Below are 140,000 nucleotides of genomic sequence, written 5' to 3'. Positions count from 1 at the left end.
TAGCTAGTAATCCAGACTGCCCTCTCTCTCTCCATCTGACCCAGTCTCTAGCTAGTAAACCAGACTGCCCTCTCTCTCTCCATCTGACCCAGTCTCTAGCTAGTAAACCAGACTGCCCTCTCTCTCTCTCTCTCTCTCTCTCCATCTGACCCAGTCTCTAGCTAGTAAACCAGACTGCCCTCTCGCTCCATCTGACCCAGTCTCTAGCTAGTAAACCAGACTGCCCTCTCTCTCTCCATCTGACCCAGTCTCTAGCTAGTAAACCAGACTGCCCTCTCTCTCTCTCTCTCTCCATCTGACCCAGTCTCTAGCTAGTAAACCAGACTGCCCTCTCTCTCTCTCTCTCTCTCTCTCCATCTGACCCAGTCTCTAGCTAGTAAACCAGACTGCCCTCTCGCTCCATCTGACCCAGTCTCTAGCTAGTAAACCAGACTGCCCTCTCTCTCTCCATCTGACCCAGTCTCTAGCTAGTAAACCAGACTGCCCTCTCTCTCTCCATCTGACCCAGTCTCTAGCTAGTAAACCAGACTGCCCTCTCTCTCTCCATCTGACCCAGTCTCTAGCTAGTAAACCAGACTGCCCTCTCTCTCTCCATCTGACCCAGTCTCTAGCTAGTAAACCAGACTGCCCTCTCTCTCTCTCCAACTGACCCAGTCTCTAGCTAGTAAACCAGACTGCCCTCTCTCTCTCTCCATCTGACCAGTCTCTAGCTAGTAAACCAGACTGCCCTCTCTCTCTCCATCTGACCCAGTCTCTAGCTAGTAAACCAGACTGCCCTCTCTCTCTCTCCATCTGACCAGTCTCTAGCTAGTAAACCAGACTGCCCTCTCTCTCTCTCCATCTGACCCAGTCTCTAGCTAGTAAACCAGACTGCCCTCTCTCTCTCCATATGACCCAGTCTCTAGCTAGTAAACCAGACTGCCCTCTCTCTCTCCATCTGACCAGTCTCTAGCTAGTAAACCAGACTGTCCTCTCTCTCCATCTGACCCAGTCTCTAGCTAGTAAACCAGACTGCCCTCTCTCTCTCCATCTGACCCAGTCTCTAGCTAGTAAACCAGACTTCCCTCTCTCTCTCTCTCCATCTGACCCAGTCTCTAGCTAGTAAACCAGACTGCCCTCTCTCTCTCTCCATCTGACCCAGTCTCTAGCTAGTAAACCAGACTGCCCTCTCGCTCCATCTGACCCAGTCTCTAGCTAGTAAACCAGACTGCCCTCTCTCTCTCTCTCCATCTGACCCAGTCTCTAGAGAGGAAACCAGACTGCCCTCTCTCTCTCCATCTGACCCAGTCTCTAGCTAGTAAACCAGCCTGCCCTCTCTCTCTCCATCTGACCCAGTCTCTAGCTAGTAAACCAGACTGCCCTCTCTCTCTCTCTCTCTCTCTCCATCTGACCCAGTCTCTAGCTAGTAAACCAGACTGTCCTCTCTCTCCATCTGACCCAGTCTCTAGCTAGTAAACCAGACTGCCCTCTCTCTCCATCTGACCCAGTCTCTAGCTAGTAAACCACGGTTGTGTCCCGAATGGCATCCTAGTCCCCTTTTTAGTGCACTATTTTGACTAGGGTCAATAAGTCCCCTATATAGGGAATAGGGTGCCGTCTCAGGACACTCATCGGGCCTGTCTCATTAGGTCTCTGAATCTGTGTTTCTTTGTAATAATGCCTGATCAAAATGTTTTTAAACACGCAGTAATATGAAGCCTGTGGATATGTGTTGTGTTGACATTCAGTATGCATTTGATAGATGCTGCATGGGCCACACGGGAATAATAAACAGGTGTATGTTGTCATGAAGGTTATTTCCTGCTAGTCGCTCCAAGGTTGTAGGCTGCTGGTATATTTAGTCATAGAAGTATTTTCTGATCAATCATTTCTCTGTTATGGCCTCTTCAACGCAGCGTGAACATGGTGACCAACCATTATTCTGTTGTTCAGCTCTGGGCCTAGCTATACTGAACATAGCCTCAGCTCTGGGCCTAGCTACAGCTCTGGGCCTAGCTACAGCTCTGGGCCTAGCTATACTGAACACATGTAAGCCTACAATAAGCCGAAGACTAAATAGTAGTCCCTCCTGGCAAAGAGGAAGTATCAGTGGAAACATAAAAAACCCTTTCATCTATTGAAGTACTTCCAGGTGCTGCTGTGGACTTGGACTGGGTCCAAGCTAACGGCTTGGACTTCAGATAGGACACGCTAACCCGAGCCAGCTTTAAGGATCCCCATTGGAAAAACATCTTACAGAGGATTAGGAGAACTTTAAAGTGATTAGACAGGTAATATGACCAGGCGTGTATAAACCAAAGCCCAGGTGCATCACATAGGCTTACAACTCCCCAGAACCAAAAAATGACATATTCTACCGATTTGTATGGATACAGAAATGGTACAAGCTATAAATAAACATGTAGAAAGCATCAGATAAAAGACTACAGACTGGAAAATAAAGAGAAATGTAATAAAAAAATTGTTCAATGGGCCTCCCGGGCGGCGCAGCTGTAGTGCCAGCTGTGCCACCAGAGACTCTGGGTTCGCGCCCAGGCTCTGTCGTAACCGACCGCGACCGGGAGGTTCGTGGGGCGACGCACAATTGGCCTAGCGTCGTCCGGGTTAGGGAGGGTTTGGCCGGTAGGGATATCCTTGTCTCATCATGCACCAGCGACTCCTGTGGCGGGCCGGGCGCAGTGCCCGCTAACCAAGGTTGCCAGGTGCACAGTGTTTCCTCCGACACATTGGTGCGGCTGGCCTCTGGGTTGGATGCTGTGTTAAGAAGCAGTGCGGCTTGGTTTTGGTTGTGTATCGAAGGACGCATGACCTTCGACCTTCGTCTCTCCCGAGCCCGTACGGGAGTTGTAGCGATGAGACAAGATAGTAGCTACTACACAACAACAATTGGATACCATGAAATTGGGGAGAAAAAGGGGGTAACATTCAACAACAACAAAAACGTTTTTAAAAATTGTTCAACGTGAACGCTAGCAGCATTTTCAGATGGAGTCATGCAGTATCTGTACCAGCTCTGTATTTATCCCAATGGAGAGCCTCTGGCTGAGAGGACTTCACTTCAGCAGGGTACTGGAGGTATAGAGCCCCACCTGTGGAGGTGGTGTCATAATACCCATAAAACCTAGCGGCTCAAAACAGGGAAATGGTTCCAATCGTTTCTCTCACCATTCATTTGTCCCCCCTATAGGGGATTTTAGAAACAGTTCAAATAAGGGCTGTGTTTGTTGTAGTTTACCCCGGTGTGACGTTTTAATTACCATGTCAATCTCTCTAGGACAAGGTGACTATTATCAATATATCTCTAGGACAAGGTGACTATTATCAATATATCTCTAGGACAAGGTGACTATTATCAATATTTCTCTAGGACAAGGTGACTATTATCAATATATCTCTAGGACAAGGTGACTATTATCAATATATCTCCAGGACAAGGTGACTATTATCAATATATCTCTAGGACAAGGTGACTATTATCAATATATCTCTAGGACAAGGTGACTATTATCAATATATCTCTAGGACAAGGTGACTATTATCAATATATCTCTAGGACAAGGTGACTATTATCAATATATCTCTAGGACAAGGTGACTATTATCAATATATCTCTAGGACAAGGTGACTATTATCAATATATCTCTAGGACAAGGTGACTATTATCAATATATCTCTAGGACAAGGTGACTATTATCAATATATCTCTAGGACAAGGTGACTATTATCAATATATCTCTAGGACAAGGTGACTATTATCAATATATCTCTAGGACAAGGTGACTATTATCAATATATCTCTAGGACAAGGTGACTATTATCAATATATCTCTAGGACAAGGTGACTATTATCAATATATCTCTAGGACAAGGTGACTATTATCAATATATCTCTAGGACAAGGTGACTATTATCAATATATCTCTAGGACAAGGTGACTATTATCAATATATCTCTAGGACAAGGTGACTATTATCAATATATCTCTAGGACAAGGTGACTATTATCAATATATCTCTAGGACAAGGTGACTATTATCAATATATCTCTAGGACAAGGTGACTATTATCAATATATCTCTAGGACAAGGTGACTATTATCAATATATCTCTAGGACAAGGTGACTATTATCAATATATCTCTAGGACAAGGTGACTATTATCAATATATCTCTAGGACAAGGTGACTATTATCAATATATCTCTAGGACAAGGTGCCTATTATCAATATATCTCTAGGACAAGGTGCCTATTATCAATATATCTCTAGGACAAGGTGCCTATTATCAATATATCTCTAGGACAAGGTGACTATTATCAATATATCTCTAGGACAAGGTGACTATTATCAATATATCTCTAGGACAAGGTGCCTATTATCAATATATCTCTAGGACACGGTGCCTATTATCAATATATCTCTAGGACAAGGTGACTATTATCAATATATCTCCAGGACAAGGTGACTATTATCAATATATCTCTAGGACAAGGTGACTATTATCAATATATCTCCAGGACAAGGTGACTATTATCAATATATCTCTAGGACAAGGTGACTATTATCAATATATCTCTAGGACAAGGTGCCTATTATCAATATATCTCTAGGACAAGGTGCCTATTATCAATATATCTCTAGGACAAGGTGACTATTATCAATATATCTCTAGGACAAGGTGACTATTATCAATATATCTCTAGGACAAGGTGCCTATTATCAATATATCTCTAGGACAAGGTGCCTATTATCAATATATCTCTAGGACAAGGTGACTATTATCAATATATCTCCAGGACAAGGTGACTATTATCAATATATCTCTAGGACAAGGTGACTATTATCAATATATCTCCAGGACAAGGTGACTATTATCAATATATCTCTAGGACAAGGTGACTATTATCAATATATCTCTAGGACAAGGTGACTATTATCAATATATCTCTAGGACAAGGTGACTATTATCAATATATCTCCAGGACAAGGTGACTATTATCAATATATCTCCAGGACAAGGTGACTATTATCAATATATCTCCAGGACAAGGTGACTATTATCAATATATCTCTAGGACAAGGTGACTATTATCAATATATCTCTAGGACAAGGTGACTATTATCAATATATCTCCAGGACAAGGTGACTATTATCAATATATCTCCAGGACAAGGTGACTATTATCAATATATCTCCAGGACAAGGTGACTATTATCAATATATCTCCAGGACAAGGTGACTATTATCAATATATCTCTAGGACAAGGTGACTATTATCAATATATCTCTAGGACAAGGTAACTATTATCAATATATCTCTAGGACAAGGTGACTATTATCAATATATCTCTAGGACAAGGTGACTATTATCAATATATCTCTAGGACAAGGTGACTATTATCAATATATCTCCAGGACAAGGTGACTATTATCAATATATCTCTAGGACAAGGTGACTATTATCAATATATCTCTAGGACAAGGTGACTATTATCAATATATCTCTAGGACAAGGTGACTATTATCAATATATCTCTAGGACAAGGTGCCTATTATCAATATATCTCTAGGACAAGGTGCCTATTATCAATATATCTCTAGGACAAGGTGCCTATTATCAATATATCTCTAGGACAAGGTGCCTATTATCAATATATCTCTAGGACAAGGTGCCTATTATCAATATATCTCTAGGACAAGGTGACTATTATCAATATATCTCTAGGACAAGGTGACTATTATCAATATATCTCTAGGACAAGGTGCCTATTATCAATATATCTCTAGGACAAGGTGCCTATTATCAATATATCTCTAGGACAAGGTGACTATTATCAATATATCTCCAGGACAAGGTGACTATTATCAATATATCTCTAGGACAAGGTGACTATTATCAATATATCTCCAGGACAAGGTGACTATTATCAATATATCTCTAGGACAAGGTGACTATTATCAATATATCTCTAGGACAAGGTGCCTATTATCAATATATCTCTAGGACAAGGTGACTATTATCAATATATCTCTAGGACAAGGTGACTATTATCAATATATCTCTAGGACAAGGTGACTATTATCAATATATCTCTAGGACAAGGTGCCTATTATCAATATATCTCTAGGACAAGGTGCCTATTATCAATATATCTCTAGGACAAGGTGACTATTATCAATATATCTCCAGGACAAGGTGACTATTATCAATATATCTCTAGGACAAGGTGACTATTATCAATATATCTCCAGGACAAGGTGACTATTATCAATATATCTCTAGGACAAGGTGACTATTATCAATATATCTCTAGGACAAGGTGACTATTATCAATATATCTCTAGGACAAGGTGACTATTATCAATATATCTCCAGGACAAGGTGACTTATCAATATATCTCCAGGACAAGGTGACTATTATCAATATATCTCCAGGACAAGGTGACTATTATCAATATATCGCTAGGACAAGGTGACTATTATCAATATATCTCTAGGACAAGGTGACTATTATCAATATATCTCCAGGACAAGGTGACTATTATCAATATATCTCCAGGACAAGGTGACTATTATCAATATATCTCCAGGACAAGGTGACTATTATCAATATATCTCCAGGACAAGGTGACTATTATCAATATATCTCTAGGACAAGGTGACTATTATCAATATATCTCTAGGACAAGGTAACTATTATCAATATATCTCTAGGACAAGGTGACTATTATCAATATATCTCTAGGACAAGGTGACTATTATCAATATATCTCTAGGACAAGGTGACTATTATCAATATATCTCCAGGACAAGGTGACTATTATCAATATATCTCCAGGACAAGGTGACTATTATCAATATATCTCCAGGACAAGGTGACTATTATCAATATATCTCTAGGACAAGGTGACTATTATCAATATATCTCTAGGACAAGGTGACTATTATCAATATATCTCTAGAACAAGGTGACTATTATCAATATATCTCCAGGACAAGGTGACTATTATCAATATATCTCCAGGACAAGGTGACTATTATCAATATATCTCTAGGACAAGGTGACTATTATCAATATATCTCTAGGACAAGGTGACTATTATCAATATATATCTAGGACAAGGTGACTATTATCAATATATCTCTAGGACAAGGTGACTATTATCAATATATATCTAGGACAAGGTGACTATTATCAATATATCTCTAGGACAAGGTGACTATTATCAATATATCTCTAGGACAAGGTGACTATTATCAATATATCTCTAGGACAAGGTGACTATTATCAATATATCTCTAGGACAAGGTGACTATTATCAATATATCTCTAGGACAAGGTGACTATTATCAATATATCTCTAGGACAAGGTGACTATTATCAATATATCTCCAGGACATTAGCCATAAGTGATGTTCCTTTGTTAGGGTTTGACTCCTCTTCATCATCTTAGTTTCCCTGGAAACAGTTGACAGGTCGATGCATCTTAGTTTCCCCGGAAACAGTTGACAGGTCGATGCATCTTAGTTTCCCCGGAAACAGTTGACAGGTCGATGCATCTTAGTTTCCCCGGAAACAGTTGACAGGTCGATGCATCTTAGTTTCCCTGGAAACAGTTGACAGGTCGATGCATCTTAGTTTCCCTGGAAACAGTTGACAGGTCGATGCATCTTAGCTGCCTGGAAACAGTTGACAGGTCGATGCATCTTAGTTCCCCTGGAAACAGTTGACAGGTCGATGCATCTTAGCTGTCCTGGAAACAGTTGACAGGTCGATGCATCTTAGCTGTCCTGGAAACAGATGACAGGTCGATGCATCTTTCCATAATATGGACTTGGTCTTTTACCAAATAGGGCTATCTTCTGTATACCACCCCTACCTAGTCACAAAAACAACTGATTGGCTCAAACTCATTAAGACGGAAAGAAATTACACAAATTAACAAGGCACACCTGTTAATTGAGATACATTCCAGGTGACAACCTCATGAAGCTGGTTGAGAGAATGCCAAGAGTGTGCAAAGCTGTCAAGGCAAAGGGTGGCTACTTCAAAGAATCTCAAAACTTTTTTTGGTTACTACATGATTCCATATGTGTTATTTCATAGTTTTGATGTCTTCACTATTATTCTACAATGTAGAAAACCCCTTGATTAGGTGTGTCCAAACTTTTGACTGGTAGTGTACGTGGGCCAGTGTCTACAGGGTAGGTGTTCTTGTTGTCGGCTCATCTGTGTGGACAGAAGTTATAGTAGGTCCTCAGCTGATCCATAAAGGGCAGACAACGTTCCTTCCTGTGAAGGAAGGGTTGATAGTGGGGGTCACACAGCCCCACACCACACACACACAGCCCCACACCACACACACAGCCCCACACCACACAGAAACAGCCCCACACCACACACACAGCCCCACAGCACACACAGAGCCCCACAGCACACAGAGAGCCCCACACCACACACACACAGCCCCACACCACACACACACAGCCCCACACCACACACACACAGCCCCACACCACACACACACAGCCCCACACCACACACACAGCCCCACACCACACAGAAACAGCCCCACACCACACACACACAGCCCCACACCACACACACAGCCCCACACCACACAGAAACAGCCCCACACCACACACACACAGCCCCACACCACACACACACAGCCCCACACCACACACACACAGCCCCACACCACACAGAAACAGCCCCACACCACACACACACACAGCCCCACACCACACACACACACACAGCCCCACACCACACACACAGCCCCACACACACACACAGCCCCACACCACACACACAGCCCCACACCACACAGAAACAGCCCCACACCACACACACAGCCCCACACCACACACACACAGCCCCACACCACACACACACAGCCCCACACCACACACACACAGCCCCCCACACACACACAGCCCCACACCACACACATACACAGCCCCACACCACACACACACACAGCCCCACACCACACACACACCACACAGAAACAGCCCCACACCACACACACAGCCCCACACCACACACACAGCCCCACACCACACACAGCCCCACACCACACACACACACAGCCCCACACCACACACACACACAGCCCCACACCACACACACACACAGCCCCACACCACACACACACACACAGCCCCACACCACACACACACACACAGCCACACACACACACACACAGCCCCACACCACACACACACACACACACAGCCCCACACCACACACACAGCCCCACACCACACACACAGCCCCACACCACACACACAGCCCCACACCACACACACAGCCCCACACCACACACACAGCCCCACACCACACAGAAACAGCCCCACACCGTAACAGCCACACTAGAGCCCTGCATGTGTTTTAAGCCCGAATCCTACCCATGCCCGTGACGTTCAAAGCCCTACACTATCCAGGCTCGATTGCTTCTGCCAAATTTAAACCCCCGGCCCTGTCCGAAATAAGTTCCTTCTGTCAGTCTGTGACTCGCTCCCTGCGCAGCTCGCTCTGCATGCACTCTGCTCATGGCGCTCTGAGTATCCATAGCAACGGCTCTGCTCAATGAAGAGACATGAGAGCAGTTGGCAGTTAGTTACGTTGTCACTCTAAAAACTCTGACAAAACTCAAGGAACATTATTAGTTGGTGTGAAATAAAAATCTGTGGTGTTTTATATTTGACGAGGTCGAAGGACTTCTGACACCACGTTATGATCTCAGTCCGGCAAGACGGGACCGGAAATGTCTCAGCTTAAAGAAATGTTCGGGTTCCCCAAGCCTGGCCCCTAGTTACTGATGAAAGTAAACAGGCCTGGCCCCTAGTTACTGATGAAAGACAACAGGCCCGTACCCTAGTTACTGATGAAAAAACAACAGGCCTGGCCCCTAGTTACTGATGAAAGTAAACAGGCCTGGCCCGTACCTTAGTTACTGATGAAAGACAGCAGGCCCGTACCTTAGTTACTGATGAAAGTAAACAGGCCCGGCCCCTAGTTACTGATGAAAGAAAACAGGCCTGGCCCCTGGTTACTGATGAAAGAAAACAGGCCCGGCCCTAACCCGATGTATCCTGTCGGGGCCCGTCGTGCTGGGGTAGGAGAGCTCTAAGCCACCCAGCACCATCCACACACAGCACCTCCACAGTCAGGAAGTTTAAACAGGACACATTCCATGGGTCATTGTCTGCATCCCAAATGACTCCCTATTCCCTATATAGTGCACTACTTTTGGCCAGAGATCTATCAGCCCTGGTCAAAACTAGTGCACTAACTAGGGAATAGGGAGCCAATTGGGATGCAAGCTACAGAGTGGGGTCCTGCTGCTGGGAAGTGACTGAGTCAACAGTGGGAGGTAGGCTTTCCCTGCTGTCACCGGGGCAATGTACCCAGACTACCCCACTCACCCATCAATGAGCCACAGTCCAACACACAGGGCAGGGTTGAGTTCATTAGGCATAAAACGCAATGAAAACAAGACTCAAAACAGGCCGGAGGGACTAAGAGGACATGGTCCAATGAGAAGAGCTTGTTTTGCAGACTAAGAGGACATTGTCCAATGAGAAGAGCTTGTTTTGCAGACTAAGAGGACATTGTCCAATGAGAAGAGCTTGTTTTGTTTTAAAAGTGGCGAGGTTTCGAAACGTTGTGCCCTGATGAACGTGTGCCAGCTGAGCCACAGTCAGAGTAACAACAGTACTGTAGGGTCTGGAGGACAGGGAGCCCACTGACTAAACAGAGACCGGGTCAGTTTATTCAGACGGTTTTAATGCCAGGGAAGGGACCTGGGCTTCCTAAACATGGTCATTCAGAAGGGTTTGACCTCAGAGCAGCAGGAACAATATGCAGTAGCTCTGTGACTGACTGACTGATAAACTGATAGATACTGGACTGTCTGTGACTGACTGGCTGACTGATAGACTGATACTGGACTGTCTGGCTGACAGACTGTGACTGACTGGCTGACTGATAGACTGACTGACTGACTGACACTGGACTGTCTGGCTGACAGACTGACTGACTGACTGATACTGGACTGTCTGGCTGACAGACTGTGACTGACTGACTGTGACTGGCTGCCTGATCGTAGACTGTGACTGATCGTAGACTGTGACTGATCGTAGACTGTGACTGATATTAGCAGCACCATCAGACCAGCAGTGGTAATTCTAGACGTTGACTGGAGATTAGACCCATCTGGTTCAATTAAAAGGGAAGGACAAACTTGGATGAAAAGATTCAACATACTTTGCCTCCTGGTTTCAGAGTGGTGGGCCTTCAACTGGCTTTCAATGGTTTCAGAGTGGTGGGCCTTCAACTGGCTTTCAATGGTTTCAGAGTGGTGGGCCTTCAACTGGCTTTCAATGGTTTCAGAGTGGTGGGCCTTCAACTGGCTTTCAATGGTTTCAACACTACATTGTTCTTGTCAATACGACCTGAAACAAACAGGGAGAGTCTCACCGGTATAAAACAAACACACTGGGCAGGACCACTTATAAACACACTGGGCAGTATCACTGCTATAAACACACTGGGCAGTATCACTGTTATAAACACACTGGGCAGTATCACTGTTATAGAAACGCTGGGCAGTACCACTGCTATAAACACACTGGGCAGTACCACTGTTATAAACACACTGGGCAGTATCACTGTTATAGAAACGCTGGGCAGTACCACTGTTATAAACACACTGGGCAGTACCACTGCTATAAACACACTGGGCAGAACCACTGCTATAAAACACACTGGGCAGTACCACTGTTATAAACACACTGGGCAGAACCACTGCTATAAAACACACTGGGCAGTACCACTGTTATAAACACACTGGGCAGTATCACTGCTATAAACACACTGGGCAGTATCACTGCTATAAACACACTGGGCAGTACCACTTATAAACACACTGTTATAAACACACTGGGCAGTACCACTGTTATAAACACACTGGGCAGTACCACTGTTATAAATACACTGGGCAGTATCACTGCTATAATCACACTGGGCAGTACCACTTAAACACACTGGTATTAACACACTGTTATAAACACACTGGGCAGTATCACTGTTATAAACACACTGGGCAGTACCACTGTTATAAACACACTGTTATAAACACACTGTTATAAACACACTGGGCAGTACCCCTGCTATAAACACACTGGGCAGTATCACTGTTATAAACACACTGGGCAGTACCACTTATAAACACACTGGGCAGTACCACTGCTATAAACACACTGGGCAGTATCACTGTTATAAACACACTGGGCAGTACCACTGCTATAAACACACTTATAAACACACTTATAAACACACTGGGCAGTACCACTGTTATAAACACACTGGGCAGTATCACTGTTATAAACACACTGGGAAGTACCACTGTTATAAACACACTGGGCAGTATCACTGTTATAGAAACGCTGGGCAGTACCACTGCTATAAACACACTGGGCAGTACCACTGTTATAAACACACTGGGCAGTATCACTGTTATAAACACACTGGGCAGTATCACTGCTATAAACACACTGGGCAGTATCACTGTTATAAACACACTGGGCAGTACCACTGCTATAAACACACTGGGCAGAACCACTGCTATAAAACACACTGGGCAGTACCACTGTTATAAACACACTGGGCAGTACCACTGTTATAAACACACTGGGCAGTACCACTGTTATAAACACACTGGGCAGTACCACTGTTATAAACACACTGGGCAGTACCACTGCTATAAACACACTGGGCAGTACCACTGTTATAAACACACTGGGCAGTACCACTGCTATAAACACACTGGGCAGAACCACTGTTATAAACACACTGGGCAGTACCACTGTTATAAACACACTGGGCAGTACCACTGTTATAAACACACTGGGCAGTATCACTGTTATAGAAACGCTGGGCAGTATCACTGCTATAAACACACTGGGCAGTACCACTGTTATAAACACACTGGGCAGTATCACTGTTATAAACACACTGGGCAGTATCACTGCTATAAACACACTGGGCAGTATCACTGTTATAAACACACTGGGCAGTATCACTGTTATAGAAACGCTGGGCAGTACCACTGCTATAAACACACTGGGCAGTACCACTGTTATAAACACACTGGGCAGTATCACTGTTATAGAAACGCTGGGCAGTACCACTGTTATAAACACACTGGGCAGTACCACTGCTATAAACACACTGGGCAGAACCACTGCTATAAAACACACTGGGCAGTACCACTGTTATAAACACACTGGGCAGTACCACTGTTATAAACACACTGGGCAGTACCACTGTTATAAACACACTGGGCAGTACCACTGTTATAAACACACTGGGCAGTACCACTGTTATAAACACACTGGGCAGTATCACTGCTATAATCACACTGGGCAGTACCACTTATAAACACACTGTTATAAACACACTGTTATAAACACACTGTTATAAACACACTGGGCAGTATCACTGTTATAAACACACTGGGCAGTACCACTGTTATAAACACACTGGGCAGTACCACTGTTATAAACACACTGGGCAGTACCACTTACAAACACACTGGGCAGTACCACTTATAAACACACTGGGCAGTACCACTGCTATAAACACACTGGGCAGTATCACTGTTATAAACACACTGGGCAGTACCACTGTTATAAACACACTGGGCAGTATCACTGCTATAATCACACTGGGCAGTACCACTTATAACACACTGTTATAAACACACTGTTATAAACACACTGGGCAGTATCACTGTTATAAACACACTGGGCAGTACCACTGTTATAAACACACTGGGCAGTACCACTTACAAACACACTGGGCAGTACCACTTATAAACACACTGGGCAGTACCACTGCTATAAACACACTGGGCAGTATCACTGCTATAAACACACTGGGCAGTATCACTGCTATAAACACACTGGGCAGTATCACTGCTATAAACACACTGGGCAGTATCACTGTTATAAACACACTGGGCAGTACCACTTATAAACACACTGTTATAAACACACTGGGCAGTACCACTGTTATAAACACACTGGGCAGTACCACTGTTATAAATACACTGGGTAGTATCACTGCTATAATCACACTGGGCAGTACCACTTATAAACACACTGTTATAAACACACTGTTATAAACACACTGGGCAGTACCACTTATAAACACACTGGGCAGTACCACTGCTATAAACACACTGGGCAGTATCACTGTTATAAACACACTGGGCAGTACCACTTATAAACACACTGGGCAGTACCACTGTTATAAACACACTGGGCAGTACCACTGCTATAAACACACTGGGCAGTATCACTGCTATAAACACACTGGGCAGTACCACTTATAAACACACTGTTATAAACACACTGTTATAAACACACTGGGCAGTACCACTTATAAACACACTGGGCAGTACCACTGCTATAAACACACTGGGCAGTATCACTGTTATAAACACACTGGGCAGTACCACTTATAAACACACTGGGCAGTACCACTGTTATAAACACACTGGGCAGTACCACTGTTATAAACACACTGGGCAGTACCACTGTTATAAACACACTGGGCAGTACCACTGTTATAAACACACTGGGCAGTATCACTGCTATAATCACACTGGGCAGTACCACTTATAAACACACTGTTATAAACACACTGTTATAAACACACTGGGCAGTACCACTTATAAACACACTGGGCAGTACCACTTATAAACACACTGGGCAGTACCACTGCTATAAACACACTGGGCAGTATCACTGCTATAAACACACTGGGCAGTATCACTGCTATAAACACATTGGGCAGTATCACTGTTATAAACACACTGGGCAGTACCACTTATAAACACACTGTTATAAACACACTGGGCAGTACCACTGTTTTAAACACACTGGGCAGTACCACTGTTATAAATACACTGGGCAGTATCACTGCTATAATCACACTGGGCAGTACCACTTATAAACACACTGTTATAAACACACTGGGCAGTATCACTGTTATAAACACACTGGGCAGTACCACTGTTATAAACACACTGTTATAAACACACTGTTATAAACACACTGGGCAGTACCACTTATAAACACACTGGGCAGTACCACTGCTATAAACACACTGGGCAGTATCACTGTTATAAACACACTGGGCAGTACCACTTATAAACACACTGGGCAGTACCACTGTTATAAACACACTGGGCAGTACCACTGCTATAAACACACTGGGCAGTATCACTGTTATAAACACACTGGGCAGTACCACTGCTATAAACACACTGTTATAAACACACTTATAAACACACTGGGCAGTACCACTGTTATAAACACACTGGGCAGTATCACTGTTATAAACACACTGGGAAGTACCACTGTTATAAACACACTGGGCAGTATCACTGTTATAAACACACTGGGCAGTAGTATCACTGTTATAAACACACTGGGCAGTACCACTGTTATAAACACACTGGGCAGTACCACTGTTATAAACACACTGGGCAGTATCACTGTTATAAACACACTGGGCAGTATCACTGTTATAAACACACTGGGCAGTACCACTGTTATAAACACACTGGGCAGTACCACTGTTATAAACACACTGGGCAGTACCACTGTTATAAACACACTGGGCAGTACCACTGTTATAAACACACTGGGCAGTACCACTGTTATAAACACACTGGGCAGTATCACTGCTATAAACACACTGGGCAGTATCACTGCTATAAACACACTGTGCAGCATCACTGTTATTCCATTCTATTAATGAGGTTTGTTTCAATATTGACTGAGTTAATGAATTCCCTTGGGTCCGAACAAACTCAGACAACACTGATCCATTGATGTGTCCCACGCCAGCCACACATCAAGGCTGGTGAGTGATGTCACACTGCCACCCTCACAAGTACCTGGAAAAAAATCTAAAACGACAACAGACCTCTCTCTATACAGGACCATGACAATAGTCATGTACTTACTTGTCATATTCGGCGTTGTCGAGGTCACAGCGGGCATCCTTGTGCTTCTGCCAGTCTTTCCCGTGTTTACACGTGGTGAGCAGCACCACGTCCTCAGAGTTATGGACGTGATATAATGCATTCCTCGTGTCTGATCCGATTCCAGTGAGGTATCGTTTCCCTTTGAACACAAGCACGTATTTCCTGTACGGTGGGATAGAGTTGTATTTTAAATAGCCCCTCTCCCCTCCGGCGCTGGGGTGGTCTTTCCCAAAAAGAGGGATGGAGACATCGAAATTGGGTCTGAAGTTCTCTGTGCCGATGCTTGCCTTGGCTAGCATGGCCTGTCCAAAGTCGAAGCCCAGATCTTCCGTGTAGTCGGGCCAAGTCCCCGAATAGAGGTTAAAGATGAGGTGATTCTTTCCGTTATTCCACAGATGCAAGTTCTGGACTTTAGTTCTGAGGTTGTGAACATACTGCGGAGACAGAATGTCCCTGTCTAGAGTGTCCAAACTCAGGACAAATAGACAAGCCTGTCCCGGGTCAGACGTATAGAACCTGGAAGCCTCAATGGAAGATAAAATATTCTGATAACTCTCGGACATCTTCTCTCCTTTCTGTTGCGGGTAAACGTAAACTTTAAATCCGTTGGTTTTGCACAAGGAAAAATCAAAGCAGGAGTCCATCCGGCAACGTTTCCCGTTATAAACTCCCGAAATGACATCCCTCTTCTGTCGTGGCGATATGTGAACGTTGTACTCCTCGGTCTCCATTTGGTCCCAGGGGCTGAACGGTTGTAGAGACCCCGAGAAGTGGTGCCACTGGGGACTCCCGTGGTGTCCATCGAGGCTGCGGTCATCACGCCGGTTGTTGCTTTTGGATAGCGGGGTTTGCATCCCTCCAAAGTACAACAACAGAATGAGACACGCACCGGCGGAGAACAGAATTAAGTACCGTTTTTTGGCCTGCATGTGTCCTTCGATCAGGGTCGAGATGTCTAGTAAATCCAACGAGCCCCGATGAAGTTTCACTCCTCTCGCCACTACTTCCAATTGAACGGCTGCGCCATCTTCCCCCAGCCAGGAAGGGTTTAGCGCTCAACACGTCCACCACCTTCTGATTCCTTTCCCCAAGCCGACGATTGATCCAGCGCATGTGGGCGATTTATAATGATCATTTACTTATCCCCTTGTTAATAGTTATGGCGAACAGTGGCTATCTTCCAGCACTTAAGAGTAGACTACCTTCCTGGTAAGTTAGGGATTGAAAATGCACCCGGACCTTACATTTCTTTATGCTATTAGCGGATTCATCTTCAGTGTTTCATCTGCCTGTATGAAAAAGAAGCAGGTATTTTCACTGACACTTTCTTGCTTTGTAGCCTAACGCTCCAGCAGCACACAATCACAATTTTCTAGCCAGCTACACAGGGTGATAAGAATGTAGCCAACTTGGCTAGCTTGCCCAAACATCCAGAGATTCAGGACTCACATTATAACGGTCCGCGTTGGACTACTCCATGGTCCAAACGAACGATATAACATAATGTCTTCTATCTCGCCTTCTATCTCGCCATATGAATTTCTGCAATTCAATAAATAAGTTGAAAGCAATTCGATTTAGCAGCATTCACAACACTCTTTCTCTCTGATTTACTCTCCTAGTCCAAGGAAAGACAACTCAGTCTTTTGAAGCGTCGGGAAATTATTGTTATACATTTTTTGGAACATTTTAAAGAAACATATCCGTAACATATCCCAATTGTAAAAAAATGTTTGGTGAGTTGTTCTGGATCTCACACAGAGGCATTCCAACCCTACGGCGTCTGATGACGATATGACGTTCTTCCATATCGCACTGGGCTTTTTCATTGGTTCGCGTCATATCCCGAAACAGGCGGGGCTTCCGCATCCCATTCACAACTGGAGACCCGCCAAGAGTAACCTAACCCTAGAGGTTAGCGATGCATGGCAGGGTTTCTCTATTGCATTGCTTTTATTTTAAATATATCTCATTTTAACAGCACATTTTGGTTCGACCTCTCCTGTTAAATAATAAACTGTTATTTATTTATTCATCTTGCTCCTTTGCACCCCAGTATCTCTACTTGCACATTCATCTTCTGCATATCTACCATTCCAATGTTTAATTGCTATATTGTAATTACTTCGCCACCATGGCCTATTTATTGCCTTAACTCCCTTATCTTATCTCATTTGCCCTCACTGTATATAAACTTTTTACTTTATTTTGTTCTACTGTATTATTGACTGTATGTTTTGTTTATTCCATGTGTAACTCTGTGTTGTTGTTTATTCCATGTGTAACTCTGTGTTGTTGTTTATTCCATGTGTAACTCTGTGTTGTTGTTTATTCCATGTGTAACTCTGTGTTGTTGTATGTGTCGAATTGCTTTGCATTATCTTGGCCAGGTTGCAGTTGTAAATGAGAACTTGTTCTCAACTAGCCTACCTGGTTAAATAAAGGTGTTCTCAACTAGCCTACCTGGTTAAATAAAGGTGTTCTCAACTAACCTACCTGGTTAAATAAAGGTGTTCTCAACTAGCCTACCTGGTTAAATAAAGGTGTTCTCAACTAGCCTACCTGGTTAAATAAAGGTGTTCTCAACTAGCCTACCTGGTTAAATAAAGGTGTTCTCAACTAGTCTACCTGGTTAAATAAAGGTGAAATAAAAACAAACACACATTTATAACTCATTTTCATTCATCCTCTTGATGATAGTCTAGGACTATATTCTCATGTATTCTTTATGCAAATGCAGATTACAGACAAAACCGCTTCCTTTTGATTTTCAGCTCATACTGGGGCTCAACCCCAGGAGTTCTGCCTCACAAACACACCGTGACTGACCACCCTTCTGAAGCATCTTATCCAGCCGTCACCGAAAAGCTAGCTACCGGAGCCATTCAGGCTGAGGAGTGAGCTTCCCATCTGCTACACTGGCACAATACTTGCAAAACGCTTTGCATCTCTCCTTGCAGGGCACTAATACACTGTTGTTCCCATTCAGCACAACCTCTGACCCCCCCCCCCCCTAATCTCACTATTCTGATTGGGCTTTGAGGAACTCTGCCATGAAGACAGGATGAGTCAGGTCACAGCAGAGCACCAGACACTACGGCTGAATTGGTTGGTAGCGTTCTGCAAAGGTGCAGGATACCACTAGCTCCCAGCAGCACACTGTGAATGGACGGTGCAGGATACCACTAGCTCCCACCAGCACACTGTGAATGGACGGTGCAGGATACCACTAGCTCCCACCAGCACACTGTGAATGGACGGTGCATGATACCACTAGCTCCCACCAGCACACTGTGAATGGACGGTGCAGGATACCACTAGCTCCCACCAGCACACTGTGAATGGACGGTGCATGATACCACTAGCTCCCACCAGCACACTGTGAATGGATGGTGCATGATACCACTAGCTCCCACCAGCACACTGTGAATGGACGGTGCAGGATACCACTAGCTCCCACCAGCACACTGTGAATGGACGGTGCATGATACCACTAGCTCCCACCAGCACACTGTGAATGGACGGTGCATGATACCACTAGCTCCCACCAGCACACTGTGAATGGACGGTGCATGATACCACTAGCTCCCACCAGCACACTGTGAATGGACGGTGCATGATACCACTAGCTCCCACCAGCACACTGTGAATGGACGGTGCAGGATACCACTAGCTCCCACCAGCACACTGTGAATGGACGGTGCAGGATACCACTAGCTCCCACCAGCACACTGTGAATGGACGGTGCAGGATACCACTAGCTCCCACCAGCACACTGTGAATGGACGGTGCAGGATACCACTAGCTCCCACCAGCACACTGTGAATGGACGGTGCAGGATACCACTAGCTCCCACCAGCACACTGTGAATGGACGGTGCAGGATACCACTAGCTCCCACCAGCACACTGTGAATGGACGGTGCATGATACCACTAGCTCCCACCAGCACACTGTGAATGGACGGTGCATGATACCACTAGCTCCCACCAGCACACTGTGAATGGACGGTGCATGATACCACTAGCTCCCACCAGCACACTGTGAATGGACGGTGCATGATACCACTAGCTCCCACCAGCACACTGTGAATGGACGGTGCAGGATACCACTAGCTCCCACCAGCACACTGTGAATGGACGGTGCATGATACCACTAGCTCCCACCAGCACACTGTGAATGGACGGTGCATGATACCACTAGCTCCCACCAGCACACTGTGAATGGACGGTGCATGATACCACTAGCTCCCACCAGCACACTGTGAATGGACGGTGCAGGATACCACTAGCTCCCACCAGCACACTGTGAATGGACGGTGCAGGATACCACTAGCTCCCACCAGCACACTGTGAATGGACGGTGCAGGATACCACTAGCTCCCACCAGCACACTGTGAATGGACGGTGCAGGATACCACTAGCTCCCACCAGCACACTGTGAATGGACGGTGCAGGATACCACTAGCTCCCACCAGCACACTGTGAATGGCATATTTATGCTGTTGTATACGTCCATATCCGCAGGATGATATTACCAACACTCGTGTTGTTTTCAGGAGATGGCTGACTACTTCATATATCAGCTTTAGTTATGTTGCTTATAAATCTTTCGGGCTTGTAGTCTTGAGGCATGTCCTCCTGGCCTGATCTGTTTTCACAGCTGCCGTGGTCTGAAAGAGGTCGGAAAGACTAGAAGTGATTCTGCAGAGCGGAGAGACAGGAGGAGTTTGCGTCCCAAATGGCACCCTATTCCCTATATAGAGCACTACTTTAGACCAGGGCCCTATTCCCTATATAGAGCACTACTTTAGACCAGGGCCCTATTCCCTATATAGAGCACTACTTTAGACCAGGGCCCTATTCCCTATATAGTGCACTACTTTTGACTAGAGCCTCTAAGGTTTTAGACCAGGGCTCTGGTCTGAAGTAGTGCACTATATAGAGAATAAGGTGTCAGTTGGGACACAGCCAGGGAGTGAGCGAAAGAGGAATTTGACCTGCGTTCCTAGGGAGCTGTGGAGCAGGATCTGTGTTCGGTGGACAGCGGGTGCTGCTCCTATGGTCCACTGATCAAAGACAAGTCCTCCTCCTCTCCTCCTCTCATCCTTCCTCTCCTCCCTATTCCTCTTCCTCTCATCCTTCCTGTCCTCCTCTCCTCCTTCCTGTCTTCCTTTCTCTCTTCCCTATTCCTCCTCCTTCCTTTCCTCCCTATTCCTCCTCCCCTCCCCATTCCTCCTCCTTCCTTTCCTCCCTATTCCTCCTCCCCTCCCCATTCCTCCTCCTTCCTTTCCTCCCCATTCCTCCTCCTTCCTTTCCTCCCTATTCCTCCTCCCCTCCCCATTCCTCCTCCTTCCTTTCCTCCCCATTCCTCCTCCTTCCTTTCCTCCCTATTCCTCCTCCCCTCCCCATTCCTCCTCCTTCCTTTCCTCCCTATTCCTCCTCCCCTCCCCATTCCTCCTCCTTCCTTTCCTCCCTATTCCTCCTCCCCTCCCCATTCCTCCTCCTTCCTTTCCTCCCTATTCCTCCTCCCCTCCCCATTCCTCCTCGGCCCACCCTTCCTTCCATTCCTCTCTCTTTCATTAGATTAGATTAGGTGAAGTAGAAGAAGAGGATGATAGCAGTTGTGTCATGATGTGATGATTGTGAGACGCTGTAGCCTTACAAATTCAACAGTCACAAGACGGGGACTTCAAACAGGCCTATGGAACGTCAAAGGGAACCGTAGCCTACTGTTCAGATGGGATAAATGGAAACTGACATCTGGACACTGACTGTAGGTCTATAACCTCTCACAGAGCCTTTATATTAACACCTGCGGAATTAAACATTTCTTGCAGTAAAATTGATCCACCAAATGTAGGCTACATTTTGACTTGGGAACAGGAGTGTAGAAATATGATTTCTTTCTTTCAGCATCTTGAGATAATGTGAATGTGTAGGTTAGATAGCCTACTTCTGTAGAGGAAAGTTCAAGGGAAAGAGGGGGATAGCTAGTCAGTAGTACAACTGAACGCATTCAACTGAAATGTGTCTACCTCATTTAACCCCTCTGAATCAGAGAGATGCTGTCTTCCTCATTTAACCCCTCTGAATCAGAGAGATGCTGTCTTCCTCATTTAACCCCTCTGAATCAGAGAGGTGCTGTCTTCCTCATTTAACCCCTCTGAATCAGAGAGGTGCTGTCTTCCTCATTTAACCCCTCTGAATCAGAGAGGTGCTGTCTTCCTCATTTAACCCCTCTGAATCAGAGAGGTGCTGTCTTCCTCATTTAACCCCTCTGAATCAGAGAGATGCTGTCTTCCTCATTTAACCCCTCTGAATCAGAGAGATGCTGTCTTCCTCATTTAACCCCTCTGAATCAGAGAGATGCTGTCTTCCTCATTTAACCCCTCTGAATCAGAGAGGTGCTGTCTTATTCAGTGTCATAAAAGCTGATAGTATTTCAACCACAGTTAGGGACCGTCTGTAAAGGTGCCATCTTTATTCAGCGTCATAAAAACGTATAGTATTTCAACCACAGTTAGGGACCGTCTGTAAAGGTGCCATCTTTATTCAGCGTCATAAAAACTGATAGTATTTCAACAACAGTTAGGGACCGTCTGTAAAGGTGCCATCTTTATCAGCGTCATTAATAAAGCTGATAGTATTTCAACCACAGTTAGGGACCGTCTGCAAAGGTGCCATCTTTATCAGCGTCATTAATAAAGCTGATAGTATTTCAACCACAGTTAGGGACCGTCTGTAAAGGTGCCATCTTTATTCAGCGTCATAAAAGCTGATAGTATTTCAACTACATAATATATACATCCAAGCAGAACTGAAACCTGATCAGAAACATGTTAGCTGGTTGTTTTCACAGCTTTCTATTTCATTACCACCGGTCAAACTGATTTCATTTGGAAACTTTACACAGAAAATCTTTCACTTAATATTTTAGGTAATGCATTTTCTCCCCGGTCCCTGAACGTCTTTACCCGATGTCAGCTAGACTGAAGCATTCATTCAATAACTTATTACATTATTCCGGTGAGCAATTGTTTCTTTAGTCTTCTAGGGCAACATATAATGACAGAAGAGAAGCTACATGTATCTAACTATTGACAAGTTGACTAACTAATAGCCTTTATAAGAAAGGATGAGCAGAAACCTCTCAACCTGGCTAAATAAAATCCCACCCCCTGTCAACACACCTGTCTCTGACAGGGGTCAGGTGTGGACCTTAGATTTTCACTTAATCACATATAGTCAGGCGGTTGCGGATGGGTTATTAGCAATTGCTGGGTGCAGGTGAACAAACAGCTGACCCACGGCACCAGTTCAGCTAATTCTGTTGACACACAGAGGAGTTAGTACTGGACTGAAAAGCTATTCAATGAACATTTTCCCAATGACCATGTGTTTTCAGTCCAAGTCAGGACTCGGCTTAATCTGTCTCCAGGAAACCAGCCCCTTAACGACTAAACATTCTCAGAGATGGTGTTTACAGCATGAGCAGTGGAATAGAATACAATCCAATACAATGGATTGGTTTCTAGGAAAACATGTGGCACAGTAAACATTTAGATGGCCAATGATTTTCTGTCTGGTTGCCCGTTATCTCTATATTTGGATCAGCAGGGATGCTAAGCCATAGCTAGTCTCCCCACTGTTTAATGGCAACCTGGTCTCAGAGCATTTCCTTTTATTCTGTACATAAATCCGAGATAATCCATTTAGTATGATATGTTACGTTTCGTATGGTATGTATTCATTTGTAGATGTTCATCATCCATTTCGTATGATATGTTACGAATTACAATTTGAGTATTTTATGATTTTGCACAAAACGTACAATATGTTACGATTTCCAATTGAATGTTAGCTAGGTGGCTAACATTAGCTAGGTGGCTAAACATTAGCTCGGCTAGGGTGTAGGGTTATGGTTGGGAGTTATGTTAAAGGGTTATGGTTAGGGTAAGGGTTAGCTAACATGCTAAGTAGCTAAAAAGTAGTAAGTAGTTGCTAATTAGCTAAAATACTAATGTTGTCCATGATGAGATTCAAATGAACCTTTTGGCTGCTAGATGTATGCATACCCCTCCACCCACCCTCCTTTTGTTTGTGCTTTTTACATAAGTGACCTTGTGTCTTATTTAAAAATAATTAAAAATGTAATTTAACTAGGAAAGTCAGTTAAGAAGAAATTCTTATTTACAATGACAGCCTATCGGGGAACAGTGGGTTAACTGCCTTGTTCTGGGGGCAGAACAACATAATTTTACCATGTCAGCTCGGGGGTTCGATCCAGCAACCTTTCAGTTACTGGCCCAACGTTCTAACCACTAGGCTGCCTGCCTGCCCTTATTTAACCATACCAAAGGTAACGTATCATAGTAATTGGAGTGTCTTGGTTTTACATTTACTATGTTACGTCTAGTCTATGAGACCAGGCTGGTAATAGAAGCCAAAATGTAATTCAGATGCTGCTAGGGTCAACGCCACCCTTCCCTTATCAGAGCTGCCAAGGTCAGCGCCACCCTTCCCTTATCAGAGTTGCCAGGGTCAGCGCCACCCTTCCCTTATCAGAGCTGCCAGGGTCAACGCCACCCTTCCCTTATCAGAGCTGCCAGGGTCAGCGCCACCCTTCCCTTATCAGAGCTGCCAGGGTCAACGCCACCCTTCCCTTATCAGAGCTGCCAGGGTCAGCTCCACCCTTCCCTTATCAGAGCTGCCAGGGTCAGCGCCACCCTTCCCTTATCAGAGCTGCCAGGGTCAGCGCCACCCTTCCCTTATCAGAGCTGCCAGGGTCAGCGCCACCCTTCCCTTATCAGAGCTGCCAAGGTCAGCGCCACCCTTCCCTTATCAGAGTTGCCAGGGTCAACGCCACCCTTCCCTTATCAGAGCTGCCAGGGTCAACGCCACCCTTCCCTTATCAGAGCTGCCAGGGTCAGCGCCACCCTTCCCTTATCAGAGCTGCCAGGGTCAGCGCCACCCTTCCCTTATCAGAGCTGCCAGGGTCAGCGCCACCCTTCCCTTATCTGAGCTGCCAGGGTCAGCGCCACCCTTCCCTTATCAGAGCTGCCAGGGTCAGCGCCACCCTTCCCTTATCAGAGCTGCCAGGGTCAGCGCCACCCTTCCCTTATCAGAGCTGCCAGGGTCAGCGCCACCCTTCCCTTATCAGAGCTGCCAGGGTCAACGCCACCCTTCCCTTATCAGAGCTGCCAGGGTCAACGCCACCCTTCCCTTATCAGAGCTGCCAGGGTCAACGCCACCCTTCCCTTATCAGAGCTGCCAGGGTCAGCGCCACCCTTCCGTTATCAGAGCTGCCAGGGTCAACGCCACCCTTCCCTTATCAGAGCTGCCAGGGTCAGCGCCACCCTTCCCTTATCAGAGCTGCCAGGGTCAACGCCACCCTTCCCTTATCAGAGCTGCCAAATGGGGCTTAATTGTCAGCTCCTGGGTCGGATTGAGGGTAATTTGTAGTTCTGCACACATTTGAAATGTACATGATGTTGTGTTACTACTGATGGGACATTGAACCAAACGTAGGGGGAGGTAATATTGATTGCAACAGGCTCAATTCTGAATGGGTTTTGAATGTTGAATCAATGCCGAATGTGATGGTTACAAAATGGGTCATTTTCCACACAATCCTTCATGGATTGTTGAAGTGCATAAATGGAAATAGTTTTAGGACTGTTTAGCTCCAGGCTCCAGCCTATCGGCAGACGGCAGTGACATCAGTGGCTCAGTGACATCAGTGGACAGACAGTCCTAATGGCTATATAGAGGGGGGGGGGGGTGGGGGGGGTGGAATAGTTTGCAGCCCTAATGGCTATATAGGGGAGGGGGGTGGGGGGGGTGGAATAGTTTGCAGCCCTAATGGCTATATAGGGGTGGGGGGGGGGGATAGTTTGCAGCCCTAATGGCTATATAGGGGGGGGGGGGGGGTGGAATAGTTTGCAGCCCTAATGGCTATATAGGGGGGGGGGGGTGGAATAGTTTGCAGCCCTAATGGCTATATAGGGGGGTGGGGGGGTGGAATAGTTTGCAGCCCTAATGGCTATATAGGGGGGGGGGGGGGGGGTGGAATCGTTTGCAGCCCTAATGGCTATATAGGGGGGGGTTGGAATAGTTTGCAGCCCTAATGGCTATATAGGGGGGGGGGGGGGGTGGAATAGTTTGCAGCCCTAATGGCTATATAGGGTGGGGTGGGGGGTGGGGGGGTGGAATAGTTTGCAGCCCTAATGGCTATATAGGGGGGTGGGGGGGGGGTGGAATAGTTTGCAGCCCTAATGGCTATATAGGGCACACACTGGGTCTAACGATCATCAAGATTCAAATTGATCGACACAATTAAAACCCTTTGTCCTCTCTAAGCACAAAAATATATTGATGTTAATCGTACAAATAGAGTTCTTCTTGACCATTGAAAACAATGAATATCATTTAAAGGGCATCTTACCAGCAGTATCCCGGCGACAACTTTAGGGCTCTGGTCTAAAGTAGTACACTATATAGGGAATAGGGTGCCATAGAGCTCTGGACAGAAGTAGTGCACTATATAGGGAACAGGGTGCCATAGGGCTCTGGTCAGAAGTAGTGCACTATATAGGGAATAGGGTGCCATAGGGCTCTGGTCAGAAGTAGTGCACTATATAGGGAATAGGGTGCAATTAGGGATGAGACCAAGTTGTCTTGATAAGAGACAGTGACATTAGAGGACAGTATTGTGTCCTGAAAGGGTGTGAAATACAATATATTTTCTGAGGTGTCCGGTAGAGCTAGCTGCTTACCGCTATCGACGCGTTAGCATCCTGGTTAGCATTAGCAAGCACAGCCATGCTTGTGTAGAAACCAGGGATGCAGAGCACCATGAGGTGTGCTATGTGAACTGATATGGTTTAACACCAAAAGGCAGGAAACGTACAGCCTGATCCACCATCCTGACCAGCTGCTCTCTCATATCCTTTCACTCAGAGAAATAGAGCGCAAGCTGACGAGATCAGGATGGTTGTTCGAGGCTTAGAAATATATGGAACACAGAACGTGTGTTGGGGATTCCAAATGTATTCTCCTCAGGCCTATGACACCTACCCCATGCTACTCTCTCCAAAGACATCAGGGTGACAAAGAGGGTCTCAAAACCATCTTTTAGGCGACGTTGATTTGCTGCCTATCCTGTGACCGTTAGACCATGAGGCTTGCCGTTGCAGCGGCACGGTCTTGTCTGCAACACGGTCTTGTCAGCGACACGGTCTTGGCTAGGACACGGTCTTGTCTGCGACATGGTCTTGGCTGCGACACGGTCTTGTCTGCGACACGGTCTTGTCAGCGACACGGTCTTGTCTGCGACACGGTCTTGTCAGCGACACGGTCTTGGCTGGGACACGGTCTTGTCTGCGACACGGTCTTGGCTGCGACACGGTCTTGGCTGGGACACGGTCTTGTCTGCGACACGGTCTTGGCTGGGACACGGTCTTGTCTGCGACACGGTCTTGGCTGCGACACGGTCTTGGCTGCGACACGGTCTTGTCTGCGACACGGTCTTGTCTGCGACACGGTCTTGGCTGCGATGAAGCAGGTTGTTGACGGAGAACGACAGTCAGGGGGAGCAGCCATCGCCGTCAACCGAAAGGTTGCAAGTTCAAACCCCCGAGCTGACAAGGTACAAATCTGTTGTTCTGCCCCTGAACAGGCAGTTAACCCACTGTTCCTAGACCAGTTAACCCACTGTTCCTAGACCAGTTAACCCACTGTTCCTAGACCAGTTAACCCTCTGTTCCTAGACCAGTTAACCCACTGTTCCAAGACCAGCTAACCCTCTGTTCCTAGACCAGTTAACCCTCTGTTCCTAGACCAGTTAACCCACTGTTCCTAGACCAGTTAACCCCACTGTTCCTAGACCAGTTAACCCTCTGTTCCTAGACCAGCTAACCCTCTGTTCCTAGACCAGCTAACCCTCTGTTCCTAGACCAGTTAACCCTCTGTTCCTAGACCAGCTAACCCTCTGTTCCTAGACCAGTTAACCCACTGTTCCTAGACCAGTTAACCCTCTGTTCCTAGACCAGTTAACCCTCTGTTCCTAGGCCAGTTAACCCACTGTTCCTAGACCAGTTAACCCTCTGTTCCTAGACCAGTTAACCCTCTGTTCCTAGACCAGTTAACCCACTGTTCCTAGACCAGTTAACCCTCTGTTCCTAGACCAGTTAACCCTCTGTTCCTAGACCAGTTAACCCTCTGTTCCTAGGCCAGTTAACCCTCTGTTCCTAGACCAGTTAACCCTCTGTTCCTAGGCCAGCTAACCCTCTGTTCCTAGACCAGTTAACCCTCTGTTCCTAGACCAGTTAACCCTCTGTTCCTAGACCAGTTAACCCTCTGTTCCTAGGCCAGTTAACCCACTGTTCCTAGACCAGTTAACCCACTGTTCCTAGACCAGTTAACCCCACAGGCCGTCATCGAATATAAGAAATCGCCCATCTGGGTTCCTGTCAAAAATACATTAAATAAAACTCTACGTCCCATATGGCACCCTACTCCCTATATAGTGCACTACTTTAGACTAGAGCCCTATTCCCTATATAGTGCACTACTTTAGACTAGAGCCCTATTCCCTATATAGAGCACTACTTTAGACTAGAGCCCTATTCCCTATATAGAGCACTACATTAGACCAGAGCCCTACTCCCTATATAGTGCACTACTTTAGACTAGAGCCCTACTCCCTATATAGTGCACTACTTTAGACCAGAGCCCTATTCCCTATATAGTGCACTACATTAGACCAGAACCCTACTCCCTATATAGTGCACTACTTTAGACCAGAGCCCTATTCCCTATATAGAGCACTACTTTAGACTAGAGCCCTATTCCCTATATAGTGCACTACTTTAGACCAGAGCCCTATTCCCTATATAGTGCACTACTTTAGACTAGAGCCCTACTCCCTATATAGTGCACTACTTTAGACCAGGGCCCTATTCCCTATATAGTGCACTACTTTAGACTAGAGCCCTATTCCCTATATAGAGCACTACATTAGACCAGAACCTTACTCCCTATATAGTGCACTACTTTAGACTAGAGCCCTATTCCCTATATAGTGCACTACTTTAGACTAGAGCCCTATTCCCTATATAGTGCACTACATTAGACCAGAACCCTACTCCCTATATAGTGCACTACATTAGACCAGGGCCCTATTCCCTATATAGTGCACTACTTTAGACTAGAGCCCTATTCCCTATATAGAGCACTACATTAGACCAGAACCCTACTCCCTATATAGTGCACTACTTTAGACTAGAGCCCTATTCCCTATATAGAGCACTACATTAGACCAGAACCCTACTCCCTATATAGAGCACTACTTTAGACTAGAGCCCTATTCCCTATATAGAGCACTACATTAGACCAGAACCCTACTCCCTATATAGTGCACTACTTTAGACCAGAACCCTACTCCCTATATAGTGCACTACTTTAGACCAGAACCCTACTCCCTATGTAGTGCACTACATTAGACCAGAACCCTACTACCTATGTAGTGCACTACATTAGACCAGAACCCTACTCCCTATGTAGTGCACTACATTAGACCAGAACCCTAATCCCTATGTAGTGCACTACATTAGACCATTGAAATACAGTCTGAATGTGTCTGTTGAAATACAGTCTGAATGTGTCTGTTGAATTACAGTCTGAATGTGTCTGTTGAAATACAGTCTGAATGTGTCTGTTGAAATACAGTCTGAATGTGCCTTGTAATTACAGTCTGAATGTGTCTGTTGAATTACAGTCTGAATGTGTCTGTTGAAATACAGTCTGAATGTGTCTGTTGAAATACAGTCTAAATGTGTCTGTTGAATTATAGTCTGAATGTGTCTTAAAGTGACAAGGCAACAGAGGAAGACTCCCGACCCCGACCCCATATCCATAAACCCTCTCCATATTTATGTGATGGATTATCCATTTCTGTATTCTAGGGAAGGAGAAGTCACCTCACGCAGAGTGGCAGGCAGCCATTAAACCCGAGAGAGAGAGAGAGAGAGAGAAACAGAGAGAGAGAGAGAGAGACAGAGAGAGAGACAGAGAGAGAGAGAGAGAGAGACAGACAGAGAGAGAGATACAGAGAGCGAGAGAGAGAGAGAGAGAGAAAGGAGAGAGAGAGAGAGAGAAACAGAGAGAGAGAGAAACAGAGAGAGAGAGAGAGAGAGACAGACAGAGAGAGATATACAGAGAGCGACAGAGAGAGAGAGAGAGAGAGAGAGAGAAAGGAGAGAGAGAGAGAGAGAGATGATAGAGAGAGAGAGACAGAGAGAGAGAGAAACAGAGAGAGAGAGAGACAGAGAGAGAAACAGAGAGAGAGAGAGAGAGAGACAGAGAGAGAGATACAGAGAGAGAGAGAGAGAAAGGAGAGAGAGAGAGAAACAGAGAGAGAGAGAGAGAGAGACAGAGAGAGAGAGAAACAGAGAGAAAGAGAGAGACAGACAGAGAGAGAGATACAGAGAGAGAGAGGGAGAGAGAGAGAGAGAGAGAGAGAGAGAGAGAGATTTAACAATATTTTCAAAGCTGTGAAATGTATTCTGTTGAAAAGCTGTGTCACAACAAACAACCAACCACAACTTTTGAGGAAACGTACACATCTGTTGTTTGTTTGTTTATCTGTCATTACATATATGGTCAATATAGTGCCCTACACAGACAATATAGTGCCCTACACAGACAATATAGTGCCCTACACAGACAATATAGTGCCCTACACAGACAATATAGTGCCCTACACAGACAATATAGTGCCCTACACAGACAATATAGTGCCCTACACAGACAATATATTGCCCTACACAGACAATATAGTGCCCTACACAGACAATATAGTGCTCTACACAGACAATATAGTGCCCTACACAGACAATATAGTGCCCTACACAGACAATATAGTGCCCTACACAGACAATATAGTGCCCTACACAGACAATATAGTGCCCTACACAGACAATATAGTGCCCTACACAGACAATATAGTGCCCTACACAGACAATATAGTGCCCTACACAGACAATATAGTGCTCTACACAGACAATATAGTGCCCTACACAGACAATATAGTGCCCTACACAGACAATATAGTGCCCTACACAGACAATATAGTGCCCTACACAGACAATATAGTGCCCTACACAGACAATATAGTGCTCTACACAGACAATATAGTGCCCTACACAGACAATATAGTGCCCTACACAGGGAATATAGTGCCCTACACAGACAATATAGTGCCCTACACAGACAATATAGTGCCCTACAGAGGGATTATAGTGCCCTACAGAGGGATTATAGTGCCCTACATGAGGAATAGGGTGCACTACATAGGGGAATATAGTGCCCTATATGAGGAATAGGGTACACTACATAGGGAATATAGTGCCCTACATAGGGAATATAGTGCCCTACATAGGGAATATAGTGCACTACATAGGGAATATAGTGCCCTACACAGGGAATAAAAAACTATCGCCCCAAATCTAATCTTCCATTCCTCTCAAAATATTTTGAAAAAGCTGTTGCCCAGCAACTCACTGCCTTCCTGAAGACTAACAATATATACGAAATGCTTCAGTCTGGTTTTAGACCCCATCATAGCACTGAGACGGCACTTGTGAAGGTGGTAAATTACCTTTTAATGGCGTCAGACCTTAGGCTCTGCATCTGTCCTTGCGCTCCTAGACCTTAGTGCTGCTTTTGATACCATCGATCACCACATTCTTTTGGAGAGATTGGAAACCCAAATTGGTCTACACAGACATGTTCTGGCCTGGTTTAGATCTTATCTGTCGGAAAGATATCAGTTTGTCTCTGTGGATGGTTTGTCTTCTGACAAATCAACTGTAAGTTTCGGTGTTCCTCAAGGCTCCGTTTTAGGACCACTATTGTTTTCACTAAATATTCTACCTCTTGGTGATGTCATTCGGAAACATAATGTTAACTTTCACTGCAATGCGGACGACACACAGCTGTACATTTCAATGAAACATGGTGAAGCCCCAAAATTGCCCTCCCTGGAAGCCTGTGTTTCAGACATAAAGAAGTGGATGGCTGCAAACTTTCTAGAAAAATTCATTCATGGTTTTGTCACTTCTAGGTTAGACTACTGCAATGCTTATCCGGCTACCCGGATAAAGCACTAAATAAACTTCAGTTAGTGCTAAACATGGCAGCTAGAATCTTGACTAGAACCCCAAAATGTGATCATATTACTCCAGTGCTAGCCTCCCTACACTGGCTTCCTGTCAAAGCAAGGGCAGATTTCAAGGTTTTACTGCTAACCTACAAAGCATTACATGGGCTTGCTCCTACCTATCTCTCTGATTTGGTCCTGCCGTACATACCTACATGTACGCCACGGTCACAAGAAGCAGGCCTTCTAATTGTACCTAGAATTTCTAAGCAAACAGCTGGAGGCAGGGCTTTTCTCCCATAGAGCTCAATTTTTATGGAATGGTCTGCCTACCCATGCCCTTTCTAGGGAGTTTTTCCTAGTCACTGTGCTTCTACACCTGCATTGCTTGCTGTTTGGGGTTTTAGGCTGGGTTTCTGTACAACACTTTGAGATATCGGCTGATGTAAGAAGGGCTTTATAAATACATTTGATTTGATTTTGATTTGATGTGAGAGACGCAGACTCTGTCACGAACATATAAGTCTTTACTGAAGACTCATCTCTTCAGTAGGTCCTATGATTGAGTGTAGTCTGGCCCAGGGGTGTGAAGGCGAACGGAAAGGCTGTTCTTCAACTGTTCTGGCTGCAGCTATGGAACCCTGACCTGTTCACCGGACGTGCTACCTGTCCCAGACCTGCTGTTTTCAACTCTCTCTCTCTCTCTCTACCGCACCTGTTGTCTCTAACTCCGAATGATCAGCTATGAAAAGCCAACTGACATTTACTCCTGAGGTGCTGACCTGTTGCACCCTCGACAACCACTGTGATGATTATTACATCTTGGTCATGTTCTGTTATAATCTCCACCCGGCACAGCCAGAAGAGGACTGGCCACCCCTCATAGCCTGGTTCCTCTCTAGGTTTCTTCCTAGGTTCTGGCCTTTCTAGGGAGTTTTTCCTAGCCACCGTGCTTCTACACCTGCATTGCTTGCTGTTTGGGGTTTTAGGCTGGGTTTCTGTACAGCACTTTGAGATATCAGCTGATGTAAAAAGGGAATATAGTGACCTACATAGGGACTATAGTGCCCTACATAGGGAATATGGTGACCTACATAGGGACTATAGTGACCTACATAGGGAATATAGTGCACTACATAGGGAATATAGTGCACTACATAGGGAATATAGTGCCCTACATAGGGAATATAGTGCCCTACATAGGGAATATAGTGCCCTACATAGGGACTATAGTGACCTACATAGGGAATATAGTGCCCTACATAGGGACTATAGTGCCCTACATTGGGAATATGGTGACCTACATAGAGAATATAGTGCACAATATAGGGAATAGGGTACACTACATAGGGAATAGCGTATACTACATAGGGAATAGGGTACACTACATAGGGAATAGGGTACACTACATAGGGAATATAGCGCACAACATAGGGAATAGGGTACACTACAACGGGAATAGGGTACACTACATAGGGAATAGGGTACACTACATAGGGAATAGGGTACACTATATAGGGAATAAGGTACACTACACAGGGAATAGGGTACACTGCATAGGGAATAGGGTACACAACATAGGGAATAGGGTACACTACATAGGGAATATAGCGCACAACATAGGGAATATAGTGCACACTACATAGGGAATAAGGTACACTACATAGGGAATAGGGTACACTACATAGGGAATAGGGTACACTACATAGGGAATAGGGTACACTACATAGGGAAAAGGGTACACTACATAGGGAATAGGGTACACTACATAGGGAAAAGGGTACACTACATAGGGAATAAGGTACACTACATAGGGAATAGGGTACACTACATAGGGAATAGGGTACACTACATAGGGAATAAGGTACACTACATAGGGAATAAGGTCACTACATAGGGAATAAGGTCACTACATAGGGAATAAGGTACACTACATAGGGAATAAGTTATACTACATAGGGAATAGGGTACACTACATAGGGAATAGGGTACCACTTATGGGACGCAACCTGTGTGTGTGCTTCTTATTCTCCTGACATTTAGAGAACGGAGGCTTTCGACGTGTCTATCTGCTGGCCAATACAGATGTTATGCCATGGAGGCTTTCGACCTGTCTGTCTGCTGGCCCATACAGATGTTATGCCATGGAGGCTTTCGACCTGTCTGTCTGCTGGCCAATACAGATGTTATGCCATGGAGGCTTTCGACCTGTCTGTCTGCTGGCCCATACAGATGTTATGCCATGGAGGCTTTCGACCTGTCTGTCTGCTGGCCCATACAGATGTTATGCCATGAGCACACTGTGTATCCCAAATGGCTCCATATTCCATATGTAGTGCTCATAGGACTCTGGTCAAACGTAGGGCACGACCGAGGGAATTAGGGTGCTATTTGGAACACACATTGAGTCAATAGTGACACAGTGAAATAGGTGAAAAGCCCAAGCCAGTTAGAATAACTCATTTCCACTCTGAAAAGAGAGATTCGCATTCATTGTCCCTTCTCTGTGGCTTTCTGTATCACAGGGTATCTATAGACATGCACACAGATAGCTGTTTCCATCAGGTCAGTACAAAAGTTCAGACTCTCCATTGAACCCAGGTCTGAGAGGAATAACAATGACTTGGACTAGTTTTTATCAATCTCTCTCTCTCTCTCTCTCTCTCTCTCTCTCTCTCTCCCTCTCTCTCTCTGTCTCTCTCTCTCTCTGTCTCTCTGTCTCTCTCTGTCTCTCTCTCTCTCTCTTTCTTTCTTTCTTTCTTTCTTTCTTTCTTTCTTTCTTTCTTTCTTTTCTTCTTTCTTTTCTTCTTCTTTCTTTCTTTTTCTTTCTTCTTTCTGTTTCTTTCTTTCTTTCTTTCTTTCTTTCTTTCTTTCTCTCTCTGTCTCTCTCTCCTCTCTCTCTTTCTGTCTCTCTCCCCTCTCTCTCTCTGTCTCTCTCTCTCTCTCTGCTTCTCTCTCTCTCTCTCCCCTCTCTCTCTCTGTCCCTCTCTCTCTCTGTCTCTCTCTCTCTCTGTCTCTCTCTCTCTCCTCTCTCTTTCTTTCTTTCTTTCTTTCTTTCTTTCTTTCTTTGCTTTCTTTCTTTCTTCTTTCTTTTCTTTCTTCTTTCTTTCTTTCTCTCTCTCTCTCTCTCTCCCTCTCTCTCTCTGTCTCTCTCTCCCTCTCTCTCTTTCTGTCTCTCTCTCTCTCTCTCCCTCTCTCTCTCTGTCTCTCTCTCTCTCTGTCTCTCTCTCCCTCTCTCTCTCTTCTCTCTCATTCTCTCTCCCGCTTCTCTCTCTCTCTCTTCTCTTTCTCTCTCTCTCTCTCTCTCTCTCTCTCTCTCTCTCTCTCCAACATGTATGATTCTCACATTGAGATAACAAGCTGTTGATAGTCAGAGCTGCTCCTTTGAATACAAACCACGGAGGAAATGTCATTATATTTAATATGTTATATAATGAAATCATATTTCCTATATTATAATAAACTATAAACTATCAAAATAAAGAAAGTATAAACTCAATTGAATGGGTATTTCCCAATGCTTCGGCATCGCTGTGCCTTCCTCAGGGTGATGTCAGGAACCAGGTTACAGTGCAATTAGTGCAACCAAAGCTCAACAGACGTTATTGTTATCGTATAGAAACATCATGTTAGCATCAACAGACGTTATTGTTATCGTATAGAAACATCATGTTAGCATCAACAGACGTTATTGTTATCGTATAGAAACATCATGTTAGCATCAACAGACGTTATTGTTATCGTATTAGAAACATAATGTTAGCATCAACAGACGTTATTGTTATCGTATAGAAACATCATGGAATGTTTGTACATCATATTAGCATCAACAGACGTTATTGTTATCGTATAGAAACATCATGTTAGCATCAACAGACGTTATTGTTATCGTATAGAAACATCATGGAATGTTTTACATCATATTAGCATCAACAGACGTTATTGTTTCATTTAATTTCACATCATAATTTAATTTAATATTTGTTACATGAAATCTTTTGGTTCAACCTTAATCTGACATACCCCCACTTTACAGAGTAATGAATACAGTAACGAATACAGAGTAATGGTTACAGGGTAATGAATGCAGGGTAATGAATACAGGGTAATGAATACAGGGTAATGAATGCAGGGTAATGAATGCAGGGTAATGAATACAGGGTAATGAATGCAGGGTAATGAATACAGAGTAATGAATGCAGGGTAATGAATACAGGGTAATGAATACAGGGTAATGAATACAGGGTAATGAATACAGGGTAATGAATACAGAGTAATGAATGCAGGGTAATGAATGCAGGGTAATGAATGCAGGGTAATGAATACAGAGTAATGAATGTAGGGTAATGAATACAGGGTAATGAATACAGGGTAATGAATGCAGGGTAATGAATACAGGGTAATGAATACAGAGTAATGAATACAGGGTAATGAATACAGAGTTATGTATACAGGGTAATGAATGCAGGGTAATGAATACAGGGTAATGAATACAGGGTAATGAATACATGGTAATGGATACAGAGTAATGAATGCAGGGTAATGAATACAGGGTAATGAATACAGAGTTATGAATACAGAGTAATGAATAAAGAGTAATGCCTATGAAACATACAGGGTAATGAATACAGAGTCATGAATACAGAGTAATGAATACAGGGTAATGAATACAGGGTAATGAATACATGGTAATGGATACAGAGTAATGAATGCAGGATAATGAATACAGGGTAATGAATACAGGGTAATGAATACAGAGTTATGAATACAGAGGCATGCCTATTGAAACATACAGGGTAATGAATACAGGGTCATGAATACAGAGTAATGAATACAGGGTAATGATACAGGGTAATGAATACAGGGTAATGCATGCAGGGTAATTAATACAGAGTAATGGATACAGGGTAAGAAATACAGAGTAATGAATATATGGTAATGAATACAGGGTAATGCATACAGGGGTAATGAATACAGAGTAATGAATACAGGGTAATGAATACAGAGTAATGAATACAGGGTCATGAATACAGGGTAATGAATACAGAGTAATGAATACAGAGTAATGAATACAGGGTAATGAATACAGGGTAATGAATACATTAACTAATACAGAGTAATGAATGCAGGGTAATGAATACAGAGTAATGAATACAGAGTTATGAATACAGGGTAATGAATACAGAGTTATGTATACAGGGTAATGAATGCAGGGTAATGAATACAGGGTAATGAATGCAGGGTAATGAATACAGGGTAATGAATACAGAGTAATGAATGCAGGGTAATGAATGCAGGGTAATGAATGCAGGGTAATGAATACAGAGTAATGAATGCAGGGTAATGAATACAGGGTAATGAATACAGGGTAATGAATGCAGGGTAATGAATACAGGGTAATGAATACAGAGTAATGAATACAGGGTAATGAATACAGAGTTATGTATACAGGGTAATGAATGCAGGGTAATGAATACAGGGTAATGAATACAGGGTAATGAATACAGGGTAATGAATACATGGTAATGGATACAGAGTAATGAATGCAGGGTAATGAATACAGGGTAATGAATACAGAGTTATGAATACAGAGTAATGAATAAAGAGTAATGCCTATTGAAACATACAGGGTAATGAATACAGAGTCATGAATACAGAGTAATGAATACAGGGTAATGAATACAGGGTAATGAATACATGGTAATGGATACAGAGTAATGAATGCAGGATAATGAATACAGGGTAATGAATACAGGGTAATGAATACAGAGTTATGAATACAGAGGCATGCCTATTGAAACATACAGGGTAATGAATACAGGGTAATGAATACAGAGTAATGAATACAGGGTAATGAATACAGGGTAATGAATACAGGGTAATGCATGCAGGGTAATTAATACAGAGTAATGGATACAGGGTAAGAAATACAGAGTAATGAATATATGGTAATGAATACAGGGTAATGCATACAGGGTAATGAATACAGAGTAATGAATACAGGGTAATGAATACAGAGTAATGAATACAGGGTCATGAATACAGGGTAATGAATACAGAGTAATGAATACAGAGTAATGAATACAGGGTAATGAATACAGGGTAATGAATACATTAACTAATACAGAGTAATGAATGCAGGGTAATGAATACAGAGTAATGAATACAGAGTTATGAATACAGGGTAATGAATACAGAGTTATGTATACAGGGTAATGAATGCAGGGTAATGAATACAGGGTAATGAATACAGGGTAATGAATGCAGGGTAATGAATGCAGGGTAATGAATACAGGGTAATGAATGCAGGGTAATGAATACAGAGTAATGAATACAGGGTAATGAATACAGGGTAATGAATGCAGGGTAATGAATACAGGGTAATGAATACAGAGTAATGAATGCAGGGTAATGAATGCAGGGTAATGAATACAGAGTAATGAATGCAGGGTAATGAATACAGGGTAATGAATGCAGGGTAATGAATACAGGGTAATGAATACAGAGTAATGAATACAGGGTAATGAATACAGAGTTATGTATACAGGGTAATGAATGCAGGGTAATGAATACAGGGTAATGAATACAGGGTAATGAATACAGGGTAATGAATACATGGTAATGGATACAGAGTAATGAATGCAGGGTAATGAATACAGGGTAATGAATGCAGGATAATGAATACAGGGTAATGAATGCAGGATAATGAATACAGGGTAATGAATACATTAACTAATACAGAGTAACGAATACAGGGTAATGAATACAGAGTAATGAATACATTAACTAATACAGAGTAATGGATACAGGGTAATGAATACAGAGTAATGAATACAGGGTAATGAATACAGAGTAATGAATACAGAGTAATGAATACAGGGTAATGAATACAGTAACTAATACAGAGTAATGAATACAGAGTAATGAATACAGAGTAATGAATACAGGGTAATGAATACAGAGTAATGAATACAGAGTAATGAATACATTAACTAATACAGGGTAATGAATACAGAGTAATGAATACAGAGTAATGAACACAGGGTAATGAATACATTAACTAATACAGAGTAATGAATACATTAACTAATACAGAGTAATGAATACAGGGTAATGAATACAGAGTAATGAATACAGAGTAATGAATACAGCGTAATGAATACAGGGTAATGAATACAGGGTCATGAACACAGAGTAACGAATACAGGGTAATGAATGCAGAGTAATGAATACATTAACTAATACAGAGTAATGAATACAGGGTAATGCATACAGAGTAATGAATGCAGAGTAATGAATACATTAACTAATACAGAGTAATGAATACAGGGTAATGAATACAGAGTAATGAATACATTAACTAATACAGAGTAATGAATACAGGGTAATGAATACAGAGTAATGAATACAGCGTAATGAATACAGGGTAATGAATACAGGGTAATGAATACAGAGTAATGAATACAGGGTAATGAATACAGGGTAATGAATACAGAGTAATGAATACAGTAACTAATACAGAGTAATGAATACAGGGTAATGAATACAGAGTAATGAATACAGAGTAATGAATACATTAACTAATACAGAGTAATGAATACAGAGTAATGAATACAGGGTAATGAATACAGGGTCATGAACACAGAGTCATGAATACAGGGTAATGAATACAGGGTAATGAATACAGTGTAATGAATACAGGGTCATGAATACAGAGTAATGAATACAGGGTAATGAATACAGAGTAATGAATACAGTGCATGAATACAGAGTAATGATTACAGAATAATGAATACAGGGTCATATATACAGGGTAATGAATACAGAGTAATGAATAGAGAGTAATGAATACAGGGTCATGAACACAGGGTAATGAATACAGGGTAACGAATACAGGGTAATGAATACAGGGTAATGAATACAGAGTAATGAATACAGCGTAATGCCTACTGAAACATACAGAATAAGTATTACAGAGTAATGAATACAGAATAAGTATTACAGAGTAATGAATACAGGGTAATGAATACAGAGTAATGAATACATTAACTAATACAGAGTAATGAATACAGGGTAATGAATACAGAGTAATGAATACAGAGTAATGAATACATTATCTAATACAGAGTAATGAATACAGGGTAATGAATACAGGGTCATGAACACAGGGTAATGAATACAGGGTAATGAATACAGGGTAATGAATACAGGGTCATATATACAGGGTCATGAATACAGGGTAATGAATGCAGGATAATGAATACAGGGTAATGAATACAGAGTAATGAATACAGGGTAATGAATACAGAGTAATGAATACAGGGTAATGAATACAGGGTAATGAATACAGAGTAATGAATACAGGGTAATGAATACAGGGTAATGAATACAGGGTAATGAATACAGAGTAATGAATACAGAGTGATTATTAAAGACATTCATTGGGGGTTGTCTTTTAGCTTAGCTGTGATCTGTGATTTGATACAGAGGAATGGTCTCTCTGTCTGTCTGTCTGTCTGTCTCTCTCTCTGTCTCTCTCTCTCTCCCCTTCTCTCCCTCTCTCTCTCTTTCTCTCTCTGTCTCTCCCCTTCTCTCTCTCTCTCCCTCTCTCCCTCTCTCTCCCCCCTCTCTCGCTCTCTCTCTCTCTCTCTCTCTCTCGCTCTCTCTCTCTCTCTCTCTCTCTCTCTCTCTCTCTCTCTCTCTCTCTCTCTCTCTCTCTCTCTCTCTCTCTCTCTCTCTCCCTCTCTCTCTCTCTCTCCCTGCCATTTCATAACTCATGCTAAAGGTTTGCATCCCAAATGGCACCCTATTCCCTAAAGAGTGCATTACTTCCTATGAGCTCTGGTCAAAAGTAGTGCACTAAATAGGGAATAGGGTAGCTTTTGGGACGTACCCCGGAAGTCCTCCAGGCTGAGCGGTTGTGTGTATGTGTGTGTGTGTAGGGGGGGGGGGGGGTGTTGGTTACGCAGAGCATGTGACCCTGGAATGGCCTCGTGGTAAACTAGTAATGAATCCCATGTTCCCTGGGAAGTGGGACAGACCGGGTCAGAGGAGACAGTGGTTCTGTTAGGGGTTCAAAGAGGTCAAGGACTTTTTGGCTCTGCCACTAGTATATAATGATTACTACACCCCCCCCCCCCCACACACACACACACACACACACAGGAGCATTGCTCTGGTTTGCTGCATGTTGAATAGAGCAGCTAATAGGACAAAGAGTTTGAGAGAAGAGAGAACGGACGATGGTGGTAGACTATAGCAGTTATTCATTCAGACCCATTCAGACCCGTAAAAAGAGCCGTCATTTTTACATTTTATTTAACCAGGCAAGTTAGTTAGTTATTATTATTTTCAATGACGGCCTGGGGACAGTAACTGCCTGTTCAGGGGCAGAACGATAGATTTGTACCTTTCGGTTACGTGTCCAACGCTCTAACGACTAGACTACCCTGCTGCCCCGAAATCCCATCACTACTCGGATCAGAGCGCTGCTCAAAGGAGTGATCAGTGGGGAAGTATTGAGTATAGAGTTGGATCAAATGAAAAATAATATTCTTGGCGTTTGTGACGCCCACCGTTTGGTGAGACGTAGACCCAGTGGCAATGGCGAGTCTGAGAATAACCCGTCTGTCTTGTTGAGCTTCAACACAGTTTCTACTGATAAGGCAACCTGGTCCCATAGACTAGACGTAACATAGTAAATGAAAATCCAATATACAAAAATGTGCATTATATGTTTGGTGTGGTTACGTAAGACAAAAGTTGACTTAAGGGAAAGACTAAAGTAGGTTGGTTGGTCGGCGTGGATGGGTGGGCGTATAATGCGAACGTTTAGGTGTTCAAATCTCATCACTGACAACTTTAGCATTTAAGCTAATTAGCAACTTTGCATCTACTTACTACTTTTTAGCTTCTTTGCAACTACTTAGCATGTTAGCTAACCCTAACTCTAACCTTAACCCTTTAAACTAACTCCTAACCTTAACCCTTTAAACTAACTCCTAACCTTAACCCTTTAAACTAACTCCTAACCTTAACCCTTTAAACTAACTCCTAACCTTAACCCTTTAAACTAACTCCTAACCTTAACCCTTTAAACTAACTCCTAACCTTAACCCTTTAAACTAACTCCTAACCTTAACCCTTTAAACTAACTCCTAACCTTAACCCTTTAAACTAACTCCTAACCTTAACCCTTTAAACTAACTCTAACCTTAACCCTTTAAACTAACTCCTAACCTTAACCCTTTAAACTAACTCCTAACCTTAACCCTTTAAACTAACTCCTAACCTTAACCCTTTAAACGAACTCCTAACCTTAACCTTTTAAACTAACTCCTAACCTTAACCCTTTAAACTAACTCCTAACCTTAACCCTTTAAACTAACTCCTAACCTTAACCCTTTAAACTAACTCCTAACCTTGACCCTTTAAACTAACTCCTAACCTTAACCCTTTAAACTAACTCCTAACCTTAACCCTTTAAACTAACTCCTAACCTTAACCCTTTAAACTAACTCCTAACCTTAACCCTTTAAACTAACTCTAACCTTAACCCTTTAAACTAACTCCTAACCTTAACCCTTTAAACTAACTCCTAACCTTAACCCTTTAAACTAACTCCTAACCTTAACCCTTTAAACTAACTCCTAACCTTAACCCATTATTTTAATTTTAATTTTATTTAACTAGGCATGTCAGTTAAGAACAAATTCTTACCAAAAGGCCTCCTGCGGGAACGAAGGATACATTTTAAAAAAATAGGACAAAACACATCACGACAAGAGAGACACCACAACACTACATGAAGAGAGACCTAAAGACAACAACATAGCATGGTAGCAATACAACATGACAACAACATGGTAGCAACACAACATGGTAGCAGAACAAAACATGGTACAAACATTATTGGGCACAGACAACAGCACAAAAGGCAAGGTAGAGACAACAATACATCATGTGAAGCAGCCACAACTGTAACCCTAACATGAACCCTAACCTTAACCCCTAATCCCCTAGCTTATCTAACCTTAGCCACCAAGCTAACATTAATGATTAGCTACCTAGCCACCTATATAACATTAGTTACAAAAAATAGGAATTCGTTACATATATGTTTTTTGCACATTTTTAACATATTATATGAATTGCAATTCGCAACATATCGTACGAATTGTGATTCATAACATATCAGTCGAAATGTAAAATGTACATCCACAAGTTAATACATACCATGCGAAACTTAAACATGTCACACTAATTGGAACGTCCTGTAGTTACATTTACTATGTTACGTTTACCCCTTAAGTCCAGGTTGGATAAGGTGACGTAGGTTATAGTTGCTATTCTGTGAGGGCCTACAGTATGTTCCAAACCCGTTACGGTGCTTTAGGTGCCAAGGCTTCAGAGGTGTTTCAGCAGTGTGAAGAAGGGAGATCCCAAGATGTGAGAACTGTGCAGGATAGGAGTGTAAAGCTGGGATAGAGAAAGCACTGTGGGGTTGCCAATGCAGCTGGGGATACAAAGTGCCCTGAAAGAGAGAGAGAGAGAGAGAGAGACAGAGAGAGAGACAGAGAGAGAGACAGAGAGAGAGACAGAGAGAGAGAGACAGAGAGAGAGAGAGAGACAGGTTCAGATTGCCAGAGTTCGCATGGGGTAGAACGTTTCCTATGCTGAGACAGTGAAGAGAGTAGCGAATAGCCCAAGGGTGAGTGATTCGACTGGAAGCGCCCCCCCCCACTGAGTAGGACAGAAGTAAGGTTGGATTTCTTGCGTTTGTAGCCATGGTGATCAACTGTACTGCGCTGATGGAACAGAAACCACAGAAGATAGATGAGGTAGTTGCAGCAGCAGAGAGATTTTAGTGTAGAAGATCTGCAAGGAGTTTAGAGAAGAGAGGTTACATCCTCCCAGGCTGATGTTGAGGGACGAAGTAGTGGGAGGGTGTACAGGTACAGGGTTAGATGGTAGATAGTGTATAGGTACAGGGTTAGATCGTAGATAGTGTATAGGTACAGGGTTAGATAGTGTATAGGTACAGGGTTAGATAGTAGATAGTGTATAGGTACAGGGTTAGATAGTGTATAGGTACAGGGTTAGATGGTAGATAGTGTATAGGTACAGGGTTAGATAGTAGATAGTGTATAGGTACAGGGTTAGATAGTGTATAGGTACAGGGTTAGACAGTAGATAGTGTATAGGTACAGGGTTAGATAGTGTATAGGTACAGGGTTAGATAGTGTATAGTGGTGAGGTTTTAATGGGTGTAGGGTTAGTTAGTAGGCCAATTTTTTTCATAAGGTAATGAATTCATACCACAGAATAGTAGGCTGATACACAGCCAATACAGTAGGCGGCGACATGCACCTACAATATTTGTTTGCGGACCGCCATAATAGCAACGAAGAAGAAGAAGCGGCAGAAAATTCCCACGAAGAAGAAAAGACCCCTGCTCTTCGTCTTGACTTCGTCGTCACCTAGTGGTCCACAAACACTCTGCAGGGAAGATGAATCATGTGGTTTGTCATGTGATGGTAAACAGGAATTGAATTAAAAAACTTGAAACGATCAACATTTAGCGAGCAACTACACGATCCTATAGGTGTATTACCTGAAGGTGAGTACGGTTGTGAAATGATGCATGTAAAATATTTAGAAAGTTGAAAACTAGTCATCGCTCGGGTCGGTAGAATTCACCGCTTGTTGCAAAATATCTTTCCGGCCACTAGCTTCAAACTAGCCTGCTGGTGATAACTACATATACAATTGTTTCATGTAGCTATCTGAACTCGTTAACATTATACAAATGAATACTATTTAGAGATGCAGTTCTAGTCCCTGGTTTAACCTGTGGCAGCTGTGTTTCTTTTTTTTTTACACAATACTAGAGTAGAAGTGGGCCAGAGCCCGAATTGCAGAGGCGCCTAATCGACCTGAGACCGTCGCCATGGTGGATTTCCTGGCGGAAAACAACCTGTGTGGTCAGGCGGTGCTGAGGATCGTTTCCAGGGGAAACGCGATCATAGCCGAGCTCCTCCGCCTCTCGGAGTTCATCCCTGCTGTCTTCAGACTCAAAGACAAGAGCGACCAGCAGAAATACGGAGACATCATCTGTGACTTCAGCTACTTCAAGGTGAGATGGGAGAGGGGTTGTCTTGTTGAATTGAGTGTGAGATGAGATCACAGTGAAAGGACATTGTTTGGGGTGCATCTCCTTAGGTAATGGACACACACACCGCCAATGTCATGGTTAGGCCTTTCCAATTATGTGATTGCCATCTATGAACTAGATGTTTAGAATGTATTATGGCATGATGATGAAGTACAAATCAAATCTAATGTTATTTGGTCACATACATACGGTTAACAGATGTTAGTGCGAGTGTAGCGAAATGCTTGTGCTTCTAGTTCCGACAATGCAGTAATAACCAACGAGTAATCTAGCTAACAATTCCAAAACTACTGTCTTATACACACACAAGTGTAAAGGAATGAAAGAATATTTACATAAAAATATATGAATGAGAGATGGTACAGAACGGCATAGGCATGATGATGATGACGAAGAACAGGGATAATGTTACGTCCATGAGTAACCCTTTATATTCTCCTGTTGCCTTCCAGGGTCCAGAGTACTACGACAGTCTTTCCAGTTATCATGATGATGATGATGAAGTACAGGGATAATGTTACGTCCATGAGTAACCCTTTATATTCTCCTGTTGCCTTCCAGGGTCCAGAGTACTACGACAGTCTTTCCAGTTATCATGATGAAGTACAGGGATAATGTTACGTCCATGAGTAACCCTTTATATTCTCCTGTTGCCTTCCAGGGTCCAGAGTACTACGACAGTCTTTCCAGTTATCATGATGAAGTACAGGGATAATGTTACGTCCATGAGTAACCCTTTATATTCTCCTGTTGCCTTCCAGGGTCCAGAGTACTACGACAGTAAGCTAGAAGCCAAACCAGATCTGCAGGATCTGGACGATGAGTTCCGTGAGAACAACCTGGAGATACTCTCACGATTCTACCTGGCGTTTGAAAGTGTCCACAAGTACATCGTTGATCTAACCAGGTCATACAGAATTACCTCCTTACGATATCGACCAGGGTGTCTGTTTTGGATTTACATATTTTTGGTCTGTTCAGTCATTGAGCTGAAGTCTTTACTGTGTGTTGTGTCAAGTAGTCTGTCTCTGTCTCCTCACCATGCTTTATCTAATCAGCTGTTCTGTCTCCTCACCATGCTTTATCTAATCAGCTGTTCTGTCTCCTCACCATGCTTTATCTAATCAGCTGTTCTGTCTCCTCACCATGCTTTATCTAATCAGCTGTTCTGTCTGTCTCCTCACCATGCTTTATCTAATCAGCTGTTCTGTCTGTCTCCTCACCATGCTTTATCTAATCAGCTGTTCTGTCTGTCTCCTCACCATGCTTTATCTAATCAGCTGTTCTGTCTGTCTCCTCACCATGCTTTATCTAATCAGCTGTTCTGTCTGTCTCCTCACCATGCTTTATCTAATCAGCTGTTCTGTCTGTCTCCTCACCATGCTTTATCTAATCAGCTGTTCTGTCTGTCTCCTCACCATGCTTTATCTAATCAGCTGTTCTGTCTGTCTCCTCACCATGCTTTATCTAATCAGCTGTTCTGTCTGTCTCCTCACCATGCTTTATCTAATCAGCTGTTCTGTCTGTCTCCTCACCATGCTTTATCTAATCAGCTGTTCTGTCTGTCTCCTCACCATGCTTTATCTAATCAGCTGTTCTGTCTGTCTCCTCACCATGCTTTATCTAATCAGCTGTTCTGTCTGTCTCCTCACCATGCTTTATCTAATCAGCTGTTCTGTCTGTCTCCTCACCATGCTTTATCTAATCAGCTGTTCTGTCTGTCTCCTCACCATGCTTTATCTAATCAGCTGTTCTTCTCTCCAGGTACCTGGATGATCTATATGAAGGAGTTTACATTCAACAGACCCTGGAGACGGTGCTGCTGAATGAGGATGGAAAACAGCTCCTGGTAAAAACAACATTTATTTACAATTTTATTTTACTCGTCAAGTCAGTTAAGAATAAATTGGTATTTTCAATGACGGTTAACTGCCTTGTTCAGGGGAAGAACGACAGATTTTTACCTCGTCAGCTCGGGAGATTCGATCTTGCAACCTTTCGGTTACTAGTCCAACGCTCTAACCACCTGCCTCCCCCCTCCAACCACTAGGCTACCCTGCCGCCCCAATCTCTTGTAATTACTTAGATTTTGTAGAAGGGCCCCCGGGGGGGCGTGTTCCCTGGAAGCTTTGTAGCTCTATGATCAACTTATATACATTTAGGAAAATCGTCCCTGTATGTTTGGCGATGTCCTGAAGGTATGTGAGAGTCCTATGATGTGTTGTTTGTCTCCTTGTTAACCAGTGTGAGGTGCTGTATGTCCTGAAGGTATGGAGTGACTCCACACTCCAAGACTGCTTCCATCACGTGGACTGGGAGATGTTTCGTATTGCGTCAGCCAACAACATTGACGAATACGCTGATTCGGTGTGCGAGTTCATTAGAACGTGCGTTGAAGATGTCGTTCCCATAGCAACGATTAAAACATTCCCCAACCAGAAACCGTAGATTGATGGCAGCATTCGTGTGGAACTGAAGGCGCGAACCACTGCTTTTAATCAGGGCAAGGTGTCTGGTAACATGACTGAATACAAACAGTGCAGCTATTCCCTCCGCAAGGCTATCAAACAAGCTAAGCGCCAGTACAGAGACAAAGTAGAATCTCAATTCAACGGCTCAGACACAAGAGTCATGTGGCAGGGTCTACAGTCAATCACGGACTACAGGAAGAAACCCAGCCCAGTCACGGACCAGGATGTCTTGCTCCCAGGCAGACTAAACAACTTTTTTGCCCGCTTTGAGGACAATACAGTGCCACTGACACGGCCTGCAACGAAAACATGCGGTCTCTCCTTCACTGCAGCCGAAGTGAGTAAGACATTTAAACGTGTTAACCCTCGCAAGGCTGCAGGCCCAGACGGCATCCCCAGCCGCGCCCTCAGAGCATGCGCAGACCAGCTGGCCGGTGTGTTTACGGACATATTCAACCAATCCCTATACCAGTCTGCTGTTCCCACATGCTTCAAGAGGGCCACCATTGTTCCTGTTCCCAAGAAAGCTAAGGTAACTGAGCTAAACGACTACTGCCCCGTAGCACTCACATCCGTCATCATGAAGTGCTTTGAGAGACTAGTCAAGGACCATATCACCTCCACCCTACCTGACACCCTTGACCCACTCCAATTTGCTTACCGCCCAAATAGGTCCACAGACGATGCAATCTCAACCACACTGCACACTGCCCTAACCCATCTGGACAAGAGGAATACCTATGTGAGAATGCTGTTCATCGACTACAGCTCGGCATTCAACACCATAGTACCCTCCAAGCTCGTCATCAAGCTCGAGACCTTGGGTCTCGACCCCGCCCTGTGCAACTGGGTACTGGACTTCCTGACGGGCCGCCCCCAGGTGGTGAGGGTAGGCAACAACATCTCCTCCCCGCTGATCCTCAACACTGGGGCCCAACAAGGGTGCGTTCTGAGCCCTCTCCTGTACTCCCTGTTCACCCACGACTGCGTGGCCACGCACGCCTCCAACTCAATCATCAAGTTTGCGGACGACACAACAGTGGTAGGCTTGATTACCAACAACGACGAGACGGCCTACAGGGAGGAGGTGAGGGCCCTCGGAGTGTGGTGTCAGGAAAATAACCTCACACTCAACGTCAACAAAACTAAGGAGATGATTGTGGACTTCAGGAAACAGCAGAGGGAACACCCCCCCCCATCCACATCGATGGAACAGTAGTGGAGAGGGTAGCAAGTTTTTTAAGTTCCTCGGCATACACATCACAGACAAACTGAATTGGTCCACTCACACAGACAGCATCGTGAAGAAGGCGCAGCAGCGCCTCTTCAACCTCAGGAGGCTGAAGAAATTCGGCTTGTCACCAAAAGCACTCACAAACTTCTACAGATGCACAATCGAGAGCATCCTGGCGGGCTGTATCACCGCCTGGTATGGCAACTGCACCGCCCTCAACCGTAAGGCTCTCCAGAGGGTAGTGAGGTCTGCACAACGCATCACCGGGGGCAAACTACCTGCCCTCCAGGACACCTACACCACCCGATGCTACAGGAAGGCCATAAAGATCATCAAGGACATCAACCACCCGAGCCACTGCCTGTTCACCCCGCTGTCATCCAGAAGGCGAGGTCAGTACAGGTGCATCAAAGCTGGGACCGAGAGACTGAAAAACAGCTTCTATCTCAAGGCCATCAGACTGTTAAACAGCCACCACTAACATTGAGTGGCTGCTGCCAACACACTGACTCAACTCCAGCCACTTTAATCATGGGAATTGATGGGAAATGATGTAAAATATATCACTAGCCACTTTAAACAATGCTACCTTATATAATGTTACTTACCCTACATTATTCATCTCATATGCATACGTATATACTGTACTCTATATCATCGACTGCATCCTTATGTAATACATGTATCACTAGCCACTTTAACTATGCCACTTGGTTTACATACTCATCTCATATGTTATACTGTACTCGATATCATCTACTGTATCTTGCCTATGCTGCTCTGTACCATCACTCATTCATATATCCTTATGTACATATTCTTTATCCCCTTACACTGTATAAGACAGTAGTTTTGGAATTGTTAGTTAGATTACTTGTTGGTTATTACTGCATTGTCGGAACTAGAAGCACAAGCATTTCGCTACACTCGCATTAACATCTGCTAACCATGTGTATGTGACAAATAAATTTGAATTGATTTGAGTCCTACCATGTGTTTGTCTCCTTGTTAACCAGTGTGAGGTCCTGTATGTCCAGAAGGTATGAGAGAGTCCTACCATGTGTTTGTCTCCTTGTTAACCAGTGTGAGGTCCTGTATGTCCAGAAGGTATGAGAGAGTCCTACCATGTGTTTGTCTCCTTGTTAACCAGTGTGAGGTCCTGTATGTCCAGAAGGTATGAGAGAGTCCTACCATGTGTTTGTCTCCTTGTTAACCAGTGTGAGGTCCTGTATGTCCTGAAGGTATGAGAGAGTCCTACCATGTGTTTGTCTCCTTGTTAACCAGTGTGAGGTCCTGTATGTCCAGAAGGTATGTTAGAGTCCTACCATGTGTTTGTCTCCTTGTTAACCAGTGTGAGGTCCTGTATGTCCAGAAGGTATGAGAGAGTCCTACCATGTGTTTGTCTCCTTGTTAACCAGTGTGAGGTCCTGTATGTCCAGAAGGTATGAGAGAGTCCTACCATGTGTTTGTCTCCTTGTTAACCAGTGTGAGGTGCTGTATGTCCTGAAGGTATGAGAGAGTCCTACCATGTGTTTGTCTCCTTGTTAACCAGTGTGAGGTCCTGTATGTCCAGAAGGTATGAGAGAGTCCTACCATGTGTTTGTCTCCTTGTTAACCAGTGTGAGGTCCTGTATGTCCAGAAGGTATGAGAGAGTCCTACCATGTGTTTGTCTCCTTGTTAACCAGTGTGAGGTCCTGTATGTCCAGAAGGTATGAGAGAGTCCTACCATGTGTTTGTCTCCTTGTTAACCAGTGTGAGGTCCTGTATGTCCAGAAGGTATGAGAGAGTCCTAAGATGTGCTGTTTGTCTCCTTGTTAACCAGTGTGAGGTCCTGTATGTCCAGAAGGTATGAGAGAGTCCTACCATGTGTTTGTCTCCTTGTTAACCAGTGTGAGGTCCTGTATGTCCAGAAGGTATGTTAGAGTCCTAAGATGTGCTGTGTGTCTCCTTGTTAACCAGTGTGAGGCGCTGTATCTCTATGGAGTCATGCTGTTGGTTATTGACCAGAAGATGGAGGGGGAGGTCAGAGAGAGGATGCTGGTGTCCTACTATAGATACAGGTGAGACCTTTGCTGCTGTTTTTGGGGGGGGAATGGCTTCTACATCCTTTATACATTTTAAACCCTTTTAAGAATCAATCCTCTTTGTTATTTTGTCAGGGACCCTTTAATGCTGCCAGTAATACTATCTATAATACTGTAATATCTATAATACTGTAATACTATCTATAATACTATAATAATATCTATAATACTATAATAATATCTATAATACTGTAATACTATCTATACTACTATGATAATATCTATAATAATATGATATCTAGAATACTATGATAGTATCTATAATACTCTCTATAATACTATAATACTCTCTATAATACTATACTACTATCTATAATACTATACTACTATCTATAATACTGTAATATCTATAATACTGTAATACTATCTATAATACTGTAGTACTATCTAGAATACTATGATAGTATCTATAATACTCTCTATAATACTATAATACTCTCTATAATACTATACTACTCTCTATAATACTCTCTATAATACTGTAGTACTATCTATAATACTATACTACTATCTATACTACTATAATACTGTACTACTATCTATAATACTATACTACTATCTTTAATCAAATCAAATCAAATCAAATGTATTTATATAGCCCTTCGTACATCAGCTGATATCTCAAAGTGCTGTACAGAAACCCAGCCTAAAACCCCAAACAGCAAGCAATGCAGGTGGAGAAGCACGGTGGCTAGGAAAAACTCCCTAGAAAGGCCAATACCTAGGAAGAAACCTAGAGAGGAACCAGGCTATGTGGGGTGGCCAGTCCTCTTCTGGCTGTGCCGGGTGGAGATTATAACAGAACATGGCCAAGATGTTCAATGTTCATAAATGACCAGCATGGTCGAATAATAATAAGGCAAAACAGTTGAAACTAGAGCAGCAGCACAGTCAGGTGGAAGTTGAAACTGGAGCAGCAGCATGGCCAGGTAGACTGGGGACAGCAAGGAGTCATCATGTCAGGTAGTCCTGGGGCATGGTCCTAGGGCTCAGGTCAGTTGAAACTGGAACAGCAGCATGGCCAGGTAGACTGGGGACAGCAAGGAGTCATCATGTCAGGTAGTCCTGGGGCATGGTCCTAGGGCTCAGGTCAGTTGAAACTGGAACAGCAGCATGGCCAGGTAGACTGGGGACAGCAAGGAGTCATCATGTCAGGTAGTCCTGGGGCATGGTCCTAGGGCTCAGGTCAGTTGAAACTGGAACAGCAGCATGGCCAGGTGGACTGGTGACAGCAAGGAGTCATCATGTCAGGTAGTCCTGGGGCATGGTCCTAGGGCTCAGGTCAGTTGAAACTGGAACAGCAGCACGGTCAGGTGGACTGGGGACAGCAAGGAGTCATCATGTCAGGTAGTCCTGGGGCATGGTCCTAGGGCTCAGGTCCTCCGAGAGAGAGAAAGAAAGAGAGAAGGAGAGAATTAGAGAACGCACACTTAGATTCACACAGGACACCGAATAGGACAGGAGAAGTACTCCAGATATAACAAACTGACCCCAGCCCCCCGACACATAAACTATCTTTAATACTATATATAATACTGTAATACTCTATAATACTACTATCTATAATACTATACTACTATCTATAATACTGTAGTACTATCTATAATACCGTAGTACTATCCTAATATAATACTATCTATAATTTTAATGAAAGAAAAACAAACATTTGATTGGACCGTGTTACTACCCATACCGTGTTACTACCCATGCCGTGTTACTACCCATACCGTGTTACTACCCATACCGTGTCCTGTTTGTGTGTCCAGTACCCATACCGTGTCCTGTTTGTGTGTCCAGTACCCATACCGTATCCTGTTTGTGTGTCCAGTACCCATACCGTGTCCTGTTTGTGTGTCCAGTACCCATACCATGTCCTGTTTGTGTGTCCAGTGCTGCCCGCTCCTCAGCGGACTCTAACCTGGATGACATCTGTAAGCTGCTGCGGAGTACTGGCTACTCCAGCCAATCAGGGGCCAAGCGGCCAGCTAACTACCCCGAGAGCTACTTCCAGAGAGTACCTATCAGTTCTACCTTCATCAGCATGGTGATCGGGAGGCTGCGTTCTGATGACATCTATAACCAGGTAAGACTCAAAGATTCCTTGATTTAAAAATAATAATAATTTAAACCATTTGTTTTCTTACTTTTTTAAAAGGTGTTACTCGCGTCATACTAACCCACTGTTCTCCTAGTTAGTAATGTAAAAACCCCATTGGCTCCCTTTAGGTGGTTAGTAACCTAGAACTGAATGACATTTCTTTCACACTCACTAATGCTACAATATTACATTGTCTTAAATGTTTTATTCCATCTATTTGTATGTTATGATCATGAAATCGTCTGATTCTCAGATCCATGTTTCGTCCTGTGTCTCTAAAGCTGTCCTGTGTCTCTAAAGCTGTCCTGTGTCTCTAAAGCTGTCCTGTGTCTCTAAAGCTGTCCTGTGTCTCTAAAGCTGTCCTGTGTCTCTAAAGCTGTCCTGTGTCTCTAAAGCTGTCCTGTGTCTCTAAAGCTGTCCTGTGTCTCCTAAAGCTGTCCTGTGTCTCCTAAAGCTGTCCTGTGTCTCCTAAAGCTGTCCTGTGTCTCCTAAAGCTGTCCTGTGTCTCCTAAAGCTGTCCTGTGTCTCCCCCAGGTGTCTGCGTACCCTCTGCCTGAGCATCGCAGCACAGCGTTGGCTAACCAGGCTGCCATGCTGTATGTCTGTCTCTACTTCATTCCCTCCATACTTCAGACTCAACAGGCCAAGATGAGGGAGATAGTGGACAAGTACTTCCCTGATAACTGGGTGAGAAACTGACTCTACTTCCCTGATAACTGGGTGAGAGACTGTATCTAAACTCTACTTCCCTGATAACTGGGTGAGAAACTGTATCTAAACTACTTCCCTGATAACTGGGTGAGAGACTGACTCTACTTCCCTGATAACTGGGTGAGAGACTGACTCTACTTCCCTGATAACTGGGTGAGAGACTGTATCTAAACTCTACTTCCCTGATAACTGGGTGAGAGACTGTATCTAAACTCTACTTCCCTGATAACTGGGTGAGAGACTGTATCTAAACTCTACTTCCCTGATAACTGGGTGAGAGACTGACTACTTCCCTGATAACTGGGTGAGAGACTGTATCTAAACTCTACTTCCCTGATAACTGGGTGAGAGACTGTATCTAAACTACTTCCCTGATAACTGGGTGAGAGACTGACTCTACTTCCCTGATAACTGGGTGAGAGACTGACTCTACTTCCCTGATAACTGGGTGAGAGACTGTATCTAAACTCTACTTCCCTGATAACTGGGTGAGAAACTGTATCTAAACTCTACTTCCCTGATAACTGGGTGAGAGACTGACTCTACTTCCCTGATAACTGGGTGAGAGACTGACTCTACTTCCCTGATAACTGGGTGAGAGACTGTATCTAAACTCTACTTCCCTGATAACTGGGTGAGAGACTGTATCTAAACTCTACTTCCCTGATAACTGGGTGAGAGACTGTATCTAAACTCTACTTCCCTGATAACTGGGTGAGAGACTGACTACTTCCCTGATAACTGGGTGAGAGACTGTATCTAAACTCTACTTCCCTGATAACTGGGTGAGAGACTGTATCTAAACTCTACTTCCCTGATAACTGGGTGAGAGACTCATCTAAACTCTACTTCCCTGATAACTGGGTGAGAGACTGTCTAAACTCTACTTCCCTGATAACTGGGTGAGAGACTGTATCTAAACTCTACTTCCCTGATAACTGGGTGAGAGACTGTATCTAAACTCTACTTCCCTGATAACTGGGTGAGAGACTCATCTAAACTCTACTTCCCTGATAACTGGGTGAGAGACTCATCTAAACTCTACTTCCCTGATAACTGGGTGAGAGACTCATCTAAACTCTACTTCCCTGATAACTGGGTGAGAGACTGTATCTAAACTCTACTTCCCTGATAACTGGGTGAGAAACTGTATCTAAACTCTACTTCCCTGATAACTGGGTGAGAGACTGTCTAAACTCTACTTCCCTGATAACTGGGTGAGAGACTGTATCTAAACTCTACTTCCCTGATAACTGGGTGAGAGACTGTATCTAAACTCTACTTCCCTGATAACTGGGTGAGAGACTCATCTAAACTCTACTTCCCTGATAACTGGGTGAGAGACTGACTCTACTTCCCTGATAACTGGGTGAGAGACTGTATCTAAACTCTACTTCCCTGATAACTGGGTGAGAGACTGTATCTAAACTCTACTTCCCTGATAACTGGGTGAGAGACTGTATCTAAACTCTACTTCCCTGATAACTGGGTGAGAGACTGTATCTAAACTCGACTTCCCTGATAACTGGGTGAGAGACTGTATCTAAACTCTACTTCCCTGATAACTGGGTGAGACACGGCATCTAAACTCTACTTCCCTGATAACTGGGTGAGAGACTGTATCTAAACTCGACTTCCCTGATAACTGGGTGAGAGACTGTATCTAAACTCTACTTCCCTGATAACTGGGTGAGAGACTGTATCTAAACTCTACTTCCCTGATAACTGGGTGAGAGACTGTATCTAAACTCTACTTCCCTGATAACTGGGTGAGAGACTCATCTAAACTCGACTTCCCTGATAACTGGGTGAGAGACTGTATCTAAACTCTACTTCCCTGATAACTGGGTGAGAGACTGTATCTAAACTCTACTTCCCTGATAACTGGGTGAGAGACTGTATCTAAACTCTACTTCCCTGATAACTGGGTGAGAGACTGTATCTAAACTACTTCCCTGATAACTGGGTGAGAGACTGACTCTACTTCCCTGATAACTGGGTGAGAGACTGACTCTACTTCCCTGATAACTGGGTGAGAGACTGTATCTAAACTCTACTTCCCTGATAACTGGGTGAGAGACTGTATCTAAACTCTACTTCCCTGATAACTGGGTGAGAGACTGTATCTAAACTACTTCCCTGATAACTGGGTGAGAGACTGACTCTACTTCCCTGATAACTGGGTGAGAGACTGACTCTACTTCCCTGATAACTGGGTGAGAGACTGTATCTAAACTCTACTTCCCTGATAACTGGGTGAGAAACTGTATCTAAACTCTACTTCCCTGATAACTGGGTGAGAGACTGTATCTAAACTCTACTTCCCTGATAACTGGGTGAGAAACTGTATCTAAACTCTACTTCCCTGATAACTGGGTGAGAGACTGTATCTAAACTACTTCCCTGATAACTGGGTGAGAGACTGACTCTACTTCCCTGATAACTGGGTGAGAGACTGACTCTACTTCCCTGATAACTGGGTGAGAGACTGTATCTAAACTCTACTTCCCTGATAACTGGGTGAGAGACTGTATCTAAACTCTACTTCCCTGATAACTGGGTGAGAGACTGTATCTAAACTCTACTTCCCTGATAACTGGGTGAGAGACTGTATCTAAACTCTACTTCCCTGATAACTGGGTGAGAGACTGTATCTAAACTCTACTTCCCTGATAACTGGGTGAGAGACTCATCTAAACTCGACTTCCCTGATAACTGGGTGAGAGACTGTATCTAAACTCTACATCCCTGATAACTGGGTGAGAGACGGCATCTAAACTCTACTTCCCTGATAACTGGGTGAGAGACTGACTCTACTTCCCTGATAACTGGGTGAGAGACTCATCTAAACTCTACTTCCCTGATAACTGGGTGAGAGACTGTATCTAAACTCTACTTCCCTGATAACTGGGTGAGAGACTGTATCTAAACTCTACTTCCCTGATAACTGGGTGAGAGACTGTATCTAAACTACTTCCCTGATAACTGGGTGAGAGACTGACTCTACTTCCCTGATAACTGGGTGAGAGACTGACTCTACTTCCCTGATAACTGGGTGAGAGACTGTATCTAAACTCTACTTCCCTGATAACTGGGTGAGAAACTGTATCTAAACTCTACTTCCCTGATAACTGGGTGAGAGACTGTATCTAAACTCTACTTCCCTGATAACTGGGTGAGAAACTCATCTAAACTCTACTTCCCTGATAACTGGGTGAGAGACTGTATCTAAACTACTTCCCTGATAACTGGGTGAGAGACTGACTCTACTTCCCTGATAACTGGGTGAGAGACTGACTCTACTTCCCTGATAACTGGGTGAGAGACTGTATCTAAACTCTACTTCCCTGATAACTGGGTGAGAGACTGTATCTAAACTCTACTTCCCTGATAACTGGGTGAGAGACTGTATCTAAACTCTACTTCCCTGATAACTGGGTGAGAGACTGACTACTTCCCTGATAACTGGGTGAGAGACTGTATCTAAACTCTACTTCCCTGATAACTGGGTGAGAGACTGTATCTAAACTCTACTCCCCTGATAACTGGGTGAGAGACTGTATCTAAACTCTACTCCCCTGATAACTGGGTGAGAGACTGTCTAAACTCTACTTCCCTGATAACTGGGTGAGAGACTGTATCTAAACTCTACTTCCCTGATAACTGGGTGAGAGACTCATCTAAACTCTACTTCCCTGATAACTGGGTGAGAGACTGTATCTAAACTCTACTTCCCTGATAACTGGGTGAGAGACTGTATCTAAACTCTACTTCCCTGATAACTGGGTGAGAAACTGTATCTAAACTCTACTTCCCTGATAACTGGGTGAAAGACTGTCTAAACTCTACTTCCCTGATAACTGGGTGAGAGACTGTATCTAAACTCTACTTCCCTGATAACTGGGTGAGAGACTGTATCTAAACTCTACTTCCCTGATAACTGGGTGAGAGACTGACTCTACTTCCCTGATAACTGGGTGAGAGACTGTATCTAAACTCTACTTCCCTGATAACTGGGTGAGAGACTCATCTAAACTCTACTTCCCTGATAACTGGGTGAGAGACTCATCTAAACTCTACTTCCCTGATAACTGGGTGAGAGACTGACTCTACTTCCCTGATAACTGGGTGAGAGACTGTATCTAAACTCTACTTCCCTGATAACTGGGTGAGAGACTCATCTAAACTCTACTTCCCTGATAACTGGGTGAGAGACTCATCTAAACTCTACTTCCCTGATAACTGGGTGAGAGACTGTATCTAAACTCTACTTCCCTGATAACTGGGTGAGAGACTCATCTAAACTCGACTTCCCTGATAACTGGGTGAGAGACTGTATCTAAACTCTACTTCCCTGATAACTGGGTGAGAGACGGCATCTAAACTCTACTTCCCTGATAACTGGGTGAGAGACTGACTCTACTTCCCTGATAACTGGGTGAGAGACTCATCTAAACTCTACTTCCCTGATAACTGGGTGAGAGACTGTATCTAAACTCTACTTCCCTGATAACTGGGTGAGAGACTCATCTAAACTCTACTTCCCTGATAACTGGGTGAGAGACTCATCTAAACTCTACTTCCCTGATAACGGTATCTAAACTCTACTTCCCCGGCACAGCCAGAAGAGGACTGGCCACCCCACATAGCCTGGTTCCTCTCTAGGTTTATAATCTCCACCCGGCACAGCCAGAAGAGGACTGGCCACCCCACATAGCCTGGTTCCTCTCTAGGTTTCTTCCTAGGTTCTGGCCTTTCTAGGGAGTTTTTCCTAGCCACCGTGCTTCTACACCTGCATTGCTTGCTGTTTGGGGGTTTTAGGCTGGGTTTCTGTACAGCACTTTGAGATATCAGCTGATGTACGAAGGGCTATATAAATACATTTGATAACTGGGTGAGAGACTCATCTAAACTCTATTTCCCTGATAACGGTATCTAAACTCTACTTCCCTGATAACGGTATCTAAACTCTACTTCCCTGATAACGGTATCTAAACTCTACTTCCCTGATAACGGTATCTAAACTCTACTTCCCTGATAACGGTATCTAAACTCTACTTCCCTGATAACGGTATCTAAACTCTACTTCCCTGATAACGGTATCTAAACTCTACTTCCCTGATAACGGTATCTAAACTCTACTTCCCTGATAACGGTATCTAAACTCTACTTCCCTGATAACGGTATCTAAACTCTACTTCCCTGAATACTAGGAAAAACATTTAGAGTACATATTTCCCCTCCAGCCGTTAGGCCTCCAGCCGTTAGGCCTCCAGCCGTTACGCCTCCAGCCGTTACGCTGGTTTCAAGTATTGACAATGTCTCCCTCTGCAGGTCATCAGTGTCTACATGGGAATCACTGTGAATCTGGTGGAGGCCTGGGAACCGTATAAAGCTGCCAAGATCGCCCTCAACTACACCCTGGACTCAGCCAATATCAGAGAGCAGGTACGACTCAGCCAATATCAGAGAGCAGGTACGGAGGCTAACGGGCTTACTGACAAAACGTCTGCTAACGTGAAATGGTTTTCACTCGGTTTCCCATCAGGCCTTGGTACAGACGTGACTCTCCCATCATATCCTTCACAAGTTGTTGTGTAAAATGTGGAAGGTTCGAGGGCCTGCTTATGACATGCTTATGACTGCCATGTTATAACTCCTTTTATAACACCCTATAACTAACCGTAGGTCAACCCTCCTCTAGGCCAGTCGTTATTCAGTCAGCATGGAGGGCCTGCTTATGACCCCCCCACTGCCATGTTATAACACCCTATAACCAACCGTAGGTCAACCCTCCTCTAGGCCAGTCGTTATTCAGTCAGCATGGAGGGCCTGCTTATGACCCCCCCCACTGCCATGTTATAACACCCTATAACCAACCGTACGTCAACCCTCTAGGCCAGTCGTTATTCAGTCAGCATGGAGGGCCTGCTTATGACCCCCCCACTGCCATGTTATAACACCCTATAACCAACCGTAGGTCAACCCTCCTCTAGGCCAGTCGTTATTCAGTCAGCATGGAGGGCCTGCTTATGACCCCCCCACTGCCATCTTATAACACCTGTTATAACACCCTATAACTAACCGTAGGTCAACCCTCCTCTAGGCCAGTCGTTATTCAGTCAGCATGGAGGGCCTGCTTATGACCCCCCACTGCCATGTTATAACACCTGTTATAACACCTGTTATAACACCCTATAACTAACCGTAGGTCAACCCTCCTCTAGGCCAGTCGTTATTCAGTCAGCATGGAGGGCCTGCTTATGACCCCCCCCCCCCCCCCCACTGCCATGTTATAACACCTGTTATAACACCCTATAACCAACCGTACGTCAACCCTCTAGGCCAGTCGTTATTCAGTCAGCATGGAGGGCCTGCTTATGACCCCCCCACTGCCATGTTATAACACCCTATAACCAACCGTAGGTCAACCCTCCTCTAGGCCAGTCGTTATTCAGTCAGCATGGAGGGCCTGCTTATGACCCCCCCCACTGCCATGTTATAACACCCTATAACCAACCGTACGTCAACCCTCTAGGCCAGTCGTTATTCAGTCAGCATGGAGGGCCTGCTTATGACCCCCCCACTGCCATGTTATAACACCCTATAACCAACCGTAGGTCAACCCTCCTCTAGGCCAGTCGTTATTCAGTCAGCATGGAGGGCCTGCTTATGACCCCCCCACTGCCATCTTATAACACCTGTTATAACACCCTATAACTAACCGTAGGTCAACCCTCCTCTAGGCCAGTCGTTATTCAGTCAGCATGGAGGGCCTGCTTATGACCCCCCACTGCCATGTTATAACACCTGTTATAACACCTGTTATAACACCCTATAACTAACCGTAGGTCAACCCTCCTCTAGGCCAGTCGTTATTCAGTCAGCATGGAGGGCCTGCTTATGACCCCCCCCCCCCCCCCCCCACTGCCATGTTATAACACCTGTTATAACACCCTATAACCAACCGTACGTCAACCCTCTAGGCCAGTCGTTATTCAGTCAGCATGGAGGGCCTGCTTATGACCCCCCCACTGCCATGTTATAACACCTGTTATAACACCCTATAACTAACCGTAAGTCAACCCTCCTCTAGGCCAGTCGTTATTCAGTCAGCATGGAGGGCCTGAGGCCACAGATCCAGCAGCTGCTGAAGGAAGGGTTCCTGAGGGAGGAGATCGTCCTGGATAACGTCCCTAAGCTGCTCAACTGTCTCCGGGACTGTAATGTTTCCATACGCTGGCTGATGCTACACACTGCAGACTCCGGTAGGGCCTTTCTGTTGACGTCTAGGTACATGCATGAAATGGGCTTACTACTGATTTATGGAAGCATCCATAAAGGCCTTATGAAGGGTTCAGGAAGCATCTATAAAGGCCTTATGAAGGGTTCAGGAAGCATCTATAAAGGCCTTATGAAGGGTTCAGGAAGCATCTATAAAGGGTTCAGGAAGCATCCATAAAGGGTTCAGGAAGCATCTATAAAGGGTTCAGGAAGCATCCATAAAGGGTTCAGGAAGCATCTATAAAGGGTTCAGGAAGCATCCATAAAGGGTTCAGGAAGCATCCATAAAGGGTTCAGGAAGCATCCATAAAGGGTTCAGGAAGCATCCATAAAGGGTTCAGGAAGCATCCATAAAGGGTTCAGGAAGCATCCATAAAGGGTTCAGGAAGCATCCATAAAGGCCTTATAAAGGTGACGCTGTGTCACGCCAGGTGCTCCTATATCACGCCAGGCGGCGCTGTGTCACGCCAGGTGCTCCTATATCACGCCAGGCGATACTATATCATGCCAGGTGCTCCTATATCACGCCAGGTGCTCCTATATCACGCCAGGTGCTCCTATATCACGCCAGGTGCTCCTATGTCACGCCAGGTGATGCTGTGTCACGCCAGCTGCTCCTATATCACGCCAGGCGACGCTGTGTCACGCCAGGTGCTCCTACATCACGCCAGGCGGCGCTGTGTCACGCCAGGTGGTACTATATTCCTAAACTGTGTTGTCTTTTCTTCTTTCAGCCTATGATCCCAACAACAAGCGTCTGCGCCAGATCAAAGAGCAGGTGATCAACGACTCCAAGTACAACCCCAAGATCCTGTTCCAGGTACTCCTAGACACCGCCCAGTTTGAGTTCACCCTCAAAGAGGTGAGTCTGAACAGTATCATATATGATTTGATGCCAAGTCAAGTTGTAATTACACAATTTTAAAAAACAAACACGTGTCTGGTCTCTGAATATAAATGATGAATTCACCATCTGTGTCATCGTCCCCCCCCCCCCCCCCGACGTGTGGGGTCTCTGAATATAAATGATGAATTCAACATCTGTGCCCCCCCCCTGACGTTTCTGGTCTCTGAATATAAATGATGAATTCACCATCTGTGTCGTCCCCCCCGTCCCCCCCGACGTGTCAGGTCTCTGAATTGAAATGGTGAATTCAACATCTGTGTGCCCCCCCCCCCCCCCCCCTGACGTGTCGGGTCTCTGAATATAAATGGTGGATTCACCATCTGTGTCGTCGTCCCCGTCCCCCCCGACGTGTCGGGTCTCTGAATTGAAATGGTGAATTCACCATCTGTGTCCCCCCCCTGACGTGTCGGGTCTCTGAATATAAATGGTGAATTCACCATCTGTGTCGTCCCCCCCCCCCTGACGTGTCGGGTCTCTGAATATAAATGGTGAATTCACCATCTGTGTCCCCCCCCCCTGACGTGTCGGGTCTCTGAATATAAATGGTGAATTCACCATCTGTGTCCCCCCCCCCCCCTGACGTGTCGGGTCTCTGAATATAAATGGTGAATTCACCATCTGTGTCCCCCCCCCCCCCCCTGACGTGTCGGGTCTCTGAATATAAATGGTGAATTCACCATCTGTGTCCCCCCCCCCCCGACGTGTCGGTATTTTTCCCTTCTCAGATGTTCAAGAAGATGCTGTCAGAGAAGCAGCTGAAATGGGAGAGTTATAGAGCTGAGGGATCTGAGAGGATGACCGAGCTGGCTGAGGTCTTCTCTGGGGTCAAGCCTCTAACCAGAGTGGAGAAGAATGGTGAGATGGATGATAGCGGAACTAGCTACGACATCGAAACACACATAATTACCACAGCTGGTAGTTTGACATTAAAACACACCATAATTACCACAGCTGGTAGTTCGACATTAAAACACAGGTAATTACCACAGCTGGTAGTTCGACATTAAAACACACATAATTACCACAGCTGGTAGTTTGACATAAAACACACGTAATTACCACAGCTGGTAGTTCGACATTAAAACACAGGTAATTACCACAGCTGGTAGTTCGACATTAAAACACACGTAATTACCACAGCTGGTAGTTCGACATCAAAATGCACGTAATTACCACAGCTGGTAGTTCGACATCAAAATGCACGTAATTACCACAGCTGGTAGTTCGACATTAAAACACACCATAATTACCACAGCTGGTAGTTCGACATTAAAACACACCATAATTACCACAGCTGGTAGTTCAAAATCTGGACTCCATACTCTTATTGTGACTTCTGGTTGGAGTCAATCACTGAAACTGTTGATATGTGTGAGGTATACTGTACACTGACTGGACAAAACATTAGGAACACCTGCTCTTTCCATGACATCGACTCACCAGGTGAATCCAGGTGAAAGATATGATCCCTTATTAATGTCACTTGTTAAACCCACTTCAATCAGTGTAGATGAAGGGAAGGAGACAGGGTTAATGGAGGATTTTTAAGCCTTGAGACAATGGAGACATGGATTGTGTATGTGTACCATGCAGAGGGTGAATGGGCAAGGCAACATATTTAAGTGTCTTTGAACGGGGTATGGTAGTATGTGCCAGACGCGCCGGTTTGTTTACTTATTCCTGTTGCAGGCTCACTGTACCATACTTATTCCTGTTGCAGGCTCACTGTACCATACTTATTCCTGTTTCAGGCTCACTGTACCATACTTATTCCTGTTGCAGGCTCACTGTACCATACTTATTCCTGTTGCAGGCTCACTGTGCCATGCCTATTCCTGTTGCAGGCTCACTGTACCATACTTATTCCTGTTGCAGGCTCACTGTACCATACTTATTCCTGTTGCAGGCTCACTGTACCATACTTATTCCCGTTGCAGGCTCACTGTACCATACTTATTCCTGTTGCGGGCTCACTGTGCCGTGCCTATTCCTGTTGATGGCTCACTGTACCATACTTATTCCTGTTGCAGGCTCACTGTACCATACTTATTCCTGTTGCAGGCTCACTGTACAATACTTATTCCTGTTGCGGGCTCACTGTACCATACTTATTCCTGTTGATGGCTCACTGTACCATACTTATTCCTGTTGATGGCTCACTGTACCATTCTTCCATTCTAAACGCGTTAGATGTTGATGTGTGTTGTTGACGCGGTTGTTGTTGTGTTGGACAGAGAACCTGCAGGCATGGTTCAGGGAGATCTCGAAGCAGATCGAGTCTCTGAACTACGAGGACTCCACCGCTGCAGGCAGGAAGACCGTTCAGCTGATACAGGCCCTCGTAGAGGTGAGGCTGGGAAATGCACCGCAAACAACAACGACTAGAACGTGAACAAGAGTACAGTTATTTTATCTCTGGGTTACACTCTTAGTGACCGTTACATGGTAACACTCTTAGTGACCGTTACATGATCATTATATTACATGGTAACACTCTTAGTGACGGTTACATGATCACTATATTACATGGTAACACTCTTAGTGACCGTTACATGGTAACACTCTTAGTGACCGTTACATGGTAACACTCTTAGTGACCGTTACATGGTAACACTCTTAGTGACCGTTACATGGTAACACTCTTAGTGATGATCACTATATTACATGGTAACACTCTTAGTGATGATCACTATATTACATGGTAACACTCTTAGTGACCATTACATGGTAACACTCTTAGTGACCATTACATGGTCATTATGTTACACAGTGATTACATGGTAACACTCTTAGTGACCATTACATGGTCATTATGTTACACAGTGATTACATGGTAACACTCTTAGTGACCGTTACATGGTCATTATGTTACACAGTGATTACATGGTAACACTCTTAGTGACCGTTACATGGTCATTATGTTACACAGTGATTACATGGTAACACTCTTAGTGACCATTACATGGTAACACTCTTAGTGACCGTTACATGGTCATTATGTTACACAGTGATTACATGGTAACACTCTTAGTGACCGTTACATGGTAACACTCTTAGTGACCGTTACATGATCATTATATTACATGGTAACACTCTTAGTGACGGTTACATGATCACTATATTACATGGTAACACTCTTAGTGACCGTTACATGGTAACACCCTTAGTGACCGTTACATGGTAACACTCTTAGTGACCGTTACATGGTAACACTCTTAGTGGCCGTTACATGGTAACACTCTTAGTGTCCGTTACATGGTAACACTCTTAGTGACCGTTACATGGTAACACTCTTAGTGACCGTTACATGGTAACACTCTTAGTGACCATTACATGGTAACACTCTTAGTGACCGTTACATGGTAACACTCTTAGTGACCGTTACATGGTAACACTCTTAGTGATGATCACTATATTACATGGTAACACTCTTAGTGATGATCACTATATTACATGGTAACACTCTTAGTGACCATTACATGGTAACACTCTTAGTGACCATTACATGGTCATTATGTTACACAGTGATTACATGGTAACACTCTTAGTGACCATTACATGGTAACACTCTTAGTGACCATTACATGGTCATTATGTTACACAGTGATTACATGGTAACACTCTTAGTGACCGTTACATGGTCATTATGTTACACAGTGATTACATGGTAACACTCTTAGTGACCGTTACATGGTAACACTCTTAGTGACCGTTACATGGTAACACTCTTAGTGACCGTTACATGGTAACACTCTTAGTGACCGTTACATGGTAACACTCTTAGTGATGATCACTATATTACATGGTAACACTCTTAGTGATGATCACTATATTACATGGTAACACTCTTAGTGACCATTACATGGTAACACTCTTAGTGACCATTACATGGTCATTATGTTACACAGTGATTACATGGTAACACTCTTAGTGACCATTACATGGTAACACTCTTAGTGACCATTACATGGTCATTATGTTACACAGTGATTACATGGTAACACTCTTAGTGACCGTTACATGGTCATTATGTTACACAGTGATTACATGGTAACACTCTTAGTGACCGTTACATGGTCATTATGTTACACAGTGATTACATGGTAACACTCTTAGTGACCATTACATGGTAACACTCTTAGTGACCGTTACATGGTCATTATGTTACACAGTGATTACATGGTAACACTCTTAGTGACCGTTACATGGTCATTATGTTACACAGTGATTACATGGTAACACTCTTAGTGACCATTACATGGTAACACTCTTAGTGACCATTACATGGTAACACTCTTAGTGACCGTTACATGGTCATTATGTTACACAGTGATTACATGGTAACACTCTTAGTGACCGTTACATGGTAACACTCTTAGTGACCGTTACATGGTAACACTCTTAGTGACCGTTACATGGTAACACTCTTAGTGACCGTTACATGGTAACACTCTTAGTGACCGTTACATGGTAACACTCTTAGTGACCGTTACATGGTAACACTCTTAGTGACCGTTACATGGTAACACTCTTAGTGACCGTTACATGGTAACACTCTTAGTGACCGTTACATGGTAACACTCTTAGTGACCGTTACATGGTAACACTCTTAGTGATGATCACTATATTACATGGTAACACTCTTAGTGACCATTACATGGTAACACTCTTAGTGACCATTACATGGTCATTATGTTACACAGTGATTACATGGTAACACTCTTAGTGACCGTTACATGGTCATTATGTTACACAGTGATTACATGGTAACACTCTTAGTGACCGTTACATGGTCATTATGTTACACAGTGATTACATGGTAACACTCTTAGTGACCATTACATGGTAACACTCTTAGTGACCGTTACATGGTCATTATGTTACACAGTGATTACATGGTAACACTCTTAGTGACCGTTACATGGTCATTATGTTACACAGTGATTACATGGTAACACTCTTAGTGACCATTACATGGTAACACTCTTAGTGACCATTATATGGTCATTATGTTACACAGTGATTACATGGTAACACTCTTAGTGACCATTACATGATCATTATGTTACACAGTGATTACATGGTAACACTCTTAGTGACCATTACATGGTAACACTCTTAGTGACCATTACATGGTAACACTCTTAGTGACCATTACATGGTCATTATGTTACACAGTGATTACATGGTAACACTCTTAGTGACTGTTACATGATCATTATGTTACACAGTGATTACATGGTAACACTCTTAGTGACCATTACATGGTAACACTCTTAGTGACCGTTACATGGTCATTATGTTACACAGTGATTACATGGTAACACTCTTAGTGACCATTACATGGTCATTATGTTACACAGTGATTACATGGTAACACTCTTAGAGACCATTACATGGTCATTATGTTACACAGTGATTACATGGTAACACTCTTAGTGACCATTACATGGTCATTATGTTACACAGTGATTACATGGTAACACTCCTAGAGATTTCTATCCCTTCGATTTGATATACAATGATGCTGCTTTGTCCAAAAATATGTTGTAACTTTTCAGTGAAAAGCTAAACTTTTCTCATGTTCATTCTAACAGCCAAGTTGATAAGCGACTTGGAAGTGTGGAAACAGGAGACAAAATAAACCCTGACTTCCTGTCCTCTCCTTACTTATATAGCCTGACTTCCTGTACTCTCCTTACCAATAAAGCCTGACTTCCTGTACTCTCCTTACCAATAAACCCTGACTTCCTGTAGTCTCCTTACCAATAAACCCTGACTTCCTGTCCTCTCCTTACCTATAAACCCCGACTTCCTGTCCTCTCCTTACCTATAAACCCCGACTTCCTGTCCTCTCCTTACCTATAAACCCTGACTTCCTGTCCTCTCCTTATCTATAAACCCTGACTTCCTGTCCTTTCCTTACCAATAAACCCTGACTTCCTGTCCTCTCCTTACCAATAAACCCTGACTTCCTGTCCTCTCCTTACCAATAAACCCTGACTTCCTGTCCTCTCCTTACCAATAAACCCTGACTTCCTGTCCTCTCCTTACCAATAAACCCTGACTTCCTGTCCTCTCCTTACCAATAAACCCTGACTTCCTGTCCTCTCCTTACCAATAAACCCTGACTTCCTATCCTCTCCTTATCAATAAACCCTGACTTCCTGTCCTCTCCTTACCAATAAACCCTGACTTCCTGTCCTCTCCTTACCAATAAACCCTGACTTCCTGTCCTCTCCTTACCAATAAACCCTGACTTCCTGTCCTCTCCTTACCAATAAACCCTGACTTCCTGTCCTCTCCTTACCTATAAACCCTGACTTCCTCTCCTTACCTATAAACCCTGACTTCCTGTCCTCTCCTTACCAATAAACCCTGACTTCCTGTCCTCTCCTTACCAATAAACCCTGACTTCCTGTCCTCTCCTTACCTATAAACCCCGACTTCCTGTCCTCTCCTTACCTATAAACCCCGACTTCCTGTCCTTTCCTTATCTATAAACCCTGACTTCCTGTCCTTTCCTTATCTATAAACCCTGACTTCCTGTCCTTTCCTTATCTATAAACCCTGACTTCCTGTCCTTTCCTTATCAATAAACCCTGACTTCCTGTCCTTTCCTTACCAATAAACCCTGACTTCCTGTCCTCTCCTTACCAATAAACCCTGACTTCCTGTCCTCTCCTTACCAATAAACCCTGACTTCCTGTCCTCTCCTTACCAATAAACCCTGACTTCCTGTCCTCTCCTTACCAATAAACCCTGACTTCCTGTCCTCTCCTTACCAATAAACCCTGACTTCCTGTCCTCTCCTTACCAATAAACCCTGACTTCCTGTCCTCTCCTTACCAATAAACCCTGACTTCCTGTCCTCTCCTTATCAATAAACCCTGACTTCCTGTCCTCTCCTTATCAATAAACCCTGACTTCCTGTCCTCTCCTTACCAATAAACCCTGACTTCCTGTCCTCTCCTTACCAATAAACCCTGACTTCCTGTCCTCTCCTTACCAATAAACCCTGACTTCCTCTCCTTACCTATAAACCCTGACTTCCTGTCCTCTCCTTACCAATAAACCCTGACTTCCTGTCCTTACCTGTGCTCAGGTTCAAGAGTTCCACCAGTTGGAGTCCAACCTGCAGGTGTGTCAGTTCCTGGCTGACACCAGGAAGTTCCTTCACCAGATGATCAGGACTATCAACATCAAGGAGGAGGTCCTGATCACCATGCAGATAGTAGGAGACCTGTCTTACGCATGGCAGATCATAGACAGGTAGGGGTTATGAATGGTCCTGATCACCATGCAGATAGTAGGAGACCTGTCTTACGCATGGCAGATCATAGACAGGTAGGGGTTATGAATGGTCCTGATCACCATGCAGATAGTAGGAGACCTGTCTTACGCATGGCAGATCATAGACAGGTAGGGGTTATGAATGGTCCTGATCACCATGCAGATAGTAGGAGACCTGTCTTACGCATGGCAGATCATAGACAGGTAGGGGTTATAAATGGTCCTGATCACCATGCAGATAGTAGGAGACCTGTCCTATGCATGGCATATCATAGACAGGTAGGGGTTATGAATGGTCCTGATCACCATGCAGATAGTAGGAGACCTGTCCTACGCATGGCAGATCATAGACAGGTAGGGGTTATAAATGGGTTATGTATGGGTTATTTGTGGGTTATAAATGGGTTATGTATGGGTTATTTGTGGGTTATAAATGGGTTATGAATGGTCCTAATCACCATGCAGATATTAGGAGACCTGTCCTACGCATGGCAGATCATAGACAGGTAGGGGTTATAAATGGGTTATGTATGGGTTATTCATGGTCCTGATCACCATGAAATATGAACCCAGTGAGACTAACCTGGTCAAATAAGAACCCAGGGAGACTAACCTGGTCAAATAAGAACCCAGGGAGACTAACCTGGTCAAATAAGAACCCAGGGAGACTAACCTGGTCAAATAAGAACCCAGGGAGACTAACCTGGTCAAATAAGAACCCAGGGAGACTAACCTGGTCAAATAAGAACCCAGGGAGACTAACCTGGTCAAATAAGAACCCAGGGAGACTAACCTGGTCAAATAAGAACCCAGGGAGACTAACCTGGTCAAATAAGAACCCAGGGAGACTAACCTGGTCAAATAAGAACCCAGGGAGACTAACCTGGTCAAATAAGAACCCAGGGATACTAACCTGGTCAAATAAGAACCCAGTGAGACTAACCTGGTCAAATAAGAACCCAGGGAGACTAACCTGGTCAAATAAGAACCCAGGGAGACTAACCTGGTCAAATAAGAACCCAGGGAGACTAACCTGGTCAAATAAGAACCCAGGGATACTAACCTGGTCAAATAAGAACCCAGTGAGACTAACCCAGTGAGACTAACCTGGTGAAATAAGAAATATGTAAATTTGCCATTTTGAATGTTTTTCTCTGGTTGTTTTCCCAGCTTCACGTCCATCATGCAGGAGAGTATCAGAGTGAACCCATCCATGGTGACCAAACTACGAGCAACCTTCCTAAAGGTCAGCCATTCACTACTCAGACAAACAGTACATTTCGTGGAGTACACAGGTTCATCCTCTAAACAAGGAAAAAGGGTATTTCCTGTTTGCAAACATGCGGTCTGTAACGCGTGTCGTTATTGATCTATGTTTCCAGTTGGCGTCTGCGTTGGACCTGCCTCTGCTGCGTATCAACCAGGCCAACAGTCCAGATCTGCTCAGTGTTTCTCAGTTCTACTCCGGAGAACTGGTGACCTACGTCAGAAAGGTCTGGTCCCATAGCACCTAGTCTCTACTCTCTACCCCCAGTCACCTAGTCTCTACTCTCTACCCCCAGTCACCTAGTCTCTACTCTCTACCCCCAGTCACCTAGTCTCTACTCTCTACCCCCAGTCACCTAGTCTCTACTCTCTACCCCCAGTCACCTAGTCTCTACTCTCTACCCCCAGCCCCCTAGTCTCTACTCTCTGCCCCCAGTCCCTACCCCCAGTCCCTGCTCTGACCCCTTACTCCCTAACCCAACCCTCTACAGATCATCATCCCTGAGAGCATGTTGTTTCCTCTACTCTCCACTAGGTGCTACAGATCATCCCTGAGAGCATGTTGTCTCCTCTACTCTCCACTAGGTGTTACAGATCATCCCTGAGAGCATGTTGTTTCCTCTACTCTCCACTAGGTGCTACAGATCATCCCTGAGAGCACGTTGTTTCCTCTACTCTCCACTAGGTGTTACAGATCATCCCTGAGAGCATGTTGTCTCCTCTCCACTAGGTGCTACAGATCATCCCTGAGAGCATGTTGTCTCCTCTACTCTCCACTAGGTGCTACAGATCATCCCTGAGAGCATGTTGTTTCCTCTACTCTCCACTAGGTGTTACAGATCATCCCTGAGAGCATGTTCTCTCCTCTACTCTCCACTAGGTGTTACAGATCATCCCTGAGAGCATGTTTCTTCTACTCTCCACTAGGTGTTACAGATCATCCCTGAGAGCATGTTGTTTCCTCTACTCTCCACTAGGTGTTGTCTCCTCTACTCTCCACTAGGTGTTGTCTCCTCTACTCTCCACTAGGTGCTACAGATCATCCCTGAGAGCATGTTGTCTCCTCTCCACTAGGTGTTACAGATCATCCCTGAGAGCACGTTGTTTCCTCTACTCTCCACTAGGTGTTACAGATCATCCCTGAGAGCATGTTGTTTCCTCTACTCTCCACTAGGTGCTACAGATCATCCCTGAGAGCATGTTGTTTCCTCTACTCTCCACTAGGTGCTACAGATCATCCCTGAGAGCACGTTGTCTCCTCTACTCTCCACTAGGTGTTGTCTCCTCTACTCTCCACTAGGTGTTGTCTCCTCTACTCTCCACTAGGTGTTACAGATCATCATCCCTGAGAGCATGTTGTCTCCTCTACTCTCCACTAGGTGCTACAGATCATCCCTGAGAGCATGTTGTCTCCTCTACTCTCCACTAGGTGTTACAGATCATCCCTGAGAGCATGTTGTTTCCTCTACTCTCCACTAGGTGTTACAGATCATCCCTGAGAGCATGTTGTCTCCTCTACTCTCCACTAGGTGCTACAGATCATCCCTGAGAGCATGTTGTCTCCTCTCCACTAGGTGCTACAGATCATCCCTGAGAGCATGTTGTCTCCTCTACTCTCCACTAGGTGCTACAGATCATCCCTGAGAGCATGTTGTCTCCTCTCCACTAGGTGCTACAGATCATCCCTGAGAGCATGTTCACCTCCCTGGCTAAGATCATCAAGCTGCAGATTCATGCCATCATGGAGGTTCCCACCAGACTGGACAAGGACAAGCTGAAGGACTACGCCCAGCTGGGGGCTCGCTACGAGGTCAGAGGTCGTTTTAGAGTCGGCTTATGGTCTCTGTGTGAATCAGTCGGATGAGCATGGCGCTTGCGATGACGAAGGTTGTGGGTTCGATTCCCGCTGGGGCCTCCCAATAGAAAAATGTATGCACACATGACTGTTAGGACCTATAGTAGTGACTATAACTAGGACCTATAGTAGTGACTATAACTAGGACCTATAGTAGTGACTATAACTAGGACCTATAGTAGTGACTATAACTAGGACCTATAGTAGTGACTATAACTAGGACCTATACTATAACTAGGACCTATAGTAGTGACTATAACTAGGACCTATAGTAGTGACTATAACTAGGACCTATAGTAGTGACTATAACTAGGACCTATAGTAGTGACTATAACTAGGACCTATAGTAGTGACTATAACTATGACCTATACTATATCTATCTATAGTAGTGACTATAACTAGGACCTATACTATAACTAGGACATATAGTAGTGACTATAACTAGGACCTATACTATAACTAGGACCTATAGTAGTGACTATAACTAGGACCTATAGTAGTGACTATAACTAGGACCTATACTATAACTAGGACCTATAGTAGTGACTATAACTAGGACCTATAGTAGTGACTATAACTAGGACCTATAGTAGTGACTATAACTAGGACCTATAGTAGTGACTATAACTAGGACCTATACTATAACTAGGACCTATAGTAGTTACTATAACTAGGACCTATAGTAGTGACTATAACTAGGACCTATACTATAACTAGGACCTATACTATATCTAGGACCTATAGTGGTGACTATAACTAGGACCTATAGTGGTGACTATAACTAGGACCTATAGTAGTGACTATAACTAGGACCTATAGTAGTGACTATAACTAGGACCTATACTATAGCTAGGACCTGTAGTAGTGACTATAACTAGGACCTATACTATAGCTAGGACCTGTAGTAGTCACTATAACTAGGACCTGTAGTAGTGACTATAACTAGGACCGGTAGTAGTGACTATAACTAGGACCGGTAGTAGTGACTATAACTAGGACCGGTAGTAGTGACTATAACTAGGACCGGTAGTAGTGACTATAACTAGGACCGGTAGTAGTGACTATAACTAGGACCGGTAGTAGTGACTATAACTAGGACCGGTAGTAGTGACTATAACTAGGACCGGTAGTAGTGACTATAACTAGGACCGGTAGTAGTGACTATAACTAGGACCGGTAGTAGTGACTATAACTAGGACCGGTAGTAGTGACTATAACTAGGACCGGTAGTAGTGACTATAACTAGGACCGGTAGTAGTGACTATAACTAGGACCTATAGTGGTGACTATAACTAGGACCTATAGTAGTGACTATAACTAGGACCTATACTATAACTAGGACCAATAGTAGTGACTATAACTAGGACCTATACTATATCTAGGACCTGTAGTAGTGACTATAACTAGGACCTATAGTAGTGACTATAACTAGGACCTATAGTGGTGACTATAACTAGGACCTATAGTGGTGACTATAACTAGGACCTATAGTGGTGACTATAACTAGGACCTATAGTAGTGACTATAACTAGGACCTATAGTAGTGACTATAACTAGGACCTATAGTAGTGACTATAACTAGGACCTATAGTAGTGACTATAACTAGGACCTATAGTAGTGACTATAACTAGGACCTATAGTAGTGACTATAACTAGGACCTATAGTAGTGACTATAACTAGGACCTATAGTAGTGACTATAACTAGGACCTATAGTAGTGACTATAACTAGGACCTATAGTAGTGACTATAACTAGGACCTATAGTAGTGACTATAACTAGGACCTATAGTAGTGACTATAACTAGGACCTATAGTAGTGACTATAACTAGGACCTATAGTAGTGACTATAACTAGGACCTATAGTTCTGTGAGAGGCAGCGTTCTGTGAGAAGCAGTGGGTTTTCTACAGCTGTACATCCTGGACTTGTTATTTTGTTCTTCGTTTTCTCAGGTTGCCAAACTCACCCACGCCATCTCCATCTTCACTGAAGGGATTCTGATGATGAAGACGACGCTGGTTGGAATCATCAAGGTCAGTTTTTAAACTAAAACGGGTTTTTGCAACTGTTGTTTTTAGATATATTGACGGCAGGTAGCCTAGTGGTTAGAGGGGGGGGCAGGTAGCCTAGTGGTTAGAGGGGGGGGAGGCAGGTAGCCTAGTGGTTAGAGGGGGGGAGGCAGGTAGCCTAGTGGTTAGAGGGGGGAGGCAGGTAGCCTAGTGGTTAGAGCGTTGGACTAGTAACCGAAAGGTTGTTCGATCGAATCCCCGAGCTGACAAGGTAAAAATCTGTCATTCTGCCCCTGAACAAGGCAGTTAACCCCACTGTTCCCCTGAACAAGGCAGTTAACCCACTGTTCCCCTGAACAAGGCAGTTAGCCCACTGTTCCCCTGAACAAGGCAGTTAACCCACTGTTCCCCTGAACAAGGCAGTTAACCCACTGTTCCCCTGAACAAGGCAGTTAACCCACTGTTCCCCTGAACAAGGCAGTTAACCCACTGTTCCCCTGAACAAGGCAGTTAACCCACTGTTCCCCTGAACAAGGCAGTTAACCCACTGTTCCCCTGAACAAGGCAGTTAACCCACTGTTCCCCTGAACAAGGCAGTTAACCCACTGTTCCCCTGAACAAGGCAGTTAACCCCACTGTTCCCCTGAACAAGGCAGTTAACCCCACTGTTCCCCTGAACAAGGCAGTTAACCCCACTGTTCCCCTGAACAAGGCAGTTAACCCACTGTTCCCCTGAACAAGGCAGTTAACCCACTGTTCCCCTGAACAAGGCAGTTAACCCCACTGTTCCCCTGAACAAGGCAGTTAACCCACTGTTCCCCTGAACAAGGCAGTTAACCCACTGTTCCCCTGAACAAGGCAGTTAACCCCACTGTTCCCCTGAACAGGCAGTTAACCCCACTGTTCCCCTGAACAGGCAGTTAACCCACTGTTCCCCTGAACAAGGCAGTTAACCCACTGTTCCCCTGAACAAGGCAGTTAACCCCACTGTTCCCCTGAACAAGGCAGTTAACCCCACTGTTCCCCTGAACAAGGCAGTTAACCCACTGTTCCCCTGAACAAGGCAGTTAACCCACTGTTCCCCCTGAACAAGGCAGTTAACCCACTGTTCCCCCTGAACAAGGCAGTTAACCCACTGTTCCCCCTGAACAAGGCAGTTAACCCCACTGTTCCCCTGAACAAGGCAGTTAACCCACTGTTCCTAGTCATTGAAAATAAGAATTAGTTCTTAACTGACTCGCCTCGTTAAATAAAGGTAACATAAATAACAAATACATGTTTATATTTGAGAAAATGTGTCTAAATGCAGAAGTCTTTATTTTAATGGCGTCTCTTCAGGTGGATCCCAAGCAGCTCCTGGAAGATGGTATCAGGAAGGAGTTGGTGAGAAGAGTAGCCTACGCTCTACACAAAGGACTTATCTTTAACCCCAAGGCTAAGGTGAGATAGTAGCCTACGCTCTACACAAAGGACTTATCTTTAACCCCAAGGCTAAGGTGAGATAGTAGCCTACGCTCTACACAAAGGACTTATCTTTAACCCCAAGGCTAAGGTGAGATAGTAGCCTACGCTCTACACAAAGGACTTATCTTTAACCCCAAGGCTAAGGTGAGATAGTAGCCTACGCTCTACACAAAGGACTTATCTTTAATCCCAAGGCTAAGGTGAGATAGTAGCCTACGCTCTACACAAAGGACTTATCTTTAACCCCAAGGCTAAGGTGAGATAGTAGCCTACGCTCTACACAAAGGACTTATCTTTAATCCCAAGGCTAAGGTGAGATGGTAGCCTACGCTCTACACAAAGGACTTATCTTTAACCCCAAGGCTAAGGTGAGATAGTAGCCTACGCTCTACACAAAGGACTTATCTTTAACCCCAAGGCTAAGGTGAGATAGTAGCCTACGCTCTACACAAAGGACTTATCGTTAACCCCAAGGCTAAGGTGAGATAGTAGCCTACGCTCTACACAAAGGACTTATCTTTAACCCCAAGGCTAAGGTGAGATATATCTGACCATAATACAATATCAACCGTTCTGAGGGGCTCTCACAGTGGTCTAAGGCACTGCATCTCAGTGCGAGAGGCGTCACAACAGTCCCTGGTTCGATTCCGGGCTGTATCACATCCGGCTGGGATGGGGAGTCCTATTAGGTGGCGCACAATTGGCCCAGCGTCGTCTCGGGTTTGGCCGGGGTAGACTGTTCATTGTAAATAAGAACAGTCTTAACTGACTTGCCTCATTAAATAAAGGTTAATTTAAAAAATAAATCCACAGTACCATTCAGCACAAGGTTAACCGTCACTTTCAAAAACTTTCACTGTCTGAAGTATCAGTTTGTTCAGGTTTTATTCATGACAGAATACAAAACAAAAGTTGTCTGCTAACTTGAAAATGTATTTAAAAAAATTATTAAAAAAATTAAATGAAGTGTTACAGAATATTAAATCCTGGTAAATGTCATTTCTCATCACCTGGTACAGACCAGTGAGTTGATGCCGAAGCTGAAGGAGATGGCAGCCACCATGGACGGATTCTACCGGTCCTTTGAGTACATCCAGGATTACGTCTCCATCTACGGCCTGAAGATCTGGCAGGAGGAGGTCTCTCGTATCATCAACTACAACGTGGAGCAGGAGTGTAACAGCTTCCTACGCACCAAGGTTTGACCTTTTTATATGGTCACATGACCTCTTTCTCAGTGGGTCTGGTTGATTCCTTGTATCCCCTTTTTATATAGTCACATGACCTCTTTCTCAGTGGGTCAACAGGTGTAGTAGACCTTACAGTGAAATGCTGACTGCAACAGGTGTAGTAGACCTCACAGTGAAATGCTGAATACACCAGGTGTAGTAGACCTTACAACAGGTGTAGTAGACCTTACAGTGAAATGCTGAATACAACAGGTGTAGTAGACCTTACAGTGAAATGCTGAATACAACAGGTGTAGTAGACCTTACAGTGAAATGCTGAATACAACAGGTGTAGTAGACCTCACAGTGAAATGCTGAATACAACAGGTGTAGTAGACCTTACAGTGAAATGCTGAATACAACAGGTGTAGTAGACCTTACAGTGAAATGCTGAATACAACAGGTGTAGTAGACCTTACAGTGAAATGCTGAATACAACAGGTGTAGTAGACCTTACAGTGAAATGCTGAATACAACAGGTGTAGTAGACCTTACAGTGAAATGCTGAATACAACAGGTGTAGTAGACCTTACAGTGAAATGCTGAATACAACAGGTGTAGTAGACCTTACAGTGAAATGCTGAATACAACAGGTGTAGTAGACCTTACAGTGAAATGCTGAATACAACAGGTGTAGTAGACCTTACAGTGTAATGCTGAATACAACAGGTGTAGTAGACCTTACAGTGAAATGCTGAATACAACAGGTGTAGTAGACCTTACAGTGAAATGCTGAATACAACAGGTGTAGTAGACCTTACAGTGAAATGCTGAATACAACAGGTGTAGTAGACCTCACAGTGAAATGCTGAATACAACAGGTGTAGTAGACCTTACAGTGAAATGCTGACTACAACAGGTGTCGTAGACCTTACAGTGAAATGCTGAATACACCAGGTGTAGTAGACCTTACACCAGGTGTAGTAGACCTTACACCAGGTGTAGTAGACCTTACAGTGAAATGCTGAATACAACAGGTGTAGTAGACCTTACAGTGAAATGCTGAATACAACAGGTGTAGGTAGACCTCACAGTGAAATGCTTACTTACAGGCTCTAACCAATAGTGTAAAAAAGGTATTAGGTGAACAATAGATAGGTAAAGAAATAAAACAACAGTAAGAAGACAGGCTATATAAGTAGAGGGGCTCTATACAGTAGAGGGGCTCTATACAGTAGAGGGGCTCTATACAGTAGAGGGGCTCTCTACAGTAGAGGGGCTCTCTACAGTAGAGGGGCTCTCTACAGTAGAGGGGCTCTCTACAGTAGAGGGGCTACATACAGTAGAGGGGCTACATACAGTAGAGGGGCTACATACAGTAGAGGGGCTACATACAGTAGAGGGGCTCTCTACAGTAGAGGGGCTCTCTACAGTAGAGGGGCTCTCTACAGTAGAGGGGCTACATACAGTAGAGGGGCTATATACAGTAGAGGGGCTATATACAGTATATATTAGCTGGTTGAATCGGGTTAGTTACATCTGGGGTGTTGGATTGAAAACCTACAGGAGAGTAGCTCTCCAGAGACAGGGTTGGGAGAGCCCTGGTTTCAATAATATACGTACTATTTAAACGGCTAATGTTCACCTCTTTGTGTTTCTTAGATCCAGGATTGGCAGAGTGTCTACCAGTCGACCCATATCCCCATACCCAAGTTCCCCGCGGTCGATGAGTCGGCCACCTTCATCGGACGACTCTGTAGAGAGATCCTTCGTATCACAGACCCCAAGTAGGTATCTCTCTCTCTCCATGTCACCTTGGTGGCATCAGTCTGTTATCTTGTAGCTACACACACCTACTCATTCAAGGGTATTTCTTTATTGTAGAATAATAGTGAAGACATCAACACTATGAAATAACACATATAGTAACCTGACAAAAAAATGTAATAGCCACCTTTTGCCTTGATGACAGCTTTGAACACTCTTGGCATTCTCTCAACCAGTTTCACCTGGAATGCTTTTCCAACAGTCATCAAGACAAAGGGTGGCTATTTGAAGATTTAATTATGGAAGGTAGCGTTGGTGTTCTTTAACATGGCGGTAACATGGTAGAGGATGTCTGTGTTTTTTTGGGAGGGGGGGGTATACTCTCTTCTCAGTGCGTTTTAATATGTCTTCATGCAAAGCCTTCACCTGTTACCTGTGTTTCCCAGGGCGACGTGTTACATGGACCAGTTGAACACCTGGTACGACCTGAAGACCCACCAGGAGGTGACCAACAATCGTCTGTTCTCTGAGATACAGGACACCCTGGGGACCTTCGGCCTCAACGGCCTGGACAGGCTGCTCTGCTTCATGATGGTCAAGGAACTGCAGGTCGCGTGACATTATGTTATGAAACCCAGCCTGCCAGCCTATCAACACGACGCTGTTAGGATGCTATGGAATGTACTACCGCAGTCCTAACAACTATTTAACCTTCATTTAACCAGGTTAACCTTTTTAATTTAACCAGGTTAACCTTTTTAATTTAACCAGGTTAACCTTTTCCATTTAACCAGGTTAACCTTTTTAATTTTACCAGGTTAACCTTTTAATTTAACCAGGTTAACCTTTTCCATTTAACCAGGTTAACCTTTTTAATTTAACCAGGTTAACCTTTTCATTTAACCAGGTTAACCTTTTCATTTAACCAGGTTAACCTTTTTCATTTAACCAGGTTAACCATTTAACCAGGTTAACCATTTAACCAGGTTAACCTTTTAATTTAACCAGGTTAACCTTTTCCATTTAACCAGGTTAACCTTTTTAATTTAACCAGGTTAACCTTTTCATTTAACCAGGTTAACCTTTTTCATTTAACCAGGTTAACCATTTAACCAGGTTAACCTTTTCATTTAACCAGGTTAACCATTTAACCAGGTTAACCATTTAACCAAGTTAACCATTTAACCAGGTTAACCTTTTCATTTAACCAGGTTAACCATTTAACCAGGTTAAGCTTTTCATTTAACCAGGTTAACCATTTAACCGGGTTAACCTTTTCCATTTAACCAGGTTAACCATTTAACCGGGTTAACCTTTTCCATTTAACCAAGTTAACCTTTTCATTTAACCAGGTTAACCATTTAACCAGGTTAACCTTTTCCATTTAACCAAGTTAACCTTTTCCATTTAACCAGGTTAACCATTTAACCAGGTTAACCTTTTCCATTTAACCAAGTTAACCTTTTCATTTAACCAGGTTAACCATTTAACCAGGTTAACCTTTTCCATTTAACCAAGTTAACCTTTTCATTTAACCAGGTTAACCATTTAACCAGGTTAACCTTTTCCATTTAACCAAGTTAACCTTTTCATTTAACCAGGTTAACCATTTAACCAGGTTAACCTTTTCCATTTAACCAAGTTAACCTTTTCCATTTAACCAGGTTAACCATTTAACCAGGTTAACCTTTTCCATTTAACCAAGTTAACCTTTTCATTTAACCAGGTTAACCTATTTTAATTTAACCAGGTTAACCTTTTCCATTTAACCAAGTTAACCTTTTCATTTAACCAGGTTAACCATTTAACCAGGTTAACCTTTTCATTTAACCAGGTTAACCATTTAACCAGGTTAACCTATTTTAATTTAACCAGGTTAACCTTTTCCATTTAACCAAGTTGTCCCATTTTGACTTCAAACAATCCCGATATTGAGGTCAATATCAGTGGGCTGTTATATTTTAATACAGATACTGTCGTTCGTAGCTTCACTTTTCTGTTCGAGACAACAACAACAACAACAACAACAACAACAACGCCGGTCCTTATCATTCCACAAGCACATGTTGCAGTGTGACTCGGCTCACCTGTTTTAGCCTGGTTCCTCTCTAGGTTTATAATCTCCACCCGGAACAGCCAGAAGAGGACTGGCCACCCCTCATAGCCTGGTTCCTCTCTAGGTTTCTTTCTAGGTATTGGCCTTTCTAGGGAGTTTTTCCTAGCCACCGTGCTTCTACACCTGCATTGCTTGCTGTTTGGGGTTTTAGGCTGGGTTTCTGTACAGCACTTTGAGATATCAGCTGATGTACGAAGGGCTAGATAAATAAATTTGATTAGATTTTTAGTTTAGAAACATTAAAGTGGTGCAGTTCGTTAGTTTCTTCCCCTTCAAGGTTCCGTAACACGACCGGGTTTGTTTTGGTTCCATTAGAACTTCCTGTCGGTGTTTCAGAAGACCATCCTGAGAGACAAGGCTATGGTGGATGTCTTTAAAGCCATGCTGAGCGCTGTCAATCCCGTCAAAGGTATTGTGGGTAGGTATCAACAGCTGAGGAAGGATTCCTACCAGGGTTGTGTTTATTAGGTTATACAGGTTATACAATGGAAAACAGTTTTTAAATGATTCACGGTGGGAAAACAACAAATTACTGCTTCTTATTGAGACAAAGGAAGTCCCTCCCCTGTTTCAGTCATTATGACCAGGGAATATTAGGCTCCCACTGAACAGGACCTAGAGATGATGACCAGGGAACATTAGGCTCCCACTGAACAGGAGATTATGACCAGGGAACATTAGGCTCCCACTGAACAGGAGATTATGACCAGGGAACATTAGGCTCCCACTGAACAGGAGATGATGACCAGGGAACATTAGGCTCCCACTGAACAGGACCCAGAGATGATGACCAGGGAACATTAGGCTCCCGTTGAACAGGACCCAGAGATGATGACCAGGGAACATTAGGCTCCCACTGAACAGGACCCAGAGATGATGACCAGGGAACATTAGGCTCCCGCTGAACAGGACCCAGAGATGATGACCAGGGAACATTAGGCTCCCGCTGAACAGGACCCAGAGATGATGACCAGGGAACATTAGGCTCCCGCTGAACAGGAGATTATGGCCAGGGAACATTAGGCTCCCACTGAACAGGAGATTATGACCAGGGAACATTAGGCTCCCACTGAACAGGACCCAGAGATCATGACCAGGGAACATTATGCTCTGGATATGACTGTCCAAGGCCATCATCACTCACGGTTGCATTGCTTTGTCTTCTTTCTGTCAGCAAATGCCAGTAAAGGCTATGCCAACGCTGTTGCCAAAACACAGAAGATCTGGGGTCCGTACTTGGAGTCCATCATGAAGGTACTGTGTTTCAGTAAACTGTTTCAGCAATACCAACTTTAATGTTGTGAGCAACACAACCTCCACATTCAGTGATCGATCTCTAGATGACTATAATCATAGATGGGTGACACAGTGCAGAGCCTGCTGTCGTGGTAACACACTGGTACACCTCCAATTGACTCAAATTAGCCTATCGGAAGCTTCTAAAGCCGCGACATCATTTTCCAAGCTGTTTAAAGGCACAGTCAACTAAATGTATTTAAACTTCTGACCCACTGGAATTGTGATACATGTGAATTGTAAGTGAAATAATCTGTCTGTAAACAATTGTTGGAAAAATGACTTGTGTCATGCACAAAGTAGATGTCCTAACCGACTTGCCAAAACTATAGTTTGTTTAACAAGAAATTTGTGGAGTGGTTGAAAAACGAGCTTTAATGACTCCAACCTAAGTGTCTGTAAACTTCCGACTTCAGCTGTGCACCTCGAGGTTTATTACAAGTTGAGCTGTCTTCTACACATTCCTAGCTAAACGCTGAATGGCAGTATACAGACAGAAAGGGAGATCAAAGAAAATTATAGAAGTTTCTCCGAGGTCTATATCCCCCCCCCCCCCACCGGGGAGACCAAGGGGGTTTCAATCCCTGTGTGGGAGATCAAAGTGACTCAAAGAAAATTCTAGAAGTTTCTCCGAGGTCTATATCCTCCTCCCCCAACCGGGGAGACCAGGGGGGGGTTTCAATCCCTGTGTGGAAGTGACCACGGGTTGGTTTTTCCTCAGGTTGGTCAGATGCAGATCCTGAGGCAACAGATCGCCAACGAGTTGAACTACTCCTGCAAGTTTGACTCCAAACACCTCGCTGCTGCTCTGGAAAACCTCAACAAGTCAGTGGCACCATCTGAGAGGATGCATAGAGAGACATGACATATGTATAAGTCTCGTTATAAGACGTTATGAAGGCTCGTACATGCTTATTAAAGGATGACATACAGTGGGGAGAACAAGTATTTGATACACTGCCGATTTTGCAGGTTTTCCCGACTTACTAAGCATGTAGAGGTCTGTAATTTTTATCATAGGTACACTTCAACTGTGAGAGACGGAATCTAAAACAAAAATCCCAGCAAATCACATTGTATGATTTTTAAGTAAATAATTAGCATTTTATTGCATACATCAAATGCTTGTTCTCTCCACTGTACCTGCAGGCTTTAAAAGTAAAAGGTTTCTGTTCATTTGAAATGGAAAGAGTGATTGTGGTTTGTCATGAAAGACATGGCCGTTGTCATGAAAGGGATGGCCGTTGTCATGGAATTTCTTATCAGTAGACATGGAAATGTCATAATTTTTTTTCTAACATATGTTTCTACTAATTGGTCTTTTGACCAATCGGATCAGCTCTTTTACCACTAATGGGTCTTTTGACCAATCGGATTAGCTCTCTTACCACTAATTGGTCTTTTGACCAATCGGATCAGCTCTTTTACCAGTAATTGGGCCTAAGAGTGTGAACCCGGTAAAGTCATGTCACTATAATAATTTGTGTCTGTCATTTTAAAGGGCGTGTTGAACAGTCAGGTGTCTGCTGTATCTACTGTAGGTCTCTACTGGCTGATATAGAAGCCCACTACCAGGACCCCAGCCTTCCATACCCCAAGGAGGACAACAACCTGCTGTATGAGATCACAGCCTCTCTGGAGGCAGCAGGCATTCACAACCCACTCAACAAGGTCTGGCTTCTAATTACTACTACTACTACTACTGCTACTACATTCACAACCCACTCAACAAGGTCTGGCTTCTAATTACTACTACTGCTACTACTACTACTACATTCACAACTCACTCAACAAGGTCTGGGTCTAATTACTACTACTGCTACTACATTCACAACCCACTCAACAAGGTCTGGGTCTAATTACTACTACTGCTACTACTGCTGCTACTACTACCACACTCACAACCCACTCAACAAGGTCTGGCTTCTAATTACTACTACTACTACTGCTACTACATTCACAACCCACTCAACAAGGTCTGGCTTCTAATTACTACTACTGCTACTACTACTACTACATTCACAACCCACTCAACAAGGTCTGGGTCTAATTACTACTACTGCTACTACATTCACAACCCACTCAACAAGGTCTGGGTCTAATTACTACTACTGCTGCTACTACTACTACATTCACAACCCACTCAACAAGGTCTGGGTCTAATTACTACTACAGCTGCTACTACTACTACTGCTACTACATTCACAACCCACTCAACAAGGTCTGGCTTCTAATTACTACTACTACTACTGCTACTACATTCACAACCCACTCAACAAGGTCTGGCTTCTAATTACTACTACTGCTACTACTACTACTACATTCACAACCCACTCAACAAGGTCTGGGTCTAATTACTACTACTGCTACTACATTCACAACCCACTCAACAAGGTCTGGGTCTAATTACTACTACTGCTGCTACTACTACCACACTCACAACCCACTCAACAAGGTCTGGCTTCTAATTACTACTACTGCTACTACTACTACCACACTCACAACCCACTCAACAAGGTCTGGCTTCTAATTACTACTACTGCTGCTACTACTACCACACTCACAACCCACTCAACAAGGTCTGGCTTCTAATTACTACTACTGCTACTACATTCACAACCCACTCAACAAGGTCTGGCTTCTAATTACTACTACTGCTACTACTACTACTACATTCACAACCCACTCAACAAGGTCTGGGTCTAATTACTACTACTGCTACTACATTCACAACCCACTCAACAAGGTCTGGCTTCTAATTACTACTACTACTACTACTGCTACTACTACTACTACATTCACAACCCACTCAACAAGGTCTGGCTTCTAATTACTACTACTACTACTGCTACTACTACTACTACATTCACAACCCACTCAACAAGGTCTGGCTTCTAATTACTACTACTGCTACTGCTACTACTACATTCACAACCCACTCAACAAGGTCTGGGTCTAATTACTACTACTGCTACTACTGCTGCTACTACTACCACACTCACAACCCACTCAACAAGGTCTGGCTTCTAATTACTACTACTACTACTGCTACTACATTCACAACCCACTCAACAAGGTCTGGGTCTAATTACTACTACTGCTACTACTGCTGCTACTACTACCACACTCACAACCCACTCAACAAGGTCTGGCTTCTAATTACTACTACTACTACTGCTACTACTACTACATTCACAACCCACTCAACAAGGTCTGGGTCTAATTACTACTACTGCTACTACATTCACAACCCACTCAACAAGGTCTGGGTCTAATTACTACTACTGCTGCTACTACTACCACACTCACAACCCACTCAACAAGGTCTGGCTTCTAATTACTACTACTACTACTACTACTACAACAACATTATTCACAACCCACTCAACAAGGTCTGGCTTCTAATTATTATTACTGCTACTACTACTACTACAACATTATTCACAACCCACTCAACAAGGTCTGGCTTCTAATTACTACTACTACTACTACTACAACAACATTATTCACAACCCACTCAACAAGGTCTGGCTTCTAATTACTGCTACTATTACTACTGCTGCTGCTATTACTACTACTACTACTACTACTACTACTACTACTACTATTGTAGATCTACATTACAACCCAGCACCTCCCTTCACCTGTTCTATATGATGTAGATCTACATTACAACCCAGCACCTGTTCTATATGTTGTAGATCTACATTACAAACCAGCACCTCCCTTACGTCATCTCTTCTATATGTTGTAGATCTACATTACAACCAAGCGCCTGCCTTACTTTCCTATCGTCAACTTCCTCTTCATCATCGCTCAGCTGCCTAAACTGCAGTACAGCAAAAACCAAGGTGAGTTATGGTCAACTTTATCGATACTCACAGGGGAAATCAGGGTCAGTTTGAATCAACTTTATCGATACTCACAGGGGAAATCAGGGTCAGTTTGAATCAACTTTATTGATACTCACAGGGGAAATCAGGGTCAGTTTGAATCAACTTTATTGATACTCACAGGGGAAATCAGGGTCAATTTGAATCAACTTTATTGATACTCACAGGGGAAATCAGGGTCAGTTTGAATCAACTTTATTGATACTCACGGGGGAAATCAGGGTCAGTTTGAATCAACTTTATTGATACTCACAGGATAAATTAAAATTTTCACCATTATAATGACATATACACTGAGTGTACAAAACATTAAGGACACCTGCTGTTTCCATGACATAGACTGACCAGGTGAATCCAGGTGAAAGATACGATCCCTTATTGATGTCACTTGATCCATTCCAATCAGTGTAGATGAAGGGGAGGAGATGTTTAAGCCTTGAAACAATTGAGACATGGATTGTGAATGTTTGCCATTCAGAGGGTGAATGGACAAGACAGACGATTTAATTATCTTTAAAAAGGGTATGGTTTTAGGTACCAGGTAGAGGGCTGGGTTCCCCTGGGTCCTGATGGTAGTAGGTACCAGGTAGAGGGCTGGGTTCCCCTGGGTTCTGATGGTAGGTACCAGGAGGAGGGCTAGGTTCCCCTGGGTCCTGATGGTAGTAGGTACCAGGTAGAGGGCTGGGTTCCCCTGGGTCCTGATGGTAGTAGGTACCAGGTAGAGGGCTGGGTTCCCCTGGGTCCTGATGGTAGTAGGTACCAGGTAGAGGGCTGGGTTCCCCTGGGTCCTGATGGTAGTAGGTACCAGGTAGAGGGCTGGGTTCCCCTGGGTCCTGATGGTAGTAGGTACCAGGTAGAGGGCTGGGTTCCCCTGGGTCCTGATGGTAGTAGGTACCAGGTAGAGGGCTGGGTTTCCCTGGGTCCTGATGGTAGTAGGTACCAGGTAGAGGGCTAGGTTCCCCTGGGTCCTGATGGTAGTAGGTACCAGGTTGAGGGCTGGGTTCCCCTGGGTCCTGATGGTAGTAGGTACCAGGTAGAGAGCTGGGTTCCCCTGGGTCCTGATGGTATGGTAGTAGGTACCAGGTAGAGGGCTGGGTTCCCCTGGGTCCTGATGGTAGTAGGTACCAGGTAGAGGGCTGGGTTCCCCTGGGTCCTGATGGTATGGTAGTAGGTACCAGGTAGAGGGCTGGGTTCCCCTGGGTCCTGATGGTATGGTAGTAGGTACCAGGTAGAGGGCTGGGTTCCCCTGGGTCCTGATGGTAGTAGGTACCAGGTAGAGGGCTGGGTTCCCCTGGGTTCTGATGGTAGTAGGTACCAGGTAGAGGGCTGGGTTCCCTTGGGCCCTGATGGTAGTAGGTACCAGGTAGAGGGCTGGGTTCCCTTGGGTCCTGATGGTAGTAGGTACCAGGTAGAGGGCTGGGTTCCCCTGGGTCCTGATGGTAGTAGGTACCAGGTAGAGGGCTGGGTTCCCCTGGGTCCTGATGGTAGTAGGTACCAGGTAGAGGGCTGGGTTCCCCTGGGTCCTGATGGTAGTAGGTACCAGGTAGAGGGCTGGGTTCCCCTGGGTCCTGATGGTAGTAGGTACCAGGTAGAGGGCTGGGTTCCCCTGGGTCCTGATGGTAGTAGGTACCAGGTAGAGGGCTGGGTTCCCCTGGGTCCTGATGGTAGTGGGTACCAGGTAGAGGGCTGGGTTCCCCTGGGTCCTGATGGTAGTAGGTACCAGGTAGAGGGCTGGGTTCCCGCGGGTCCTGATGGTAGTAGGTACCAGGAAGAGGGCTGGGTTCCCCTGGGTCCTGATGGTAGTAGGTACCAGGTAGAGGGCTGGGTTCCCCTGGGTCCTGATGGTAGTAGGTACCAGGTAGAGGGCTGGGTTCCCCTGGGTCCTGATGGTAGTAGGTACCAGGTAGAGGGCTGGGTTCCCCTGGGTCCTGATGGTAGTAGGTACCAGGTAGAGGGCTGGGTTCCCCTGGGTCCTGATGGTAGTAGGTACCAGGTAGAGGGCTGGGTTCCCCTGGGTCCTGATGGTAGTAGGTACCAGGTTGAGGGCTGGGTTCCCCTGGGTTCTGATGGTAGTAGGTACCAGGTAGAGGGCTGGGTTCCCCTGGGTCCTGATGGTAGTAGGTACCAGGTAGAGGGCTGGGTTCCCCTGGGTCCTGATGGTAGTAGGTACCAGGTAGAGGGCTGGGTTCCCCTGGGTCCTGATGGTAGTAGGTACCAGGTAGAGGGCTGGGTTCCCCTGGGTCCTGATGGTAGTAGGTACCAGGTAGAGGGCTGGGTTCCCCTGGGTCCTGATGGTAGTGGGTACCAGGTTGAGGGCTGGGTTCCCCTGGGTTCTGATGGTAGTAGGTACCAGGTAGAGGGCTGGGTTCCCCTGGGTCCTGATGGTAGTAGGTACCAGGTAGAGGGCTGGGTTCCCCTGGGTCCTGATGGTAGTGGGTACCAGGTAGAGGGCTGGGTTCCCGCGGGTCCTGACAGAGATCATTGCAACGTTGTCTATGTTTTTCATTCAGACAGACAACTTTGCGATTAAAATGTTTTTATTGTCCTGCAGATTATTTGGAAACATGAATCTTTCTCCTTTGTATGTGTTACCCTACCTATTCTAGTAAAATAATGTTATTTTTCACATTATTCACACACTGAGTTCTCTGCTTCAACTTCAGTAGTCTACCTCTCCTAGTTGGGCGTGAGAGTGCGTCTAGTCCTAGTTGTAGTAGTTCACTTCCAGTATGACATTTATTTAAATATGATTAGGTTGGGTTACTATGGTGACCTTAGGTTGGGTTACTATGGTGACCATAGGTTGGGTTACTATGGTGACCTTAGGTTGGGTTACTATGGTGACCTTAGGTTACGTTACTATGGTGACCTTAGGTTGGGTTACTATGGTGACCATAGGTTACGTTACTATGGTGACCTTAGGTTGGGTTACTATGGTGACCTTAGGTTGGGTTACTATGGTGACCTTAGGTTGGGTTACTATGGTGACCATAGGTTACGTTACTATGGTGACCTTAGGTTGGGTTACTATGGTGACCATAGGTTAGGCTGCCATGGTGACCGTAGGTTAGGCTGCCATGGTGACCGTAGGTTAGGCTGCCATGGCGACCGTAGGTTAGGCTGCCATGGTGACCGTAGGTTAGGCTGCCATGGTGACCGTAGGTTAGGTTACTATGGTGACCGTAGGTTAGGTTACTATGGTGACCGTAGGTTAGGTTACTATGGTGACCGTAGGTTAGGTTACTATGGTGACCGTAGGTTAGGTTACTATGGTGACCGTAGGTTAGGTTACTATGGTGACCGTAGGTTGGGTTACTATGGTGACCGTAGGTTGGGTTACTATGGTGACCGTAGGTTGGGTTACTATGGTGACCGTAGGTTAGGTTACTATGGTGACCGTAGGTTAGGTTACTATGGTGACCGTAGGTTAGGTTACTATGGTGAGCGGGTGTTGTGCCTTTTCATTTTCAATAAGTATTGATTATTTTATTTGTCTCTGCCTGCTAAACGTCCTCCCAAAAGCTAAGCTATGTCCTATAGGACTATGCAAAACGTAGCAAGTGTTACTGTCATCATTATTGTTGCTTCCAGTTCATTAGCCGTACCTGAGAGATCAGGTTTAAAAGAGTAGGCTTTTTAGACTATGCATGGGTGGAGAAGCACAGGGCAGTTTATACTTCCTAAATACGATTAGGCTACATTGCCTAGCAATAATTATTAGTCACCCATATTTCTCGGTCTGAAAATCGTCCCACTCCTAAAAGGTAGGCTATTTAAACAGCTGTAGAGATCGTCCCACTCCTAAAAGGTAGACTATAAAAACAGCTCTAGACAAAGGACAAGTCTCTCCATCTCTGCTGTCTTCCAGCTACATCTACCATATTGGCTGATCTAGCCCAGTAATACAGATAGTCCATATTGGCTGATCTAGCCCAGTAATACAGATAGCCCATATTGGCTGATCTAGCCCAGTAATACAGATAGCCCATATTGGCTGATCTAGCCCAGTAATACAGATAGCCCATATTGGCTGATCTAGCCCAGTAATACAGATAGCCTAATATAACCATCTAGCCCAGTAATAGCCCAGTAATACAGATAGCCCATATTGGCTGATCTAGCCCAGTAATACAGATAGCCCATATTGGCTGATCTAGCCCAGTAATACAGATAGCCCATATTGGCTGATCTAGCCCAGTAATACAGATAGCCCATATTGGCTGATCTAGCCCAGTAATACAGATAGCCCATATTGGCTGATCTAGCCCAGTAATACAGATAGCCCATATTGGCTGATCTAGCCCAGTAATACAGATAGCCCATATTGGCTGATCTAGCCCAGTAATACAGATAGCCCATATTGGCTGATCTAGCCCAGTAATACAGATAGCCCATATTGGCTGATCTAGCCCAGTAATACAGATGGCCCATATTGGCTGATCTAGCCCAGTAATACAGATGGCCTAATATAATGGGTCAACTGAGAATCTCTGGTCATTTTAACGTATTTCTTAAGTTATTTTTGCGCATTTGATATTGCCTTTAGGGTGCAATTTTGATGGGACCATGGCTGGTGGGTGACTTGGGTTGGGTTGGCTGGTGGGTGACTGGGGTTGGGTTGGCTGGCAGGTGACTGGGGTTGGGTTGGGTTGGCTGGTGGGTGACTGGGGTTGGGTTGGGTTGGCTGGTGGGTGACTGGGGTTGGGTTGGGTTGGCTGGTGGGTGACTGGGGTTGGGTTGGCTGGCGGGTGACTGGGGTTGGGTTGGGTTGGCTGGCGGGTGACTGGGGTTGGGTTGGGTTGGCTGGTGGGTGACTGGGGTTGGGTTGGCTGGTGGGTGACTGGGGTTGGGTTGGCTGGTGGGTGACTGGGGTTGGGTTGGCTGGCGGGTGACTGGGGTTGGGTTGGGTTGGCTGGCGGGTGACTGGGGTTGGGTTGGCTGGCGGGTGACTGGGGTTGGCTGGCGGGTGACTGGGGTTGGGTTGGCTGGCGGGTGACTGGGGTTGGGTTGGGTTGGCTGGCGGGTGACTGGGGTTGGGTTGGGTTGGCTGGCGGGTGACTGGGGTTGGGTTGGGTTGGCTGGCGGGTGACTGGGGTTGGGTTGGGTTGGCTGGCGGGTGACTGGGGTTGGGTTGGGTTGGCTGGCGGGTGACTGGGGTTGGGTTGGGTTGGCTGGCGGGTGACTGGGGTTGGGTTGGGTTGGCTGGCGGGTGACTGGGGTTGGGTTTGGTTGGCTGGCGGGTGACTGGGGTTGGGTTGGCTGGCAGGTGACTGGGGTTGGGTTGGGTTGGCTGGTGGGTGACTGGGGTTGGGTTGGCTGGTGGGTGACTGGGGTTGGGTTGGCTGGTGGGTGACTGGGGTTGGGTTGGCTGGTGGGTGACTGGGGTTGGGTTGGGTTGGCTGGCGGGTGACTGGGGTTGGGTTGGGTTGGCTGGCGGGTGACTGGGGTTGGGTTGGCTGGCGGGTGACTGGGGTTGGGTTGGGTTGGCTGGCGGGTGACTGGGGTTGGGTTGGGTTGGGTTGGCTGGCGGGTGACTGGGGTTGGGTTGGGTTGGCTGGCGGGTGACTGGGGTTGGGTTGGGTTGGCTGGCGGGTGACTGGGGTTGGGTTGGGTTGGCTGGCGGGTGACTGGGGTTGGGTTGGGTTGGCTGGCGGGTGACTGGGGTTGGGTTGGGTTGGCTGGCGGGTGACTGGGGTTGGGTTGGGTTGGCTGGCGGGTGACTGGGGTTGGGTTGGGTTGGCTGGCGGGTGACTGGGGTTGGGTTGGCTGGCGGGTGACTGGGGTTGGGTTGGGTGACTGGGGTTGGGTTGGGTTGGCTGGCAGGTGACTGGGGTTGGGTTGGGTTGGCTGGCTGGCAGGTGACTGGGGTTGGGTTGGGTTGGCTGGCTGGCAGGTGACGGGTTGGGTTGGGTTGGCTGGCAGGTGACTGGGGTTGGGTTGGCTGGCAGGTTGGCTGGCAATTGTCCACCACCCAAAGGACATCCAGCCAATTGGACACAACTGTGGGAAGCATTGGAGTCAACATGGGCCAGCATCGCTATGGAATGCTTTCAACACCTTGTAGAGTCAACATGGGCCAGCATCCCTGTGGAATGCTTTCAACACCTTGTAGAGTCCATGTCCCGATGTAATTGAGCCTGTTCTGGGGGGAAAAGGGGATACAACTCAATATGAGGAAGGTGTTCTTAATGTTTTGTAAACTTAGTGTAGGCTGTGTTTACACAGGCTGCACAATTCTGATCTTTTTCCCAAAGAGATGATCTGATTGGTCAAAATGAGTACCTGTGTAAAGGCGACCCAACCCCGGTCACCTGCCAGCCAACCCAACCCCAAAAATATGAAATAACATTTAAAAAAATCTCTGGTCCTGACCCATGTTGAGTGTGTTCCACCGTGTGATTGGCTGGTCCTGACCCATGTTGATTGTGTCCCCACCATGTGATTGGCTGGTCCTGACCCATGTTGAGTGTGTCCCCACCATGTGATTGGCTGGTCCTGACCCATGTTGAGTGTGTCCCCACCATGTGATTGGCTGGTCCTGACCCATGTTGAGTGTGTTCCACCGTGTGATTGGCTGGTCCTGACCCATGTTGAGTGTGTCCCACCATGTGATTGGCTGGTCCTGACCATGTTGAGTGTGTCCCATCATGTGATTGGCTGGTCCTGACCCATATTGAGTGTATCCCACCACGTGATTGGCTGGTCCTGACCCATATTAAGTGTAGCCCACCATGTGATTGGCTGGTCCTGACCCATGTTGAGTGTGTCCCACCATGTGATTGGCTGGTCCTGACCCATGTTGAGTGTGTCCCACCATGTGATTGGCTGGTCCTGACCCATGTTGAGTGTATCCCACCATGTGATTGTTTGTATTCTCCTATTTGTCCAGGGATGACGTGCAGGAAAGCCACCGACCCCGTAGACTGGTCTCCTCTGGTTCTTGGCCTGCTCACTCTGCTGAAGCAGTTCCACTCCAGATACACAGAGCAGTTCCTGGCTCTCATTGGGCAATTCATACGCTCCATCATGGAACAGTGCACCAGGTACGATTGATTGATTGATTGATTGATTGATTGATTGATTGATTGATTGATGGATTGATGGATTGATGTGTTGATTGATTGATGTGTTTGATTGATGTGTTTGATTGATTGATGTGTTGATTGATTGATGTGTTGATTGATTGATGTGTTGATTGATTGATGTGTTGATTGATTGATTTGATTGATTGATTTGATTGATTTGATTGATTTGCCAGTTTAAAAACATCCCATATACACATCAATTTTAAGAGCGTAACAGTGACATCACAGTAATGCAGATGTATTGATATATAATAGATGTAGTGCTAGTGAACGTGGCCCAAGGCTGCTTATTCATATATAATAGATGTAGTGCTAGTGAACGTGGCCCACGGCTGCTTATTCATATATAATAGATGTAGTGCTAGTGAACGTGGCCCAAGGCTGCTTATTCATATATAATAGATGTAGTGCTAGTGAACGTGGCCCAAGGCTGCTTATTCATATATAATAGATGTAGTGCTAGTGAACGTGGCCCAAGGCTGCTTATTCATATATAATAGATGTAGTGCTAGTGAACGTGGCCCAAGGCTGCTTATTCATATATAATAGATGTAGTGCTAGTGAACGTGGCCCAAGGCTGCTTATTCATATATAATAGATGTAGTGCTAGTGAACGTGGCCCAAGGCTGCTTATTCATATATAATAGATGTAGTGCTAGTGAACGTGGCCCAAGGCTGCTTATTCATATATAACACATGTAGTGCTAGTGAACGTGGCCCACGGCTGCTTATTCATATATAATAGATGTAGTGCTAGTGAACGTGGCCCAAGGCTGCTTATTCATATATAATAGATGTAGTGCTAGTGAACGTGGCCCAAGGCTGCTTATTCATATATAATAGATGTAGTGCTAGTGAACGTGGCCCAAGGCTGCTTATTCATATATAATATATGTAGTGCTAGTGAACGTGGCCCAAGGCTGCTTATTCATATATAATAGATGTAGTGCTAGTGAACGTGGCCCAAGGCTGCTTATTCATATATAATAGATGTAGTGCTAGTGAACGTGGCCCAAGGCTGCTTATTCATATATAATATATGTAGTGCTAGTGAACGTGGCCCACGGCTGCTTATTTAAAAAAAAAAAATGTTAATCTCTGCAGATCTAATCTGTATAAATACAATTTGAATGCAAAAAAGAATGTAAGTACATTTTGTGGATCACTGTGTTACTATATGTGGATTATATTCTGCTTCAAATTGAATGAAATGTAGATTTTGGGTAAATAATTATTTTCCAGTCAGAAGATCCCGGATATGCCGTCCGACGTGGTGGGAGCTCTGATGTTTCTGGAGGATTATGTACGCTACACCAAACTGCCTCGCAAGGTAGGATTAGGATTAGGATTAGGATTGGATTAGGATTAGATTAGGATTGGATTAGATTGGATTAGGATTGGATTAGGATTAGATTAGGATTGGATTAGATTAGGATTAGATTAGGATTAGATTAGGATTAGATTAGGATTGGATTAGGATTAGATTAGGATTAGATTAGGATTAGATTAGGATTGGATTAGGATTAGATTAGGATTGGATTATGATTGGATTAGGATTAGATTGGATTAGGATTGGATTGGATTGGATTGGATTAGGATTGGATTAGGATTAGATTAGGATTGGGATTAGATTAGAATTAGATTAGGATTAGATTAGGATTAAATTAGGATATGCAACAACACCCATGAAAAAAACAATACTATAGATATTTATCTGGTATATTACATTTTACATGCGTATAATAATCTGTTGTTTTTCTGTCTTTAAAGGTGGCCGAGGCCCACGTGCCAAGCTTCATCTTTGATGAGTTCAGGACAGTCCTGTGAAAATCTAGATAAAGGCCTCGAGTTCAGGACAGTCCTGTGAAGATCTAGATAAAGGCCTCGAGTTCAGGACGGTCCTGTGAAGATCTAGATAAAGGCCTCGAGTTCAGGACGGTCCTGTGAAGATCTAGATAAAGGCCTCGAGTTCAGGACGGTCCTGTGAAGATCTAGATAAAGGCTTCTTGGTTTAACTTTCTGTTGATTCATTCATTTTGACTTTAATTAATCTCTTGGTTATGTAATGACCTTTTAATGTGCTAATGCTTCAGTAACACTGTAAATAGTTGAATGGTTTTTAATAACATCCTGTGTTACCAGCTTTGGTATAATGTCACTGTTGTAATATGTCATTCATTAAATACAAAAGAGGCTTTGAATAAATATAATTTTGTTCCATTCTAGATTTGTTTTATTTCATAAAACAGAACTTTAAAAAAAATAACATTTTAAAATCCAATTTACAGTAGTTTTGGTGTCTTTTATTTTGGAGAAATGTCTGGCTGGACTTCCTCCTTCTTCAATGAGACTGGATTCATTGGTCCAGATCTACATGAGCAGATGTTGCATCGCCCATCAACCAATGGTTGCGTGCCACGTCATAAACTGTGCCGCCTGCCTGGCCATCATAAACCACATTGATATATCATATAATGTGGATCCTAATAGTTTCCTCATCATACTAGAGCTGGTGTGACATTCTGTATAATCTCTAAATAAATCCTTCAATAGCATCAACCTATTTCATGTTACAAAAAACAGGCGAAATGTTGACAAAACTAGAAGACATCACCAGCATGTCAAGTGGAAGCTTAGCTCCCAGTCTCTCCCGTTTTTAATTCAACACATGTCGCTTAGACCGTGGTGTTCTCAGTCCTTTCTCTCGTCTCCTGATCGAGATGCTGAACACAGGAATAAAACCACGAGGGGGAATGATTGGTATCTACTCCGATGCCCGATGTTAATCTGTTCAACATGACAACATGGTAACTAATACATGTGGTGTCGTTACCTGACTTTTAGACAAAGCAGCAATCTAAGTCCCCTGACTTGGTGTCCAGTGTCTGTGTGGGTACAGGGGTTACCTGACTTGGTGTCCAGTGTCTGTGTGGGAACAGGGGTTACCTGACTTGGTGTCCAGTGTCTGTGTGGGTACAGGGGTCACCTGACTTGGTGTCAAGTGTCTGTGTGGGTACAGGGGTTAACTGACTTGGTGTCCAGTGTCTGTGTGGGTACAGAGGTCACCTGACTTGGTGTCCAGTGTCTGTGTGGGTACAGGGGTTAACTGACTTGGTGTCCAGTGTCTGTGTGGGTACAGGGGTTACCTGACTTGGTGTCAGGTGTCTGTGTGGGTACAGGGGTTAACTGACTTGGTGTCCAGTGTCTGTGTGGGTACAGGGGTTAACTGACTTGGTGTCCAGTGTCTGTGTGGGTACAGGGGTTAACTGACTTGGTGGCAGGTGTCTGTGTGGGTACAGGGGTCACCTGACTTGGTGTCAAGTGTCTGTGTGGGTACAGGGGTTAACTGACTTGGTGTCCAGTGTCTGTGTGGGTACAGAGGTCACCTGACTTGGTGTCAAGTGTCTGTGTGGGTACAGGGGGTAACTGACTTGGTATCCAGTGTCTGTGTGGGAACAGGGGTTAACTGACTTGGTGTCAGGTGTCTGTGTGGGTACAGGGGTTACCTGACTTGGTGTCAGGTGTCTGTGTGGGTACAGGGGTCACCTGACTTGGTGTCAAGTGTCTGTGTGGGTACAGGGGTTAACTGACTTGGTGTCCAGTGTCTGTGTGGGTACAGGGGTTAACTGACTTGGTGTCCAGTGTCTGTGTGGGTACAGGGGTTACCTGACTTGGTGTCAGGTGTCTGTGTGGGTACAGGGGTCACCTGACTTGGTGTCAAGTGTCTGTGTGGGTACAGGGGTTACCTGACTTGGTGTCTAGTGTCTGTGTGGGAACAGGGGTTACCTGACTTGGTGTCCAGTGTCTGTGTGGGTACAGGGGTTACCTGACTTGGTGTCCAGTGTCTGTGTGGGTACAGGGGTTAACTGACTTGGTGTCTGTGTGGGTACAGGGGTTACCTGACTTGGTGTCCAGTGTCTGTGTGGGAACAGGGGTTACCTGACTTGGTGTCCAGTGTCTGTGTGGGTACAGGGGTTAACTGACTTGGTGTCCAGTGTCTGTGTGGGTACAGGGGTTACCTGACTTGGTGTCCAGTGTCTGTGTGGGTACAGGGGTTAACTGACTTGGTGTCTGTGTGGGTACAGGGGTTACCTGACTTGGTGTCCAGTGTCTGTGTGGGAACAGGGGTTACCTGACTTGGTGTCCAGTGTCTGTGTGGGTACAGGGGTTAACTGACTTGGTGTCCAGTGTCTGTGTGGGTACAGGGGTTACCTGACTTGGTGTCCAGTGTCTGTGTGGGTACAGGGGTTACCTGACTTGGTGTCCAGTGTCTGTGTGGGTACAGGGGTTAACTGACTTGGTGTCTGTGTGGGTACAGGGGTTAACTGACTTGGTGTCTGTGTGGGTACAGGGGTTAACTGACTTGGTGTCCAGTGTCTGTGTGGGTACAGGGGTTACCTGACTTGGTGTCCAGTGTCTGTGTGGGTACAGGGGTTAACTGACTTGGTGTCCAGTGTCTGTGTGGGTACAGGGGTTAACTGACTTGGTGTCTGTGTGGGTACAGGGGTTAACTGACTTGGTGTCCAGTGTCTGTGTGGGTACAGGGGTTAACTGACTTGGTGTCCAGTGTCTGTGTGGGTACAGGGGTTACCTGACTTGGTGTCCTGTGTCTGTGTGGGTACAGGGGTTAACTGACTTGGTGTCCAGTGGCTGTGTGGGTACAGGGGCTACCTGACTTGGTGTCCAGTGTCTGTGTGGGTACAGGGGTTACCTGACTTGGTGTCCAGTGTCTGTGTGGGTACAGGGGGTAACTGACTTGGTGTCCAGTGTCTGTGTGGGTACAGGGGTTACCTGACTTGGTGTCCAGTGTCTGTGTGGGTACAGGGGTTACCTGACTTGGTGTCCAGTGTCTGTGTGGGTACAGGGGTTAACTGACTTGGTGTCCAGTGTCTGTGTGGGTACAGGGGTTACCTGACTTGGTGTCCAGTGTCTGTGTGGGTACAGGGTTACCTCTATATGCTGTATAGTGACATTATGTATAGATATACCATTTCTAGAAGTCATATTCCTCATCTTAATGATACATTATGTATAGATATACCATTTCTAGAAGTCATATTCCTCATCTAATCTTGACATATTATGAGTTGAGATTTGGAAGGATGGCCTCGAGATTAGACCACATAGGTTAATGTAGCCCATCACAGGCCCCTGAGCCTGTGCAGGGTGGTATTTTGGAGTGGACTGTGATTGAATAAGTATGATTTAATAAATATATATATATTTATTAATGGGTTTTTTTGTTTACGTTTTTATTTTGTATTTAATCGTTTGCCCTCTTTCCCGAAATTGTATTCTTATTATTATTAATAGTTATCAATAATGTTGTTATTATCTTATTCAATACCCCGTCCAGCTGGTGGCGGTAATGCACCCCTAACATTGGATGCCAACCGCCGTTAAACCCCATCGAAGAAGAAGAAGAATTCGACCACCTCAAGAGGAACCGGAAACGCGAACAAACTTTTCCCGGTCATTTTACGCAACTAAAGTTGTTTAGTATTTTCTCTTATTTAGACACCAACACATTAAACAACACGTCTACAACCTGTAAAAACCATCCCAGCGAGGAAAGTCGTGAGGTTAGCGAGCTATTTATTGGCACGCTTGCTCAGCCGCCCATAGTTAGTGATTATAGCGTAACGTTAACCGGCTGGTCAGGTATCAACATAGCCAGTCAGTGCACTTGTTTGTGATACGTGGATTCAACCTGAAGGTAGCTACAGATAACTTGTTTTGTGATCGTATGCAGGTTATTATTCCAACCTTGCTCTAACGTTAAGTCAACTACACAAGGTCTCGGTGAGCAACTGAATCAGGTGTGTTTTGAGCAAGGCTGGAACAAAAACCTGCACACCAGTTCTCCAGGGGTTAGGGTTGGACATCCTGGCATCTGCTCCAATATACCGAGGGTGGCTTGATTCATTATAACCAGGTCCCTGTGTTTTGTTAAATCATGTTGATTCATTATAGCTCGGTCCCTGTGTTTTGGTTGATTCATTATAACCAGGTCCCTGTGTTTTGGTTAATCGTGTTGATTCATTCTAGCTAGGTCCCTGTGTTTTGGTAAATCATGTTGATTCATTATAGCTCGGTCCCTGTGTTTTGGTTGATTCATTATAACTAGGTCCCTGTGTTTTGGTTAATCGTGTTGATTCATTATATCTAGGACCCTGTGTTTTGGTTAATCATGTTGATTCATTATATCTAGGACCCTGTGTTTTGGTTAATCATGTTGATTCATTATAACTAGGACCCTGTGTTTTGGTTAATCATGTTGATTCATTATAACTAGGACCCTGTGTTTTGGTTCATTCATTATAACCAGGGTCCTGTGTTTTGGTTCATTCATTATAACCAGGGTCCTGTGTTTTGGTTAATCATGTTGATTCATTATAACCAGGTCCCTGTGTTTTGGTTAATCATGTTCATTCATTATAACCAGGGTCCCTGTGTTTTGGTTAATCATGTTGATTCATTATATCTAGGACCCTGTGTTTTGGTTAATCGTGTTGATTCATTATATCTAGGACCCTGTGTTTTGGTTAATCATGTTGATTCATTAGAACCAGGTCCCTGTGTTTTGGTTAATCGTGTTGATTCATTATAACCAGGTCCCTGTGTTTTGGTTAATCGTGTTGATTCATTATAACCAGGTCCCTGTGTTTTGGTTAATCGTGTTGATTCATTATAACCAGGTCCCTGTGTTTTGGTTAATCGTGTTGATTCATTATAACCAGGTCCCTGTGTTTTGGTTAATCATGTTGATTCATTATAACTAGGACCCTGTGTTTTGGTTAATCATGTTGATTCATTATAACCAGGTCCCTGTGTTTTGGTTAATCATGTTGATTCATTATAACTAGGACCCTGTGTTTTGGTTGATTCATTATAACTAGGTCCCTGTGTTTTGGTTAATCATGTTGATTCATTATAACCAGGTCCCTGTGTTTTGGTTAATCGTGTTGATTCATTATAACCAGGTCCCTGTGTTTTGGTTAATCATGTTGATTCATTATAACTAGGACCCTGTGTTTTGGTTAATCATGTTGATTCATTATAACCAGGTCCCTGTGTTTTGGTTAATCATGTTGATTCATTATAACCAGGTCCCTGTGTTTTGGTTAATCATGTTGATTCATTATAACTAGGTCCCTGTGTTTTGGTTAATCATGTTCATTCATTATAACTAGGGGCCTGTGTTTTGGTTAATCGTGTTGATTCATTATAACCAGGACCCTGTGTTTTGGTATAAAAAAAAATAATATATTTTTTAACACAATGTCATGTGACAAACACGATTAACCAAAACACAAAGGGCCCTAACATTCTAACAACTTAACATCTCTTGTTTCAGATACTTTCATGTTTTAGATTTCAACATGTCCTTGAGTGCAGTCCACTCCACACTGTCTAGTCTGAAAACATGTCAGGCAGATATTGGAACTGGGATGGACATTGTGACCGACGTTGCACTGGACGTGGCAGAAACCGCAGGTAGGTTAGTGGCACGTCTCTATCAGAGAGACACTTGTGGCAGAAACAGCAGGTAGGTTAGTGGCACGTCTCTATCAGAGAGACACTTGTGGCAGAAACCGCAGGTAGGTTAGTGGCACGTCTCTATCAGAGAGACACTTGTGGCAGAAACCGCAGGTAGGTTAGTGGCACGTCTCTATCAGAGAGACACTTGTGGCAGAAACAGCAGGTAGGTTAGTGGCACGTCTCTATCAGAGAGACACTTGTGGCAGAAACCGCAGGTAGGTTAGTGGCATGTCTCTATCAGAGAGACACTTGTGGCAGAAACAGCAGGTAGGTTAGTGGCACATCTCTATCAGAGAGACACTTGACTGTGCTGGTAATACCTTTGTCGAATCCTTCTCACTGGACAGGCTCTTTGTGTGTATGTAGTCAATGGGACTGACTGACTGACTGTCTGTCTGACTGTCTGTCTGACTGAAGGACTGACTGAAGGACTGACTGAAGGACTGACTGACTGACTGACTGACTGTCTGACTGACTGTCTGACTGAAGGACTGACTGAAGGACTGACTGTCTGACTGACTGACTGACTGTCTGACTGTCTGACTGACTGACTGACTGACTGACTGTCTGACTGAAGGACTGACTGACTGACTGACTGACTGTCTGACTGACTGTCTGACTGACTGACTGTCTGACTGACTGACTGTCTGACTGACTGACTGTCTGACTGACTGACTGTCTGACTGTCTGACTGACTAGGAAGTGGAGCGGTTCACACAAGGATGTAACTTGAGGATTTTGGTATATTGACGTTTTTACGAGCCCAGGTCAAAAATATGTGCTGTGTGATATTTGAAAATATTAAATCTCTCTAGCCAGCAGGCTAGTTGGACACATTTTCTACTAGCTCGGTCTGAAAAGCACTAGCCAGCAGGCTAGTTGGACACATTTTCTACTAGCTCGGTCTGAAAAGCACTAGCCAGCAGGCTAGTTGGACACATTTTCTACTAGCTCGGTCTGAAAAGCACTAGCCAGCAGGCTAGTTGGACACATTTTCTACTAGCTCGGTCTGAAAAGCACTAGCCAGCAGGCTAGTTGGACACATTTTCTACTAGCTCGGTCTGAAAAGCACTAGCCAGCAGGCTAGTTGGACACATTTTCTACTAGCTCGGTCTGAAAAGCACTAGCCAGCAGGCTAGTTGGACACATTTTCTACTAGCTCGGTCTGAAAAGCACTAGCCAGCAGGCTAGTTGGACACATTTTCTACTAGCTCGGTCTGAAAAGCACTAGCCAGCAGGCTAGTTGGACACATTTTCTACTAGCTCGGTCTGAAAAGCACTAGCCAGCAGGCTAGTTGGACACATTTTCTACTAGCTCGGTCTGAAAAGCACTAGCCAGCAGGCTAGTTGGACACATTTTCTACTAGCTCGGTCTGAAAAGCACTAGCCAGCAGGCTAGTTGGACACATTTTCTACTAGCTCGGTCTGAAAAGCACTAGCCAGCAGGCTAGTTGGACACATTTTCTACTAGCTCGGTCTGAAAAGCACTAGCCAGCAGGCTAGTTGGACACATTTTCTACTAGCTCGGTCTGAAAGGCACTAGCCAGCAGGCTAGTTGGACACATTTTCTACTAGCTCGGTCTGAAAAGCACTAGCCAGCAGGCGAGTTGGACACATTTTCTACTAGCTCGGTCTGAAAAGCACTAGCCAGCAGGCGAGTTGGACACATTTTCTACTAGCTCGGTCTGAAAAGCACTAGCCAGCAGGCTAGTTGGACACATTTTCTACTAGCTCGGTCTGAAAAGCACTAGCCAGCAGGCTAGTTGGACACATTTTCTACTAGCTCGGTCTGAAAAGCACTAGCCAGCAGGCTAGTTGGACACATTTTCTACTAGCTCGGTCGGAAAAGCACTAGCCAGCAGGCTAGTTGGACACATTTTCTACTATACAGAGCTATGGAATGCTGTCTACCATTTGGAAGCTTGTGTCACCATAACAACAGTATACAGAGATATGAATAATTTTGTATGATGATGATTATTACAGGAACTGAGAATGATGCAGTCCTGAAGAAGCTGGAGGTGATGATGCTGGAGTGTGCCAAACTGGACCAGGAGATCAACTGCTTCGTTGAGGTGGTGAACTGTGTCACTGCAGAGGTGAAGTACTGAACTACAGGGGTCAAAGTTCATTTTCTGTCGGATGTATTCTGGAGATCAGTGTGGATCCTCAAACGGCAGTGTGTAGCCTACTGTCGCTGTTGGATAAGGAATTACAATCCTCTACGTTATCACTCAGAATGTCACTTTCCAGTGATACTAGTCATGTAATGGTGGTATTAAACTAAACCAGACAATAGATGATCTATTTACCTAGTCATGTTATTCAACTAAACCAGACAATAGATGATCTATTTACCTAGTCATGTCATTAAACTAAACCAGACAATAGATGATCTATTTACCTAGTCCTGTAATGGTGTTATTATAGACAATAGATTATCTATTTACCTAGTCATTTTATTCAACTAAACCAGTCAATAGATGATCTATTTACCTAGTCATGTTATTCAACTAAACCAGACAATAGATTATCTATTTACCTAGTCCTGTTGTTAAACTAAACCAGTCAATAGATGATCTATTTACCTAGTCCTGTAATGGTGTTATTATAGACAATAGATTATCTATTTACCTAGTCATGTTATTCAACTAAACCAGTCAATAGATGATCTATTTACCTAGTCATGGTATTAGACTAAACCAGTCAATAGATTATCTATTTACCTAGTCATGTTATTCAACTAAACCAGTCAATAGATGATCTATTTACCTAGTCCTGTAATGGTGTTATTATAGACAATAGATGATCTATTTACCTAGTCATGTTATTCAACTAAACCAGTCAATAGATGACCTGTCAAATGTTGCTAGGCAGCTAAGATGCATCGAACTGTCAACTGTTTCCGGGGAAACTAAGATGCATCGACCTGTCAACTGTTTCCAGGGAAACTAAGATGATGAAGAGGAGTCAAACCCTAACAAAGTCACCTTGTCCTAGAGATATATTGATAATAGTCACCTTGTCCTAGAGATATATTGATAATAGTCACCTTGTCCTAGAGATATATTGATAATAGTTACCTTGTCCTAGAGATATATTGATAATAGTTACCTTGTCCTAGAGATATATTGATAATAGTCACCTTGTCCTAGAGATATATTGATAATAGTCACCTTGTCCTAGAGATATATTGATAATAGTCACCTTGTCCTAGAGATATATTGATAATAGTCACCTTGTCCTAGAGATATATTGATAATAGTCACCTTGTCCTAGAGATATATTGATAATAGTCACCTTGTCCTAGAGATATATTGATAATAGTCACCTTGTCCTAGAGATATATTGATAATAGTCACCTTGTCCTAGAGATATATTGATAATAGTCACCTTGTCCTAGAGATATATTGATAAAAGTCACCTTGTCCTAGAGATATATTGATAATAGTTACCTTGTCCTAGAGATATATTGATAATAGTTACCTTGTCCTAGAGATATATTGATAATAGTCACCTTGTCCTAGAGATATATTGATAATAGTCACCTTGTCCTAGAGATATATTGATAATAGTCACCTTGTCCTAGAGATATATTGATAATAGTCACCTTGTCCTAGAGATATATTGATAATAGTCACCTTGTCCTAGAGATATATTGATAATAGTCACCTTGTCCTAGAGATATATTGATAATAGTCACCTTGTCCCTAGAGATATATTGATAATAGTCACCTTGTCCTAGAGATATATTGATAATAGTCACCTTGTCCTAGAGATATATTGATAATAGTCACCTTGTCCTAGAGATATATTGATAATAGTCACCTTGTCCTAGAGATATATTGATAATAGTCACCTTGTCCTAGAGATATATTGATAATAGTCACCTTGTCCTAGAGATATATTGATAATAGTCACCTTGTCCTAGAGATATATTGATAATAGTCACCTTGTCCTAGAGATATATTGATAATAGTCACCTTGTCCTAGAGATATATTGATAATAGTCACCTTGTCCTAGAGATATATTGATAATAGTCACCTTGTCCTAGAGATATATTGATAATAGTCACCTTGTCCTAGAGATATATTGATAATAGTCACCTTGTCCTAGAGATTAATATCAACCTTGTCCTAGAGATATATGAGAATAGTCACCTTGTCCTAGAGATATATTGAGAATAGTCACCTTGTCCTGGAGATATATTGATAATAGTCACCTTGTCCTAGAGATATATTGATAATAGTCACCTTGTCCTAGAGATATATTGATAATAGTCACCTTGTCCTAGAGATATATTGATAATAGTCACCTTGTCCTAGAGATATATTGATAATAGTCACCTTCTCCTAGAGATATATTGATAATAGTCACCTTCTCCTAGAGATATATTGATAATAGTCACCTTGTCCTAGAGATATATTGATAATAGTCACCTTGTCCTAGAGATATATTGATAATAGTCACCTTGTCCTAGAGATATATTGATAATAGTCACCTTGTCCTAGAGATATATTGATAATAGTTACCTTGTCCTAGAGATATATTGTTAATAGTCACCTTGTCCTAGAGATATATTGATAATAGTTACCTTGTCCTAGAGATATATTGATAATAGTCACCTTGTCCTAGAGGTATATTGATAATAGGTACCTTGTCCTAGAGATATATTGATAAAAGTCACCTTGTCCTAGAGATATATTGATAAAAGTCACCTTGTCCTAGAGATATATTGATAAAAGTCACCTTGTCCTAGAGATATATTGATAATAGTCACCTTGTCCTAGAGATATATTGTTAATAGTCACCTTGTCCTAGAGATATATTGATAATAGTCACCTTGTCCTAGAGATATATTGATAATAGTCACCTTGTCCTAGAGATATATTGATAATAGTCACCTTCTCCTAGAGATATATTGATAATAGTCACCTTGTCCTAGAGATATATTGATAATAGTCACCTTGTCCTAGAGATATATTGATAATAGTCACCTTGTCCTAGAGATATATTGATAATAGTCACCTTGTCCTAGAGATATATTGATAATAGTCACCTTGTCCTAGAGATATATTGATAATAGTCACCTTGTCCTAGAGATATATTGATAATAGTTACCTTGTCCTAGAGATATATTGTTAATAGTCACCTTGTCCTAGAGATATATTGATAATAGTTACCTTGTCCTAGAGATATATTGATAATAGTCACCTTGTCCTAGAGGTATATTGATAATAGGTACCTTGTCCTAGAGATATATTGATAAAAGTCACCTTGTCCTAGAGATATATTGATAAAAGTCACCTTGTCCTAGAGATATATTGATAAAAGTCACCTTGTCCTAGAGATATATTGATAATAGTCACCTTGTCCTAGAGATATATTGTTAATAGTCACCTTGTCCTAGAGATATATTGATAATAGTCACCTTGTCCTAGAGATATATTGATAATAGTCACCTTGTCCTAGAGATATATTGTTAATAGTCACCTTGTCCTAGAGATATATTGATAATAGTTACCTTGTCCTAGAGATATATTGATAATAGTCACCTTGTCCTAGAGGTATATTGATAATAGGTACCTTGTCCTAGAGATATATTGATAAAAGTCACCTTGTCCTAGAGATATATTGATAAAAGTCACCTTGTCCTAGAGATATATTGATAAAAGTCACCTTGTCCTAGAGATATATTGATAATAGTCACCTTGTCCTAGAGATATATTGTTAATAGTCACCTTGTCCTAGAGATATATTGATAATAGTCACCTTGTCCTAGAGATATATTGATAATAGTCACCTTGTCCTAGAGATATATTGATAATAGTCACCTTCTCCTAGAGATATATTGATAATAGTCACCTTGTCCTAGAGATATATTGATAATAGTCACCTTGTCCTAGAGATATATTGATAATAGTCACCTTGTCCTAGAGATATATTGATAATAGTCACCTTGTCCTAGAGATATATTGATAATAGTCACCTTGTCCTAGAGATATATTGATAATAGTCACCTTGTCCTAGAGATATATTGATAATAGTTACCTTGTCCTAGAGATATATTGTTAATAGTCACCTTGTCCTAGAGATATATTGATAATAGTTACCTTGTCCTAGAGATATATTGATAATAGTCACCTTGTCCTAGAGGTATATTGATAATAGGTACCTTGTCCTAGAGATATATTGATAAAAGTCACCTTGTCCTAGAGATATATTGATAAAAGTCACCTTGTCCTAGAGATATATTGATAAAAGTCACCTTGTCCTAGAGATATATTGATAAAAGTCACCTTGTCCTAGAGATATATTGATAATAGTCACCTTGTCCTAGAGATATATTGTTAATAGTCACCTTGTCCTAGAGATATATTGATAAAAGTCACCTTGTCCTAGAGATATATTGATAATAGTCACCTTGTCCTAGAGATATATTGATAATAGTCACCTTGTCCTAGAGATATATTGATAATAGTCACCTTGTCCTAGAGATATATTGATAAAGTCACCTTGTCCTAGAGATATATTGATAAAAGTCACCTTGTCCTAGAGATATATTGATAAGAGTCACCTTGTCCTAGAGATATATTGATAATAGTCACCTTGTCCTAGAGATATATTGTTAATAGTCACCTTGTCCTAGAGATATATTGATAATAGTTACCTTGTCCTAGAGATATATTGTTAATAGTCACCTTGTCCTAGAGATATATTGATAATAGTTACCTTGTCCTAGAGATATATTGATAAAAGTCACCTTGTCCTAGAGATATATTGATAATAGTTACCTTGTCCTAGAGATATATTGATAAGTCACCTTGTCCTAGAGATATATTGATAATAGTTACCTTGTCCTAGAGATATATTGTTAATAGTCACCTTGTCCTAGAGATATATTGTTAATAGTCACCTTGTCCTAGAGATATATTGATAATAGTCACCTTGTCCTAGAGATATATTGATAATAGTCACCTTGTCCTAGATATATATTGATAATAGTCACCTTGTCCTAGAGATATATTGATAGTCACCTTGTCCTAGAGATATATTGATAATAGTTACCTTGTCCTAGAGATATATTGATAATAGTCACCTTGTCCTAGAGATATATTGATAATAGTCACCTTGTCCTAGAGATATATTGATAATAGTCACCTTGTCCTAGAGATATATTGATAATAGTCACCTTGTCCTAGAGATATATTGATAATAGTCACCTTGTCCTAGAGATATATTGATAATAGTCACCTTGTCCTGGAGATATATTGATAATAGTCACCTTGTCCTGGAGATATATTGATAATAGTCACCTTGTCCTGGAGATATATTGATAATAGTCACCTTGTCCTGGAGATATATTGATAATAGTCACCTTGTCCTGGAGATATATTGATAATAGTCACCTTGTCCTAGAGATATATTGATAATAGTCACCTTGTCCTAGAGATATATTGATAATAGTCACCTTGTCCTAGAGATATATTGATAATAGTCACCTTGTCCTAGAGATATATTGATAATAGTCACCTTGTCCTAGAGATATATTGATAATAGTCACCTTGTCCTAGAGATATATTGATAATAGTCACCTTGTCCTAGAGATATATTGATAATAGTCACCTTGTCCTAGAGATATATTGATAATAGTCACCTTGTCCTAGAGATATATTGATAATAGTCACCTTGTCCTAGAGATATATTGATAATAGTCACCTTGTCCTAGAGATATATTGATAATAGTCACCTTGTCCTAGAGATATATTGTTAATAGTCACCTTGTCCTAGAGATATATTGATAATAGTCACCTTGTCCTAGAGATATATTGATAATAGTCACCTTGTCCTAGAGATATATTGATAATAGTCACCTTGTCCTAGAGATATATTGATAATAGTCACCTTGTCCTAGAGATATATTGATAATAGTCACCTTGTCCTAGAGATATATTGATAATAGTCACCTTGTCCTAGAGATATATATGATAATAGTCACCTTGTCCTAGAGATATATATGATAATCGTCACCTTGTCCTAGAGATATATTGATAAAAGTCACCTTGTCCTAGAGATATATTGATAAAAGTCACCTTGTCCTAGAGATATATTGATAAAAGTCACCTTGTCCTAGAGATATATTGATAATAGTCACCTTGTCCTAGAGATATATTAATAATAGTCACCTTGTCCTGGAGATATATTGATAAAAGTCACCTTGTCCTAGAGATATATTGATAATAGTCACCTTGTCCTGGAGATATATTGATAAAAGTCACCTTGTCCTAGAGATATATTGATAAAAGTCACCTTGTCCTGGAGAGATTTACATGGTTATTAATATGTCACACCGGGGTAAACTACAACAAACACAGCCCTTATTTTAACTGTTTCTAAAATCCCCTATAGGGGGGACAAATGAATGGTGGAAAAACAATTGGAACCATTTCCCTGTTTTGAGCCGCTAGGTTTTATGGGTATTATGACACCACCTCCACAGTGGGGCTCTATAACACCCAGGTCGTATTCCTTTGGCACCAGACTTATCGAAGCGGTCTGAAACAGGGAGGGACTAACTGATCGTCTGAAACAGGGAGGGACTAACTGATCGTCTGAAACATCGAGGGACTAACTGATCGTCTGAAACATCAAGGGACTAACTGATCGTCTGAAACAGGGAGGGACTAACTGATCGTCTGAAACAGGGAGGGACTAACTGATCGTCTGAAACGGGGAGGGACTAACTGAACGTCTGAAACGGGGAGGGACTAACTGATCGTCTGAAACGGGGAGGGACTAACTGATCGTCTGAAACAGGTAGGGACTAACTGATCGTCTGAAACAGGTAGGGACTAACTGATCGTCTGAAACAGGGAGGGACTAACTGATCGTCTGAAACAGGGAGGGACTAACTGATCGTCTGAAACATCGAGGGACTAACTGATCGTCTGAAACAGGGAGGGACTAACTGATCGTCTGAAACGGGGAGGGACTAACTGAACGTCTGAAACGGAGGAACTAACTGATCGTCTGAAAAGGGGAGGGACTAACTGATCGTCTGAAACGGGGAGGGACTAACTGATTGGCTGAAACGGGGAGGGACTAACTGATTGGCTGAAACGGGGAGGGACTAACTGATTGGCTGAAACGGGGAGGGGCTAACTGATCGGCTGAAACGGGGAGGGGCTAACTGATCGTCTGAAACGGGGAGGGGCTAACTGATCGTCTGAAACGGGGAGGGGCTAACTGATCGTCTGAAACGGGGAGGGGCTAACTGATCGTCTGAAACGGGGAGGGGCTAACTGATCACCTGAAACGGGGAGGGGCTAACTGATCGTCTGAAACGGGGAGGGGCTAACTGATCGTCTGAAACGGGGTGGGGCTAACTGATCGTCTGAAACGGGGTGGGGCTAACTGATCGTCTGAAACGGGGTGGGACTAACTGATCGTCTGAAACGGGGAGGGACTAACTGATCGTCTGAAACAGAGAGGGACTAACTGATCGTCTGAAACAGAGAGGGACTAACTGATCGTCTGAAACAGAGAGGGACTAACTGATCGTCTGAAACAGAGAGGGACTAACTGATCGTCTGAAACAGAGAGGGACTAACTGATCGTGTCTATATATGAAATTCTTCGTGCCCCCCCCCCCCTAGACCACCTGTCTGCCCCCCCCTAGACCACCTGTCTGCCCCCCCCTAGACCACCTGTCTGCCCCCCCCTAGACCACCTGTCTGCCCCGCCCCCAAGACCACCTGTCTGCCCCCCCCTAGACCACCTGTCTGCCCCCCCCTAGACCACCTGTCTGAGCACCTGTCTGCCCCCCCTAGACCACCTGTCTGCCCCCCCAGACCACCTGTCTGTCCCCCCTAGACCACCTGTCTGCCCCCCCCTAGACCACCTGTCTGCCCCCCCTAGACCACCTGTCTGCCCCCCCTAGACCACCTGTCTGCCCCCCCCAGAGCACCTGTCTGCCCCCCCAGAGCACCTGTCTGCCACCTCTAGACCACCTGTCTGCCCCCCCCCAGAGCACCTGTCTGCCCCCCCTAGACCACCTGTCTGCCCCCCCTAGAGCACCTGTCTGCCCCCCCTAGAGCACCTGTCTGCCCCCCCCAGAGCTCCTGTCTGCCCCCCCCCAGAGCTCCTGTCTGCCCCCCCAGCACCTGTCTGATGTTAACTTCCTCCTGTTCTCCAGGTGAGGAACCAGGAGCCCGAGGCCATGTTCAGACTGAAGTCTCTGGTGAAGGAGAAGTTCACTGAGACACACAGCAGTCTGTCTGAGGGAGAGCTACAGAACCACGTCAAGCTGGTCAGCTTTAAGGAGAACGTCAGAAACGTACTCAAAACAGGTGAGACACACACACACACACACACACACACACACACACACACACACACACACACACACACACTAGTTCAAATCAAATCTAATGTTATTTGGTCACATACATACGGTTAGCAGATGTTAGTGCGAGTGTAGCGAAATGCTTGTGCTTCTAGTTCCGACAATGCAGTAATAACCAACAAGTAATCTAACTAACAATTCCAAAATACACAGTGTAAGGGGATAAGGAATATGTACATAAGGATATATGAATGAGTGATGGTACAGAGCAGCATAGGCAAGATACAGTAGATGATATCGAGTACAGTATATACATATGAGATGAGTATGTAAACCAAGTGGCATAGTTAAAGTGGCTAGTGATACATGTATTACATAAGGATGCAGTCGATGATATAGAGTACAGTATATACGTATGCATATGAGATGAATAATGTAGGGTAAGTAACATTATATAAGGTAGCATTGTTTAAAGTGGCTAGTGATATATTTTACATCATTTCCCATCAATTCCCATTATTAAAGTGGCTGGAGTTGAGTCAGTGTGTTGGCAGCAGCCACTCAATGTTAGTGGTGGCTGTTTAACAGTCTGATGGCCTTGAGATAGAAGCTGTTGTTCAGTCTCTCGGTCCCAGCTTTGATGCATAGTTGTATGTAGACTAGCAGCATGTCCCACATGGTGACTGGTTAACCTGTCTTGTGTGTATGTTCTGTCTCCATCAGTGAACCCTGAGGCAGCAGAGAATATGGAGGAGGAGCCGGATGAGGATGTTGCTGTGACGCAGAGTGAGGTTAACTTCACCTGTCCCCTGACTCAGGTTGGTCTCTACTCCTCCTGTCAGTATCTAACCTGTCCCATCACTCAGGTTGGTCTCAGTATCTAACCTGTCCCCTGACTCAGGTTGGTCTCTACTCCTCCTGTCAGTAGCTAACCTGTCCCCTGACTCAGGTTGGTCTCTCTCCTCCTCTCAGTAACTAACCTGTCCCCTTACTCAGGTTGGTCTCTACTCCTCCTGTCAGTATCTAACCTGTCCCCTGACTCAGGTTGGTCTCTACTCCTCCTGTCAGTAACTAACCTGTCCCCTGACTCAGGTTGGTCTCAGTATCTAACCTGTCCCCTGACTCAGGTTGGTCTCAGTATCTAACCTGTCCCCTGACTCAGGTTGGTCTCTACTCCTCCTGTCAGTAACTAACCTGTCCCCTGACTCATGTTGGTCTCTCTCCTCCTGTCAGTAACTAACCTGTCCCCTGACTCAGGTTGGTCTCTCTCCTCCTGTCAGTATCTAACCTGTCCCCTGACTCAGGTTGGTCTCTACTCCTCCTGTCAGTATCTAACCTGTCCCCTGACTCAGGTTGGTCTCTACTCCTCCTGTCAGTATCTAACCTGTCCCCTGACTCAGGTTGGTCTCTACTCCTCCTGTCAGTATCTAACCTGTCCCCTCAGGTTGGTCTCTCTCCTCCTGTCAGTATCTAACCTGTCCCCTCAGGTTGGTCTCTACTCCTCCTGTCAGTATCTAACCTGTCCCATCAGGTTGGTCTCTCTCCTCCTGTCAGTATCTAACCTGTCCCCTCAGGTTGGTCTCTCCTCCTCCTGTCAGTATCTAACCTGTCCCCTCAGGTTGGTCTCTACTCATCCTGTCAGTATCTAACCTGTCCCCTCAGGTTGGTCTCTACTCCTCCTGTCAGTATCTAACCTGTCCCCTCAGGTATGTCTTTCCCATTGTAAACTAATCTGCCCGGCAACAGGACAATAAAGCCTCTGGTTGTGTCCATGTTGTTGTGTGGCCCTGCAGGTGGAGATGGTGAACCCAATGAAGAATAAGAAGTGTAACCACCACTACGACCGGGACGCCATTATGGGGATGATCAAGGCCCGGCAAAACCAGAAGAAGAAGTTACGGTGAGACGTGACGCTCCTACTGTCTTGTTTAGTCGATTCATTTACACTCTGTTGTCTTGAGTCTGCCTGTTACTGTTATAGCACCTTGTCAATCAGGATGTGATGTCGCCTCTCTGTCCTACCCTGTTACTGTTAGGACCTTGTCAATCAGGATGTGACGTCATCTCTCTGCCCTACCCTGTTGCTATAGCACCTTGTCAATCAGGATGTGATGTCGTCTCTCCGTCCTACCCTGCTGTTTTCTCACCTTGTCAATCAGGATGTGATGTCGTCTCTGTCCTACCCTGTTGCTATAGCACTTTGTCAATCAGGATGTGATGTCGTCTCTCTGTCCTACCCTGTTACTGTTAGCACCTTGTCAATCAGGATGTGATGTCGTCTCTCCGTCCTACCCTGTTGTTATAGCACCTTGTCAATCAGGATGTGATGTCGTCTCTCCGTCCTACCCTGCTGTTTTCTCACCTTGTCAATCAGGATGTGATGTCGTCTCTCCGTCCTACCCTGTTGTTATAGCACCTTGTCAATCAGGATGTGATGTCGTCTCTCTGTACTACCCTGTTACTGTTAGCACCTTCTCAATCAGGATGTGATGTCGTCTCTCTGTCCTACCCTGCTGTTTTCTCACCTTGTCAATCAGGATGTGATGTCGTCTCTCCGTCCTACCCTGCTGTTTTCTCACCTTGTTTTACACTTAAACAACTGTTGCAGTAAAACATTAGATTGATTCATTAGCATATTCCTTTTCTCCGTCCCACAGCTGTCCGGTGGTTGGCTGTGGCAACACGGACGTGAAGCAGGGAGACTTGATCCTAGATCAGATTATGAAGAGACAGATCCAGAAGAGGTAGACTACCACGGCATGATTCTGGGGTACGCCAACTCATCAAACCTGACAATAATAATTTGACTTTTATTTAATTGAGGAAAAAACATGACTTGTTGTTGTTGTGACCAAATGTTATCTTGCTGCTGTGTCTGATCGTATTTGTACGTCACAGAGTTGCACTATTCTGAAGTTTTACATAACAAAACCTCTCTTTATTTATACATAAGGGATTCATATTCTTTAGTCAGTTCAATAAAGGTATATTGGGGGGGGGGGGGGGGCAGGTAGCCTAGTGGTTAGAGACAGGTAGCCTAGTGGTTAGAGACAGGTAGCCTAGTGGTTAGAGACAGGTAGCCTAGTGGTTAGAGACAGGTAGCCTAGTGGTTAGAGACAGGTAGCCTAGTGGTTAGAGACAGGTAGCCTAGTGGTTAGAGCAGGTAGCCTGGTGGTTAGAGCAGGTAGCCTGGTGGTTAGAGACAGGTAGCCTAGTGGTTAGAGACAGGTAGCCTAGTGGTTAGAGACAGGTAGCCTAGTGGTTAGAGACAGGTAGCCTAGTGGTTAGAGCAGGTAGCCTAGTGGTTAGAGACAGGTAGCCTAGTGGTTAGAGACAGGTAGCCTAGTGGTTAAAGACAGGTAGCCTAGTGGTTAGAGACAGGTAGCCTAGTGGTTAGAGACAGGTAGCCTAGTGGTTAGAGACAGGTAGCCTGGTGGTTAGAGACAGGTAGCCTAGTGGTTAGAGACAGGTAGCCTGGTGGTTAGAGACAGGTAGCCTGGTGGTTAGAGACAGGTAGCCTGGTGGTTAGAGACAGGTAGCCTGGTGGTTAGAGACAGGTAGCCTGGTGGTTAGAGACAGGTAGCCTGGTGGTTAGAGACAGGTAGCCTAGTGGTTAGAGACAGGTAGCCTGGTGGTTAGAGACAGGTAGCCTAGTGGTTAGAGACAGGTAGCCTAGTGGTTAGAGACAGGTAGCCTAGTGGTTAGAGACAGGTAGCCTAGTGGTTAGAGACAGGTAGCCTAGTGGTTAGAGACAGGTAGCCTAGTGGTTAGAGACAGGTAGCCTAGTGGTTAGAGCATTGGGCCAGTAACCGAAAGGTTGCTAGATCGAATCCCTAAGCTGACAAGTTATAAATGTGTCATTCTGCCCCCCTGAACAAGGCAGTTTACCCACTTTTCCCAGGTAGGCCGTCGTTATAAATAAGAATTTGTTCTTAACTGACTTGCCTAGTTAAATAAAAAAATGTTTTTTCATCCTATGCCTTTGGTGTTGAGAACCTGCAGTTACTGTAATAGACCACTGGGGGGCAGTGTCGTCCCTGGAATAAACCACAAAGGGATCAGGAGAGGTGACTCAGGTCATGAAGAGAGAAGCTGGATAATCAGCCTACTTCTTCTGAGAGAGTTGGGCTAAATGAATCAGAGAATGTGGGTTTCCTAAATACTTACAAACCACAGAAAGATCATGTCTGTAACATACAACGTGAAACGATGATTGAATAAATGATGTGGAAATGATCAAATATCTATTTTCAGTACCTTCCTAAAAGTAGACTATTTCATTGTGTGAAATCTGTGAATCAATTCAGTTGAGTGATTAAATCTGTCTCCCCTCCTGACTCTCCCCTGCCTCTCCTCTCCTGCCTATCCCTCTCCTGCCTCTCCCTCTCCTTCCTCTCCCTCTCCTGCATCTCCTCTACTGCCTCTCCTGCCTCTCCTCTGCTGCCTCTCCCTCTCCTGCCTCTGCCTCTCCTCTACTGCCTCTCCTCTCCTGCCTCTCCCTCTGCTGCCTCTCCCTCTCCTGCCTCTGCCTCTGCTGCCTCTCCCTCTCCTGCCTCTCCCTCTCCTGCCTCTCCTCCTGCCTCTCCTCTCCTGCCTCTCCCTCTCCTGCTTCTCTTCTCCTGCCTCTCCCTCTCCTGCCTCTCCCTCTCCTGCCTCTCCCTCTCCTGCCTCTCCCTCTCCTCTCCTGCCTCTCCCTCTCCCCCTGCCTCTCCCCCTGCCTCTCCTCTCCTGCCTCTCCCTCTCCTCCCTCTCCTCTCCTGCCTCCATGTAAACTGAAGACTCTTTGTTCACAGGACAGCAACAAACAGAGAGTGTGCTGAGATGGAACTAGGTGAAGCTAATCTTTTAATAATCTTACGTCAGGTTTTTTAATAAGATTTCAGATGCAGCTTTGCTTATTGTTCCCCCCCCCCCCCTCATCTAATGCTTTGCTTATTGTTCCCCCCCCCCCCCCCCCCCTCATCTAATGCTTTGCTTATTGTCCCCCCCCCCCCCCCTCATCTAATGCTGCGGCCCAAATTGCACCCTATTCCTTGTGTAGTGCACTACTATTGACCAGGGCCCATAGGGTGTCGTTTGGGACGTAGCCTCTTAAAGGGTAGGGCATGACGTACTAACCATTTGCAGACAGAATTGAGAGCGGAGAAATGATTTACAGACCAACGATACAACATTTATTTTGAGTCATTTATTCACATTAAATCGAGGTCTGTTTTGTAATTAATAATCCACGTTATCTGCTCGTTTTCATGTAGTTTCATCACAGTTAATTTCACAGCAGTTTTTAGTTTGTGTTGGCAAACCAATGAACACTCACCATTAGTGCCAGACTGTTCCATCTCTTAGACCTGGGTCTGAATATTATACTCCCCACTCTGTTTGTCCCAGCCTGTTCCATCTCTTAGACCTGGGTCTGGATATTATACTCCCCACTCTGTCCCAGCCTGTTCCATCTCTTAGACCTGGGTCTGGATATTATACTCCCCACTCTGTCCCAGCCTGTTCCATCTCTTAGACCTGGGTCTGGATATTATACTCACCATTAGTGCCAGCCTGTTCCATCTCTTAGACCTGGGTCTGAATATTATACTCCCCACTCTGTTTGTCCCAGCCTGTTCCATCTCTTAGACCTGGGTCTGAATATTATACTCACCATTAGTGCCAGACTGTTCCATCTCTTAGACCTGGGTCTGAATATTATACTCACCATTAGTGCCAGACTGTTCCATCTCTTAGACCTGGGTCTGAATATTATACTCCCCACTCTGTTTGTCCCAGCCTGTTCCATCTCTTAGACCTGGGTCTGGATATTATACTCCCCACTCTGTTAGTCCCAGCCTGTTCAGTCTCTTAGACCTGGGTCTGGATATTATACTCACCACTCTGTCCCAGACTGTTCCATCTCTTAGACCTGGGTCTGAATATTATACTCACCATTAGTGCCAGACTGTTCCATCTCTTAGACCTGGGTCTGAATATTATACTCACCATTAGTGCCAGACTGTTCCATCTCTTAGACCTGGGTCTGAATATTATACTCCCCACTCTGTTTGTCCCAGACTGTTCCATCTCTTAGACCTGGGTCTGGATATTATACTCCCCACTCTGTTTGTCCCAGCCTGTTCCATCTCTTAGACCTGGGTCTGAATATTATACTCCCCACTCTGTTAGTCCCAGCCTGTTCCATCTCTTAGACCTGGGTCTGGATATTATACTCACCACTCTGTCCCAGGCTGTTCCATCTCTTAGACCTGGGTCTGAATATTATACTCCCCACTCTGTTAGTCCCAGCCTGTTCCATCTCTTAGACCTGGGTCTGAATATTATACTCCCCACTCTGTTAGTCCCAGCCTGTTCAGTCTCTTAGACCTGGGTCTGGATATTATACTCCCCACTCTGTTTGTCCCAGCCTGTTCCATCTCTTAGACCTGGGTCTGAATATTATACTCCCCACTCTGTTAGTCCCAGCCTGTTCCATCTCTTAGACCTGGGACTGAATATTATACTCCCCACTCTGTTAGTCCCAGCCTGTTCCATCTCTTAGACCTGGGTCTGAATATTATACTCCCCACTCTGTTAGTCCCAGCCTGTTCAGTCTCTTAGACCTGGGTCTGGATATTATACTCCCCACTCTGTTTGTCCCAGCCTGTTCCATCTCTTAGACCTGGGTCTGGATATTATACTCCCCACTCTGTCCCAGCCTGTTCCATCTCTTAGACCTGGGTCTGAATATTATACACCCCACTCTGTTAGTCCCAGCCTGTTCCATCTCTTAGACCTGGGTCTGAATATTATACACCCCACTCTATTAGTCCCAGCCTGTTCCATCTCTTAGACCTGGGTCTGGATATTATACTCACCACTCTGTCCCAGACTGTTCCATCTCTTAGACCTGGGTCTGGATATTATACTCCCCACTCTGTTAGTCCCAGCCTGTTCCATCTCTTAGACCTGGGTCTGAATATTATACTCCCCACTCTGTTAGTCCCAGCCTGTTCCATCTCTTAGACCTGGGTCTGGATATTATACTCCCCACTCTGTTAGTCCCAGCCTGTTCAGTCTCTTAGACCTGGGTCTGAATATTATACTCCCCACTCTGTTAGTCCCAGCCTGTTCAGTCTCTTAGACCTGGGTCTGGATATTATACTCACCACTCTGTCCCAGACTGTTCCATCTCTTAGACCTGGGTCTGAATATTATACACCCCACTCTGTTAGTCCCAGCCTGTTCAGTCTCTTAGACCTGGGTCTGGATATTATACTCCCCACTCTGTTAGTCCCAGCCTGTTCCATCTCTTAGACCTGGGTCTGAATATTATACTCCCCACTCTGTTAGTCCCAGCCTGTTCAGTCTCTTAGATCTGGGTCTGGATATTATACTCCCCACTCTGTTAGTCCCAGCCTGTTCCATCTCTTAGACCTGGGTCTGAATATTATACTCCCCACTCTGTTAGTCCCAGCCTGTTCCATCTCTTAGACCTGGGTCTGGATATTATACTCCCCACTCTGTTTGTCCCAGCCTGTTCCATCTCTTAGACCTGGGTCTGAATATTATACTCCCCACTCTGTTAGTCCCAGCCTGTTCAGTCTCTTAGACCTGGGTCTGGATATTATACTCCCCACTCTGTTTGTCCCAGCCTGTTCCATCTCTTAGACCTGGGTCTGAATATTATACTCCCCACTCTGTTTGTCCCAGCCTGTTCCATCTCTTAGACCTGGGTCTGGATATTATACTCCCCACTCTGTCCCAGCCTGTTCCATCTCTTAGACCTGGGTCTGAATATTATACACCCCACTCTGTTAGTCCCAGCCTGTTCCATCTCTTAGACCTGGGTCTGAATATTATACACCCCACTCTATTAGTCCCAGCCTGTTCCATCTCTTAGACCTGGGTCTGGATATTATACTCACCACTCTGTCCCAGACTGTTCCATCTCTTAGACCTGGGTCTGGATATTATACTCCCCACTCTGTTAGTCCCAGCCTGTTCCATCTCTTAGACCTGGGTCTGAATATTATACTCCCCACTCTGTTAGTCCCAGCCTGTTCCATCTCTTAGACCTGGGTCTGAATATTATACTCCCCACTCTGTTAGTGCCCAGCCTGTTCCATCTCTTAGACCTGGGTCTGAATATTATACTCCCCACTCTGTTAGTCCCAGCCTGTTCCATCTCTTAGACCTGGGTCTGAATATTATACTCCCCACTCTGTTAGTCCCAGCCTGTTCAGTCTCTTAGACCTGGGTCTGGATATTATACTCACCACTCTGTCCCAGACTGTTCCATCTCTTAGACCTGGGTCTGAATATTATACACCCCACTCTGTTAGTCCCAGCCTGTTCCATCTCTTAGACCTGGGACTGAATATTATACTCCCCACTCTGTTAGTCCCAGCCTGTTCCATCTCTTAGACCTGGGTCTGAATATTATACTCCCCACTCTGTTAGTCCCAGCCTGTTCAGTCTCTTAGACCTGGGTCTGAATATTATACTCCCCACTCTGTTAGTCCCAGCCTGTTCAGTCTCTTAGACCTGGGTCTGGATATTATACTCCCCACTCTGTTTGTCCCAGCCTGTTCCATCTCTTAGACCTGGGTCTGAATATTATACTCCCCACTCTGTTAGTCCCAGCCTGTTCAGTCTCTTAGACCTGGGTCTGGATATTATACTCACCACTCTGTCCCAGACTGTTCCATCTCTTAGACCTGGGTCTGAATATTATACACCCCACTCTGTTAGTGCCCAGCCTGTTCCATCTCTTAGACCTGGGTCTGAATATTATACTCCCCACTCTGTTAGTCCCAGCCTGTTCAGTCTCTTAGACCTGGGTCTGAATATTATACTCCCCACTCTGTTAGTCCCAGCCTGTTCAGTCTCTTAGACCTGGGTCTGGATATTATACTCCCCACTCTGTTTGTCCCAGCCTGTTCCATCTCTTAGACCTGGGTCTGAATATTATACTCCCCACTCTGTTAGTCCCAGCCTGTTCAGTCTCTTAGACCTGGGTCTGGATATTATACTCACCACTCTGTCCCAGACTGTTCCATCTCTTAGACCTGGGTCTGAATATTATACACCCCACTCTGTTAGTGCCCAGCCTGTTCCATCTCTTAGACCTGGGTCTGAATATTATACTCCCCACTCTGTTTGTCCCAAATGGCGCCCCATTCCCTTTAACTGCTTTGGAATGATTGGGGAACAAATAGCCACTTTGGAGGTGACTTTTTAAAACTTTGAATACAGATTTCAGGAAGTGACTACTTATTAAAACTATGGGGAAGTTGGTGGATAGTTTCGTGAGCCAATGCTAACTAGCATTAGCGCAATGGTTGGGAGTGTATGGGTATTAGCAGATACCCATAGACTTCTAGCCATTGCGCTAACGCTAGTTAGCAACATCCTTCACACTGCACGCAGACATAAATATTTTGTGTCCACAAGTTCATCTGATTCTGGGTCAGTAGATAAAGGACCTCATTGCCCAAAATCCCCAAGTATCCCTTCAAAAGGGACAGTTTACTAGGAACACGAACGAACCTGCTTATCCACCTACCTTGGCTGTAGTTGATTCAAGACGACAGATTTTGGGATGTTTTAGTTTCTTTTCGACACTTAATAGTCATATTTGGTTACTGTTCGCGATAACACTTAATAACACAATAAACTGTTCTGGTGCCTGTGTAATACAACTTGTCACGAACCGGCTCAAAGCCTGTAACAAAGGGAGACAACGTGGAGATAAGGAGTAACAAAAATATATCTTTATTAACTAAAGCAACTAAGGAAAATATACAATGGTGTGTGTAATCAGTAATCAGTAGTGTAAGTGAGTGTTTTGCATGAATGTGATAATGCAGGGTGTTGAAAGGTGCCAAAGCAAACAAACAAAAGGCCACCAAGAACCACAACACAATCTACAAAGGTGTCTGCATGGAGAGAGTCTCCTCCATGAACGTGGAAGAGGTCTATTTATCCTGGGAGACACCTGGCCCAGGTGTGTCTGCATGGAGAGAGTCTCCTCCATGAATGTGGAAGAGGTCTATTTATCCTGGGAGACACCCGGGCCCAGGTGTGTCTGCATGGAGAGAGTCTCCTCCATGAATGTGGAAGAGGTCTATTTATCCTGGGAGACACCCAGGCCCAGGTGTGTCTGCATGGAGAGAGTCTCCTCCATGAATGTGGAAGAGGTCTATTTATCCTGGGAGACACCCTGGCCCAGGTGTTTCCCATGAAGCTGACGACCCTCCCAACTCCGCCCACCGGCATCCTAATAAGGAAACAAGAACAAAGACAGAATACGGCAGACAGAGTGGGAGGGTCGTCACAAACTGTAATGGCTTGTTTTAGAGCAGCATATTGTTACCTAATATTTGGGGGTAATTGCATTTGAATTGCATAGCGATGAGCTGAACTACTGTACAGAAGGAATAGTGATGCTTCCTTATTCCACGTTATGTAATGACTCCATTATGATGTCATTATAAAGACATTTCCAACGTTCTGTGTTCTCTTTACAACAATGACGCTGTTGTCATAATCACAAAGATACAAAGTTACTTCTATAGGAACCGGATGTCGTGTTTTATAGCTCACTCATTGTAAATGTATATATATTTGTTAGACCACTTTGGCAGTTTAAAAAAGACTATGTTGATTCTATATCCCTCATGTATTTAATTGTAGTCTTTATGGTATATTAGTATCTGAGAGTGCTCCAGTGTGTTAAAATAATCATATATATTTAGACTAATTCAAACTAACTGTTTTCGTTTTTTGGTTCTTCCAGCAAATATTTGTTATTATTTACATTTATTCAAATAACTTCTATGTTGTTTATATTGTATTTATTTATTTTAATCCCAGGCCCCCGTCCCCGCAGGAGGCCTTTTGGTAGGCTGTCATTGTAGATAAGAATTTGTTCTTAACTGACTTGCCGCGTTAAATAAAGGATAAATAAATCAAATCAAATATGTATTCAAATACATTACAATATTGTTTGGTTTTCCTAAAGGTAAAGGTAAAGGTAAAGGTAATGGTAAAGGTAATGGTAAAGGTAATGGTAATGGCAAAGGTAAAGGTAATGGCAAAGGTAAAGGTAACGGTAAAGGTAATGGTAATGGTAATGGCAAAGGTAATGGCAAAGGTAATGGCAAAGGTAATGGTAAAGGTAAAGGTAATGGTAAAGGTAAAGGTAATGGTAAAGGTAATGGTAATGGTAATGGTAATGGTAATGGTAAAGGTAATGGTATAACTTCAAATCGTTTTTCTGAGACCTGTATATGAATATAAAAACAAAATAAATAGTTGCATTTTAGTTTTAAACTATATTTGACTACCTTGAGTATTTGGAAATGCAACTATTTCCCGCCCAATCTGGTGTACTACTTTGACTAGCGCCCTATGAGTCCTGGTCAAATTAGTAGGCTTGTAGGGAATAGGTGCAATTTGGGACGTAAAAACTGCCCAGGTTAAAAAGCATGCAATGGAAAGTAGATAGGACTGTAGATACAGTACCTGGAACAGAACAGGTCCTGGAATCAGGTTGAAAACCTGTTTTTTTTAAGACGACAATAACTCCCTGCTCGGAGTAGGTTTTAGGATGTTATTCAGACACTGCCCAGACAAAATCAATTTATAATAACAGTTTACCTCGGCTGGTAATCACGACAGTTTGACGTACCGCAAAGGAAATATAGCGATGACGTTCATTGACATTGTTGCAAATTATGTGGAATAACCCATTGCTTTCAGAGTGAATGTGGGACTGCTCATGCAATGGTAAAACGTGTAATATCATTTTCGCCTGACACGATCGCTTTACACACTCTTAATTATTTAAGACTAATATGTTGCCATTTCTTTTAACCAATACTGATGGTAGTTTAAAAGCGGAACTTTGACAATATGACCGTTATATCAACACACGCGCGTTACTCCCGTTTAACAACTATAAATAGGCAAAAGTGAAAGGGAGATATCGAGTCCGTTGCGCAACTGAAAGCATTCAACCGAAATGTGTCTTCCGCATTGAACACAACTCCTCTGAGTCAGACATCAAGTCACTTGCCGGTAATGTTGCATACACGTCTATACTTTTCATGGAACACAATCAAAGTTAACACAAGCCATAGATGCGTTCAAAAGCCTTATAGGTTGTTGTTATGGCTTGGATAACTTTCTTTATCGTGTTCCTATTTGTATTAGTATTTGTATGCACTGCGCAGTAAACCGGAGGACTCATTGAAGCATCGTTGTAATTTTGACCCCCTTAAGGCGGAATCATCAACTAGCCTCAGCCGCGGGCTGATTCTTTTTCTCCAGCGGATTGGTAGGAGGGCAAGAACATAATTACTAATCATTTGTGGACTGCAAATTGACCGCAAGAAGCTCAAACAGAAAGAATGTTTGACTAAAAACATAAATATTTCAAACCCTTGCGTACATTTGTATTCATCCCTTGTCTCTCTATTATGTGTGAGAATACAGATTTCTTAAATTAAAATCACTTGGAGCTGATTTCCTGCTGTTTTTACAGACTTATGTCCAACTAATATTTATATATATATTTGCGGTTTTACTTGGCCCCCCCCCCAAGCTTAAAATAAATAAATAAATATATGTATATATATTAGTCCTAAACTTGGGGGGCCCAAATAAAACCACTTTGGTCCGCTGGCCGCAGGTTGGGGAACCTTGCCTAAAGGTGTGATTTCATCCAAATAGACATTCCCAATGAAGACAGAGTTTTGAACAAGGTGATGTTGACGCTCCAAATAACACGAGGCAGGTCATTAAACAATAGAAAGAAAAAACAGTTTATTTATTTAAGTATTTCGGCATAAATTGTGAAATAGACCTTGTGAAATCATTGTCAAAAGAGATACTGTTACACGTAGATCTAGATACTGTTGCGTGTAGATCTAGATACTGTTACATGTAGATCTAGATACTGTTACATGTAGATCTAGATACTGTTACATGTAGATCTAGATACTGTTACACGTAGATCTAGATACTGTTACCCGTAGATCTAGATACTATTACCCGTAGATCTAGATACTGTTACCCGTAGATCTAGATACTGTTACCCGTAGATCTAGATACTGTTACCCGTAGATCTAGATACTGTTACCCGTAGATCTAGATACTGTTACCCGTAGATCTAGATACTGTTACACGTAGATCTAGATACTGTTACACGTAGATCTAGATACTGTTACACGTAGATCTAGATCATATAGAAATATAAAAACATTCTCTAAAGCAGCGGAACTCCAAAGCAGCGGAACTCCAAAGCAGCGGAACTCCAAAGCAGCGGAACTCCAAAGCAGCGGAACTCCAAAGCAGCGGAACTCCAAAGCAGCGGAACTCCAAAGCAGCGGAACTCCAAAGCAGCGGAACTCCAAAGCAGCGGAACTCCAAAGCAGCGGAACTCCAAAGCAGCGGAACTCCAAAGCACTGGAACCACTGTCTAGCTGCATTATTCTTTGATCAAGACACCTGCTTGTAATTCTTAACTGGTTAGGACAGCTCATGAGGTGTCATAAATATCTGTCGACTAGGTGGGACTCTTATGACTAAAGAGGCTTCATGCATCATTTTTATTAATTTTTTATCCCTAAGAGTAGGAGTAAAATATTTTCAGCACTTAACACCAATTTTCTACTCTGAGACGCTTTGTGGATATGGGCCCAGAGCATATCTGTCCTACCAGAACACCTGTATCAATCCTACAATAGAGGGGACAGGACTGTAGAGACTGTTCCTGGAACAGAACAGAACACCTGTATCAATCCTACAATAGAGGGGACAGGACAGTAGAGACTGTTCCTGGAACAGAACAGAACCGAACACCTGTATCAGTCCTACAATAGAGGGGACAGGACTGTAGAGACTGTCCGTGGAACAGAACCGAACACCTGTATCAATCCTACAATAGAGAGGACAGGACTGTAGAGACTGTTCCTGGAACAGAACAGAACACCGGTATCAATCACATTTAGGATGGACATGAGCAGAAAATGAGTTCTCTGGGGACGTTTGTTGTCTACAATTAGAAAAGTATGTTTGATCTGAGCGCTCTCCTTTCATCCCTCTAGAACACAGTATCTCTCCTCATACAGAGACTGATGTTAGGAGACACATACAGTGGAGGGGATAAACACACTCTCACACACACACACACACACACACACTCACACGCACACTCACACTCTGTTAGGAGACAGACAGACGAGGGGATAAACACACACACACACACACACTCTCTGTTAGGAGACAGACAGACAGTGGAGGGGATACACACACACTCTCTCTCCTGCTATATCTCCGAAAGACAGTGTAGGAGTGTTTTATTGTGTCAGTGGGAGCCAATACCTGCCTTTTCTCCTCCTCCATTTTCTTTCTCAACTCTCCTTATTTAACACCATAGGAATGTCCTCTAGATAGCAGCATGGACAGGAGGGCGGCTGAGGGAGTCTTTAGTCTCCAGTAGTGACCTTATTTAACACCATAGGAATGTCCTCTAGATAGCAGCATGGACAGGAGGGCGGCTGAGGGAGTCTTTAGTCTCCAGTAGTGACCTTATTTAACACCATAGGAATGTCCTCTAGATAGCAGCATGGACAGGAGGGCGGCTGAGGGAGTCTTTAGTCTCCAGTAGTGACCTTATTTAACACCATAGGAATGTCCTCTAGATAGCAGCATGGACAGGAGGGCGGCTGAGGGAGTCTTTAGTCTCCAGTAGTGACCTTATTTAACACCATAGGAATGTCCTCTAGATAGCAGCATGGACAGGAGGGCGGCTGAGGGAGTCTTTAGTCTCCAGTAGTGACCTTATTTAACACCATAGGAATGTCCTCTAGATAGCAGCATGGACAGGAGGGCGGCTGAGGGAGTCTTTAGTCTCCAGTAGTGACCTTATTTAACACCATAGGAATGTCCTCTAGATAGCAGCATGGACAGGAGGGCGGCTGAGGGAGTCTTTAGTCTCCAGTAGTGACCTTATTTAACACCATAGGAATGTCCTCTAGATAGCAGCATGGACAGGAGGACGGCTGAGGGAGTCTTTAGTCTCCAGTAGTGACCTTGACTACCAGTAGCACCATTAGACCCCTTGAACTGTGTATAAACTGCTACAGCATCGGGAGGAGAGCCCTTCAACTGTCTCTCACCGTAGCTGGCTGGCAACAGTGACTACATTTTATGGGGAGAAACGAAGAAGGGGACAGACAGCAAATTTTAAGCAGCTAAATTTTTTTATTAAAATAACCTTTCAGAAAGTGCTGCAAAAAAAAGGGGGTTTTCCCTGTTGCATCTTCTCTCTCTCTGAGGGGTTGTGTTTCTGTTGCATCTTCTCTCTCTCTGAGTGGTTGTGTTTCTGTTGCATCTTCTCTCTCTCTGAGGGGTTGTGTTTCTGTGTGACTTCAGGACATCTCTCTCTCTGAGGGGTTGTGTTTCTGTGTGACTTCAGGACATCTCTCTCTCTGAGGGGTTGTGTTTCTGTTGCATCTTCTCTCTCTCTGAGGGGTTGTGTTTCTGTTGCATCTTCTCTCTCTGAGGGGTTGTGTTTCTGTGTGACTTCAGGACATCTTCTCTCTCTCTGAGGGGTTGTGTTTCTGTGTGACTTCAGGACATCTCTCTCTCTGAGGGGTTGTGTTTCTGTGTGACTTCAGGACATCTCACCTGCATCCTCTCTCTCTGAGGGGTTGTGTTTCTGTGTGACTTCAGGACATCTCTCTCTCTGAGTGGTTGTGTTTCTGTGTGACTTCAGGACATCTCACCTGCATCTTCTCTCTCTCTGAGTGGTTGTGTTTCTGTGTAACCTCAGGACATCTCACCTGCATCTTCTCTCTCTCTGAGGGGTTGTGTTTCTGTGTGACTTCAGGACATCTTCTCTCTCTCTGAGGGGTTGTGTTTCTGTGTGACTTCAGGACATCTTCTCTCTCTCTGAGTGGTTGTGTTTCTGTGTGACTTCAGGACATCTTCTCTCTCTCTGAGGGGTTGTGTTTCTGTGTGACTTCAGGACATCTTCTCTCTCTCTGAGTGGTTGTGTTTCTGTGTGACTTCAGGACATCTTCTCTCTCTCTGAGTGGTTGTGTTTCTGTGTGACTTCAGGACATCTCTCTCTCTCTGAGGGGTTATGTTTCTGTGTGACTTCAGGACATCTCACCTGCATCTTCTCTCTCTCTGAGGGGTTGTGTTTCTGTGTGACTTCAGGACATCTTCTCTCTCTCTAAGTGGTTGTGTTTCTGTGTGACTTCAGGACATCTTCTCTCTCTCTGAGTGGTTGTGTTTCTGTGTGACTTCAGGACATCTCACCTGCATCTTCTCTCTCTCTGAGGGGTTGTGTTTCTGTGTGACTTCTTGACATCTCACCTGCATCTTCTCTCTCTCTGAGGGGTTGTGTTTCTGTGTGACTTCAGGACATCTTCTCTCTCTCTGAGGGGTTGTGTTTCTGTGTGACTTCAGGACATCTTCTCTCTCTCTGAGTGGTTGTGTTTCTGTGTGACTTCAGGACATCTCACCTGCATCTTCTCTCTCTCTGAGTGGTTGTGTTTCTGTGTGACTTCAGGACATCTCACCTGCATCTTCTCTCTCTCTGAGTGGTTGTGTTTCTGTGTGACTTCAGGACATCTTCTCTCTCTCTGAGGGGTTGTGTTTCTGTGTGACTTCAGGACATCTTCTCTCTCTCTGAGTGGTTGTGTTTCTGTGTGACTTCAGGACACCTCTCTCTCTCTCTGAGTGGTTGTGTTTCTGTGTGACTTCAGGACATCTCTCTCTCTCTGAGGGGTTATGTTTCTGTGTGACTTCAGGACATCTCACCTGCATCTTCTCTCTCTCTGAGGGGTTGTGTTTCTGTGTGACTTCAGGACATCTTCTCTCTCTCTAAGTGGTTGTGTTTCTGTGTGACTTCAGGACATCTTCTCTCTCTCTGAGTGGTTGTGTTTCTGTGTGACTTCAGGACATCTTCTCTCTCTCTGAGTGGTTGTGTTTCTGTGTGACTTCAGGACATCTCACCTGCATCTTCTCTCTCTCTGAGGGGTTGTGTTTCTGTGTGACTTCAGGACATCTCACCTGCATCTTCTCTCTCTCTGAGGGGTTGTGTTTCTGTGTGACTTCAGGACATCTTCTCTCTCTCTGAGGGGTTGTGTTTCTGTGTGACTTCAGGACATCTTCTCTCTCTCTGAGTGGTTGTGTTTCTGTGTGACTTCAGGACATCTCACCTGCATCTTCTCTCTCTCTGAGTGGTTGTGTTTCTGTGTGACTTCAGGACATCTCACCTGCATCTTCTCTCTCTCTGAGTGGTTGTGTTTCTGTGTGACTTCAGGACATCTTCTCTCTCTCTGAGGGGTTGTGTTTCTGTGTGACTTCAGGACATCTCACCTGCATCTTCTCTCTCTCTGAGTGGTTGTGTTTCTGTGTGACTTCAGGACATCTTCTCTCTCTCTGAGGGGTTGTGTTTCTGTGTGACTTCAGGACATCTCACCTGCATCTTCTCTCTCTCTGAGGGGTTGTGTTTCTGTGTGACTTCAGGACATCTTCTCTCTCTCTGAGGGGTTGTGTTTCTGTGTGACTTCAGGACATCTTCTCTCTCTCTGAGTGGTTGTGTTTCTGTGTGACTTCAGGACATCTTCTCTCTCTCTGAGGGGTTGTGTTTCTGTGTGACTTCAGGACATCTTCTCTCTCTCTGAGTGGTTGTGTTTCTGAGTGACTTCAGGACATCTTCTCTCTCTCTGAGTGGTTGTGTTTCTGTGTGACTTCAGGACATCTCACCTGCATCTTCTCTCTCTCTAAGTGGTTGTGTTTCTGTGTGACTTCAGGACATCTTCTCTCTCTCTGAGGGGTTGTGTTTCTGTGTGACTTCAGGACATCTTCTCTCTCTCTGAGGGGTTGTGTTTCTGTGTGACTTCAGGACATCTTCTCTCTCTCTGAGGGGTTGTGTTTCTGTGTGACTTCAGGACATCTTCTCTCTCTCTGAGGGGTTGTGTTTCTGTGTGACTTCAGGACATCTTCTCTCTCTCTGAGGGGTTGTGTTTCTGTGTGACTTCAGGACATCTCACCTGCATCTTCTCTCTCTCTGAGTGGTTGTGTTTCTGTGTGACTTCAGGACATCTCACCTGCATCTTCTCTCTCTCTAAGTGGTTGTGTTTCTGTGTGACTTCAGGACATCTTCTCTCTCTCTGAGGGGTTGTGTTTCTGTGTGACTTCAGGACATCTCACCTGCATCTTCTCTCTCTCTAAGTGGTTGTGTTTCTGTGTAACCTCAGGACATCTCACCTACGTTGTGACTGATAGCAGCAGGCGCTGCAGGAGGACAGCTGGGAGATTGTCTCGTCTCCAGTACTTTACCTTGACGTATCAGAGGGGAGTTTTCTAAGTGGGACCATTTAGATCCGTTTCCTGTGTACAGATGCAGCGTCGGGAGGAGAGACCTTCAGCTGTCTCAATGACTGGCTGTATGACCATATGTCAATGGAGATTCAATCATACCACGTCTATCCTGTTTATATCCCATATCAACTTTATTTAATATATATATATATATGTGTGTTTTTAACCTTTATTTACCTAGACAAGTCAGTTAAGAACAAATTCTTATTCACAATGACAGCCTACATCGGCCAAACCCGGGAGACGCTGGGCCAATTGTGCGCCGACTTGATAGAGACAGTATTAACCAGGGCCAAGCATTGGGACTGAGGCATAAATTAAACACCTGTCTTTAGAGACTTAAACCACTCATCCATTTCTTTAAGAAAACATTTAAAAAATAAATAAAAAATTCCCTTCACCACACACACATCCATCTTCCTAAATGGTTGTTTGCTGTGTGAGTGAGTGAGTGATTTTAGAGTCAGAGTAGTGTTCTGAGATGTTTTTAACACAGAGTCAGAGTAGTGTTCTGAGATGTTTCACTGATTCAGAGTAGTGTTCTGAGATGTTTTTAACACTGAGTCAGAGTAGTGTTCTGAGATGTTTTTAACACTGAGTCAGAGTAGTGTTCTGAGATGTTTCACTGATTCAGAGTAGTGTTCTGAGATGTTTTTAACACTGAGTCAGAGTAGTGTTCTGAGATGTTTTTAACACTGAGTCAGAGTAGTGTTCTGAGATGTTTCACTGATTCAGAGTAGTGTTCTGAGATGTTTTTAACACTGAGTCAGAGTAGTGTTCTGAGATGTTTTTACCACAGAGTCAGAGTAGTGTTCTGAGATGTTTTTAACACAGAGTCAGAGTAGTGTTCTGAGATGTTTTTAACACAGAGTCAGAGTAGTGTTCTGAGATGTTTTTAACACTGAGTCAGAGTAGTGTTCTGAGATGTTTCACAGAGTCAGAGTAGTGTTCTGAGATGTTTTTAACACGGAGTCAGAGTAGTGTTCTGAGATGTTTTTAACACAGAGTCAGAGTAGTGTTCTGAGATGTTTTTAACACAGAGTCAGAGTAGTGTTCTGAGATGTTTCACTGAGTCAGAGTAGTGTTCTGAGATGTTTCACAGAGTCAGAGTAGTGTTCTGAGATGTTTCACAGAGTCAGAGTAGTGTTCTGAGATGTTTCACAGAGTCAGAGTAGTGTTCTGAGATGTTTTTAACACTGAGTCAGAGTAGTGTTCTGAGATGTTTCACTGATTCAGAGTAGTGTTCTGAGATGTTTTTAACACTGAGTCAGAGTAGTGTTCTGAGATGTTTTTAACACTGAGTCAGAGTAGTGTTCTGAGATGTTTCACTGATTCAGAGTAGTGTTCTGAGATGTTTTTAACACTGAGTCAGAGTAGTGTTCTGAGATGTTTTTAACACTGAGTCAGAGTAGTGTTCTGAGATGTTTCACTGATTCAGAGTAGTGTTCTGAGATGTTTTTAACACTGAGTCAGAGTAGTGTTCTGAGATGTTTTTACCACAGAGTCAGAGTAGTGTTCTGAGATGTTTTTAACACAGAGTCAGAGTAGTGTTCTGAGATGTTTTTAACACAGAGTCAGAGTAGTGTTCTGAGATGTTTTTAACACTGAGTCAGAGTAGTGTTCTGAGATGTTTCACTGAGTCAGAGTAGTGTTCTGAGATGTTTCACTGATTCAGAGTAGTGTTCTGAGATGTTTTTACCACAGAGTCAGAGTAGTGTTCTGAGATGTTTTTAACACAGAGTCAGAGTAGTGTTCTGAGATGTTTTTAACACAGAGTCAGAGTAGTGTTCTGAGATCTACATTTAGAGATCCGCCCCCCCCTCCTCCTCATGTGCTCCCCCCTCTGATCATCCGTCCTCTGCTTTCTGAACACTGGCCTCAGTCGACCACTATGACTCAGTTTACACTTCTAGCAAATGGATGTTACGGACAGACATCACGTTAGGCCAGTGTTTCTCCCTGACATTTCAAACAAGGAAATAAGGACACTTGTAGAATTCCAACATTGTGTGAGGAACCCAGTTTACCAAACGCCAGATCTGTAATGCCTACAGGAGAATAGTGCCTATTTCCAACACACAGGGGAAGATGCAAGGTTTTAGCATGACATTATCAGGTCAGGTGTCTTCTCCTTTAAGTTAGGTTTCAGACACTTCCATAAACTGAAATGGCAGTTGTTTTTCACAACCCCTTAACTCTTTCTTGGCAGGCGACCAGCAGAGGGTTGAAGGTTGGTTGGGTTAATAGCTAGTAGTTCTTTCCCAGGTAGCAGTGGGTTTATAGTTGGTTGGGTTATTAGCTAGCAGTTCTTTCCCAGGTAGCAGAGGGTTTATAGTTGGTTGGGTTATTAGCTAGTGCTTCTTTCCCAGGTAACAGAGGGTTTATAGTTGGTTGGGTTAATAGCTAGCAGTTCTTTCCCAGGTAACAGAGGGTTTATAGTTGGTTGGGTTAATAGCTAGCAGTTCTTTCCCAGGTAACAGAGGGTTTATAGTTGGATGGGTTAATAGCTAGCAGTTCTTTCCCAGGTAGCAGAGGGTTTATAGTTGGTTGGGTTAATAGCTAGCAGTTCTTTCCCAGGTAGCAGAGGGTTTATAGTTGGTTGGGTTATTAGCTAGTGCTTCTTTCCCAGGTAGCAGAGGGTTTATAGTTGGTTGGGTTATTAGCTAGCAGTTCTTTCCCAGGTAACAGAGGGTTTATAGTTGGTTGGGTTATTAGCTAGTGCTTCTTTCCCAGGTAACAGAGGGTTTATAGTTGGTTGGGTTAATAGCTAGCAGTTCTTTCCCAGGTAACAGAGGGTTTATAGTTGGTTGGGTTATTAGCTAGTGGTTCTTTCCCAGGTAACAGAGGGTTTATAGTTGGTTGGGTTAATAGCTAGCAGTTCTTTCCCAGGTAGCAGTGGGTTTATAGTTGGTTGGGTTAATAGCTAGCAGTTCTTTCCCAGGTAACAGAGGGTTTATAGTTGGTTGGGTTAATAGCTAGCAGTTCTTTCCCAGGTAGCAGAGGGTTTATAGTTGGTTGGGTTAATAGCTAGTGGTTCTTTCCCAGGTAGCAGAGGGTTTATAGTTTGTTGGGTTAAGAGCTAGCAGTTCTTTCCCAGGTAGCAGAGGGTTTATAGTTGGTTGGGTTATTAGCTAGCAATTCTTTCCCAGGTAGCAGAGGGTTTATAGTTGGTTGGGTTATTAGCTAGTGCTTCTTTCCCAGGTAACAGAGGGTTTATAGTTGGTTGGGTTAATAGCTAGTGGTTCTTTCCCAGGTAGCAGAGGGTTTATAGTTGGTTGGGTTATTAGCTAGCAGTTCTTTCCCAGGTAGCAGAGGGTTTATAGTTGGTTGGGTTAATAGCTAGTGGTTCTTTCCCAGGTAGCAGAGGGTTTATAGTTGGTTGGGTTAATAGCTAGTGGTTCTTTCCCAGGTAACAGAGGGTTTATAGTTGGTTGGGTTAATAGCTAGTGGTTCTTTCCCAGGTAACAGAGGGTTTATAGTTGGTTGGATTAATAGCTAGTGGTTCTTTCCCAGGTAGCAGAGGGTTTATAGTTGGTTGGGTTATTAGCTAGCAGTTCTTTCCCAGGTAGCAGAGGGTTTATAGTTGGTTGGGTTATTAGCTAGTGCTTCTTTCCCAGGTAACAGAGGGTTTATAGTTGGTTGGGTTAATAGCTAGCAGTTCTTTCCCAGGTAACAGAGGGTTTATAGTTGGTTGGGTTAATAGCTAGTGGTTCTTTCCCAGGTAACAGAGGGTTTATAGTTGGTTGGGTTAATAGCTAGTGGTTCTTTCCCAGGTAGCAGAGGGTTTATAGTTGGTTGGGTTAATAGCTAGTGGTTCTTTCCCAGGTAACAGAGGGTTTATAGTTGGTTGGGTTAATAGCTAGTGGTTCTTTCCCAGGTAGCAGAGGGTTTATAGTTGGTTGGGTTAATAGCTAGTGGTTCTTTCCCAGGTAGCAGAGAGTTTATAGTTGGTTGGGTTAATAGCTAGTGGTTCTTTCCCAGGTAGCAGAGGGTTTATAGTTGGTTGGGTTAATAGCTAGTGGTTCTTTCCCAGGTAACAGAGGGTTTATAGTTGGTTGGGTTAATAGCTAGTGGTTCTTTCCCAGGTAGCAGAGGGTTTATAGTTGGTTGGGTTAATAGCTAGCAGTTCTTTCCCAGGTAGCAGAGGGTTTATAGTTGGTTGGGTTAATAACGGTTATTTCCTGGAACATTGCTCTCTTTCATTCTGCCCTGTAATCCAGTGAATGTTTCTTCTCTTCGGACAACAGCCAGGCTTCTGTTCCCCACTACACTATATAGGGAGTAGGATGTAATCTGAGGCATATACACCATTTGCATACATCAATCTGTGTGTGTTATAGAGCACCTAGGGAGGGTGGTATTTTAGGATGGTTGGTTCTGTGCACAACCCTTATCCACCCACATACAAATGTGTACAGAGCATTCAGCAAGTATTCAGACCCCATAACTTTTTCCACATTTTGTTAGGTTAAAGCTTTACCCTAAAATTGATAATATATATATATATTTAGCAATCTACACACAATACCCCATAATGACAAAGTGAAAACAGTTTTTTTTTCAAAAGTTTTGCCAAATGTATTACAAATTAAAAACAAATGTCTTATTTACAAAAGTATTCAGACCCTTTGCTATGAGACTCGAAATGGAGCTCAGGTGCATCCTGTTTTCATTGATCATCCTTGAGATGTTTCTACACCTTGGAGTCCACCTGTGCTAAATTAAATAGACTGGACATCATTTAGAAAGGTACACACCTGTCTATATAAGGCCCCACAGTTGACGGTGCATGTCAGAGCAAAAACCAAGCGTTCCGAGACAGGATTGTGTCTAGGCACAGATCTGGGGAAGGGTAACCAACATTTTTTTGCAGCCTTGAAGGTCTCCAAGAACACAGTGGCCTCCATCATTCTTAAATGGTTTGTAACCGCCAACCAGGTAATCTGGGAAGAAAGGCCTTGGTCGGGGAGGTGAACAAGAACCCGATGGTCACTCTGACAGAGCTCAAGAGTTCCTCTGTGGAGATGGGAGAACCTTCCAGAAGGACAACCATCTCTGCAGCACTCCACTAATCAGGCCTTTATGGTAGAGTGGCCAGACAGAAGCCACTCCTCAGTAAAAATCACATGACAGCCTGCTTGGAGTTTGCCAAAGGCACCTTGGGACGGCAGGGTAGCCTAGTGGTTAGAGCGTTGGACTGGTAACCGACAGGTTGCAAGTTCATATCCCTGAGCTGACGAGGTACAAATCTGTCGTTCTGCCCCATAACAGGCAGTTAACCCACTGTTCCCTGGTAGGCCATCATTGAAAATAAGAATTTGTTCTTAACTGACTTGCCTGGTTAAATAAAGGTAAAATAAATAAAGACACTCAAGATTCTCTGGTCTGATGAAACTAAGATTGAACTCTTTGGCCTGAATCCCAAGTGTCCCTACAGTGAAGCATGGTGGTGGCAGGGTAGCCTAGTGGTTAGAGCGTTGGACTAGTAACCGGAAGGTTGCAAGTTCAAACCCCTGAGCCGACAAGGTACAAATCTGTCGTTCTGCCCCTGAACAGGCAGTTAACCCCACTGTTCCTAGGCCGTTATTGAAAATAAGAATTTGTTCTTAACTGACTTGCCTGGTTAAATAAAGGTACAATAAAAAAATGTAAAAAATAGATGCTGTGGGGATGTTTTTCTGCGGACTGGGAAACCTGGCAGGATCGAGGCAAAGATGAACGGAGCAAAGTGCAGAGAGATCCTTGATGAAAACCGAAGGTTCACCTTCCAACAGGACAGCGACCCTAAGCACACAGACAAGACAATGCAGGAGTGGCTTCGGGACAAGTCTCTGAATGTTCTTGAGTGGCCCAGCCAGAGCCTGGACTTGAACCCGATCAAACATCTCTGGGGAGACCTAAAAATAACTGTGCAGCGATGCTCCCAATCAACCTGACAGAGCTTGAGAGGATCTGCAGAGAAGAATGGGAGAAACTCCTCAAATACAGGTGTGCCAAGCTTGTAGCATCATACCCAAGAAGACTCGAGGTTGTAATCGCTGCCGAAAGGTGCTTCAACAAAGTACTGAGTAAAGGGTCTGAATACTGATGGAAATGTAATATTTAAGTTTATTATCAATAAATTAGCAAAAATAATGTGTAAAGATTGACATTTGAATGAGTTTTAGAATAAGGCTGTAAGTCGAGGGGGTCTGAATACTTTCAGAATGCACTGTATACTCACAAACCCACGTATAACTAACCTTGTGGGGACTTAATTCAGTCCCCGATCAACATCCTATTTTCACTAACCCCCTAAACCTAACCCTTAACCTTAAACCGAACCCTAGCTCCTAACACTGAACATAATTCTAACCCCAATTCTAACCTGAACTCTAAACTTCCTAGAAATAGCATTTAGACCTTTTGGTTAGTTTACTATTATTGTGGGGGCTTCTGGTCCCCACAAGTATAGTTAAACACACACTCAACACACACACACACACACACACACACTCAACTAACAGGCGAACCAGATACTTGTAGAATCAGTCCGTAACCTCCTACACAGCTCAAAAGCTCTTTTTAAATCTCGTAAACTTCGAGTGAACTGTTGCTCAGAAAATCTCCTCTTTCATGATCCTGAAGCAATAGGGAGATAATATCATTTAGATCAAATATGAAACGAATGTAGGCTAGCTACCTACAGCGCAATATGAAGAGAGGTCACCTCATAGCAGGGAAACAAGAAGAAGAGATGTCACCTCATAGCAGAGAAACAAGACGAGAGGTCACCTCATAGCAGGGAAACAAGAAGAAGAGAGGTCATCTCATAGCAGGAAAACAAGAAGAAGAGAGGTCACCTCATAGCAGGAAAACAAGAAGAGAGGTCACCTCATAGCAGGAAAACAAGAAGAAGAGAGGTCACCTCATAGCAGGAAAACAATATGAAGAGAGGTCACCTCATAGCAGGAAAACAAGAAGAGAGGTCATCTCATAGCAGGGAAACAAGAAGAGAGGTCACCTCATAGCAGGAAAACAAGAAGAAGAGAGGTCACCTCATAGCAGGGAAACAAGAAGAAGAGAGGTCACCTCATAGCAGGAAAACAAGAAGAAGAGAGGTCACCTCATAGCAGGAAAACAAGAAGAAGAGAGGTCATCTCATAGCAGGAAAACGAGAAGAAGAGAGGTCACCTCATAGCAGGAAAACAAGAAGAAGAGAGGTCATCTCATAGCAGGAAAACAAGAAGAAGAGAGGTCATCTCCTAGCAGGAAAACAAGAAGAGAGGTCACCTCATAGCAGGAAAACAAGAAGAAGAGAGGTCACCTCATAGCAGGGAAACAAGAAGAAGAGAGGTCACCTCATAGCAGGGAAACAAGAAGAAGAGAGGTCACCTCATAGCAGGGAAACAATATGAAGAGAGGTCACCTCATAGCAGGAAAACAAGAAGAAGAGAGGTCATCTCATAGCAGGGAAACAAGAAGAGAGGTCACCTCATAGCAGGAAAACAAGAAGAGAGGTCACCTCATAGCAGGAAAACAAGAAGAGAGGTCACCTCATAGCAGGGAAACAAGAAGAAGAGAGGTCATCTCATAGCAGGAAAACAAGAAGAAGAGAGGAGCAGGAAAACAAGAAGAGAGGTCATCTCATAGCAGGAAAACAAGAAGAAGAGAGGTCACCTCATAGCAGAAAAACAAGAAGAGAGGTCACCTCATAGCAGGAAAACAAGAAGAAGAGAGGTCACCCCATAGCAGGAAAACAAGAAGAAGAGAGGTCATCTCATAGCAGGAAAACAAGAAGAAGAGAGGTCACCTCATAGCAGGGAAACAAGACGAGAGGTCACCTCATAGCAGGGAAACAAGACGAGAGGTCATCTCACAGCAGAAAAACAAGACGAGAGGTCACCCCATAGCAGGGAAACAAGACGAGAGGTCATCTCATAGCAGAGAAACAAGAAGAGAGGTCACCTCATAGCAGAGAAACAAGAAGAGAGGTCACCTCATAGAGAAACAAGAAGAGAGGTCACCTCATAGCAGAGAAACAAGAAGAGAGGTCACCTCATAGCAGAGAAACAAGACGAGAGGTCACCTCATATCAGGGAAACAAGACGAGAGGTCACCTCATAGCAGAGAAACAAGAAGAGAGGTCACCTCATAGCAGAGAAACAAAATAAGTAGGCAAAGAGCACCATACGTCACAGTAACTCCCAGTTAGATAAAAGGTTCATCCCTTGCGTGCTGAAATCATAAAAAGCTGAGTGGGAAGGTGATGTTTACAGTTGTCTGCTTATCGGCCAGGTCACAGTGAACTGACGAAGCAGTGTAGGGTCAGATTAGTGAGACATATATCTGAAGAATGAATGTAGAGCAAAGCCAGAGGACTGTGAGCACACTCTGACTCAGTCCCAGTCTGTGAGAACACTCTGACTCAGTCCCAGTCCGTGAGAACACTCTGACTCAGTCCCAGTCTGGGAGAACACTCTGACTCAGTCCCAGTCTGGGAGAACACTCTGACTCAGTCCCAGTCTGGGAGAACACTCTGACTCAGTCCCAGTCTGTGAGAACACTCTGACTCAGTCCCAGTCCGTGAGAACACTCTGACTCAGTCCCAGTCTGGGAGAACACTCTGACTCAGTCCCAGTCCGTGAGAACACTCTGACTCAGTCCCAGTCCGTGAGAACACTCTGACTCAGTCCCAGTAGGTCACATGTCAGTACAGACACACAGCCAGTAGGTCACATGTCAGTACAGACACCCCAGTAGGTCACATATCAGTACAGACACACAGCCAGTAGGTCACATGTCAGTACAGACACACCAGTAGGTCACATGTCAGTACAGACAACCAGTAGGTCACATGTCAGTACAGACACACCAGTAGGTCACATGTCAGTACAGACACACCAGTAGGTCACATGTCAGTACAGACACACCAGTAGGTCACATGTCAGTACAGACACACAGCCAGTAGGTCACATGTCAGTACAGACACACAGCCATTAGGTCACATTTCAGTACAGACACACAGCCAGTAGGTCACAGTAATGTCTCTGTATAATACTGTACATTTCATTGAATCTGTTCTGGTCCTGGTGACTGTGAAAAGACCCCTGGTGGCATGTCTGCTGGGGGGACTGTGACAAGACCCCTGGTGGCATGTCTGCTGGGGGGACTGTGAAAAGACCCCTGGTGGCATGTCTGCTGGGGGGACTGTGACAAGACCCCTGGTGGCATGTCTGCTGGGGGGACTGTGAAAAGACCCCTGGTGGCATGTCTGCTGGGGGGACTGTGACAAGACCCCTGGTGGCATGTCTGCTGGGGGGACTGTGACAAGACCCCTGGTGGCATGTCTGCTGGGGGGACTGTGAAAAGACCCCTGGTGGCATGTCTCCTGGGGCCGAGTGTGTGTGTGTCAGAGCTGTGTGTAAGTTGACGATGCAAACAATTTGGGATTTTCCAACACATGAATGTTTCTTATAAAAACAAGAAGTGACGCAGTCGGTCTCTCCTCAACTCTTAACAAAGAGAGAGAGACTGGGAATGTATTTAGTATTTATAGTATAGTATTAATATCAGCCCTCTGATTACAATGAAGAGCAAGACGTGCCGCTCTGTTCTGGGCCAGCTGCAGCTTAACTAGGTGTTTCCTTACAGCACTCGACCACACGACTGGACAATAATCAAGATAAGGTATCCTGGAGTGTTGACCCAGTAACTGAAAAGGTTGCCGGGTTCAAATCCCCAAGCCGACAAAGGCTATTTTGATGTGCCCTTGAGCTTGGGCACTCTGAAAGTGGAACAGAACCATGAGGACTTACCCCGCCTCCCTGTCTCTTTTCCTGTCATCTCTCTCCTCTCCTCCTTTTCTCTCACTGCTATTTTCTCTCTTTCTCTCTCTCTGTTCTCTCTTCAACAGCCTCTTCTCTCTCATTTTCTCTCGCTCTCCTTTTCTCTCACTCTCATTTCTAATCGTTCCTTTCTCCTCTTCTCCTCTCTCTCCCCTCTCATCCTCTGTCCTCGGCCTCCTCTCCTCCTCTGTTTCCTCTCGTCCTTCCTTCAAAGCTTCTGTCTCTCTCCTCTCTCTCTCTCTCTCTCTGTGTCTGTCCTCTGTCACTATTTCTCTCTCTCCTCTTTCTCTCTCTCCTGTTCCTCTCTTACTGCAGCCTCTCTCTCTCTTCTCTATCTCTGTTACTCTCGTCTCAGCTTCTCTCTCTCTCTCTCATCTCTCATCCTTGTGTCTGTGTCTCTCTCTCTCTCTGTCTGTTCTCTCTCTCTCTCTCTCTCTCTGTCTGTCTGTTGCGTTCTATCTCTTCTCCTCTTCTCTCTCTCTCTCTCTCT

General features: G+C 44.2%; 3 protein-coding genes across 9 annotated transcripts in view; 2 read left to right on the top strand and 1 right to left on the bottom strand.

Annotated features, from left to right (window-relative positions):
• LOC109884984 (exostosin-1a-like) overlaps positions 1 to 17,976 on the bottom strand; it is a 94,605-nt gene extending 76,629 nt beyond the window's left edge. The window contains exons 1-2 of the mRNA XM_031820985.1: positions 17,516 to 17,976; positions 16,046 to 17,355 (exon numbers count right to left, since the gene is read on the bottom strand). Coding sequence (XP_031676845.1) covers positions 16,046 to 16,995 — 950 coding nt within the window. The 5' untranslated portion in view covers positions 16,996 to 17,355; positions 17,516 to 17,976. The remainder of the gene's footprint in view (positions 1 to 16,045; positions 17,356 to 17,515) is intronic.
• Positions 17,977 to 44,696: 26,720 nt separating this feature from the next.
• On the top strand, positions 44,697 to 95,628 carry LOC109883820 (WASH complex subunit 5). Of its 5 annotated transcripts, XR_004209049.1 has the most exons (31): positions 44,729 to 44,844; positions 45,116 to 45,360; positions 46,161 to 46,306; positions 47,164 to 47,248; positions 51,065 to 51,165; positions 53,080 to 53,272; positions 53,822 to 53,974; positions 59,333 to 59,446; positions 61,095 to 61,266; positions 62,017 to 62,144; positions 62,915 to 63,044; positions 64,424 to 64,536; positions 69,295 to 69,461; positions 70,653 to 70,728; positions 70,865 to 70,975; positions 72,418 to 72,558; positions 74,559 to 74,639; positions 75,954 to 76,055; positions 77,099 to 77,278; positions 78,911 to 79,035; positions 79,462 to 79,624; positions 81,447 to 81,549; positions 82,306 to 82,385; positions 83,149 to 83,252; positions 83,969 to 84,098; positions 86,182 to 86,278; positions 93,210 to 93,363; positions 94,648 to 94,735; positions 95,176 to 95,219; positions 95,260 to 95,326; positions 95,407 to 95,628. XR_004209049.1 is itself a non-coding variant. In XM_031820983.1 (30 exons), exons 2-30 carry the CDS (start codon positions 45,175 to 45,177, stop codon positions 95,270 to 95,272), a joined length of 3,480 nt encoding a protein of 1,159 aa, XP_031676843.1. In that variant the 5' UTR covers positions 44,729 to 44,844; positions 45,116 to 45,174; the 3' UTR covers positions 95,273 to 95,628. The 5 variants fall into 5 exon arrangements, 4 of the variants coding, with proteins under 4 accessions (XP_031676841.1, XP_031676842.1, XP_031676843.1 ...); XM_031820983.1 differs by having other exon boundaries at positions 95,260 to 95,628; XM_031820981.1 differs by having other exon boundaries at positions 44,697 to 44,844; positions 95,176 to 95,628.
• Positions 95,629 to 98,835: 3,207 nt separating this feature from the next.
• LOC116371872 (E3 SUMO-protein ligase NSE2) lies at positions 98,836 to 115,529 on the top strand. 3 transcript variants are annotated; one of them, XM_031820978.1, is made up of 8 exons: positions 98,836 to 98,987; positions 100,763 to 100,902; positions 102,934 to 103,046; positions 111,144 to 111,297; positions 112,017 to 112,111; positions 113,087 to 113,193; positions 113,951 to 114,063; positions 115,296 to 115,529. In XM_031820978.1, exons 2-7 carry the CDS (start codon positions 100,788 to 100,790, stop codon positions 114,039 to 114,041), a joined length of 675 nt encoding a protein of 224 aa, XP_031676838.1. In that variant the 5' UTR covers positions 98,836 to 98,987; positions 100,763 to 100,787; the 3' UTR covers positions 114,042 to 114,063; positions 115,296 to 115,529. The 3 variants fall into 3 exon arrangements, with proteins under 3 accessions (XP_031676838.1, XP_031676839.1, XP_031676840.1); XM_031820979.1 differs by having other exon boundaries at positions 115,287 to 115,529; XM_031820980.1 differs by lacking the exon at positions 115,296 to 115,529 and having other exon boundaries at positions 98,836 to 99,121; positions 113,951 to 114,435.
• The last annotated feature ends 24,471 nt before the right edge of the window (positions 115,530 to 140,000 follow it).

The sequence above is a fragment of the Oncorhynchus kisutch genome, unplaced genomic scaffold (assembly GCF_002021735.2).
Source record: "Oncorhynchus kisutch isolate 150728-3 unplaced genomic scaffold, Okis_V2 scaffold3809, whole genome shotgun sequence".
NCBI classification, from domain to species: domain Eukaryota; kingdom Metazoa; phylum Chordata; class Actinopteri; order Salmoniformes; family Salmonidae; genus Oncorhynchus; species Oncorhynchus kisutch.
Note: the sequence above shows the minus strand (reverse complement) of the source record. Positions and strands in the feature narration are given on the sequence as shown.

Coding starts and splice junctions, on each gene's coding strand:
- LOC109883820 (XM_031820981.1), top strand. CDS start 45,175: ATGGTGGATTTCCTGGCGGAAAACAACCTGTGTGGTCAGGCGGTGCTG. Junction 69,462..70,652: donor GCATGGCAGATCATAGACAG/GTAGGGGTTATG, acceptor TTGTTTTCCCAG/CTTCACGTCCATCATGCAGG. Junction 83,253..83,968: donor GCTCTGGAAAACCTCAACAA/GTCAGTGGCACC, acceptor TATCTACTGTAG/GTCTCTACTGGCTGATATAG.
- LOC116371872 (XM_031820978.1), top strand. CDS start 100,788: ATGTCCTTGAGTGCAGTCCACTCCACACTGTCTAGTCTGAAAACATGT. Junction 103,047..111,143: donor TGAACTGTGTCACTGCAGAG/GTGAAGTACTGA, acceptor CCTGTTCTCCAG/GTGAGGAACCAGGAGCCCGA. Junction 112,112..113,086: donor TCACCTGTCCCCTGACTCAG/GTTGGTCTCTAC, acceptor GTGGCCCTGCAG/GTGGAGATGGTGAACCCAAT.